We start from the raw sequence: 144,179 nt of genomic DNA on the forward strand, positions 1-144,179 counted from the left end.
TTTTCTAATATTGGTGTTTTTCCAAAACAGAAACCAGGTAATTTAAAAGTAAAATTTGGCATCAGCATTGGAGAAAAGAGGGAAGTTGAAGAGTGCTTGATTTAAAAAAAAAAAAAAAAAACAACAAATTATCTATGGAGAATCCTTCAGTGTTCAGTAAAGTGATACAGACTTTATTATTTCCAAAACTCTTATTTTTGAAATAAATGTGAGTTCACAGAGAGTTATTAAGAATTGGGCAGGTTCACGTGCATCCTTCATCCTGCTTCCCCTACACTTAGCATTTTGCTGCTCTGTGGCACACTTGTCAAAACTAAGAAATGAACTTTGATAGGATAGGATTTACTAAACTAGAAAGTTTATTTGTATCTCACCAGTCTTACACTAATGTCCTTTTCTTCTGCTCCACGATGACGTCCAGAGTATCATGGTACATACCTCCTTAGAAACCTTCTATCTGTAACATTTCTCTAGCTTTCCTTTTTTATTTTCTTTTTATTTCATCCTCTTGAAACTTTTTAAAGTTATCATCAGGTATTTCCTAGACTGCCTTTCAATGTGGATGTGTCTTCTATTTTCTCCTGATGAGACTGACGCTATGAATTTCAGAGACCAAGTCATTTAGGGGCAGTTCACTCCTCATTGCTTCCTGTTCAGGAGGCAGACGATATTCCCCCCCTTACCACTGGTGATATTAACCTTGGTCACTTGGTGCCTGTGGTGTCTGCCAGGTTGATCTACTGTAACATTACATTTAGAAGTGTTTTCCTGCTCTGTTCATTAGAAGGGATTTACTAAATCAAATTTTCACTCAACAGGGGATAATGAAGCCTATTCCTAGAGGGAAGAGTAGCAAAAAATTTGTTAAAATCACCACTGTAATTAAAAAATATTTTTTGGTGGAATACTTTAGGGGTCCTTTTTTTTTGGTATCTTGTACTCTTCACCTCAAAATATATTTCTGTGACTGAAATTTTTGTAACCCAAGTTTTTTTTTGTATTGTTTTGTTTTGTTTTTAAATATATTTTATTGATTTTTTTACAGAGATGAAGGAAGAGAGATAGAGAGCTAGAAACGTCGATGAGACAGAAACATCGACTGGCTGCCTCCTGCACACCCCCTACCGAGGATGTGCCCGCAACCAATGTACATGCCCTTGACCGGAATCAAACCTGGGACCTTTCAGTCCGCAGACCGACGCTCTACCACTGAGCCAAACTGGCTTCGGCTGTAACCCAAGTTTTTTAATGGCAAGTGATGATTATAATTGTTGAATTTACTTTTGTTACTTCAAGTTTTCATTGTTAATAAAGAAAAAATAAAATCTATAATAATAAAAAGGTAATATGTTAATTAAACTGGACGTCTTTGGACATCATTCTGGACATCCTTCCTGAGGAAGCCAGGGCCAGAGGGAAGCCAGCCCTGGTCCCAGGTGCCTTGCAGCAGCCAGAGAAGGGAAGCCAGGGTTCCTGGGTGCTGGAGGGAAGCCTGTGCAGGCAGCTGGGAGAAGAAAGGCCTATACTTGCAAGAATTTTCATGCATCAGGCTTCTAGTAGAAAATAAAATACCTACACATTTTTAGGAAAAAATTGACTCCAAAAATTGTGAGAAAACTTGAAATCCTGTGGGTACATGAGTTTTGTGTTTGTTTGTTTGTTTGTTAATATATATTGTTGATTTTTTTACAGAGAGGAAAAGAGAGAGATAGCCAGCAACATCGATGAGAGGGAAATATTGATCAGCTGCCTCCTACACACCCCCTACTGGGGATGTGCCTTCAACCAAGGTACATGCCCTGGACTGGAATCAAACCCAGGACCCTCCAGTCCGCAGGCTGATGCTCTATCCACTTAGCCAAACCGATTTTGGCTGTGTTTTTTTTTTTTTTTTTTTAAGTGGCTTTAGGCAAACTACTTACATTCTCTGTTCCTCAGATTCTTGGTCTATAAAATGAGTATTAAAATCTAGGAACGTTTTTTCAGATGAGTGAAATTTTCAGGGCACCTCAGGTTAGCCATTGTAGTCTCTCTACCTAGATAATCAAGTTGTTCCTTTACAGAAAACATTGATATTTAGAGAATAAACCTTCTAGTAACATTCTTGGATTATTGGAGAAACAACCCTTAATTGAGAATATTAGAAGCTAAATTTAAAACAAATAATTGAAACAGATTAGGATGAAGGTATACTCCTAAAACCTTTACACCTTTGAGAATTTTGCTATAGGCAACCACGTGTGTGTAGTAAATACCTAATATGAGACAATATAAACAAATAGGCCATAGCCAGACCATATGTGACAATAGAACTCTGACCCACAAACTTCCCTGAACAGCCCAGGAAGCCAACCCCCACCTCTAAAGCCCTCAGCCCACAATTCCAAAATCGCCAGCACATTCAGACTGCCAGGTCCTCTCCCCACTTTCTCATGTTTGCTTCATTCTCAATTCACGATCAATAAGAGAAATTCAAACCTGTTATAAAAGCTGTCCTGCTTCTAGCCAGTCCTTGTGACACCTTTCACTCAGAACTCTTCCCCTTTTTCCCTATAAAGTTTGCCTGCCTTTGAATCTCTGCCAAACTCAAACCTGGCTCTGGCAAGCTCTCAGTCAGTAGCCTCTGCTGTCATTGAGGTGGACTTTATTGCTTTCAACATTAAGGTGTACTGGAGTAGAATAAAAAAACAAAAACTTTATAGATTAAGTGAAATATAACAAAACATTGCAGTGAGGCCATTTTACACGCATTTTAACCTAGAGTGAAGTTAGTGGTTTGAAAAATTGATCATGAGTGATATTATTCAATCAACTCATCTATTAACTATTCATACACACTGCTCATGCTTAAAGATTATACTTAGAGCATCACTTGTATAATCACAGGTAGAGGTTATACTTAGAATGATCGCTTTTGCCCAGGCCCCACAGCATTTTTCAGCCAAGCAGGCAAGAGACCGAGGCAAATATCCCTGTACTCTGATATGGAGCTTTCTAATTTAGTGACCCAAAGGCTGCCTTTACACATTTCTAACAAGAAAAAGTATACACTGCAAGTGCCCCCACATGACTGCATTGTGACCAGAGAAAAATTAGAAGTTAATCAGAATCTAGTGTTTTAGAGAAAATTTATAAAAATAAAATATTTAAAAATATTTTAAAATGTGAAAAATGTGTGTGTATATGTGTGGAGCAGGTAATGCTATGGTGATGATATTAAAGTGTCCAAAAGCATCAAATGTCTGTCCACTTGAGAACATATTACTTGGGGAATATATTACTTTATAATTCTACCTGTGTCATAAAGTAGCAATGGCCATTTGGGAAACACAGTAAAAGCTGATGCTCCATATTGTTCTCCCTATGCTCAAGTCCTCCCCTGGGGGCTAAATAGATTTGCTAAACCACATGTTGTTTACCTAACTTTTGTGCCAAAGCATTAATGGGACTCCTATGGGTAATGATGTTTTGCCAAAATATTGGTTCTTCATTTCAATATCACCTTTATTCTTGGCAATACATTTATTTTTTTTAATCTATGTTTAAAAAACAGGATACAATTTGTCATAAGACAAAATACTCAGAAGGTATTATTGAATTGCATTACTTTACATAAAATGTAAGTAAAAATCTATTTCAGATACACTGTACTGTAAAAGAAAACAATAAACAATAGTAAAATTTGACTTATTGCAATTACAATCAGTAAGGATGTGTAAAATAACCTGACACCTTTGTCTAGTTCTAATTTTCTTAATGTATAAAGCAAAAATATAAAGGAATTTAAATTGCCTATATATTTGGATTACAAAGAATGCTTGTTTGAATAATCAAATGCCACTTTAAATAATAAGAAAAGAGGGAATTTATAAAGCTCATATCTCCTTTTTAATAATACATTTCTCAAAATCATAATGGCAATTCCAAAACCCTAAAAGCTTTAAAAACCAAGAGGCTTTTATCGATGTTGTTGCTGTTACTATTTTTTTTTTTAACATACTTTTATTGATTTCAGAGGAGAAGGGAGAGGGAAGATATAGAAACATCAATGATGAGAAAGGATAGTTGATCTGCTACCTCCTGCACAACCCCCACTGAGGATCGAGTCTGCAACCCAGGCATGTGTCCTAACCGGGAATCCAACAATGAACTCCTGGTTAATAGTTCGATGCTCAACCACTGAGCACACTTGCTGGGCAGTTGCTGTTACTATCACTGAACATTTAAAAAATATATTTTATTGATTTTTTTACAGAGAGGAAAGGAGAGGGATAGAGAGTTAGAAACATCAGTGAGAGAGAAATATCGATCAGCTGCCTCCTGTACACCCCCTACTGGGAATGTGCCTTTAACCAAGGTACATGCCCTTGCCCGGAATCGAACCTGGGACCCTTCAGTTTGCAGGCTGACTGAGCCAAACAAGTTAGGGCACATTGAATGTTTTTTTTCAAGTCCATTTGGCAGCAAAATAATTCCTACATGGACAGGAAGCTCCTTCTAGTTATTATTTATCCCACCTGGTATAATTACTTATATGTTACCAGAAATAAAAGAAATTTGATTTCAGAGTGTAGCCATCCATGAATCTTAATGTGCTTATGATGTATAAGCTACTTATTAATATGTTAAAGTCAAAAAGCAATCTGGCCGAAACTGGTTTGGCTCAGTGGATAGAGCATCGGCCTGTGGACTGAAGGGTCCCGGGTTTGATTCCAGTCAAGGGCATGTACATTGGTTGCAGGCACATCCCCGATAGGGGGTGTGCAGGAGGCAGCTGGTCGATGTTTCTCTCTCATTGATGTTTCTTTCTTTCTTTCTTTCTTTCTTTCTTTCTTTCTTTCTTTCTTTCTTCTTTCTTTCTTTTTTTTAAAAATATATTTTATTGATTTTTTACAGAGAGGAAGGGAAAGAGATAGAGAGCTAGAAACGTCGATGAGAGAGAAACATCGACCAGCTGCCTCTTGCACACCCCCTACCGGGGATGTGCCCGCAACCAACGTACATGCCCCTGACTGGAATCGAACCTGGGACCTTTCAATCCACTGGCCAATGCTCTATCCACTGAGCCAAACCGGCTTTGGCTCTCATTGATGTTTCTAGCTCTCTATCCCTCTCCTTTTCTCTCTGTAAAAAAAAAAAAAAAAAAAAAAAAAATATATATATATATATATATATATATATATATATATATATATATATATATATATAATCTGTATTCTGATACATCAGTGGCCCCAAGAGTTTGCACAGAAGAACTTTGTTAAGGAATTCTTAAAATGGGTTAGTGAAATAACTGGGGGGAAAAATTAAACAAAAACAAGCAATTCAGAAAGTAGTGATCTCCAGGGACTTTCTTAGAGCTACATAAAATTAATTTTATAATGTTACCTTTGAATGAAGAGACACCAAGAGGAAAGTAGTATCGTCTAAGAATATCATCATCCTGTTGACTATTGGGCCATCCTGTAAACTCCTTTAATAGCTGTCAAACCCTCTTCATTTGGAAGCTAGCCATACTGGAAGTGATTTAGAAATATATCTCTATAAATTATCAGGAATAGTAGAAATATATATATATATATATATATATATATATATATATATATATATATATATATATATATATATATATGGCTAATAAGCAAAGTGTCCCCTGGGGAGTTTGGGAGACTGGAGTTCGATCCAAACTCCCCAGGGGACACTTTGCTTATTAGCCATATATATATATGGCTATGATATGCACTGACCACCAGAGGATATTGTGGAATGAAGGAAGGCCACACCCAGCAGCCGGCAGCCAGAGAAGGAATGCCCTGGTTGGCAGATGGAAGGCCCCAATTGACCCTGATCACTGGACAGGCCTAGGGACCTGTGTACTGGGCCTCTAGTCCAATATAACAAAAAGCTAATATTCAAATGGTCATCACACCATCATGCCCTTGCGCTGGGGCCTTGGGACCTGAGGCCAGGCAGGGGAAACTGAGGCCATGGCCCCCACCCAGAAGGACTTGATGGGGGACCTGAGGCTGCAGGGTGGAGCCAGCCGGGTCTGGGTCTGGGTCTGGCATGATTTCAAGGCACATGCGGGTGGGTCGGGACTTGACTCTGGGTCTCATAGTGCATCCCTGACTGACAGGAGGGAGATTTTCATATACATTTTACTAATTTTCTTTTGTCTCTGACACTCCTATTATAGAGAAATGGCAAATAGCAATATTAAAATATTTCCTCTAAATAATTCCTTTTTAATGTGCATGAATTTCATGCACCAGGCCACTATTGTCTATATAAAAAAGCAAAGCAAAAAACATATAAAGAGCATCTCCCAAATATTTCAAACATTGCTTTAGTTTTGACAGAGAAAGGGAGTCACTTACTGGTAACAAGACATTTATTCTTCAAAAGTGATGAGGGGGACCTTGAAACTCAGTGATAAGTAGAATTGATCTAATCTTGATTACTTAAGAGGGCTGTGTACAGGGACAATTCTGATGTCACATTCAGACTCAAAAGGAAGGAAAATTAGTGTTAGAACAGAGTGGAGTGTGATGGTGCCTACATATGTAATTACTGACATACTTATTGTATGACTCTACATTTTTTTCTAATTCTTTTCACTTTCTTTACGGATTTTTCTTTTTAAGCACTGGTCCCCTTACTAGGTAGAAAGTAGAATGGAACAGAAGAGTAAAGACATCACCATGCATTTGTTAACTAATTTTACAAAGGCAAGCTATTGTGATACCCCAGAGCATACTGCTACAGGCTACTCAATGTTGACTTACTCCACCGCCCCTACAAAGTAAACTTTATCTCTTCACGATTTTTGTTTAATACTACCCAGAATTCTTTCCTTTGTCTACAAACTCTTCAGAAAGTTTTAAATAGCAGTTCTGTTTGACATAGTTGATATGCATATGCAGAAGGCCAAATATCAATTCTGTGTCTCTTTGATTTCTAAATAAAATGTGTTATCTTTTGTTTTCTGTATGCTGCAAATATGAAAAATTGATATGTGATTCTATCCATGTCACTAAAAATGATATTTCTCTTCCCTTTAGTTTTAACACAGAAAAAGACATTCAAATAGTGTAGAGTTAAAAGGATATTGTATTTCTTTTAGATAGCTAAAAATATATAAACAATATAACATTGGTTTATGTGGTTCTAAGGCAAAACTAGAGCCAGAATTTTGTTGTTTCTAAGAAATTATTACAAGTTACTATATGTTCTTATATATATATGTGCATTTTAAGGAGAACTCTTTATTGAGATCACTAAGATACTATGAATTGAATTATCATATCCTGTCATAAATGTTGCACAGACCAATTTCTACTGTTCAGAGTGTTATATTGTTCGTCCTCTGGGTTTTCTCTGTGACGTTATTCTTTTTTTAATATTTTTTTATTGATTTATGAGATGAAGGAAGTGGGAGAGAGATGGAAACATCAATGATGAGAGAGAATCACTAATTAGCTGCCTCCTGAATGCCCCTATTGGGGATCAAACCCATAACCCAGGCATGTGTCCTTAACTGGAATCAACCTGGGACCCTTTAGTCCACAGGCCGACACTCTACCCTGTGAGCCAAGTCATTAAGTTCTGAAACATTATTCTTGACAATTAGCAAATCTGATAACAACGGTTAACATCATGAATTGTATTTGAATTACTATTCTTGGAATAATTTATTTGGCAGCTAACCCAGAAACTTCAGTTTATAGACAGCTAGACTTATAAATTAAAGTCTGTGGAAAATGTTTTACTATTTCCTAAGGAAAAAACACACACACACACACACCAAAAACTCATTTTATAAAATCCCTTAAAGATTAAGGATGTAAAAGCAAAAGCTTACAAAATTCAAGCAAATAACATCCATGTGTGATTTGGGTCAGGCACACAATAATATATGATTGACTCTTCCCTTAATTGAAAGATGCATGCCTTTCGAAGGACATTCATTCAAATGACATCTTTGAGAAAATTATGTTGCTCAAAAAACAATACACAAAAATAACCTTGTAAACATCTGTATTAGTTATCTGCTACTACAATCATGCTTTGTAGAAAACAATCTCAAAACTCTCAGTGGCATGTATCTTTAAACATGTATTTAACACACACACACACAGGGGATTTCATTAATTCAATTGGACTAACACATGTATCTTTGGCATGCTGATTTGAGTAGGGCTAACTTGCATGTTTATGGATTAGATGGCTTGCTCTCAGAGGCAAGTGGGTATCTTTATGTCATTTAAAGAGAAACAAAAGAGAAGATGGAAATACACGAGCACTTTTTCTTTTTTATTCTCTGCATGTATCATATCCATCCCACTGACCTAAGTGAGTTACTTGACTGAACTCAGAATTCAAGACTAGGCAAATAGACTCAGCCTCTTTAGTGAGATAAACTGCAAAGTCATGTGGCAGAAAACAGGGATATGAGAAGGCCATGTTCCCAATCAATCTCCTTTACCTTGCATGATATTTCTAAGAATGAAGGGCGTCCATCCCTGGCCTCTATGATAGACTGTAATTTCATACATTGAACAATCATTCCTGCCTGTGATCAGGGCTGTGTAATCAAGGCCACTTAAAAGACTACTGCTACCACCTAAGCTGTTGCTGATCAAATTATAAAGACTGTGAAAAGACATGCGGTATAATGGAATCTGTTCCCTTTATTTATGAACCATATTCTATATATAATGACTTTCATGTTCCTAATTTTTAAATCTTTGGCATGAGTATATAGAGTTCTCATGATACATTTTTATCCTTAAAAATAAGTCTCATTTACTCTTAAGGCTGAGGAAAAATAGGAAAATGTAGTCAAGTTTTTTTCTTTTTCATTGATTAATGATTATTAATACTTAGCTCTGTTGCTGATAAAAAGTAAACTAACAAACAATCAAAAATTGGGAAGGTAGTTTGACATATACACCCATCTAATCTTAATTTTTAGGGAATCCACAATAGGTTTCTATATAAGATATCTCACTGCCTTACCTTTCATGAACAGGAATTGCATCTTTATACTTCTACTGGAGGCCCAGTGCACAAAATCGTGCAGGGGGGAAGGTCCCTCAGCCCGATCTGCCCCCTCTCCAATCTGGGACCCCTTGGGGGATGTCCAACGTAGGTTTAGGCCCGAAACAGTCAGTCGTAGATGCCTCTCGCAATCCGGGACTGCTAGCTCCTAACTGCTCACCTGACTGCCTGCCTGATTGCCCTAACCACCTCTGCCTGGGCCCCGCACCCAGGTTCCAGGCTTCCCTCCTCCAGCTGGCTGCAGGAACCCAAGACCCAGGCTTCCCTCCTCCGCTGGCTGCAGGCACCTGAAACTTGGGGCGAGGGCTAGTGGCTTCTCCGAGGCTCAGCTTTGTCAAGAAGGACTTCTGGTCTAATTAGCATATTGCCCTTTTATGAGTATAGCTGCTCCTTAATATGGAGCAATATCCATTACTTTTTCAATGTGTTTTCTGAACTGCATTGGATGAAATTATGACAACTTAAGTCAGTCAGTAATTCTCTGATGCTTTATATTTTTCTAAAGCATTAGCTGAGGGGAGAGGACAGTGTGCCTAGTCCTTTTCGTTTATTCTGCTATGATTCAACTTGGCAAATATCTTCCCAGATTTTTATCAAAGATGATAGTGAAGATAAAATAAGACTAAAAGACAAAATTAAGATGATAAGTTCTTTTTGGCTTTCCAATGAGAAAGATAATTGAATATGTCTATGTTTCAGGAGCCCAAGTGCATGATCCTACAAGCAGGCTGGCTATTGCTCCTGTGTGTGTACACTTTTTTAAAGTCAGAATTTTGACTGCCATCTGAGGGTTCTGTGTAAATCTGAGGGTAGGGAATTCCACTCTCAGGCTAGTTTAGACTTCTCATAAATATATATTCAACCCCAAAGATATATTTCCTCTTATTCAGAATGATTATTAAGATTATATTACTTTTATTTAATATTCTATTTACAGTAATATTGTCATCTGTAAGAAACATGTAAGATAAATTTTAAATAGAAAATGTGACAAAATGTGCAGCACTAATAAGATATTATTCGTCATTAAAAAGGCATTCAGATGTTAAAATTCCTTAAGATTTATCATTATAAAAGTTCTATATTAATAAGGCATAATTAACTAAGCAAGTCTATATTCCTATTGTCATATGTGTTGTTTAAGGCCTGTCAAGATGAACCCACTATTATCCTATTTTTAATAAAAACATTATTATCACATTAAGATTTGAAATATGCCCTAACTGGTTTGGCTCAGTGGAGAGCATTGGCCTGCAGACTGAAAAGTCCCAGGTTTGATTCCAGTCTCGGGCATATCTTTTTGTGGGCACATCCCCAGTAGAAGGTGTGCAAGAGGCAGCTGATAGATGTTTCTCTCCCATCAGTGTGCCTAACTCTCTATCCCTCTTCCTTCCTCTCTGTAAAAAAAATCAACAAAATATATATTCTTAAAAAGATTTAAAATATCACATCCACAAAGGGAGAAAAAAATAAGAATATCTCTTTGTACGAATTGTGTGCTTAAGAATAATATTATTATGAATTATTCAGTACATAAAACTATTTGGCAGATTTTAAAATATGTTTAAATGCTGAGTAGTTTTTTCATTTTATATAGGGTTCCAGGTCCAGTAAGCTCAAATCTATAATCATCTCTACAGGTAAAAAAAAAACACCCCTGTGCTTAAATAAATCATTTATACTGGGGAGAAAAGGATTAAGAGTTTGGCTGAATTCACTCCACTATTGAGAGACTTGACTTGTCACTATTAGTAATTCTGATCAACCATTGCACACTTGACCTTCATTCAACACATTGACATTTTGTCGCTGGGAGTGTTAATATCTATACAACAGGTGAACGCAGGTGTTAGTTTATTGAATCACATTTTCTTATTATACTTATGTTCTTGCAAAATGATAGATGTAGGGTAAGTAATTTTATCTGTTTATGAAAACAGTGCAAAATTTAAACAAAGCACCAACTAGATGATGCACTAGCGTTATATCCCCACTAGATTGCACAAGTGGAATTCCTGACCTCCTGATGGACTTTCTCCCAGCATACCCACTGACGAGTCATCAGCTATCTTCTTTCCAAAATATGTGACTATACCTAAAAACTTCTTCAAGGACCTGTCTGCTTGTTGACCCTGACTTTGTTTTATGCTTAAGACGGTTCGCTGTTGTGATGACTACAAGTAACATTGAAATATGGAGGCTGGCTAAGTTCTTCAAAAGAAAGGTATCTCTGTGGCATCCATTCAAACTCATTGTTTCACAGGGGATGTATTTTGAGAAAGGGCAGATGGAAGCATTTCCCAGAACATCTGTTACCCATCATTCTTTCACAGAGCAACCCAGATGCTGTTGACAACTTGTATGTAAATCATGCTGACAATTTGTTCAGTGTCTTTCCTGCTGAGACTGAGGTTGTCCTGGTCATAGCATTTATCAGATATAGGAGATACTACGATCCCACAAGAACAGCTCCAACTGTGTCTGGGCCAGGGAACAATAACAGTCATTAAATCAGTGAAATGATTTATCTGCCTTGCAGTTATCTTCATATTACAGCAAGGATTCTCTACCTTACCTTTTCTACTCTTACCTAAAAGTGTACATGAGACATCAAATGCTCTATGGAATAGGAAAATACCAAATTGCTTTCTCATACCTGCCCCTCACTCACATATTATTTGTTAGGGGTAATAATTTCTTTGACCTTGCATTTTTAAATTACCTTCATCTCAGATAAATGACATAAGAGGAAAATTATGCATGCATTTCTACATAAATGTCAGGTTTTTAGTTTGTAAATGCCTGCTATAAAATATTCACAGTACAGAAGTTATAGAAGTTGATTTACAGTCCTTTTCAGCCTGAACTCTGTTTTATTCTAATTATGTACCTTGTATCAGAATACATTTTTTACATTGTTAAAAAACAAAAACAAAAAAGAATCATTTCTTTAATTAGCCTACCTATGCAAAGGGTAAACTAAATCATTGGCATTTAGCCTGGCCAGTGCTGCTCAGTGGCTGAGCATTGAACTTTAAACCAGGAAGTCATGGTTCGATGCCTCTCTGGTTTGTGGGGCTTGCTAGTACAGGAGACAGCCTATCAATGATTTTCTCTCATCATTGATGCTTCCATCTCTCCCTCTCCCTTCCTTTCTGAAACCAATAAAAATATATTTAAAAATTTTAAACCATTGGCATTTATTAAATGAGTATAGATTTTATAAACAAACTTAATTAGACCATAATAGGAGGTAAAGAGGGAAAATGCTTAATTAAATTTTAAAACACCTAACTTTCTTTAAAAAAAAAATATATATATATATATATATATATTATTGATTTTTTACAGCGAGGAAGAGAGAGGGATAGAACGTTAGAAACCCCGGTCAGCTGCCTCATGCACACTCCTCACTGGGGATGTGCCCACAACAAAGGTACATGCCCTTGACTTACTGAACCTGGGACCTTTCAGTCTGCAGGCCAATGCTCTATCCACTGAGACAAACCGGTTTCAGCAAAGCACCTAACTTTTAAAAGGCATTATAACATACGCTTCCTATTAAAATAATGAAGGTAAAAATTATACACGTGGTGAAGAAATTTTAATACAACTTGCACATCAAAAAATCCACATAATGTGTAAAGTAAAATGTTACCTAACAATGTTAGTTAATCTGCATCTGATAGTAATATATCTCAGGAATTTTTGTTACACAATTATAGGTTAACTGAGGTAACTGGAAAAATATGTTGGATTAAAAATATTGTGAATATTTTTTATATTTAGCTTTTAAAGTAATAATATGTATAATATGTAATACGATATATATTTGCATGAAGATTTGTGCAATAGATATTCCTTCCTCTGGCTACCAGCACCGGTTTTCCTCCAGCACCCAGGACCCAGGCCTTTGCTCTGACCACCGCCCTCTGTCTGTGCTCCAGCTGGAGTCTTTGCTCTGGCCAGCCGGAGCCTTCAGTGTTTGCTCTGGACAGAGCCTTCAGTCTTCACTCTAGCTGGAGCCTTCAGTCTTCTCTGCTCCAGTTGGAGCACTGCTCCTGTAGCTCCCTCAGCCGTCTGCCCTCCAGCACCCTCCCTCTCATAGCAGGTGTCCCACCACACCCAGCCACTGTACGCCTGCTTATGCAAATTAACCTGTCATCTTTGTTCAGTTAATTTGCATACTCATCCCTAATTGGCTGGTGGGCACAAGGAGTTATGGTCAATTTGCATATTTCTCTTTTATTAGTGTAGATGTTTACAAAATAAAATAGTAACTGTTAGCTTTCCCCTCTACCTTATTAAAATTAGCTCTGAACAAAAATAGTAAGTTTATGCACTACAAAAAGAAAATAAAGATGATTTCATGTGGATTCTTTTTCAGCTAGCCAGCCTATTAAATTATAATTGCTTTAGACTAAAAGCAATGTTAGATCTTAATTGTACCTAAAATTGAGCCTCCTGTCTCAATAATTCAGGGATACCTGATATACATAAAATGTCATACAATTTTAACCAACTCCTTGAGTGGGACAATCTTTTTTTAAATAAAAGCTTTTATTAATGGGAAGTAGGAGTAAAAGATTTATCTATAACTTACATTTAACATTGTTCTACAAAACATCACAAATCACTGAGGTTGTTCATAAACTAATGTAAGCTTATATTCTCAACATTTTGGATACATTTTCTAATGAAATAGAGATCAACATGTTCTAATATTCATAATCCCCCCCCCCCAAAGTGTATTGAATCATTTCAGTTGCCTGACTTGACATTAGAAATCTCTCAATATCTGTAGAACCTAGACACCTAACCTCTGACTCAAGGGTCCTGGGTTCGATTCCAGTCAAGGGCATGTACCTTGGTTGCGGGCACATCCCCAGTAGGGGGTGTGCAAGAGGCAGCTGATCGATGATTCTCTCTCATGGATGTTTCTAACTCTCTATCCCTCTCTCTTCCTCTCTGTAAAAAAATCAATAAAAATATATTTTAAAAAAAGACAGCTCAATGTATTTTTAGCATGCTCTTTCAAGGTGGTAATTAACAGGATTGATATTTCACTTAAGGCAATTATTAATTCCTAAATGACTTAAGAAGCTCAGCACCTACCCCACCCAGGAACTTGCCCTAGAGGGTCCCAATGTCATCAGAGTGCAAAGACTGACATTATTTTAGAAAAAAATCCCCTCTGTGTCTCTGCCACCTGCCTTCGTGTCTTGTTATCCACTTTACCATTCTACCATCTGTCACACCACTGAAGTGACCTACAATTAATAATTTTGGAGAAAATTCAATCTAAATTATGATTGTATACAGGTTTTCCCCCCTCAAAATATAACATCATTTCCTTGCACGTGGGTCGGGGGAGAACTGGCATGTGCATGGAATAACCTTCCTGTCTTAATGACCATTAATTATGCATTTGATTTTTCAAAAGGGACAATTACATGACAACCACACAGTTGTTTTTCCAAAAAAAGAAGAAAAAATTTTCAAATTATCTTTATATTTTCTTCCTGGACATATAATACTTTTTTTTTAAATTTTCACCATGTAATTTTCATATAGCATGAAGTTACTTTTCATTTTTTTTTTATAAGCACAGAATATAATAATTATCTTGTTAGTATGTTTTTAATACATTATAAAAAGTTTTGGTCACATAAAATATGTGTTTTAAAGGAAAAACGAGAATGGCTAATTTGGGGGGAAAAAAAAAAAACCTGCTAAAATGATCAATCATACAATCTGAATAGTAATGTAAAATTGCATGAATTTTATTTGAATATCTGTATTCCAAATGCCAGATGGTCCCATAATGATAAATCCTGAGAGGAGGAACATTTCTCACTTTATTTTTAATGATTTCAAAATTTATTCAACTCACAGATTTGTTAAACACACTGCAGATATCCTTTTGATTTCCATATTTTCTAATTCTTAAGACAACACATTGCCATTTGGATTAAGTTTTAGGGCAAATTAAGCTGTATCATTTGGAAGTATAATGTCAAATATCACTAAGTAAAAAGGAGTCAGAAATAAAGTGGTTAGGTTGTTAAAGAAAAATTGAGGTGAACTCTCATAAAATCTCATCTTTAGGAACAACATGCTACTTGTTTTTAATAGATTGTCATCTAAACACATTCAACTACTTAGCTGTTGCTTAAAGCCTCAACACAACCCCCAGCCCTGCCCTGCCCAAGCATAGCTCTAGAGCCTTTGTCCCAAGCCCTCCAATCCCTTTTGATAAATTATTGTTGCTAGAATGATCTGACTTAACAGCGAATCAAAAGGTCTTCCCCAACTCCCATTCTTTATTTTGAAGTGCTAAACTCTTGAGGGACACATCCCAAAGCAAGCCCTCCTTCACCTCACAGTGCATGGACCCTGTGAACACAAGTCTATTTCCTAATCTAAACATCTCTAACTCTTCACAACTGCTGATATGACAAGAAACTCTTGTTTGTTTTTTTATAATTTTTTTAAATTGATTTCATAGAGGAAGGGAGAGGAAGAGAGAGATAGAAACATCAATGATTAGAGTGAATCATTGATCGGCTGCCTGGGAATCAAGCCTGCAACCCTGGTCCTTGGCCGGAATTGGACCTGGGAGCCTTCAATCCTTAGGCCTGTGCTCTATCTACTGAGCCAAACCGGCTAGGGCATGACAAGAAAGCTTTAATCTCTTTAACATTCTGGTGACAACTCTGAGTCACATAATTTTTATTTTAATATGTTGAATAATAGTTATACTGTATGAAATAAATCAATCTTTACCCAATACAAGTCATTTCTGCTGACCGTCTAAGTGAATGAAGAATCTTATAATGAATTAGGCATACAGGGTATGAAAGCATTTAATTCTTCAGGGCCATTCAAAAAAGAAACATAGGGTATAAAAATCACAATGATAGCCAGGTAACATAGTTGTATATCAGCATCTGAACATTTAGTTAAACTATATTCTCTTGATAATCAAGAGGGGCTTTAAGTTATGCATTTAATACTATATCTCTACTTTCCACATTAATTATAATTCTTTATATGTGTGTATGCATGTACATATGTATGAATATAAATACATACATTCATGTAGTAATGATATATGTAGTCTGTTTTCTGAGAACATTTCAGAGCTATGGTTCAAAATATTCACTGTCGTATTTACATTTACTGATCCTTCAATGACAAAAACAATTAGATTTGTTGACTCCACTATTGTGAAAACAACATAAAGATACTTGTGTCCTCTTTCCCTTGTTATTTACTCTTTCCCACTCATTTTAGATAAGTCAATGAGCAGAAATGAAATGAGCATGTGAGACTTTTGAAGGCCAGCTGCTGCTGTTGGCATGCAGTTGAAACTAATGGCTAATCTTCAAATACAGTGCCAGTTTGGCTAAAACCCGAATCCTCTTTCATCCTGACAGTCTATGTTTCTGAGCCAAAATCAGGGGATAGTTCTTGGATTCCTGAATCTTTTATTTGAGACAAATGTAGGATAAACAGATGCTGTGTAAAAGAGAAGAAAAATGTTGTTTATCCTCATTTAATTCTGAGTGACGCTTTATCTTTAGTTTGTGTTATTATTTTGAAAGAAAAATATGGAAAAAATTTCCTATAAATTTTCATGGATATACGATATATATATATATATATATATATATATATACAGGAGCCAGAAAATTAAATATATTGACATCACTCTAAAACATTTCACTGATATGTATACAATATTTGCTTGTTGATATGGTTTAGAATTCTTGTAATTTGATTCTTGGTGTTGTGTTATTTTTTTTTAATAATTTCCAGCCCTAGCCACTTTGGCTCAGTGGATAGAGTGTAGGCCTGCAGACTGAAGGGTCCTGGGTTCAATTATGGTCAAGGGCACATGCTTGGGTTAAGGGCTCTAACCCTGGTAGGGGGTGTACAGAAGGCAGTCAATCAATGATTCTCTCTCATCATTGATGTTTCTATCTATCCCTACCTCTTCCTTCCTTCAGAAATCAATAAAAAAATATTTTAAAATAATTATTTACAAAATGCATAATTCAGAATTTATAACACAGTACCTTATTTTAGGATAGTGCAAAAAATATTTGTCCAGTTACAAAAGTAATGTCTTCTAGTTATCAACCTCGGCTTCTAATTTTTCTGTATTTTAGAAAACATCCATCTAACTATTCAAATGAACACATTGAAGCAAATTAGACAATTTAGTGAAATAAAGTGCTCAAAGTATGACTCTTTTAATTGAGCAGCAATCAATTTGGTGAATTTTGGTATTATATTAGAGACCATTTCATACTTGACATGTCATCTTACTTGAGAATTAACATTAGTTGCCAAAACAGAGTAAGAAGCATAGGTTTGTATTAATTATCCTATATAATAAAGAGCTAATATGCTAATTAGACTGAACAGCAGAATATGCTAATTAGACTGTCCAGCCGACCGTCCGGATGAAGCCGGGGCTGTGAAGGTGAAGCACCTTGCATGAATTTTGTGCATTGGGCCTCAAGGGCCTTAAGTACTAGTATATATAATGTATCTTACATATATGTATATATGCATATTTATGTCCTCAATTGTTTATATATGTACTTGTAAACATGTATATTAATATAATTATGCCACATATTTAATACAAACAAGCAGAACAAAAACAGACTTATAGTTACAGAGAACATTTTAATGGGAGAAGTATTGGGGGATTGGGTGTAAAAGTAAAGGGATTAAGAAGTAAAAAAAAAAAAATTAGTAGTTACAGAATAATCATGGGGATGTAAAATACTGACTATGGCAGTGGTCGGCAAACTCATCAGTCAACAGAGCCAAATATCAACAGTATAATGATTTAAATTTCTTTTGAGGGACAAATTTTTTATACTTAAACTATATAGGTAGGTACATTGTTATTAACTTAATTATCATCCTCCTAAGCTGGCCTTTGCTGGAAACTTAAGGGGCCAAAGACCTGAATGTGGCTTGTGAGCTGCAGTTTGCTGACCACCGGCCTAGGGGATATAGTCAATAATAATAATCTGATAGCTATTTATGGTGTCAGGTGGTTTCAAGATTTATTGGGATGATCACCTAATAAGATATATACTGTCTAATCACTTGGGTGTACACCTGAAACTAATATAATATTGTATGAAAACTATAATTGAAATATAATTTTTTTAAAAATAAAATGCTAGTGATATATGAGGAACAAAGAGAGGCAGTTTGAGGAAAGTAGGACCATGGGAAGTTAAGAGATGTTCTAGAACAGGGTTGGCAACTTTTTTCTTTTTTCTTTTTTAAATATATTTTATTGGTATTTTACAGAGAGGAAGAGAGAGAGAGCTAGAAACGTTGATGAGAGAGAAACATCGACCAGCTGCCTCTTGCACACCCCCTACCAGGGATGTGCCCGCAACCAAGGTATATGACCTTGACTGGAATCGAACCCGGGACCTTTCAGTCCGCAGACCAACACTCTACCACTGAGCCAAACCGGTTTCGGCGCAACTTTTTTTTTTAAAGGACTATATAGTAAATTGTCAGAAGCAGCTACAGGGTTAAATCTCAAACACGTTGGCAAAGCCACAAACAAGTCCCAGCTTAGAGGGCACAGACTCTTAGCACAATTCATTTGACTTTATGACGCTCCCTAGATCTTTCCTGGGTGGCTAATGGTCTGTGGGAGATGCAGCAAGTGCTGCCAAAACAAGAGAAACTCACAAGAACATTGTAACTAGGGTGACCACTACCTTATTTACCTCTGACTATAAAATGAAGCCTCAGCTTGCTGGCTGGATCTCTCACAGTGCCTCAGCCAGGCACAGGAGATCCACCAAGCCCCAGTTTATTCTGTCAGTCTTTTCTTTAATCTTTCGCAAGCCACCTTCCCCCCTCCCGCCCTGAGGCTCACCGAACCCTTGGTTGAGCTGGCCTGGCACAGTAAATATTTTAGGTTTGCTAGCTATAATACCTTTGTTTTCTTGAATTTATTGTTTTAGTGGGAAAATAATCATAGAAAACAAATAATGAATGGAGAAGCTGTTCCAATAAAATTTTATTTACAAAAAAAAGATAACATTGGAGTAGAGGAGGACCTAATGAATAGGTTAGAGTAGAAGTATTTTTATTAACAATTCCAAGTATATAATTATGATAATGAGGACGATTATTTTTCCATACAATTAGCCCTAAGAAATATAGATTTTATGTAAATAGAATAATGCAGAAATATAATATTTATAAAAGTTAATTTGATGTCTGTGAAACAGACATATGTGAGAATTATCCAGTAAAACAATTAGGAACTTCCTATGAAACAGCCTTCTTCTAGTCCTCAAACCCTGCTATCATGCTTAGTTATTTCTCCATCTGAAGGGATGAATCTAGCAAACTCCTAGACAATCAGTTCCCTAACCAAAGGGCCCCATCATATATTGATTATAAGAAAGTTATTTGTATTCCTATATCTAAGTAATACACAACTTAAAATGTGTATTAAAATATGTATTGAAAAAATACTACTTCACATAATATATAGAAATACTTCTAACATATGCATATGGATGAGATAACCTGTAAATAGGTGTTAACAAGTTGTATAATTTGATTAAAAATGGATAGGACTTTTTTATGTACAAAGCAGAAAAGAGCAATTTAGTTAAGAGATAATATGTAACTAGAGTTTGTGTAGAGCGAGTAAATCAAATTTATTCAAAAAAGGAAATAATGCAGGACTGGAAAGTAGAAATTTAGATGAGAGTCAGGTCATGAATGGCTTATTGTATCAGATTATAGAACTTGGTCTATTCTCCTGTCAGTGCTGAAGGAAATGGAACTAATGAAATTGGGGAAACTGAGTTAATACAATCAAGGCTGTATTTGAGGCAGCAGAGGATTCTGGTAAATGGACCAAAGCAGGGAGAGTCTGAAGACAAGGAGACCATTTAAGTATATCACCTCGTTAAGCATATCATTTTAACTTTACATTTAACAGACATTAAAACTTTCCAGTGAAATTACTTCTGTAATCCATAACCATGCAAGCAGTGCTACTTTTAGAATATACATTATGACAGTGTTTTCCTTCAGCGTATTTTTTTTTGAGCCAATAAACCTCTTCATACATCTTCTTAAAGTGGCAACCACCACTACATAATTCTCTTCATGTCTTATTAATATTGCAATAACCATTAAGGCTATACAACATATATCTTAGCAATATAGCAATAACCATTAGTTTATTTTAATGCTAATAAGATACGTAAACAAGTCACTGTAATACATACTGCTAAGTTCGTACTCATTCATTGGTTGTTGACTTTAATAGTATAATGGAAAAGAAGATAAGTCCTAGAGTGGCAAGGCATGACCTCTGGAGTCAGATAGGCCTGAACGTCATTCTTGGCTCAACAATTTTCTCATTAGGAACCTAGAGGAGTTTTTTTCTTCTCAGATTAAATTTTTAATCTCTTTACAAACATGGATGGTAATGCCAATCACACAGTGTGTTGAGAATATTAAATGATATATGTGAGATTCCTAGCCCAGTTACAAGCATATTATAGCCCTAAATAATGAGTTTCTTTCAAGATTCCCTTAACTCTACAAAATACAATAGGAGGAAAAAGAAAGTATCATAGGAATGGCTCTGCAGCTGCATGTGTGTGTGTGTATGTGTGTATGTGTGTCACGGGTAGAGATGGAGAACTTCGGCAGGCTGATAATGAAAAATATTAAAATGAGAACTGAAAATTAATTATTTATGCCCCATATATTCAAATAATTGAAAGCGTGCCAATGATTGACTAAAAATTTTAGCAATTATTATAACTCATCATTAATATCATGGTGGTTTAAATGAAGTTCCTAAAAATAAAATCTGCAAAATGATACAAATGGTGAGAGAAGTTATCATTTGTCATGCCTATATTACTCACATGGTAACATATAATTAATAAAGTACATATCCAATTTTTTCTAGCATCTGCTTTTTATGGTAAATAACATATTTATCTTTAGAATCACCTTCATTTAAATCTCAAAAAAAATGTTAAGGGAATCCACAATCTGGTTCTTAAAAGAGGATGTCTGCGTCCATTGTGTGTGTGTGTGTGTGTGTGTGTGTGTGTGTGTGTGTGCCCGCGCGCGCGCGTGGATGCATACGCACATATTTCCATTCAGTAGATAAGAAGAACAAAATTGGAAGACATGAAGACCACTACAATTTACACAGAAAGCAGAGTCTTGACAGGACAGTTGACAGAATAACTTCTCTGCATTTTACTGATGAAAACACTGTGTGGTTGGAAGAAAGAAGCAGGGAAGCAAGTTCCCTGCTAAGAATGAAGCTGCCCCACCCAACTCAGGGGCGCTTGCAGCTCCACCATAACTCCAAATGCAGCTAAAGACTTGTACGTGGGCTTTCCCCAAACTCAAGGAGCTGGGCACGGGACAGGAGATGAGGTGCTCCCTCAGAAAGGCGCGTTTCTTGACCTTCCCTGGGAGCACGAGGCAGAACAGCTCCTAAGCCCACAGAGGCCTCACCTGGTCCCGCTGCCGGTGGGTCCTGGTCCCCTTACCTTGAAGGTAAAAAATGTTAATTTACCTAAGACACCCATGCCAGGATACGGCTAAATGATAGTGTGTTAATACTAGTAGATGATGTTTGGAAATAGTTCAACCTGTAACTTCACGGCAAATGCCATCTTACTTGGAACTGATTTACAGGAAGATTTAGTGACGTCTGTTTACACCTAAGTCACTCATATAAAAATGATTTTCAAAGATGAAGCTTATGAGAGCACTCTCCAAATTTGAAATTAATTAGTATTTGGTTTGCCATAAAAATATTAAGCTAATCTAATTCTTATTAAAGACAGCAAATAATGATATCCTATAAGCACAAGGACATTTTGTATACTCTTTATAGACTTTTTGGGAAACCTTTTCATAGCAGAGTACTGGAATGTATTGAAAGGAAATAGAGAATTTGAAAAGTAACTCATTTCACGTCTATCTATTTTGAACCAGAATCTATGATTATTTCACAGACCACTGGGAGGGTTGCATGGTCGAAGTGCCTATGCCGAGGGAAGAATTTGACACATTTAAATTTGCTATGGTTACCTTTTCAAAAACTCGGCCAGACTATTGTGACAATATCAATCCATAATATTGTTAAGGTGAAAACTATTGTTGACATTCATATTTACATTTCACATATATAAATTGGTTCATTGTTCTAGGAGAATTTTGCTCATTACTTATTTTGTGCATTCTCCGTCTTATAATCTCATAGATAAAAATTAAACATATAAATTATCTTAGGTCAGCTGCACTTAACCAGGAATGTTGATTAGAGGACAAGAAAAACATTTTGGTGCTTAAGGGAATAAAGTCTGCTCAAGCATCTTTTCCTCAGAAGTGTGTATTAGCTTTCATTTGTATAACAAATACTATGTCATTATTCTTTTCCCAACTTTTCATTTTTTGACACTTGACTATAATTTCTTTATTCAATCTTGTGAGGGAAGGCAGGAGGGTTAGGTTAATACAGTAACTCAAGACAAATGCCAAGAGTATGTCTTATGAGACTTATATTCACCACAGAGAAAATCGCAGAGGCAGGGAGCAAGGTGATATATATATGAGTGTGGCACCGAAGTTCTACAGATGGATGTAGATATATTGAGTTAGGCACTTAAAGCAATTGCTTCCAGTCATCTCAATGATAAGCAGCCACCGATGAGATGTGTGCATTTGAGATGAAAGAGGTTGGTGTAAATTTAAATCGAATCCAAAGTCTGACATTTACCTCATTTTGGTTGGAGAGAAAAGGAATATATTTAAAGTTGAGAAACAAATTTAAATGCTCAGGATGAGTTAAAGGGAGTTGGAAATTCTGTAATAGAATCTTCACTTAGATTCACTGCAGAAAAATTAGTTGATGACTACCTCATATATTTGTATTCACATAAATAGAAGACTTTGTTGATTATGTACTGAAATAAGATTAATATGTGATGACAAATTAGAGGCAATCATTTGATTGTTTAATTATAAGAGAAAATCAAGAAAAAAAGACCAGAATGATTAAAAATATACATCATATTCTAGGTTCATTCAATATGGATTATACCACACACAGATTAGACAGAATGCTGTGATGCACAAAATAGTCACAGAAGCCCACTGACTATATTAAGCAACAAAACATAGGCTGCTTTTCATAATAAATCACTGTGAATTTAGATTTTTATTTTTGAATTATAGGATGGCCCTTTTGGTATAAAATGTCCTCAATATATTTTAATAGGTAAATCAGAAAAACATAGGTCAATGAGACAGAAGAACCACCTCCATGATGAATGTGGTTGGGGACAGAAGAGATGACAATGACCAATACTCAGATAGTATTTTTTAAAATGTTTTTTATTGATTTTTAGATATAGAGGAAGGGAGAGGAATAGAGAGATAGAAATATTGATGAGATGAGAAACATTTTCAATTGGCTACCTCCGACTGGGGATCCATCCTGCAAACTGGACACGTGTTCTGACCAGGAATTTAACCTGTGATCTCTTGGTTCCTGGGTCAACAACTCAACCACTGAGCTACACCAGCTGAGCTGCTCAGATAGTTTTGATGGGAATCCTTCCTAGTTGTTCAAAATGTGGAGATAATGGACATTTTAAATTTTATTTTAATGTTATCTAAAAAAAAAAAAGTTCTACAAGATGATCACAGTTGAATCTTAGCTTAGGTTTTCTAAAAACACCCCTCACTTTCTTACAAAAATAGAGGGCTATTCATATTTGTTCATTGACACACGTTGGCCCCAAAAGAGTAGATACATTTATTAACTTTTTTTATCCAAAATAACTACTTATTTTTTTACTTTTATTTTTTGGATATTATAAAAATATTTTTTAATTGTATCTTTATTTTTTGAAAGCATCATAGATGTTCTCTTTTGTGTTTTTTTTTTTTTTTTTTTGAAAAAGAGTTTTCTTACACAAAAAGGAAATTCTTGATATATTTAAAATAAATATGTTCTTCTAATCACATTCAAAAGTTTATTACTTCTGCTTTTTACCATTGGGTTTGCAGGGCATACACACACTCCATATGTGTTCTCCTTGTGCCATTCCTCAAAATAAAAGAATTTGCTGTTACAAATGTGTAAAGAACTATAATCTGCCAGTTTCAGATTCTGGCAGACGACATGAGATTCCTGGACCACAGGAGTTTATTATTCACTGAATGGTAGGTAGCAAGAATTTATATTTGCATTGGCTTCCACTTGGGGATCTGTGCAACAGATAAGTTCTAGTCTATAAAAAAAAATTATGAGGTTGTTACTAACAAACCTGACCAACTTTGCCCCAGATAGAGAATGATCCTTCTCAGACTCATTATCTGTCCTCTGTCCCAAAAGGGGAACACTATTTCTATCCTCCAAGGCTCTTTGCTATACAAACATCCTTGAAAATAGAACTGGGAACAAAAGTTATCACAAGACATATAAAAACACTATAGAGAGTTACATTAAAAAACACACACACACACCATAAAACAAACTATTTCAGAATCAGGTAAGATATAGAAAGCAGAAGTAAAGGTACATCTCAAATAAAAACATGGAATCAAATAAAATAGGAAAACAAATCCCATTTTAGCATTACACATGCCAATTAACACATAATGGTAATCAATATCTTCTCCCAGGAAGATTTCTTCTTATTACATGCCTTTAAAAAAAAAACAAAAACAAAAAAACAAACAAACAAACAAAAAAAACACGTGCTCTTGCTTGCTCTCTATTGCTGGAATATCTGGGGAAATTTCTTCTGCCCAGCTGACCTCTGCTTACATTATTAATAATATTTTTAACAGACACTATTACAATTGAAATATTTTGTGATTATTACATGCAAGGTTATGATACAGATGTTGTAAGCCAAGGAAATACTAAGCTCAATCATTTTTTAAGAACTTTACTAAAAAGAAAACAAAACACAGCCGAAACCGGTTGGGCTCAGTGGATGGAGCCTCAGCCTGCAGACTGAAGGGTCCCAGGTTCGATTCCAGTCAAGGGCATGTACTTTGGTTGTGGGCATATCCCCAGTAGCGGGTGTGCAAGAGGCAGCTGATTGATGTTTCTCTCTCATCGATGTTTCTAACTCTCTATCCCTCTCTCTTCCTCTCTGTACAAAATCAATAAAATATATTTAAAAAACAAAACAAAACAAAGCACAGTTACACGTAGTTAAATATAAGCATAAAAGAACACACACAGAATAAAATACATTCAGATACAATAAGTGCCACAGAAAATAAGTTCTCAATAGGTCACAGATTTAATCACTTTTTAAAAGCATTTTATCCTTTGCAATAATCTTAAACAGGCTTTTTTCATTCCTCTTGATTCAGAGACATAACTTGTTTTTATTGGGTTGAACTTGCTATGGATTTGTAGCATCATCTAAAAGATATGGTCTGTTTAACCTTCATCAGCCTTATTGTAACTTTTCCCATGGTGCCCCAGAATAGATTTTTTCCCCCTGAAATTTACAACCACTCTGCTCTTGGTGTATTGGAATTGGCACAGAGTACATATCTCAAGCAGAAATTTCCCATTACCTAACGGTACAGACCTAAAGTGAAACAAATCCATTGTCCCAATCAAGCAAAACCTCTCAGGCAACTCATGACTAATTGGAAGTTTCTCTTGCTTCAATGTTGCTCACCACCATAATCAACCAATTTTTTTTTTCTAACTGACTATTCAATCAGAAAAAGTAAAATATTTGCTTTGCATTACTTAATAGGTTCTCATGGAGAATGTATGGTACTTCATTTATTTTAACATTTGGCACCAATATTTTTTGCCCTTACATAACAATCTATCACATTCAGTGACTTCCACTCACGACTCATTACTCTAATGAGTGCCCATTTGGGGTGTGTTTTTCTATTAGTAGTTCATTGATCCTCTTGTTGTCATGCTACTTGCTCTCTTATTTCTTATCTGGAGAGCTGAATAATGCCTAACTGGTGTGGCTCAGTGGTTGAGTGTCATCCTATGAAACAGGAAGTCATGGTTCCATTCCGTTCAGGGCACAGGTCTGTGCCGTGGGCTCAAGCTCTAGTAGGGGGTGTGCAGGAGACAGCCCATCAGTGATTCTCACTTATTATTGATGGTTCTGTCTCTTTCTCCCTTCCTCTCTGAAATCAATAAAAACGTATTTGAAGAACATATTTTGTGTTTCAACTTCTAAAAATAAAGATATAATTGCAGATGAAGAGACATCTATATTGTTAAAATAATGAATTATATTTTCTACATGGTATAAATTTACAAGATATTAGATCTTCCTTTACTTTCTGCTATGTCAATTTGATTTTGAGAAACTTTATTAAACACCCCTGAACATTTTTACAGGCCTCTCAAATACCTATACCTATACCAAACAAAAGCATTGCTTTAGATTAGAAACCCAGACCTACATAATAAAAGGCTAATATGCAAATAGACCAAATGGTGGAACAACCAAACAACCAGTCACTATGACATATGCTGACCACCAGGGGACCTGTGTGGAACATGGTGGGCATTAGCAGTGGCAGGGTGGTAGAACTGGTGAGAAGGGGTGCCAGACCATGGCAGGACACCAGACCAAGTTGGGAATAACTCTGGTAGTTACTGAAAATTCTTTGCTCCTGTGTGCCAAGGTCCCACTCAACATTTGCACCTGTGCTGGCACTGGCCCAGCTCACACCTGCAGCCAGCACTGGAGCTGTTGCTTGTACCTGCTTCCGGGTGCCCAGTTCTGGTTCCTAACATTCAGAGTCATCAGTGGGTGTGAGCTGCAGCTGCTGGCCCTGATTGCCTCTGAGGGCTTTTCCACCTCATCCTGCTCCTGAGGAGCCATCAGGCCAGCAGCTGCTGACAGCACCAAACCCACTTTCACCCACTGCTGGCACCAGCCCCAATCACTCCCTGTCCTCAGTAGATGCGAGCGGGGCCAGTGCTGTCAGCGTGTGGGAGCAGCAGTGTAGGGAGCAGAGCTGCTGGCAGACAGGGGACCAGGGATCGCAGTGGGAGGGGCCTGAGGGGGGCAGCACAGAGGATGGTCTGAAACCGACTCCTGTGCCTACTGCAGCCTCATGGCCCACAGTTCCTTTCAAGGTGCACAAGTTTGTGTACTGGGCCCCAGTAGAAAAATAATGTTCACATCATTAATCAGTAATTTTATTTAAAAACTAGAGGCCCGATGCAAGGAAATCATGCAAGAATAGGCCTTCCTTCCCCCAGCGGCTGGCACCAGCTTCCCTCCAGCACCTGGGACTCGGGGTTCCCTCGCAGCCCTGGCTTCATCTGGAAGGTCATCCAGAGGGATGTCCAGAAGGAAGTCAGTCTAATTAACATATTATGCTTTTATTATTTTAGATAACATCAACCATCTTAATTTTTTTTCTATTTCTCTTATTCCTACCTACTCCACTTTTGCTTGGTTGCTCATTATTCCTCAGTAATTAATTTTAAAATCTTGATTGATTATTTCCAGTATATCAGACTATGTGTTGCATCATGAGCGTGTAACCTGGGCCATCAAGACAAGAACCTTTGCTTCTTCCAGCTAACACTGCCTCTCCCTCCCTCTCTCTGCCTCTCTCTCTTCTTCTGTGAAATCAATTAAAATATATTTTAGCCCTAGTCAATTTTATAACTCAGTGAATAGAGTGTCAGCCCATGGACAGAAGGGTCCCAGGTTAGATTCCAGTCAAGGGCACACACTTTGGTTGCAGGTTTCCTGGCCCTGGTTGGGGTGTTTGCAGGAGGCAACCAATCAATGTCTCTCTCTCACATGGATGTTTCTGTCTCTCCCTTTCCCTTCCACTCTCTCTTAAAAAAATCAATGGAAAAATATTTTTGACTGAGGATTAATAAATATATATATAATTTATTTTAATAAGCAGGTCTCTGTTTTAAGAACCAGAATGAAAGATTCCCTCTTCAGCTCTATTCAAGAATCATCTGAGACAACTTAACTCAATGCCACCTCTTGTCTCTGACATTGACAGGAAGACTCCATTGAGACCTTGTCTTTCTCCAACACAAATGGTTTGCACACTTTGAGTCTTGTTACTTGATCGGGTCTCCTTTAAAATGTACTGCTTCAGCCTCAGCATTCTGCAGTCATCGATATTTGGATTGAAGCATCCAATATGAGGAATGTATAACTTGTTCTCCTTCCAAAAGTATTTCCTCCAAGCATGTATTTCACACTACTGTTCTAAAAATTTAACTTAGTATGAACTCCTAAACCAGAGTGTATAAAATATAAAAAAAGCAAGCCACATTTCCCAGAAACATCGAACATTCATTAAATGTTGTTTCTTCATGATTTTTCTCCATTCTTATTCTTCATTTTGTGTTCTGAAGAAATCTCCCATTTTTGTCCAAAGAACTTAGAATTAACAATATAAATGTAATGTTTTATTATTTTTAAAACACTTTCATAGGGATTAATATATTTGACATTCCTGTCAGCTCTGTGAGATTTGGAAAAAAAAATTATCATCCTCACATTACCTATTTAAAAACGGGAATATTAAGGATGTAGTATGTCTTCAAGCCCAGAAATACTAAAAAAAAGGACAGAGACTAAACCTGAGATTTTCAAAATTAAAGCATTTTTAAAAAGCATATTACTGATAATGCCCCATAGAACTTTATTTTATTGTTAGCTGTCCTATGAACTTGTGCTTTGACTAATGAATTGGAGTTAAAAGAAAATTTAAATTTATTTGTCTGCAGAATCTCAAATTACTATGCATATTAATAATAAAAAGGAAATCCTGTTTTTCATATGCAAGATTGTTTTATAATTTGTATCACATGAAGAAATAAGCAAAATCATCAGACTTTATAATCTGATGTTCTGTTTGATAACTTGTGTTTCATACTTTCTTTTATAACTTCTTGCAAGTCCTTGAATTTGCATAAAGCCGTTTACATGTTTTTGGAATAATTAGGCATACATAAAGTAGTTCATTAGTAGCAGAATTTTATGCTTATATAATATAAATGACTCCTAGCAATTAGTGGGATGCTTAGTTTTGCCTGAAGTGAGAAAGTTTCATTTTTCTCTCTTTTTGACCCTTGGGTCAGAGATATAAAGCTATGTAGAAATTTGTATAATTATCTTGTGGATTTCAAAAGTTCTGGAATGTCTAATCAATTTAAGTCATGAGTTAGCTTCTTTCTCTTCTTATTTTTCAAAATCTGTACATGCAAAAAATATATAATTTAATTAAGGACATATATTTTATCTCTCTTTAATCTAGTTCTTATTATCAACCTTCTTAGTTGATATGCTAAAAATTAATTAATATTTTATTAATCACTACATTGCTGGCATTTTTAAAACAGACTTTTAAAGAAGTTTTTATAGTCAAACTCATTTCATTCATGCATTCATTTCTCAAATAATCATCCCATGTGTCAGATATTCAGCTAGGTGACTGAATAGAAAGAAAAATAGGGCATGTCCTTGTTTTGACTTTATATGATATAGATTCCTAAGAAGCAGGCTAAATAGTCAAGGCAGAGTATAACAATTGCTACAACAGAGGTGAGTGTGTGTGTGTGTGTGTGTGTGTGTGAGTGTGTGTGAGAGAGAGAGAAAGGGTGTGTGTGAGAATGTGCGCATATGAGTTTGTGTGAGTGTGTGAGTGTGTGTGTGTGTGTGTGTGTGTGTGTGTGTGTGTGAGTGTGTGAGAGTGTGTGTGAAAGGGTGTGTATGTGTGTGCGAGTGTGTGCATGTGTGTGTGTACTTCCCTGACACAGAGGAGCAGGACCCATGCTGTCCTCAGGTCAATCGGTTGGCAGGAGAGTTTCCCGAAGAAAGCTGCTTTTACAGGATCCTGCAGAGTCTGAACAGTTTGCCAGATGTACCAGGTAGGAAACGGGAAAGATACAAACAATCTTAAAGTGCATGGATTTTTCAGGCAGAATGAGCAAAGTGTTACTGAGGAAAAGGAAGGCGGAGGATGTGAGCCAGGTGCCTTAGCTGGAGAAAATCTTTTAAATGTTAACCTTGTGATGGAAGAACTTGGTTTGAATTCAGCTTCTACACCAATGACTGGTTTCACCTTAGACAAATGACTTGACCTCTGCAAGACTTGATTTTCATATTTGAAATATGGGGATAAATAAATATAGCTTTGATGGGTTTGCCAAGTTTAAGTAAAATAACAAAAATTAGGTAGTAAATATAGTACATAATTCTAGTCAAATTTCATTTATCAATGTTTTTGCTTTTATTATTATTATTAGGGCTTTATTCCATTGGCAGATCATTCCAGAAGCTGGGTGGAGGGCTCATTGGCAGACAAAGACACTGCTGACTGGGAAACCTCTTTCTAGCAGATTACATCTATCCAGTCTATAGAATATAAAAACAAGAACATTATCTAAATTTATTTAGTGCCTCGGAAAGAGGGAGAAAGATTTTAAGGAATTGGCTCCCATGATTGTGGGGGCTAGGAAGTATGAAATCTGTAGGGTAGTTGGTAGGCAAGAAACACAGGCAGAATTTCTACATTAGTTTTCTGGAAGAATTCCTTCTCTTTCAGGAAATTGAAAGATCCAACCTACAACCTAGGCATGTGTCCTGATAGGGAATCGAACCGTGACCTCCTGGTTCATAGGTCAGAGCTCAATCACTGAACCACCCAGGTTCAGTTTTTCCTCTTAAAAGCCTTTCCCTGATTGGCCTTCACATGAGAGAGAATAGTCTACTTTACTCAAACTCTACTGATTGTAAATTTTAAACACATTTAGAAAAAAACACTTTGCAGCAACATCTAGACTGGTATTTGAGCAAGCAGCTGGACACCATAGCCTACACAAGTGGACACTGTTAATTACCATCACAATCGGTCCATGCAAGCTAGATTGAGTATGGGTCAATGATAGTCTGTGAAATGTCCTAGAGCCAGTGGAAGGTGAAGTTGGGACTCTAGCCCCTGGATATCTGACTCCATACTGAGCATGTGTCACCCATATGGCACACCATCTCCTAATAGAAGTAGATATGGAGGAGAGGGGATCCCTGTGAGAGCTGTGTCTGCTGGTGTGAATGAGAAAGAAGAGTGCACGTGAACTTGTCTCCTATAGTCTGTTTTGAATGAAAGAGTGGTTGGTAGAGAAATTCTGAAAAGGAATGATTGTGGAGGATGAACAAATGGTATATTTTGGATCAGGTAAGTTTAATCCTGCAAGAGATTAAGCAAAGGTCAACATGCTACCTACCCCCTGAGTGAAAATCTTTGATGAAATAATCATCATTGTTTCTTGCCTCCTTCCTTTTCAAATGTCACCCCTGCAGTGTGAAAAGTCTTTCCACATTTATCCACTCATAGCACTCAACTTCTCCCCCAAGTTGAGATGGTGAAGTGTCTTGCTTTTGAAGCCTCTGTGAGTTTCCAGGACTCACTTTCAGTTGTCACACTCCACAGTGATCTCCTTGAGGTGAGGACACAGCTAACCAAGGGCCTGGTTCCCAGCACTGGGCAATATAATTTTGCTGAATGAATGAAGATCAGTCTCCCTCATTTTATTGATGTAAATATACACATGGTTGGTCAGGAGTATAAACTATTATGACAGATTTATGGATCTTTTTAACTAGCCAGCTTAAGTATAAAACAATAGGTGGACTACTCTGTAAAACAGCTGACTTTGTAAAATGTTAGACCTGGACTCATTGACTCCAAATTACATAGCGTTCTTAAGCCTGTATATTCAGATGGTTAGACAGGCTAGGAAAAAAATGCTATTAATACATGCCAATGCTAATTATTATGTAACTTGAACCAAGTCTAAAACTAATTAAAGAAGGAAAATAATCAGTATTCAATTGTAAATAATAAAAATGCACAGACATTCATTTATTAAACTAGTTACATTTGACCTAATCTGTTGTTCTAGATAAAATGTTTTGTTATTCTCCTATTCTTTCACTGATTCATTGTGTAGTATGAGTACTCTTGATTTTAAACCTTTAAGTAAACATAGAATTGCTAATTCAATAACAGTCTGTGAAATACAAATTTTAATCTATTTAGATCACAACTCACATCTTCTCTATTATATCAAGTTGCCTTTTTTATAATTATAATTATAATTATAACAATTTATAATTAAGTTATTTTACCCACTTAATACTAAACACGTTTCTTTTATTAATTTATCTTATTTTTAATATGCATGTGGGTATTTGGATTAGCATGCCTTATTCTGAATCCCCTGTTAGTTTTAAAGCTTCAGGAGATTAGTGTTACCATCTAGGAGAATGATCTCAAAGAGTGTTTCTGAGAAGTATCCCAGATCCAGCCCCTTTCTCCCTGTCCAGCTACAGTCTTGGGCATTTTAACATGCTTTACATACTTTGTTGACATCGCCCTCATTTCTTTCTCTCATGTATTTTCATAACATCATTCAACAAGCATTTAGAGAGTGCCCACTAGATGTCAGACAATCTCCTAATAATTTCAAAAGAACATTCTTCCCTGATAATGTCATATATGTGGGAGAAACGGGGCAAGAAAGAACACTGTGACAAAAAAGAAGTCATTTTCTATTTGCTCTTTGAAAATCATTTTGAAATAATCTACTTCCTGGACACTTCCCAATTGAAGCAGATTTTATAATTGATTTTATTTTAACACTTTTTTCCCCAATGGTTTGAGAAACAAATTACCATGGTAAGGTAATTGCTCTCTTAAAGATTCATTGCAATGTTCCCACAGAATGAACTATCTTAAAGAAGTTTGAACATAATATTTTTATTCATTTATTCATAAAACATTGTTGAGATACATGCTGCATGGTGGATCTCATGCACAATTTCTGTGAAGAAAACACAAGTGAAAATGGTGCCTATCTCCAAGGAATTTACACTTAGCAAGAGGTAAATTAATATCAAAATCATATTCAGAAATACAAGTTGGAATATGAATTCCACATACACAATAGGTAGAGACAGAATTTAGGTGACAATATAAAACTTAATACTCCATTGTACCTTCGGTTAATTTTTACCTAAAAAAAAAATCAATGACAGGAACAAGATTTTATTAATTTTAATTAATCAGATGTAGTCTTAAAAATGAAAGCTCATATTCAAGAAAATTTTGTTGAGTGTGCTAGTATTGTACTGCAAAGAAAGTCCATTTCCTTCTCTTATTCAATCAATATTAATTTGACAATATTTAGGCACATTTCGAACTGAAAAGATACCTCAAAAAACTAAAAGGTGCCTGGCTGATGTGGGTAAATGGTTGAGCCTCCTCCTATGAATCAGGAGGTTGCAGCTTGATTCCAGGTCAGGGCACATGCCTGGGTTGCTCAGATATCAAATGTGAAGAAACCACTCTGGAACACGGACAACAGATAATTGCTGCAAACGTGGGCAGAAGATTGGAGCATGCCAGGTCGAGTCCATACACGCAAGACGCAGCATAGGACTTGGGAGCATTTGTTGTCAAGGAGACTAATGGGGAGCATAGATTTGAAACAGTTAGACCACTTGAGTTCCTCCAATTTCTGCTCCGAATCAGCACTAGTGGCACTTCATCTTGAGCTGGAGCAGGGAGTGTCAGCGCTGAGCTTGAAGACACAGAGACATGTTCTTGGGAGCTAATTATAACCAGGAGTGAGGGAACAGCTCATATCCCCAAGCAACCATTCTGGTATGGACCACTCGGTACTGGCGGTACATTCTGTCCATTTTATGCCACATTGGGGAACAGACCACAGGAAGTTACAAGTGGAATAGGATTTAATAGCAATGATGATGATAATAATAGTTTAAACAAGTCACCCAAATATTGGAAAAACACTTTTACAATGAGACAAAAGAAACAAACTAAACCAGGTGAATTAAACAGAACGAAGAGAGAAAATTGGAGATTTTAGAATAAATATAATTTAAAAGTCTTCAAAAAGATGTCTCTTGATATTGCATGTATAAAAAGAGTCATCCAACAACATTGGAGATTGAATTTTCATTTTCAAAATTATGTACATTTCCATTATGTGTAGCATATTGTATCAGTTAAAATAATGGTCTGCTTTTAATGGAGAAAATGAATATGTTTTTTCATAAACTTGTTGTCTTTGTCTTAGTTTGTTTCTTTTTTAAGATTTTTGCATTGATTTTTTTTTTTTTTTTAGAGAGAGAAGGGAGAGTGATAGCTATTGAGAGAGGACATAAATTGGCTGCCTCCTGCAAGCCCACCTACACCCGCCCCCCCTATTGAGATTGGATGTTTCAACTCCCCAAATACTCAGACTTAGAGGGGATTTTAGAAAGAGTTGGCCTTTGCTATGTTGTTTATATTTAAAAACTTCAAAGCACTTATATTAATTTGTAATATAGATTTTGTGTGCTGGTGACTGATAAACAAAAATTACTAGTATTGTTAAATACAGGAGTGGTTAAGAGCATAGATTCCCGTGTTAAATTTACAGTGTCAAATCTTATTATACAGCCGAAACCGGTTTGGCTCAGTGGATAGAGCATCGGTCTGCAGAATGAAAGGTTCCAGGTTCAATTCCGGTCAAGGGCATGTACATTGGTTGCGGGCACATTCCCAGTGGGGGATGTGCAGGAGGCAGCTGGTCGATGTTTCTCTCTCATCAATGTTACTGGCTCTCTATCTCTCTCCTTTCCTCTCTGTAAAAAATCAATAAAATATATTTTTTAAAAATCTTATTATACAATTATCCATGTGGCCTTGGGTACTTCCCTCACTGAGATGTTATGGGAATTAAATGAGTTCACATATATGAATGATTTAGATAATGTGTTAAAAATTCAAAATCAATGGTGTAATTTACTGCATTAACAGAATAAAGAGTAAAATCAATATTATCATCTTCGTGAGTGTGGGAAAAGCATGTGCCAAATTCAACACCTAGTCACGATAAACACCTTCAGTGACCTAGGTCTACAAGCTAACATCTTTAATATAAATCATATCCATGAAAAAGCAGTAGCTCACATAATGCTGAGTGGATGCAACAGAAACTGAGAAACACAGCAGAGATGAAAATGTTTTGCAGGTTAATTAGGGTGGGGATTACACTTGCCTATGTCAGCAGTGGTGACGGTGGTCTCTGCAGAGATAACCTTTGGCCAGAGACAGCACTCTGCACCCCCAGTTCTTGTCATGCTTTTAGGAATGAATTTGAACAAGAGACGAAAAATGGCAGCAAAAGCAGGCAAGGATTTATTTGTAGGAAAGAGATACATGCAGAGAGGACCTGAGCAGGCCAGTCAAAACCACCAAACCCAGTGCTCTGACCCCGCAGCTCAGATGCCTGAGATCAAACAGAGTGCCTCAATATTCTGGAATGTAGAGGATGTATATCCCTAGGCTTGAGTGCCCCTAGGCAAGGAGCAAATCATCCCCTCCTTCATGTCTCAAAATATGTATCTCTAAGTTATAAGGCTCCTTCATCCAGATCTCATGCCACGGGTTAGACTACATCCTGGAGGGCTCTGAATCTTCCCTGCTCACATAGGGGCCTGCCACCTCCACTGTCTCACACTCACTTCCTCCAGGCCCCAGCTGCCTCTTCCAACCTCTCCCAGATCATTTTTTTTAACCTGCTAACACATATATTTGGTAAAACCCAAAATATGGGAGTGGACAAGAAGCCACCCAATAACGATAGAGGACAGACTCAGGAAATTATACCATTTGTATCTTTGTTCCCTTGCAAATTGACCAAGAGTAAACTTAGCCTACTTGTTGGCTCACTGAAGACAAGAAAGCATAGCCAATGCCACATAACAAAGAATAGGAGCCCACTTGGATAAGTAGGTACCAGCAATGAGTAAAGTAAGGATGTCTGTGTCTTCCCTCCAGTTATTCTCAATCTACCTCCCAGCATGCACTGTTTTCAAGCTGCTTGTCAATTACAAAGGACAATTGCAGTCTATGGGTTATGTAGTACCTGGGAAAGCAGTGATGGTAAATTATCATCCCTCATTATAGGGTGTTTTCCAGTTTGTTAGCCATTTTATCTGTAGTTCACAAAACCATTTAGTGGGCCGCAATGAGTGTGCTTAAGTAAAATGAAAGTGAATTGAAACAGCAAGTGTATCACATGATTGACTATGAGTAGTTTTTTTCATGAAATATTTATGTTTTTCTTTTCAAATGTGTGTGTGTATGCTTTTTTTAAATATATTTTTTTTGATTTTTTACAGAGAGGAAGGGAGAAGGATAGAGAATTAGAAACATTGATGAGAAAGAAACATCAATCAGATGCCTCCTGCACACCTCCTGCGGGGGATGTGCCTGCAAACAAGGTACATGCCTTGACCGGAATTGAACCTGGGACCTTTCATTCCACAGGCCAACACTCTATCCACTGAGCCAAACCAGTTAGGGCAATGTATGTGAATGTTAATTTGACTTGTGTAAAATGTTTACCCCATAAGAACACAGATGTTGGTCTGTTTTGCTCAATCCTGATACCCAGACAGTCAGATTGCATCAATGCCTGGTATTTCATAGGCACTCAATGAACATTTTTAAAGTAAATGCAAGTATTGTTACTTTATTAAAATATTTTAGGAAAATATGTTTTCCATAGTAAATTGCAATAAAACAAAAGTTTCAAAATATGCTGTAATTTTAATTAAAAGAACACAAGACAGGGCTTACAGTTGTACCCATCTCCTACCTCCAGTTAGCTATTATTAGTTTAAAAAAATCCATCAACATTAGAAATGAACACATGAGTAAGAAAGACAATCACAGTGAAAGTTGCTGAGGAAAGTAAGTCATCAGTAAACACACACACACACACACACACACAGAAGTAACATGTGTGCATGTCTATGTGTGCGGGTTTGTGCATGTATTTGTGTGTATAATATTTAAAAAAGTAAAAAGAATATTCAAAACATGAAACGGGAACAAAAAGCAGTTTAGAAATAAAAAGCAATTAAAGGTATTAAGCATAAAAGCACAGTTGTTGAGTGATCATCTAGTTCAAAGCCCTCTTACTCAAAGAGGAAATTGCGACTGGAAACTGAGATGGGAAATAATTGTGGCGCGATCTTTTGATTAGCATATGAAAATAGAAATTTGCATATGGCATTTTGTTTTGCCTTTTTGCTACTTCTGATATATTTTAATGATAGCAATTCTATTTAGTTCTAAAGAAACATTTGCTTTCTTAAATAATTTTAGTTTTACTGAAGCCAGTCTCAACAAGTACTTAGACTTTGCATAAATAAAAGGTGACAGTAGCCCAGCCAGTATGCTCAGTGGTTAAGCATCAACCCAGGAACCAGGAGGCCACCAGTTCAATTCCCCGTCAGGGCATATGCCACATGCCTGGGTGGTGGGCTCGATTCCCACTAAGGGGTGTATAGGAGGCAGCCTATTGATGATATTTCTCTCTCATTGATCTTGTATCTCTCTATCCTTCTCCCTTCCCCTCTCTCTAAAAAAGCAATAAAAAAAACATATATTTTTAAAGTGACAGTACAGTAGGTTTTATCACATTAAAGCCCCTGCTAAAATCCATCTTTACTAGCACTCTGCATTATCGAGCAATAGGAAATATTAGCCCTTTGGTGGTAAAGAATGATTCACAAGAGAACTTTGGCTCTGAAGGAAATAGTGTTTGCTTGAATCTGATTCTTTTCCAATATTCTCCCCCAAATGCATAAGAGCAACGAGTAATGAAACACACACACACACACACACACACACACCATTTTTTGTAATATTCTTTAAAACAGAATACTACCAAAATGTTATTACCTGTAATTAGAGATATAGTTGGGGTTCTTAAAGAAAACAAAACAAATAGAGTGAATATATAAAGCTATGATGCAAAAAAAAAAAAAAAATGCTTTAGAAATCATTTTTAAAACCTTAAATAAATCTATTGAAATTGTCTACCATGGACCAGGATGGGTTTAGTTTTGCTTGTAGTGGACCTTAAGGGAATGTCCTTAAGCTGGAAATTGCTTCCTCATTCTCTCCCAGGTGGGACCTCTCCCTCCTAGAATACTAGATCTAAGGATCCTCCAGAGATGCCATACCTACTAGTAGAATGGACCCATATTGCATCAGACCTTAGGGGAGTGATAGCACTCATTGACTGGGAATACAGCCTGGGGACAACACAGCTCTATTCAAAGTGGTGGCAAAGAATTGCCCTCTTTGCTCCCAAACAAAGGCCCCCAGGTGGGAACATGGGCGCTGGAAGACAGATCCTGTTCAGAAGGCAAATTGCTTTAATCGGACCGCTGCTGCCCTCTGCTGGAGCTGGTAGGTACACAACCACCATCAGTGATACTTTCTCTGGAGTCTGCTGGATGCTCCCTCCAGAAATGCTGGATGCTACCTTGTAATTTCCTTTTTTTTTTTTTTTTTTTTTTAATGTATTTTATTGATTTTTACAGAGAGGAAGGGAAAAGGATAGAGAGTTAGAAACATCAGTCAGCTGCCTCCTGCACACCTCCTACTGGGGATGTGCCCGCAACCAAGACACATGCCCTTGACCAGAATCAAATCCAGAACCTTTCAGTTTGCAGGCTGATGCTCTATCCACTGAGCCAAACTGATTAGGGTTGTAACTTCTTTCTCGATCAAGAGTGTGCTCATCTCCTTTGGCAAACCAGATTTAAATGAAGCTACCCATTTCACCTCCCAAACTCTTCATTCATAGGCTCCAGAACATGGAACCTTGTGGAATTTCCTCCTTGATTACAAGCCCCAAGCAGCCAGACTTAGAGACACAACGGTCAACTCAAATATATTGTCATCAAGCTTTTAAACAATAAGTTGTCCCCACAAATGGATATTTTACCCCAAGCTTTCATGTTGCTTAATTGCTGGTCCTTGGGTCTTCAAATCCGCCACACCAACTACCAGTCTCCTCCAAGGACACTCTTGCTAGGATACCCAAAGGCACCCAAAAGGGAGCCCACACTGCTTTGACACTAGAGAGAACAGAATCCAAATCCTCTGTCCAGATAAATGCTCCCTTTACCATTATGAAATGTTGTTGTTTTTTTGTTTTTTTTTAATATCTTGCCATCTTCCACACTGCAACCAGATAGAGGGTGGATTATGCAATGTGACCCAAATACATTAGAGACAAGCCCCTACCAAATTGCTTAGAGATAAGAATTACATAGATTGTATTGGATCAGACAATGGCCCATACTAGTTGTAAAGCTAAGGACACATTAAAAAGGTTCATTCTCCATAATAACTCTGTTAGCAGAAATCTCCTCACTGTCATTACTCCCAAAGATATTATGATTTCTTATTTTATCTTTATCAATAATAGACTTAGCTTTAAGAGCACTAACCTTAAAGCCGTGCCCATTATGTCGAAAGAATAATGGGTGATTTTATGTATTCTTAGTTGTATTTTATTAATATGTAATATGGATAATAAAAGTACTCACCTCACAGAGTCTTTGTGACAATAAAATGTGTTAGTATATGTGAGACACTGAACAATCCCTGGCATAAAATGGGCACATACATTTTAATCACTGTCATCATCATCATCTTTATCATATTAATGGTTACTACCATCATCAACTAGCTACAACATTACAATTCCATGTATAAGTTTTCCAAGAACTCACATTAAAGATATTGTTAATCACGACATTTTCTGTCCTTAAGTTAACGATTTAAAAGATGCATGATTAGCTGAAACCGGTTTGGCTCAGTGGATAGAGCGTTGGTCTGTGGACTGAAAGGTCCCAGGTTCGATTCCAATCAAGGGCTTGTACATTGGTTGCAGGCACATCCCCAGTAGGGGGTGTGCAAAAGGCAGCTGGTTGATGTTTCTCTCTCATTGATGTTTCTAGCTCTCTATCCCTCTCCCTTCCTCTCTGTAAAAAATCAATAAAATATATATTTAAAAAAAAGATGCATGATTATTTTTTGAGTAATTTGGAGAATAACCTTTGTGTCGGTTTTTTTTTCTTTCTTCTTTCTGACCTTTCAATAACATTGAGCAATTATATCAATGACTATCAAGCACAAAATTAATAGTGTTCAATATTCTTCGTTAGTAATGCACTGAGATCTTAGCTTCACAGATAGAAAATCTGAGATAATATGGTTATCTTTAAGTCACTTAAATTACTCACGTTGACAATAAGTGAACCAGAAATTGGATTTTATTTTTTCTATTTCTGGCTCAAAAATAAGGTTCATAAAAGAGTGCATCAAATGTGCATTCCCTTCTGTCACCTCCAGGCTGTCTGCTCAGGCTATCACTTTTGGAAAGACGATGTACGAAAGTTTCAATATACAGCTGGCATAATTGTGCATAGCTGCTGTCAAGAATTCCTAGGCAGACACCGTCATCTTAAAAGGTTACTGTGACATTTCTAGAATATGCTTTTTCAAATATGAATGAAACATGTTGCCTTTTTGGTTGAGGGTAGGGAAGGCATGGATTCTGACATTTCCCACAGTGCCAAAATTAGAAAACAAAGTATTAGAATGCCAAGATTAATCAATCACTCAACAAGTATTTATGTAAAATACCTACTTAGGTGTCCAATGTGTTGTTTAGAACTAGAATTTTATTAGATCTAAGTGTTTAACCAAATGTAACCTAAAATTCAAGGAGTTGCTTTAATATAAATTGCACAGATCTGCCAACAGAATGCTCCACATGCTGGAACTACTTAAGTACCTATGCCCTTTTGAGTGAATATTTCCTATGCTCAGTTATTACAAATGTAGACTCATATTCTGCTTATAATAAAATTTAACTCTTTAAAGAAACAGAAACTTGCAAGTTATATAATTAAGACATATACATATATCAAATCATTATGTTGTATATTTTAAGCTTGTGGAATGTTTTATGCCAGATATCTTAATAAAATTAGAAAAAATATATTTTCAAACAAATAATAACTGTCTAATATTAGCATCATCTCTTAAAAAAAAAAAAAAAAAAGAAAGAAAGAAAGAAAGAAAAAAAGGAGAATATGCCAGAGTCCATCTCTAAGTTTGGCTGTTTTACAAAGATACCTTGACATGAGCAAAATCATTTAGGATATATTTATTTTAATCTATATTATTGTGGAGATAATGGAAATAAACATAAACTGTGGCACAGGGGCATGGATTTTACACATTGATGAAAAGAAATTCATTTAAAATCCTTTTGAATGTAAAACGAAGAGAGGGAAAGATCATGACAAGAGTCGCAGGAAGGCTGCTGAATATTTCACACTGTGTAGGAGGTTTGTTCAGATAAATCTGGGAATGGAGCAGCGCTCTCCTTCCTGTGGCGATGTAAATGTCATGTTCCAAACTCGGGAAAATTTCACAGCTGGAAAAGACTTTGCACATGCTGACTACTAGTTTTCTATTATGCTCTTGTTGATCACTAATCCTTCCCTATATACATCCTTTAATAAAGAATGCTCATTGTGCTACTGTATACAAATGCTACAATAACCCCATTTATAGTAATAGTAGGTAATAAGGTTGTTCAGAGTATCTTTACTTTGTTTTGTTTTTTGCTCTCACTAATTAAAATTGTGAAAAGTCCCCTTTCACCTCTTCTTGTGCTTAGCTGATTTCCACATCTAAAATTGAAATAAAGAGTCAATCATGGAAGTAAATACTGTTTTTAAAACCTTAAAGAAATAATGAGAATATCAGAAAAGTTGAATGCAAATTCTAGTATGTATAATAAATGTTTGAGTGAACTAGATAATATATGTAGTTTTGCTGATCTTTAAAAAAAAATACTATATTTGTAGCCTTAAAGAAATCATGAAAGTGCTAATGAAAGTTATATATATAGTATATATAATAAAATATAATAAAAGAGTAACACGCTACAGTTACTTTTTTCATATATTGAAGTAACATGCTAATTGCCTGTATCTTCATGACACTCACCAGCCAATCAGGAGTATGCAAATTAATCCAACAAATATGGCCGGTTAATCTGCATACACAGATGCCCAAGTGGCTAGTGGGGAGGACAGGATGCTTGCATCACCATGGTGATGATGCAGGCGTTCTGCACTACCCCAGCCACTGTGGGCATCTAGGAAGCATGAGAAGGCAGAAAGGTGGCTCTGGCCAAAGTGAAGGTGGCACTGGCAGCCAGGGGAAGGAAGCCCATTCTTGCATGAATCTTCATGCATCGGGCCTCAAATATATACATATATATTCATATATATGTAATTTTTAATTTTTAAACCATAAAAATTTACTTTTGGCTCTAAGTAAGTACCTTGTCTCATTCATATAAATTCTCTCAGTTTCTTTTATTGGTTTTGATGTGGGTTCTTGGTTCAAGCTTTCTCTAGAGTCTACCCTTAGGTAAATTTGAAGGCTGTACTCTTTGCATATCCTGTATAATAAAAGGCTAATATTCAAATTGTCCCCTTGACCAGGAATTCAACCGGGAGTTTGACCAGGGCATGGGGCTGGCCAGCCAACCACTTGTGGCCCCTCCCCCTGGCTGGCTGCACCCAGATTGCCCCCCACCCCTGATCTGGGTTGAGGCCAGCCCACCTACTGCCCAACTTTGGCTAGCCGGACCCCACCCATGCAAGAATTTGTGCACTGGGCCTCTAGTTAATAATAATCTTAACAGCATTAATTTATTTTACTTTATTTTATTTTATGTAAATTTCAGTTGTCATAATCTCTGGCACATTGCAAATAACCCAAACACATTTTCAATAGCTTCACTTTAAAATAATGTTTTGTCTTTCTCTGATTTTTGTGTCTTTTAAGATTTATCTCTACTCTTCTGAAACAATTGGCCAATATAATTGTTAGCTAAATAACAACCAGATAAATTTTTATTTATCTTGTACCAGCCCTGAAAAAAAAGGTTTCCTAGAAATTGATTAAAAAAATAATCACTAAGATATATCCTATAATTTTGAGTAGTTTACCAGCAAATGGAAGTAGAAATAACATATGCATACAATATGTATATACACATACATATTTAAAAATAAGCATAATATATGATAAATCCAAAGATATAGTATTAATTGAAGTTTCTAATAAATGTCTATTGCATACCTAAAGAGATGGACATAATTCTGTTTATTGGGCATTACAATGAACAAAATTGACAAAATATATGCTCTCATAAAATTCACAGCCTGTTTGATGGAGACAGAGAATAATAATTGTAAGTCGAAAACATGTTGAAAAAGTGGTATTGTTAGGGAGCAAAATACAGTCTTCTAAGAGCATGGGCAAGTCTAGGGAAATACTATAACTCTGAGTAGGGTGGATAGGGTAGACAGCTATTAAAAATAGCATTTGATAAAGAACTAGAAGGAAGTAAGGACAGAAGCTGGGGAAAGGGATGTTCAATGTAAACACATGAGGGCAGAAAGGAACAGTAATGTGCCAGAGGCTGGAGCCCAGTAAACCACTCACAGAAGAGGTCAAACGAGTATGGAAAAACTTTAAGGACATTCTAAGGATTTTTGTCTTCTACCCTGAGTAAAACGAGGAAGGAATAGCATTTAAAACTAGGGCACAATCAAATGGGAAATCATTTTGAAAATATTTAATTGACCTCAATTTTTGGGAGTGGAGGGTACGTGGGCCAAGGCGATAGGACAGAGACCAGTTAATGAAGTTAACTGCTCCTAATTATGCAGAGAAAAAGTACTGTATCAATGTCTTGGGCCAGGGCATGGAAATGGTAAGAAGTAGAAAGTTTCTGTGTATAATTTTTAAATGAAACAAATCTAACTTCTTAGATGTAGGATTTGCAAGAAGAAGTAGGATCCAGAACAAGTCTTGGATTGAACTTGGCTTTGAAAGAAAAGGGGAAATACTGGGCTCTCTAGTGTGCTCTGATCAAAATACTATTCTACGCTATTGACAACCCGCAGGCTGACCTGGTAACTAAAGCGGAAGCCCGAACCCTCTCTGTGGGCCAATACTGCGCTCTTTCCGAGCACCGAACGGCCCAACAGACTGGCCAGGGGATCAAAGGAGATCAAGAGCCTACTTTATTTCAAACTTCAGGACAGGGTGCAATTCTAGCAGATCTGGATGTGTGAGTCTGGGAGGTTCCCTTTAAGGCCACCAATAGCTGCTGCTTGACCAAACAGTCCTGCAGCGCCACCCAGTGATGCCCTCCCAGGTCCACACACAAGGCAGCGGGTGTACATCAGTGCCAGGAAACAGATGGGCATCAGGGTGCCTGGTCGCTGGTGAAGGCATAGACACTTAGGTAAATATAGTGATAAGTGAACCCGGAGCATAGATATACCAAATTCTCAATCCTAAATCATAAATTTATTTTAGACTATTCCACATATCTAATTATTCATAGTGTATATATTGAAGTCTAACAAAAGGTGTCTGGAACTCTTGTGTTTGGGTGAAAGTATCCACTTGACATACTAGTATATAGAGAAACCTCAGCCTATAAGGAAAAATTTATAATTATGTAATTTTTTCTTAATATTTTGTTGAAACTCGAATCATTGAAAATTAATCATCATTTCTACTGACCAAAGGTTTATAAATCATTTTATTCACTTATCTGAATATTTAAAACATACAAAAGGATGAGAATAATTTTTCTTTTTAAAAAGTAATAATAATAAAAGTTAGATGCTTTGTTATAATTTCTGAGTGTTTTGATAACAATTTTGCCCTTTTTTCATTTTTACTAATAAGGAATTACATACTTATATATAATTTATTATATCTCTAGGGCTTAGAAAACTCTTTGATTTTTATGATAGAAGCTCAAAATATCTGATGAAAAGGAATAAATGGATGAATACATAAAAAAAAGTCCACAGTGGTCTGATGAGTTCAATAACATGACACAGAAAGTTTCCCCACTTCCCATATGAAAAAAAATTGGAAATAGAATAATCTGCATATTGGACATTTCTTTGGGAGAGCATCATGCAAAAAAGACTATTGAGGAAATTTAAGCAGGTCATTCATTATAGGCATACTTTTTTAATTTCAGGGTCTCTATGAAATTAATTATATATTACCTTCATTAAAAATATATTAGGTATTTGTTATTGAGGACAATTTTGGTATATTGCAAAATGATTTCTATACAATATAATTGTTATACTATGAAATAATTCTGCTAATCAATCTCCTTAAAGAGAATTTTTGTAATCACGGTTTGGACAGTGACAGAGATAACTTATACAATTCTTGAAATTTCTAACAGTGGATGACAAATAAAATAAATAACAGAGTAAGTTAATGTCAGTGTGAATGGTATGATGATAATTAAGATATTCAAATAAGAACTTTAATTATTGACATCTAATATCAAGTAAAATAGCTAATGCTGGAAACTTAAAAACTAATTGTCAATAAAATGAGTATGATATTTTGAATCATAACTAACGTGAAATGCTCATAATATACACCCTCTTTTATCATTTTCATTATTTTTGCTGACTTTATTTGAATGGATAATCCTATTGGGATGTTGAGGGTTTTATATTCCTTCAGTTCAGTATATAGGATTAAACCTTTATTTTTCCTTAAAGTTTGAACTTTTTACAGCCAGCCTTCTGGGTACATAAACAGGTTCTTGGAATATAGAAAATAAATCATCTTAGGCTTTATTATGATCTAAAGTGCCGCTTAGACTTAAAGTGTGACTGTAATAGGTTTTCTTTCATAATTAGATTACTATGCAAACTCACATGTCTGTAGTCAGATGGATGTGTGAGTTTTCAGCCTGGAAGTTAGGAGAAAGAAAATCATTCAAGGAGATGGAAATAATTAATTCTGCATTAAGGATATGTCAATATTGCACTCTGACTCACTCCAGAAGCATAGCGTTCTCACTAATTAGAGAAAACACGAATCCTTGGTATTGTTTACAATATACTTAGCAGGGAATGAGACTTCTTAATGTGACTTCTTAGGGTAGGCCCAGAAAAGTGGTCCCAAATGATGTATAAATGAACTTGTTTGGAGCTTGGGAAAGGAGGGATAAGTTAAAATCCATTGGCCTTAAGATCGGAGGATCTCTGAATAATTAACTGCCAGTTTGGCTTTTGTTGTTGTTACTGTTTGCTTTGTATTAAACCATTCATTGACACAAACATACACATTTTTGCAAGTAAATAAATATGCAAAATTTGAACATTTTATATAATTGCAATGCTCTATCTTACTGGAATATTCAGCATTATTACTCTCATCACTAGGCATTTTCAAAGTCACCATGGGAGGTGAATATATTTTCCATTAAAGGATTATTTCAGTCTGAAATCCATCTGAACTTCATTGCCTATGAATCTCCATAGCAAAAATGTCATACAAAAATAAATGTTTTAATGTTTCAGACATTATTTTAGTGAATATGTACAAAACGAAGTAACCACATGGCTGGCATTTTGGAATATTTAGCATACGGATGTCCATGTTCTAAGTTTGCTTGCATGGGAATGTTTTACATGGTCTACAAATGATTATGACATTTAATTCACACATTGACAAAACTCAATGGAAAGGGTTTTCAATTTGATTCTACATCATATGGATTTGGTCAGAGCTCTAAACAGCAAGGATAATGACTTTGTGTTCTTACCTGTGTGTTCCATGCAATTTTGTACCAAGATATTTAGCCTGGGGGAAACCTTTCCTTCCTAGGGGGGAAAAAAAAAAGAAGCTGGAGACAATGTAGTTGTAAAAACTGGTTTATTTTTTTAAAAATAAATACAAAAATATAAATATAAAACATTAGCAGATAGAATTTGATGAAATGAAATTGCACAAACGTTTTTCGTATACCGGGTTGCATATCACACCTACTAACACCACATGTACATTTAATTGAATGTACAGGACAGGATATATACCTTCACATGTGTCTTCGCCTCTTTGAAAAGCTTCATTTGCAAGGGCAGGGCGTGTATCTAACAGAAGCGGCTTGTCTGTGTGAGGGGTGGCTTAAGGGAGACGTCCTATCCTGTTCACGGTTCTGAAAATTATTACCTTTTATTTTCTAAAATGGACATCACTGAATTTTCCATAGCTTTGGCTCTTGGAAGTGATTAAGTAAAATGCCGTATACGTATATTCCAATGAGACATCCTACGGGGGAAAGAATTAATGTGATTAAGGAACAAATTTAAGAAAGCAAATGCGTGGGGCGGGAGGGGAGGGATTGTGCTGCGTGGCAGGAAACCTCTCCTGGATGTCAAATACTGCGAAGTGGACACGGCGCTGGCCAAGCTGGCTTCCTCCCGCGGGGACAGACGGAAGAGATGCGCTGGGTTAGGAGTCCTTGTCGCTGTCCCCGCCGCCGTACATCTCCGCCAGCTTGTTGAAGCGGGGCCCCCACTCCCGGAGGAAGTCGTAGCTCTGGTCGCCGTCCGTGGTGCCCGAGTCCAGGGAGCTCAGGGACTCGGCCACGGAGTCGTTGCCCTCGTAGGCGTAGGTGGCCAGCGAGTCGTAGGGCGGCGCCGTGGGGTCCAGGTCGTGCTCCTGCAGCCGGTCGTGGATGAAATCGCGCACGTCCGCGTTGTCCGGCGCCGTGGGAGTCCTGCGGGGGATGAACAGCGCCTCCGGGAGGATGTCCCGCCGCAGCTTCTTGTCCTCCACGGCCGCGGGGTTCCGCAGGGTGCCGATGTCGAAGGCCTGCGTGTCCTCCTCGCCGCCGCCCTCGTCGTTGTAGCTCACGATGTTGTCCCGGATGTCCTCCTTGGACAGGATCAGAGGCTCCTTCTTCCGCTGTCTTTTCAGGGCTGCGAACAGCACCACGATGACTTGGGAGAGAAAGAAAAAAAAAAGATCCATTCAAGGATCCGCCTGTGACACCATATAAAGAATGAGCGGTAGGAATGTAATGGGTTTTCCAGGACAGGTCAGAATTTAAGATTAATTTTGTACTTTTTGACCTTTTTCTTTTTTTTTTTTTATAGGGGTATTAATGGATTTAGCTAGTATGGGTAGAGTTTAAGTTTTTAACTTATCTTTAAAACCGTTTCTCAAATCCAGTGGCTTATTTTATCTTCCTAAGGACTGTTTAAAGGTAGTTTTTTTACTGTAGAGGCATTATGTATACTTTGCATTAAGTAGTGACATAGATGTCCACTTTTTTTTTTTTTTTACATCCTTATATATTATTTAAAAAGGCAGCATTGCCTGGCCAGTGTGGCTCAGTAGTTGAGCATTCATTCATAAACCAGAAGGTCATGTTTTAAATCCCAGTCAGGGCACATGCCTGGGGTTGTGGGCTTGATCCCCAGTAGGGGGCATGCAGGAGGCAGCCAATTGATGATTCTCCCTCATCATTGAAGTCATTGAAGTTTCTCTCTCTCTCTCTCTCTCCCTTCTCTCTCTCTCTCTCTCTCTCTCTCTCTCTCTCTCTCTCTCTCTCTCTCTCTCTCTCTGAAACCAATAAAAATATTTTTTTTTAAAGGCAGCATTTTTCACAATAAATGGAGTACTGGTTTCTGTTAAATAGCTTTACTGATGGATTTGCATATATTTTCCCCCTAACATGGTAAAAAAATAACTTACTTGCTAGAAAATAACTTACTTGCTAGAGGGAGGGGAGCGGGGAATGGCCACATTACTTAGACATCACCAGTTTAGAAATTATGAAGTTTTCCATGGAAATATATATCACACACGAGATAAAAAATAATTGTTGGATCACATGATGGCAAGGGGAGAATTAACACATTGAATTAACTACAAAAACCTTGGCCAGATGCATCTTAAGTGTAGTCCACAAGTGGAAATGTGCATCACTCAATGTGTATCTCTAATTCCAGAACAAGGTATGAATAATAATTATTTAAATCATACTAGTAACAATAGCATAAAAGTAGAATATAGATGATATCAAATTCCATCTGGTTGTATTCATTTCCCAACCTCAATTTGGTCATGATCTTTTAAAATGAAGTTTTGAGGAAAGGAAGGATAAATATGTTACCAGAAATATGCATGAAGAAATATCTTTGTAGTTAGCTTCTTATAACAAAGATTTAAAGAACATGGAATTTATCAGTTATGAATGGAATGTGTCCTTTCCAAATGCATGTTAAAGCCAAAATCCTCAATGTGGCGGGATCTGGAGGTGGGGTGTTTGGGAGGTAAGTGAGTCACAGGAGTGAAGCCCTCATGGGTGGGATTAGACAGACGAGATCATTACTTTCTGCCACGTGAAGACACAAAAGATAGTCATCAGCGAAGAAGGAAGTATGCCCTCAGCCAAACAAAGAATCTGCCAGTGCCTTGAACGTGGATTTCAGTCTTCAGAACTGTGAGGACTAAATTTCTGTGATTTCAGCGATCAGTCTGCAGTGTTTTGTTATAGCAGTCCAAACTGACAAAGACAATTATATTATTTTTGAAGTAGTATTATGTTTTCTCGTGTTGACATAGAGTGGTCAGACTACTTGCCCTGAAGCTTATGTAAAAGGGCAAACAGGAGACTGTTCTGATGCAACAACAACAAAAAAAAAAACTTAATCCATTGATAAACGTTTTTGACCTTCAAAGTGATTTAAAAATTAGGACACTTCCTGTAGAACAAAAATATTTATTCTTCAAGTTTGGGAGAAACTATGACATTTATGTTGCCTAAATTTATGTATTCATATGCACACATAAATGTTGACTAACATTTTTTAAACTTTAGGTTGTCAACCAAATAATCTTACCCAGAAAAAAAATATTCTAATAATGAGGATAATGAAATTTACTAAGATTGGCTCCAAAATCCAACTTCATTTCACTGCTTCTTAAAACATCAGATACAGTGTTTTTGATTAGGGGCACAGAAATACATAGTTTTAAGATAACGCAATTACAGAGTAATTTAAACCTGATTGTTAATTCAAAAAGCAGTTAAAAATCAATTTGCTCTAGGTTATAAAATCCAGTATCCTTGTTTTATGGACAAGTGAACCAGGTAAAAAAGGACTATTTGAACATTATTTCAGTGAAGAGGTAAGATAGTGGGACCCCCATCCAGCCATAAAAAAAAAAAAAAAAAAAAAAGGTGGAAATAAACTTGAGATGTACTGAAAAAATTATACATAGAGTGACTAACCACTAGCCTTGCCTTGGTTCAGCCACTCAGAAACTGTGTATCTGCCGAAACCGGTTTGGCCCAGTGGATAGAGTGTTGGCCTGTGGACTGAAAGGTCCCAGGTTCGATTCTGGTCAAGGGCATGTACCTTGGTTGCGGGCACATCCCCAGTAGGGGGTGTGCAAGAGGCAGCTGACCGATGATTCTCTCTCATTAATGTTTCTAACTCTCTATCCCTCTCTCTTCCTCTCTGTAAAAAAATCAATAAAATATATTTAAAAAAAGAAAAAAAGAAAAAAAGAAACTGTGTGGCCTTAGAAAACATTTTGAAGATCTCTAATTTTCAGTTTCATTATTAAAAACAAACAAACAAAAAAAGGGTGGTGATAACTCTGATCAGATAACATATAATAATGTAAGCAACATTCCATGGGTGATTCATATCTAAAACGTTGGGGTTAGTCTGGCGAATGCATTTTAATAGCAACATTTCTTGCTTGCAGGTACATTACAGTAAGGATCGCATGTCCCCGCGGCCTCTCACCCAGCAGGATGATGATGCAGAGCAGGATGGCGATGAGGGCGCCGGTGCTGAGGCCGGCGGGCAGCAGCAGGGCCTCGGCGCTGCAGGACTGCATGTTGCCCTGGCCGTCGCAGGCGCACACGCGGATGGTCAGCGTGCCCGTGCTGCTCTGAATCGGGTAATCATTGTCTGATATCACCACCGGCAGGAGATAGGTGCTTATTTCGTGTCTATTGAATCCATTCTTTCTGGTTAAAATCCGGGCAGTATTATCTAAAGTAAATGTTAAAATAGTACAAATGACGTGGAGCAGTGAAAACAGATCATCCCGATCACCATGGTTTTAACATACAAATAAAGCAATGTTTATGGGAAATATAAAACTAACATCCATGTTTCCTATAAATTGTATGCAATGCAATTAAAATACAGATAAGATAAAGGAGATTGGTTGAGGAATCCAACACTATGATCGCCAATATATTAGATTCCCAACTAATTCTCAAATGTTTCAAAATGGTGAATTTTTGTAACTGAATCATTTATCAAGACGACATAGATAATAGCATAGTTTTCAGAAACAAATATTATAAATACCAAGCAATTAAGCAAATAAGAAATCTTAGTAAATGTTTCTTATTTACAATGAGCATATGTGTCTACACACACACAATACACACACACACACACACACACACATTAATGCAATACTGGTACAGAAATAAGATTGGGTAAAATTTCATAGCAGTTACACTTTTAAAATTAATAATGTAGTCAATAAGTTTATGAGTCTGAGTCCCAATCAATATTTTTCAATTTTGCTTTCCACCCATTAAAATGAATATGCTACATAACTCAAAGTATTGGTGTAGCTCAGAGACCATTGATCTCTAGTGTCTAAAAGACATACAGGAAAGAGTAGGTAGTGGGATGCTTAAAGCCCTCCCTTTTTAAAGCCCTCCCTTTTTCTGTAATTAATTTAACAGACTTATGGGGGAAAAAAGTTCTAATTACATACTTGTTTAGACTAGACCAATTACCATACATATTCTCAAAAAAAAAAAAAAAAGCTGTACAACTTTTTAAAAAATAAAAATAGTAACCATTAGCATATCCTGTTCTTCTAAAATATGTTTCTAACGTTTTTTGTGAATGCAAAAAATAATTTCAGTATTTTTGACCACAGAGACATTATAAAACTCATGTGTTATGCAGGAGAACAGTATATCTTGCTCTTGCAGTTACACTTTGGCATTCTATCCCTTCACAGCGCCAGGCTGGTGTGGCTCAGTGGTGGAGCATCAGCCTATAAACCAGGAGGTCATGGTTTGACTCCTGGTCAGGGCTCTATTCCCATATGAGAAGTGCAGGAGGAAGCTAATCAATGTCAAGTTAATGTTATTTCTCTTTCTTCTCATTCCTCTTGGTGTGTCCTGCCCTTTCTTTAAGGGAACTGATTATTTATATTGTTTTCAAGATTCAATCTCTTAGCTCAAACCTGTTTGGCTCAGTGGATAGAGCGTCGGCCTGCGGACTAAAAGGTCCCAGGTTCGATTCCGGTCAAGGGCAAGTACCTTGGTTGCGGCCACATCCCCAATAGGGGGTGTGCAAGAGGCAACTGGTTGATGTTTCCCTCTCATCAACGTTTCTAGCTTTCTATCCCTCTCCCTTCCTCTCTGTGAAAAATCAATAAAATATATTAAAAAAAAGATTCAATCTTTTAATTAAGACTCATATAGAGACTTTTTCACATATTTCATTATTATAAAATTTAAGAGAGTGAAGAAATTACCATAGTATTTCATTAACTATCTGATAAAAACAAAATTTTATAATCCAGATCAATATATTAATATCATGTATATGGTTACTGTTACTTTGGGTGAATTTTTTTGTTAATGTCGCCCAAAATCACAATGAACACATTAAGTTCTCCAATTTACCTTCATTGTCCTGTACGGTGAAGTTTGGATTGACAGCAGCTAAACTGAAGAAAAATTTCTGTCCACCTAAAGGGTCATCTTTGTCTACTGCACTAATGGTCTGTATGAGCTGAAAAAGAGAGAAAAATGCACATTTCTCAAACTTCCACTGGTATTATATGCCTTATACTATGTAATTTTTGACATCCAATGTTGTCTAAAATATTTTAAAGACACTGATTTTCTCACACATTTATCTTTATTTGAATTATTTCATCATTTTTATTATTACTTTGATTTTTTAACAAAGTCTCTATCTTTTCTCTCTCTCCCCCTCTCTCTCAAATTTTCTTAAATACTATCCATTCTTTCCAAATAAAACATGGTGATATTATATTCTTGGCAATGTTATTAATTTAGACGTAGGATTTGAAGTATGTAGGTTATTTCATATATATTTAAACATTGATCCGGAAGGATATATTTAGTGTAAGAACGTATTTTTAAATTTATTTTGATTATGACTTTTCTCCTCAGTAAAGTAAAAAGCTATTAAAAATGTAGAGATTTTATAGACAACATAATACATACCTTTAAAAAAAAAAAAAGAAACACAAACATTTTATTATCTACTTTAACAGTAACCATTCACTACATCTTTACTGTCTATAAAATTGTATATTTTAAAAATCCAACATATACATACTATGGGGAATGGTTATTTTATAAGGATCCACTCTGGATTTTCTGCTATAAGAGACAACAGAAGAAGCTACCTGCTAACAAAGAAAATTCCACCTTAAATTATGATCAGATCATTGCTTTGAACATGATTTATACTAAAAAGTAGATGAGGAAAAATTGACACAAATAAAATAACATATCAGGAAATATAGTAGACCAATAAAAAGAGTAATAGGTTAATACACAGAGAATGTGAACGTAGAACTAATGATCTTTTAAAATAAAAACTATGATGTCTCACATTTATGGATCAAAATAATATATTTTGAAGAAAAGAAAAAAAGCCACATTTTTACACATATCTGTAAGAAATTATAAATATCTACTTAAGAATTCTAAATTAAAATGTATTCTTGTAATAAAAGATAGTAGCATTATAGATCTTAAAATCAGTGGTCCACTGGTATATCTCCATTAAGTGCTAAGAAGGAAGGAAGTGAAGCTCATATTAACAGCACAAATAAGACAGAATCACAGGTTAGAAACCTATATCAAATTACAATACATTTTTATGACCCCAATACTTCTCTATTGCAGATGGAAGAACTTACTTCCTTTTCAGAATTTTTTTTTTTTTCCTTTGAGAGGGCCTGGAGTTTAGATACTATGGATGGGTAATATAAGCAGCACTCCTTCCTGGGAATTCTCCTGTGAGATTGAAATGCTGTTTCCTTCCCATAGAGATTAAACATTGTTAAAATATGTTTAACTGAATAAAAGTGTGAGGAAAAACTATATAAAAAAAGAAAATCATCAAGTCCTCTCTCCTAAGGTTCTTACTCTCTCTCTCTCTCTGAGATGGAAAATCAATGGCCTAGTTCAGAAAAAAGAAGGGAATATTAATGCTACATCAATTCTAAGCAATATCATTCCCCAGGCTGGATGGGGGTAGGTATTCTTTACCCTTACAACAAAGAGTAGGCAAGGAAGCGGCTGCAGGTGGCACTTAGTTTTCTTTTTGTTTTTCATTTTGTTCCAACAACAAGTGAGTGGAATTCTTTCCCATGTTGTTGTTCCAAATGCTCTTCTTAAGGGACACTTGGTTCAGAGGAGTATTGAGTGGAGTGAAATACTCCATTAAATACAGAAGTCCTAACATGGCTCTTACTTCTTTGGAAGAGAAAAGACAAAGTTAACAAATGAATTTCTAGAAAGGATCAGTGAAGGAGGACTTTACCAAATAACCACTTTGATTTTTCCCGGCTGGGATGTCATAACTTAGAATTCCATCATTGGATCTGTAACAGTTTAGTTTAAGCAATGGTCTTTAAGCCTATGCAACCAAAATGACGTCTAATAAACTGGTCTTATTAAAAACTAGAGGCCCAGCGCACAATTAAATCGTGCACATGTTGGGTCCTTTAGGCCTAACATACCCTCAGGTCCATGTCTGCCGCCCCGTGAAGCCCGAGACACCCCAGCAGTCCCTCCACCAGAACTGCCGCAGGACCCAGAAGTCTGGCCCGCTGCAGCCGCTGTGGACCCATCAGTGCACCTCCTGGTGAGGGCAGCACGACCACAGGCCTTTTATGATACAGATTAGAGGTCCAAGGCAGGAAAATTCTGCACTCGGGGGTCTCTCAGCCCAGCCTACATGCTCTCACAATCCAGAACCCCTCCGGTAGGGTCCAGTCCCGGCACAGCATGGCTCTGGTTCCCTGGGCCTGCGGGCCAGGGGGAAGAGGAGACCCAAGGGCCAGTCTGATGGCAGCATGGCTCCCTTCCCACAGCTCCCTCCTGCCACCACGGGCGGCTGGGACCCAGGACTGACTCCCACCATGGGATGCTGGGACCTAGGACTGACTTATTCCATGTCACCGGGACCCTAGTCTGGTGCTCGGTCATCCATCTGGACATTTAGGTCATTATGAACCTTGGGTCATTATATATTAGGATAACTGCCATGAACCCTGGCTGGTGTGGCTCAGTTGGTTGGGTGTCATCCCATGCACCAACAGGTTGCCAGTCCAATTTCTGGTTGGGGCACCTATCAGGGTTGTGGGTTCGATCCCCAGTAGGGCATGTGCATGAAGCAGCTGACTGATCTTTCACTCTCACATTGATGTTTCTTTCTCTGTGTCAACTATCCCTTTCTATCCATCTCTCTAAAAATCAATTGTAAAAAATATTAAAAATAAAAAATATATATAAATAACTGCCAGGAGAGACTATTGCACATGCAGCCAATTAGACAAAATTTATTAATCATGTTGTTCCTATCCTGTTCATAAAAATTGGCTTACTTTTTATTAAAGTCATCTTTGATTTGATTATTTTTCCTTCTGTGTACCAATTGCTTTTTTAAAGTCCAAAAATATAAAGTCACTGAGCTAAAGTTAAAAAAGAAAACATAAGGAAAATAAACAACCACAATCTCTCTATCTGTATAATTTGAATACATTTGTAAATAAGTATTTATAATGACTCAAATATTCTGAAAAGATATCTCTTGAAAATAAAATAAAATAACCATAGAGAAAGTAATGTATGCAGCAATTGCAAAGTGGGTATTTTATCTATTAGAGAAAAAGCTTCAACTTCTATCATGCTGAGCCTGGTAAGCAGAAAACAATTTGGAATGGTATTTTTAGGGCACACACTGTTTCATTAAGAAGTAGGTCGGAAGTAGTTAAGTGACTTAAATATTTCAAATTAAACATTTCCATAATACTTTTAAATTAAAAAAATGCATCAGATTGAACAAATTTTAGCATTTCAAATAATAGACCGGCGATTGAATTCCTGTTACAATCTTCAGAAGGAAGTATCTCAGTTATTCCACAAAGTAATCTACATAAAAAATATAACAATGGCACTGATGTCTATAAAGAGCATCAGATGATGTCAAAACACCCTACAGTTTTATCATGGCTCCTCTTTCTTTAGTGAAACAGATTTGACTCCCAATTATTTATAACATGCAGCTTCCTTCTGTGAAGCTAGCACTTAAACCAATTAAGAGCATTTCTTCCAGCCATATACACTGGAGCTTTTCAAAGTACAAAATGAGTCCACTGAGGACGAGGCATAGAGTTATAAACAAAGCTGATGCAGGAAGAATGTTTTAAAGGGTGAAAACGAAGTCATTAAGCAGTTTATGTGTTGTTATAATGATGAAATGCAAGTGTAAGGTAAGGAGAAAATTCCTCAGCCCCACTTCAAAACCATGGCTGCAGACATTGGGAAAAGTGGATGAAATGTTTTGCCAATCCCATGCACTTGTCTGTGTTTTTCTCAACTTTTATTCCCCATCTCTCTATCAGTTATCAATATTTATCTAATGGAAGCAGCAGAGGTTTTCCTTTGCTTTTTAATCCTTTTTTTTTTAAATTTTAAGAATCTGAAGTTATTTATTCTTACACTTTAACTTTTGCGGCAACAGTAACAACTTATATACATTAGAAATTTACTGTTATTTATAACATCTTCAACCTTAAAAACATGAGCATTTGTTTGTTTTTAATTATATGACTGGCACTTTAAATGAGTGCCTGTTTTTTGTTTTGTTTTGTTTTGATCTCCACTTTCTCATTCCGACAAGATTGGGAAAAGAAAACATTTAATCATGTCGTTAAAAATCTTCCTATGTTTAAACCCTGGGAGAACTCACCTGTCCTGGTCTGGCATTTTCACATACAAAAGTGTCATAGAAGACAGCAAATTGTGGGGCATTGTCATTAACATCCAAGATTCTCACAAAAACAGCCACACGGGTCATCTCTTTGGGATTGTCTAGAAAAGAGAAAGAAAACATTTGTTTAGAAAGACACAGTTTGCATTAGATTTATTTATATAAGCATCTGTGGATACTAAGTGCTCACACACAAATAAGCATCCTGGCAATTCTACTAACCTAATGAGCAAATGCAATAAAGACAATTACTAAGAGCCTAATTATATAGTCAAGAATTCAGTTATTATTGGGCTCAAGTGTACTATTATTTTGGAAAATATTTTTAAAAGCACAATGCAGTGTAATTGAGTTCATATTATAATTGTGGCTTGCAATCCAAATATATATATCAAGAACAAATATTTAATAAAGCTTTATTAGACATCATTATATTACTTAATCTTTCCGGATTTTTTTCCTGATTTTTTTTTTTTTTTAGTTGAAGAAGTAGTTTTTAATAAATTAGTAACTCCTCCAAAATTGGTAACTCCTAAGTGGTAGCTGTTACACTACAACTTACCTGTCTACTTTTGTCACTAAAATGTATTCCAATAGCTACTCTCAACTCTCCTTTTTGAAATTTCGATATATAGCTACTAATTTTACAAATTAGATAGAAATTTACAATGAAATTTATTTTATTAATATAATTATTACTAATACTGTTTCAACAATCTAGGCACAATTCTGTGTAACAAAATTAGCTCAGTGGTAACATACAGTATTGTAATTATTATTATTTTCCTACAAATGCTAAAATCAAGAGCATCAATATTTTCACATAAAAAACATGTATTTGAAATTGTTCCAAAAATTCAAAAAATGGAATTTTACAATAGAAATGTCTATTAAGCTTAGTCTTGGCTAATAACCTAATATTAATCATAATTACATTATCTTCACTATAGATTTTTTTCTAGATACTTGTACTGATATCCGAGAGCATTTTGACATTTTAAATTCACGTTATATTCATCAGCCTTTGTGATATCAAAATCTCAGGCTTTGGATATGGTTCAAATTCTGTGTGAACTTTGGTGAACTTAAGCTGAAGACCAATATAAAAGAAGAAAGGAGATAATTAGCTAAAAACAAAGCAAAACAAACAGACAAAGAGCAGATGAGCTGAGGGACAGCAGCAATCTTATTTAATGGCCTCTACCAACATGCATTATGAGTGAAATTTATCTGACTTTCTAATTCTATCTAAATAATTTTTAGGTACAAGGATAAATATTCTGTCACGGGCAAACAGGGAGTGTACCACTATTCAAAAGAATGTATTTCTTCTCCCTTCTCTCCATGTAGATAATTATAATGTTGCTAAAATAAAGAGATCAGCACTTTTAAAAAATATTGGGTAAGAACTGATTACTCAGCAGGGACATTTACAAGGCTGAAATAGTATGAAGGCAGGCAGGCAGAATGCTAAGTCCATGTTGAAGTTTATGTACTTTTCCTTATTTTAAGAGAACTTTTCAAAGGCCTGCCCTCTTTAACACGCAGTCAAACCTCAGTCTTCTGAACCCGCATGTGTTCAGTTCTCAGGTTCTGGTTTCATCTAGTCTATTGCTGCATATTTTACTTCTCATTGTGTCGGGTGATTATAGAGTTCCGATCCTGGGGCCCAACAGAGAGTTGCTTTGATTCCCATGTCCACCATTCATTTCCTGTGTGACCCTGGTCAATTTACTCCATCTCTCTAATGCCGCAGTTGACTCAACATGAATCAAAATAGGACTTCTTGTAGAGTTTTTTGAAAAATTAGATGAGTTAATGCATGAAACTTCTGATCAGAGTTTCACTTTGTTGGTATTGACTGTTGTTATTAAGATCATCTCTATTATCATAATCACATCTTTTTCGTTTCCTTACTTTACTTAAGAGCTTATGGTCTTTCTCTATACAAAGCATCCACACGATCAAACTAGCTTTCCTACAATGCATGTGGTTTTGAAGAGGGGAAAAGTGAAGAGAGGAGAAAAATGCTTTTCCACTACTCTCCACCTTCTCCTGCTTGTAGACCATTTGTTAACACCCAGAGGCACAGTGCTCATCTGCACATGAACCCTTGACTCCCTAAAGTTACTTGGAGAAGAGTGGGAAGGGATGATACGTCCATGTTTCCTGGAACATGCTCCTTAAACTACTTACATAATAGTTAGTGGACATAGCAATATTTTTTCTTTCAAAGTCTTGACCTAAAAATAAATCTTTTGTGGGTAGCAATTATCTTTCTAACTATGCCCCAGAGCCAAGAGAAAGAGACAGTCTCATATCTAAAAAGCTGCACCATTATGTCAGTTTCCTCTGTAACAATGCAGGTGTGGACAAAGGCAGCTTTACAGTTGTCATGCAAACAAGTCACACAATAATTAATAAAAAAAAATATACAGGAATAAACTCGGTGTTCTACGTGCTCACAACTGTGAGCCTGCTTTTCCCACCCCCTGTAGGTAGAGATTCTCTGGGCTCTTCACAAATAACTCAAGCCTTTTCCAATGAAAAGCCAAGTCCACAGGGGAAATGTGCTTTGTAATGGGTCAAGCCTGGAGTTGCCTATTCTAAAAATAGGCAACTGCTTGCACCGATTCTTCCTCCTGGCATATGCTGCAGCCTATGCATAAGTAAAAGTATAAAGCATTCCCAGGAAGCAGCACACTGAAGAGCAGTGGCATGTATTTACCACCTGAGTCTTTCAGTCATCAAGGTAAAGTCTGTGTAGCAAGACTGTATCAGCAGTCAAGAATCTTAAAATTATGTCCAAAGATGAACCTGTACCTATGTATCCACAGGCTTTTCCATACCTCTCAGAAGAGAAAATCAAATCATTATCAAGAAATATCAGGCTTTAGGGAGATACATCTTTTCTATCTGCTTAGGGCAAGACTTTCCACTAATAAGGAACTAGGTATAGGTAAGAAGCCAGTCCTTCAGCATAAACTTTGATCCACTGTCCTCAGAACATATTGCAATGATTATAGTTAAAATTTCAGATGTGGTGGAGGAACTCATGGGTCTCTACAGTAATGTGTCCTACGATCCCTGATTGTGACCTTAATTTTAGGATTTTTATTCTTCACATGGCATCTAGAATAATTTTATAAAGAAGAATCGGGTAAGTTATTCATGGTATACTGCACTAAATAATTACCTGAAGTAGCACTTGCCATGTGATGGGATATACTGCTGGGACTGCAGAATTAAACGGTTACAGGAAGAGCCTGGAAACACATCAGTAAGAAGTACATTTATCTGTCATGCTGCCCTGCTTAGGGCTTGGTGTATGACACGGTTACCATAAACCCAGTGTTTAAAATCTAGTGAAAGCAATTTCCTGTGTGCTGTTTCCCTCTTACCCTCATTCCCATTAATAACCGGAACAGCATAATGGGCCTTTGACTACTTGTGGTTTGGCAGGTAGACATTCCCAGCAGTTTCTCCATAGATTGATTCATTTAAGGGAAAAAATAAGTTTAATTTTTAAAAAGAAGAATATAATTGGCTTAGCCTTTTACAGAATCATAATTTTTTCAACTAGCTTTGGAAGTTAAGTTTCTCAAAGTATCTGAAATGGAAAATGCAATTTTTAGCTCACTGGCATGAAGAAAGATCTTGAAGCAACAGAGGGACAAACAAACATGGATCCAGAATAACCAGACTGGATCCTATCAGGTGCTTCTAAACATGGTGACAAATGTACACAAATAAAAGAGAAAGATGCAAACTGACTGTAACTTCCTGACACCCACCAGCCATTCAGGAGTGTGTATGCAAATTAACCCAACAAAGATGGTGGGTTAATTTGCATACACAGGTGCCCAGTGGCCCAGGTTGCTCAGGACCTCTGGGCAGGGTGGGAAGGAGGAAAGGCAGCTCCAGGTGGAGCGAACGCAGAAAGGCAGCTCTGGGCCAGAGCAAAGGCTGTGCCAGCATCCAGTGTAAGGAAGGCCCATTCTGCCCAAATCTTAGTGCATCAGGCATCCAGTATAGAAATAAAAGCTTTCTTTAAAGAAAAACTTAAAAAAAAACACACGAAAACTTCTGTTAGTCTTAAAAGGAGTAGCCATTTATAACTCACTATGGAAACAATGGATCATTATGTTAACCCATATTTCTGAGCCAGATTCAAGGAGGGAGCTGAATCTATTATCTTGATGCTTTACACTCATTGCTGATGATCTATCTGGACTAGTTCCACATTTCTGAGACACTTGGTATTCAGCCCCAAGGTTCTGCCTTCCAAATCCTGGAATGGATATTTAAAACACCTTGACCTTGATATGTGTTTGTGGATTCAGATTGATATTTCAGATATGGAATTTATAAGCTAACTTTTTTACACTGATTAGAACCCTTATTAGTGTGACTTTTGAAGAAGTTAAGGTGTTGCTCTATTCCATGTATATCATAGTACAGGAATCAGAAACCATGAGCAGGTTTGCATGTGTGGACAGAGCTGGTTTCATGGGCATGACCAATTCTTTAGGATCTCACCCTCAGAAGGCTACAAAGTTGTTTTAATGCTCTGCTGTGTCCATGTTTAATTTCTTAATAATTGTTTAATGTTTTAATTACTTTAGAGGGAGAGGAAAATATATATATATAGAGAAGTATTAATCAGTTTCCTTCTGCACATGCCCAACTGGGGATGGAACCTGTAACCTGGATATGTGCCCTGACCAGGAATTGAACCTGCAATCTTTTGATGTACAGAACAAGGCTTCAACCAACTGAGCCACAGGGGCCAAGGGAAATTTCTTAATCATTTTTAACAAGAGGTCTGACAGTTTCATTTTATAACGGGCTCCCCAAATTATGTAGCCATTCCTGTATATAGGCAAGAATTTTTGCTCTTAGAGAGAGATGTGGTTTCTGAAATCTGGCTCTGCCTGCTACTAGTTGGAAGAAATTTTGTAAATTTGGTTAAAGAATTAAGTATTTGATTTAGAGACAAAATGCTTATTTAAAATCCCAGTTTTACTACTCTGGCTTTAGGCAAGTTACTAAAACCCTTGGAAACATATTTCCTTCTCTGTTGAATAAGGTCAATAAAAATGGTAAGAGCAAATTAATTTAAAATTCTTAGACTAATACCCTGCACAGAATGTTTGTTAGTATTATTGCAATTACTTTAGTGTCCTTATTTGTAAAAGGAAAGTGATAGTATCTACCTGCATATTTGCTGTTAAAATTAAACGATATACATCCAACATCTAGCACAGATTCTAATTCATAGTGTCCATGAAACACATCTAATACATATTATTTCCCCAACAGAGACTATCTTTAGTTCCCAATTATAGATTTTTAGTTAGTTACTATAAAATGTCAATTTATTTAAACCCACAGCTATTACATAAAAAAATCAGAAACTTTTTAAAAACCTATATTAAAATATAAATCATGTTTGCAACAAAAATAAATTATGTTCAATATGAAATTGAAACTAGAAATATCTATTAAATATTGTACCCATAAAATTTATCTTACTGATTTCAGCAGCTATAATGGTAAGATTGTGCCATTGAGATAGTTCACGGTCAAGTGGCTTTGATATATAAAGGGATCCATTTCCAGAATGTATATTGAAGATCCTGTCAAGGTCAGTATGACGATCCAAGGAAAATCTGAACATAGAGGGCCAAGAAAAATAGGTGGTAGTGTTATTGATGGTTTGTAGGATAAAATGGTAAAATGCAAAGACACACATGTAGGGATATATAATAATTTGAGGAATGTACATAGTATTGATCTAGAACACAGATCATTTTATCAATTTATCACACACACACACACACACACACACACACACACCCCTCTTCCCAATGCCTTATCTATTTCCATATCAAACAGGCCTTGAGGTATTTTCTGACAAAACAGCTGGTATTGCATATGCTAACATTATCAACTGACTTTACCTAGTTTTTGAGAATTCTGTTGAGGAATTATCATAAGAAGCCAGAAGCAAAATCATTTTCTTAGAAAATTGGAGACAATAATAGTTTCCTCACAGTAGTAGTTCAACAATTTATTATGTTTTTTTTTCTCTAGTTCATGGTCTGATTACCTATGTAGTTTCAGTTTCTTGACCAAATGTATCATTGAAAAAAAAAAAATATATATATATATATATATATATCAGAGATGTTTTAAAACAGAGAAGTTTGGGATAAAAGTTTTTATACATTTATATAAAATGAAGCCTTAGTATATGTATGTATTCTGCAAATTGATTAAAGGCATTATGTTGGATATCATTCTAGAGCCAAACAGCAGGTTTATCAATCAGGTTGATATACTTTGGATAATTGCATTGTGTTTTGCTTTTTTTTTTGGTTTGTAGGTCAAGGTTTCAAACAGCTTTACCGCTCATTGGTTGTGTAGTGGTTTACAAATGTTTCATAGTTCTTGAATTAACAAGCATAACCCCCAAGTTATATTTGATACTGTATATTTTAAAAAGTCAAAACAAAGATGATAAGACAAGGAGTAATATTGAATTATTGTATATCTTTTCTTATGCCATACTGTCATTTATTTTAAAGAAAAAATTAATAAAACATTGTCTTAAAGTGTGTTCTGTAAGTAATAATACAAATAATTAAATGGTGCCATAAAACTCTTCCCTTGTAGTGTCTCAAAATTGTATAATATTTACCAAAATCAAAGAAATGTATTTAAATCAGTTCTAAATAGAACATACCAATAATTTATAAATCTCCTTGGTAAGCTCTAGCTTTTTTCTATTAACATAATATGAATTCAGTTTCATATTCAAACTACACATCTTACCACTTACAAATAAAGCAAAGCATTGTGTCACTTTATCTGGAATAATTCACAAATTCTATCCCAAGCTGACAAAATTCTTTTACTTCTGAAAGAACATATGTTACTCCTTCCTTAGAGTGTTTCATTATTACCTGAAGTAGAATCTATTTGCTCTCACCGATCACAAAGTACCTTTCACCACTCATCCCTGTCATTTACCACACTGCAGTAGGAATTAATTTCATCTCACATCTCATACAGAAAACCAGGCATGAAAACACCAAGCATCTCCCTTGGCATCTAGTGGGCACTCAGTGAATATTATATCTCAAACTAAGTCATCTTCCTTAACAGATTAAGAACTCCTTGAGAAAGACATGAATATCTGATATGGTGATCCAAAAACATTAGTTGCATTCTTTGGCATAAGTGGCAAATTATAGGGTTCCTTATTTCTATAGAAACATGACATGAAGTTGCAATATGTAAATCAATATAAAACATCATTTTGTTCACCAAATGTATGAATGCATATTTTGTTTCTTTTTTTTTTTTGTAATTTAGTTTAAAGGAATAATGACACAATTTAGAGGGCTATGTAAAATTATCTTGAAGATACAGAGACCCTGGTTCTCCTTCAAACTTGATACAATTAAAATTTTTAATTACTTATTGGCAATTTGTATGTTCATTTTCCTTTTCCTTTTAAAAAATCATTTTCAAAACACATTTTAAGTAGATCCTGTGATTATTGCTTCAAGATCCACAATATATGACAATTTATAGCATATCCAATATTATCCATCCTGTAATTACATTGCATTAATATAGCTACTTTATTTCTTTAAAAATGCTTTTAACTTCAATGGTCTTTCAAGGATGTTCACTTGCATTTTCTAAATCATGGTGACATAAATTCAAATATACAACAACCTTCATGGTATAGAGTCTGTCATTAATAATCAATGCAGTTATTGATTCTATTACACATAGGATACTTAAATGGATCCTTTTCTTCTGGTCCTGATACTTGCATCCTGGTTAAATATTTTTTTTGTTTCAAAAATCCATGGGCATATTTTGACATAAAATAATTATCAGTCAACAAGAGGATGAAAAATCCATTTCATTGTGTGGAGAAATCTCTTTATGTTTGCCAGTTAACAATGCAACTAGATTTAAATTGAACTCTTTTAAAATATTATATTTCTGAGGTTTTCTTTAAAGGTCATTTTAAAATCAGGAACATAGAGCACAGCCTGTTAAAGTCAGTTGGGAGCTATGCCAAGAAAATGCTGGGTAAGTATTCAAAGAGAAAGATTAAATGTGTACGTCGGTTATTTAAAAGTTTCAAAGAGAAAAAAAATTACAAAATGCAGCCATTTCAATGAAGATAAATGGATTGGAGAAGAGGCATTTATGGGAAGGTGATGCTGGCAGACGGTAGCTCTACATGATTACGATGTACATGTTTCTTCTGACAATATGTAACCTGCGGTGCTGTATGTGAATAGAAGAAAATATTTGGGTAAAATTATATAAATCAAATAGTAATGTTAATAATATAAAGTATGACTTCACTGAAGATTTGCAGAGTCAGGTGGCACATGAAGTCAGAAGCTCTCTAGATCGCACTGCTGCAAACTTAGAAGGCAGAGGACAGGGCACATGGAAACCACCAGCCATGTGAACTCCTGTGTGATGGGTCCGCGTGGAACAAGGGACAAGCAGAATCTGCCTGCTGAGAATTAGGGAAACACAGGAGGTCCAAAATACATGGCAGACGAACAGTTTAAAGTGAACAGTCATTTTAATGCTGAGTGCTATATATAGACATCTGTACTTCTCTACAATGATACAAAACATAAGGAAAACTTTGAGTCTTTCATGTTTTCCTGCATTTATCATATCTCATATGTTTTCAGGCTGCCATGTACTCTTATCTTCCTGGAATGTTCTAATAGTTGTCGATCAAGCCAAACAATAACCAAAAACACTTCTGCTTTGATGGCAGGAGTATGGGGGGATTTCTAACACTACAATGTAACCGCATTGAAACACTACTATATATATTTAATTGATTTTTTTACAGAGAGGAAGTGAGTTAGAAACATCGATGAGAGAGAAACATCAATCAGCTGCCTCCTGCACACCCTCTACTGGGGATGTGCCCTCAACCAAGATACATGCCCTTGACCAGGGTCGAATCTGAAGCTGGAACCCTTGAGTCTGCAGGGTGACGCTCTATCCACTGAGCCAAACTGGTTAGGGCTCTCATGATATTTTTAAGTGTTACCGCTCCTCTCAATTTCACATATTCTTTAAGAATTTGAAAGCACAAATAATGTGATTTAGTTGTATTGTAAATGTACAGATGCAATAGTAAAATTGTGCCTTTTTTTCTATACCAAGGTTCAGAGCGACAAATATTTTACAGAGACAAGCAGATGATACAAGATATGTTTTGGTCTCAAGGTCATGATTAGAACTAAAGAGAACTATGAAATTGTTCATGGCCTGACCCAAAATAGAGACATCATGTACAACTTATTGAGAGGCCTTCTTATCTTATGCTTTCAATATAATTTCATAACCTCTGTATTTACTTCAGTTCTGTTTCTGTTCATCTGAGACATATGCATAATTACCTAATGGTGCTAGAAGTCGAATCGGGGTCCCTGGCCATTACAGTGCCAATGATTGTGCCCACTTCAATGTCTTCATGAACCTCAAACAGATAGGAGGATCTGCTAAAAACGGGAGGCTCATCCACATCTTCTATAGAGATTTTGACAATCGTTGTATCTTTAAACGGTCCTAGGTAATAAAATCGTGGATCCACGTGGGTATTTTCTGCTTCCACCTTCAAAGTGTAAAGTCTTCGGCTCTCAAAGTCAAGTGGCTGTTTAATAAAAAAATAAACCATGAAATTTGAGTGAGGGAAAATGGAGCAGATGTTCCTTCCAAGTTACAGTATGATTTTTAAAGCATGATTGAGTTCTAAGCTGTCCATTAACTGTAAATAAATAAAAGTAATTTAAATGTATTAGCACATCAATAGGATTCAATTTTACTTTTTAATATATTCAATGTGTGTTACCTTAGACTCTAAGGCTTAGAACATAAGAAAATGGAATTTTAAATCTTGGAAAAATTAGGATTAAACCTAAGGTGGTGACAAAGTTGGGATGAAAGATTATGTGTGGGGGAGGGGGGGGAGGGTTGAGGTGTTGGCCATTGCTAATTTTTTCTAAGAAAAAATTCAGTTATCTTTTTAAATTTATGTAGTGATATTGTTATTCAGTTTAATGGGCAACCAGTACTTTAAGAAAATTTTGAAGACTAATATAAAACTTTCAACAGTTATTTGAGATTCCACCTGCATGACTATTACTTCCCTGTCATGAAAAGTAACAAGAAAGCTGCTTTCCCCTTTGCGGTTACTGTCCATTTAAAAGTGGCTCTGTTCCTTGGGCTGTGCAATAGAATGTCAGGGTAGTTTTGTGATTAACCAGTGCTAAGGTGGCCACTTCACACATAGAGTGCTTAGGATCTTTCATTGGATCTAAATTTTATTGCGTCTTATTCTTTCTTATAATGATGGTACGGACTCTAATAAAACAACAACAACTAGTTACCTTTAAACCATATTAATAAACATATTTTGACAGAAAAGTTTAATTTATGTAGTAGAAGGGAAAGTGTGAACAACTAAGTTATCTTCCAATCCATGCTATTTATTCTTATTAGCAACTTAATTATTACTGCATACGTCTGGATAGAAGGTATGCCACTTTTTGTGCCTCCAACTGTGATAACATATTGACATCACTAGCTATTAACTATTTTCTTTAAGAGAATATTATTATGGAAGGCTTTTATTAATGTGGCTCAGAAATATAACCACACATACAGGATGGGGCAGAAATAATATTATAGTTGTAACTGTGAAACACAGAGTTTATTCTTGTATTATTATTTACTAATTAGTGTTATTTCCCCATATGAACAACTGTAATCCTATTTTGCCCCACCCTGTATATTAACATGCCTTGTAAATTTTGTGAAATCCAAGGTTTCTTGTTTCAATAAAGAAAAAATAATTGATCAAAATGTCCAAGGTCTTTGGCTTTACGTTTCTCAGACCATGCACGATATAATTTACACTTGAACATTATGGTGAGATTTCTGAATGGATAATGCATGCGTGGAGACTACATATTGAAATCTCTCCTTTCTACAATCAGGTGTTTATGTATGCTGATGGTGTGCACCTTTTTCACAGTTATGATGCCCTCCTGTGTGTCCTTCTCAGTTATGATGTCAAACATGTCAGTCCCATCACCATCAATAATTCGGTATTCAACTTCAGCATTTTTTCCAGTGTCAGCATCAGTTGCTTTTACACTTCCAACAGCTGTGCCAACTGGGGAGGATTCAAGTACTCGAAGATGGATGGTGTCTGCAGAGAATAAAGAAAATGAGAGAATGAGAGAGAGACAGAGACAGACACACAGAGAGAAAGGGGTTTCTCAATAGAATATTCAAAGGCAAATGTGTTATGAGAGAACATTATAAATCTTAAACATGGCATGATGTTAACTGATTAATTTTAATATACATAATAAAATTATATTAAATTATAGTTTAAGGACAGAAAAGTAAAACTTTGGGGGATTTGTCCATGCATATTATGAATAGCAAGTACCAACCTCTAATCGTATTAGCGATTTGTCTTTTTTTGCATTTGCAGAAATAACTAGACATCAGCTTTGTGTGAAGATATGCATATATGTTTATGTAGTTATAACAAACTACAGAATAAGCAGTGAATGTTTGTTAATTGTTGTTCCTCTGTTGTATTTAGTTACATACTACTCAGCTTGCTGGCAGCAGAACATTACAAAATTCCAAGAAATAAACCATAATCAGGAAGAATCCTGATTCTTTATTATTTCTATTTGTGACAGAAGAAACAAAGGTTAGTCTGTGGGAGAAATACAAAGTGCCCTTCACAGTATCAATATAAAAACATTAAATTGTGACAAACTCTCCTACACTCCTGAGCAAAACAAGAATCTATCTAATCCCCTCTTGCATATAGATGTGTTTCCAGCTTGAACAAACTCTACTGCTAATGAGATTTATATTTTAGCTCTTGATCTTGAACTATGTTACTGACAGATTAATAGACCCGAAGCACCTCTGATTATAGCAGCTTCTTGCTCATAAGCCTTAAGCAATTCCCCTTAATATACATAATAAAGTCCAGAATGCTTAAATATGGAGGCTCTGGCCTGAGTATATCTTTCTTAATGTATTTTTTCCTTCATCACGTCCAAGAAAGATTTTCTCCAAACTGGACTTTTCTAAGTGTTCTTGTCAACATTTGATTTCCTACATCCCCCTTTACACTTTTTGCATGCTACTTCCCTCATGTAAAATCAGCCACCACCCCCTATCCCCGGGCCGCCATTACCTGCATAATGCAATTAAACAAACCTGATAAAACAGGCACTGTCATTGGCTGGGTGTTTGGGACCCTCAAAATTTATATATTGAACCTTGATTCCCTAGATTGTGCGGGCAGTGCAGGGTTTTTATACACATCATTCACACATTCTGTGCTGTTTGTTTATTTTGCTACACATTCCATTTATTTACAATGTATTTAGTGTGGTTGATCATTTCTTGGAAAATAAAACATTGGTGTGGCTGTATTTCATATATACTCTAGATTTGAGACTAGAGAACCATGGTACTGCAGATTTTAATAGAAACCAGATTTTACAAGATACTGTTGCCAAAATTTCTGGTCAGGTCTCAATTCCTTGTCTTTCAAAATGGAAGAATTTTTGAACAGTGAGTATATAAAAAAATGGCATTAAAGGGAATAAATCTTGTTTCATATATGCAAATATGTTAAAAAGCCAAAAAGGAAGGTATCTATTTGTATTAGAAATAAGACAACTAATTATGTCATTGATATAAAAAAGTAAATAACAGTAAGTTATTTTCTATTAATATGTTAATTGAGCTTTGCTTTAGAATTAAAATATCTTTATCTTTCAAAAGGAATTTAGAGTGCTATGATTTACAATAATAGTATTTAAGACCTTTCAGCATAAGAGAAAATCTTATAATGTAATAGAATAGAAGCATTTCAATAGGAACAGTATGATACTAGAACCGATTACAACCTGTTCTTGTAAATCAGCTGCACATTTTGTTTTAATTGTTGTCACTCAGAAAGGCTTAGAATCCCACTTCAATGGCATGAATCAAAACCCTGATGCCCAAACACTTGTAATTAGTAGTGTTTTTCTATAACATAAACCAAGTCTTCTTAGAGATTTGTTCTTCCTAAATTTGAGGAATGAAAAGGAAATTGAGGTCAGGATTTTTTGAGAGAGAAATTCGGTGCTCTATCAGAGATTAATTGGATCATAAAAAGTACAAAGAATCCAATCTTCTTTCCTCTACTGGTCAGCAATTTGAAATTTGATCATTTGTAAGATCATTTAGTTGATTAGAATACATTAAGTTAGACTTGGTTTCTGGCAGTGTAAGCTAGATAATTCAGTTCAACTTTATAACTTGAAAACATTCTTGTGGATCATAGATAGAGACAGAGATGCAAGGTATTAAAAATAAGTACAAACTCCAAATTAAAAAGAAAGGAGAACCCAGACACACACACACACACACACACACACACACACACACACACACACACACAGAGAGAGAGAGAGAGAGAGAGAGAGAGAGAGAGAGAGAGAGAGAGAGAGAACAAAAGATAAAAGGAAACATTTCATTGTTTAATTAACTTTATTGTCACTTAGATTTCACTCTATTGTCTCTGAGAATTTGTACTCCCCACTTTTTTTTAGCTTGGACTTTTTTGGAAATTACTTGTATTTTAGGCACATGCTTAAATTCTGAAAAATCTGCCTGCTTATTATAGTTCTGGCCAAGGATCCAAAGTTATCACTTCAGACTACCTTCATCCCAAAGTTTATTTCATTTTCATTGGAGTAAGCTTTATCCATGTTAATTTCCAGTACCTTCTGAGACTCAACCAGGGAAGTGATTACACTACATTGGTTCATATATACTTTATAAAGTGTAGAATAGTTCTCTTCCTCAGTAATTTGTTGGAAGGGACATACACACACACATACACACACAGCAGTTGAGTTGTGTGTGTTAATATATGTACATCCATATATTTAATTTCCCCAGAAACATTAATAAACGCATTTTCAAAGTATCCATGATTTCCAGAAAAGCCATGATTGATCCATTCATCAAAATAGTATAGATTTAGTTCTTTTGTTAAGTAATTTAAAAAGCTGTATTATAAATATATATGTTGTATACACACCTATAATACACGCATCCATGATTGTTTTGATTGTATGGTAACTTTAGTAGTTAATCTATTCAACACATATTTATTCGGTGCCCAAGATAAATAATTCAAGAATGCTTTCTCTGGAATTACCTTTATGCTCATATACCAATGTGGTGACAAGATTTATTGGGTCTATCTATTTTAAAGTTAAAAAAGTACATTTCTATATTTTAAATGGATGAAAGAGCTACTTTTATTTATTTGCAAGACTAGTCTGCTGAAGACAACCATCCTAGTTTGCTAAGCAAAATGCAATTACTTTAATTAAGAGCCTGCAAGGGTGTTCACCCAGAGGGCAAGCAGCAGGGGGGTATCCAGAAAGGAGATTGCTATGCACACCCTGACAAAGGGAAAGCACTGCCTGTCACCCACCTTAGTTTTTATCTTACAGTTGATGGAGCTTTAATTATGTGATGCGCTTCCCGTTTTCCTATCAACTCCAATTTACAGTTATTTTAAATTCATCCCCAGGTGTCAGGATGAATCATCTGCCTCTCTTGTAATGCTTAGGGCAGATAAATAGTTCTTCCTGACGACTGTGTCTTTGGTTTGGTTATCAACATGAGTACAAAGGCATAAATATGAGGAGGAGAGAGGTAACTGCCATTTCTGTGAAACGTGGGGGAAGTTATATTTAGAAGTAAACGTCTAAAAAAAAAAGTAATATTGCAACAGTTTCCAGGGCCTGGACAAAATACATGGCTCTTTAAATAAGTGCATTTGGAGACTGCTGCTGACAAGCTCACACATTGGACTTGTCATTAACATTTTTATTTTTGAATAAAAAATTTCAAACAATTTTGATATCTTTTAGGCCTTTTGGGAATCGAGACTAAGTATTCCAGATCACCTGTTCTAGCCAACATTTTATCAATAGGACTTTTTCACTTGAATGTTAAAAACACTGCAGATTTAATACCAGAACTAGAAGTAACTGACTGCTCACTGTAAGAGGCTTCGGAGGAAAAACATGATAGGCTTCCTGAGAGATGGGAGAGGATGAATTCCTCAGGAAAGACCAAAGAGATGCCAGGAGAAGTCAGAGAGGGCAACAAGGTCAAGGCTGGGTTTGAGGTTGGCTACAAATAACCGCCCTTTTGTTTTACTGACAAAGAACAATGAGGTTCAAAGGGGGATAATGCGTCTTTTTTCTTTGTTCCTGCCCTTGTTTCCATCCACATTTGCCTAAGAAGCCTGCTTTTCAGAGTTGAGATAAAAAAATAAAACAAACAAAAAAACCCCACACATATATGAATCAAGACGATAATTTAACATTAGTTTAATTTTTTAAATTTGTTTTATGTGTCATCTTATTGTAGCATCGCTAGGCTGCATAATAATCTCCAACAGCACTTGCTTTAAGAAAAATGACACAATTATGCACGTTTATAAAGCATCCCATTGTATAATGTTTAAAATATGTTTTTTAATGAGCTTAACAGGAAGACATTAAAAACAAGATAAAGCTCCTTGGAGGGAACTGGGAGTAGTTAAGGAAATTATGCAACGCTAAACGGCGGCACTGAGGAGAAAGGAGAGGAGAGCTCAAAGTCACAGCGGAGACTGACAGCAGAGGAGGCTCTGGAAGGAAGGCTCACCAGAGAAGACAGAAACCTCGATTTGTGAGCACGGGAGATGTGATCACCAACTTAGCTTTGGGCGTTTAATTTAAATTAGAGCAAAACGAGATGCTGCACTATCTATGTCTCAGTTTCCTGTTCGTGCCACAGAGGACAGTGACAAACTAAAGCTTTCAGAGAAGCTGCCATTGGTCCCCAGGGCCTGAGGGATCTATCCCAGTACATTCCTTTGAAATTGTCTCCAAGTGGATTGGCTTCCAAAGATACACACAATTGTAATGTGTAGAGACGTAACAAGTGCATAGACTTGGGGGAGGTGAACATATCCTTAAATTAGTCCTTCATAAACATATTACGATGTATCAGGTGCTCAATCTGTTTGCAATGGGTCTCCAAGCAGGCATAGTGAAGACTGTAAAAGCAGTCTAATTGAGTCTAACCATATTTGCACAGCTAGCTTTTATATCCACATATATCTCTATCTACCCAGGGTTTGGTTTATTTCCAAAGTTTGTTCCAGAGGAAGCCATATACGTAGAAACTTTTGAATCCCATTATGCAAAATGCCTAGCAGTCTAGTCTAAGGCAGCTTCCCACTAGAATAACTGGACAGTTTCAAGTGGATTTTTGTATCATTTCCATTCAACTCTATTTCTCTTAGGGAATTTTACAAGGTGGGGTAAAAAGTAGGTCAACAGCTGTGAGTATACCAAACCTAGCTTATCATTTTATTATAGTTGATTGATTATTGTATGATTTTCCATACAAACAGCTGTCAACCTCCTTTGCCCCACTCTGTATATTTCATCACCTTGGTGAGATTGTGTATTTCCCCTGTTACGTCACTCTAAACATTTAGCCTGATATCATACGTGTCTGTTTTCACTTACATGCCTCCTGTGCACCTCATTTCACAATCTAGACATTTAAACCCCACTACCTTTTCCCAGGCATCTCAATTCAAAATATGCAAGTCAAACTGAAATCCCTGTCTCTCTCTCTCTCCATACAAGCATTCCTGGTAGAAAACTAGAAAGTATCTTTTGCTCTCCTCTCTCCCTAAAGCCTTTTGTCGACCTAATTATGATGCCTTGGGTATCATCCACTTAAATATTTCTCAAATCCCTGCTCTCCTCAGCATTAGTGCAGACTCTTTCAACTCCTCCTCTCCTGATCCAAGCAGTGTGCGGGTCAGAATAACTAGCTGCTGCCAGAATACTTAGTCAAAACGAAGAAACATGCCTAGTCTCTCTTAAAAATGGTTCCTTAGATAATATATGTGGCACTTTATGATGGTTCCTTAGATAAAATATGATGCCCATGCACATACATTTCCATCCTCACCACTCCCCACCCCTGCTTCCCCTGGGTCGAGCCATACCAAGTTGCACACATTTCCCCGAATGCGGCCTCTGTTCATCTTCTCCCCCCAATAAACATGCTCTCCCTTCATGCGCCTTGCTGTCCTCCCTGGAAAACTCGCAAATCGTTTTCTTTTTTCCATGATCTCCCTGAACTGAAAAGCTTATCATTTTATGATTTGGATTTTAATTGATAATTTTAGCACACATGTTATTGTATCAGTTTCCATTTATATGTGTGTATGTACGTTTATCTATACTTATAACAGGGTAATATGCAAATTGGTCTGGATGCTATCACGTAATGTTGGATCAGCAGGAGGGTGGGGCAGCAAGCTACAAGTGGTGGAGAGCTCCAGGAGGGTGGGGCAGTGAGCTACCTGTGGCAGAGAGCTAAGGAAGGGTGGGACAGCAAGCTACATGCAGTAGAGAGCTACAAGCATGGTGGTGGGTGGGGCGGCCAACTGAGACAAGGAGCAGTGAGCTATCCATGCACAGATTCATGCACAAGGCCACTAGTATACATGTAACTACACATATGCACACATATATTTACGTATAATTTATACGTAAACTATATCTAAATATAAAAAACACACAAGCAAAATGAAAGACAAAGTATGTGAGAGAAACTAACAAGTACAACATAACAAATTAAAGGTGTGTGTGTGTGTGAGAGAGTGAGAGACAGAGACAAAGAGAGGTTGTGTCTGCATAACTTTTCAAAATCCAGACCACTTATGGATGTATCCTGCATCTTATTTTTTACTTTAAAATGATCAGTTTACTATTATTTCCTAGCATAGTTCCTGTCATGTATTAGGGCTTCAGTAAATGTTTAATGTATCAGGGAATGCTTTAATAACATTATTTATTGCTAATCCTTACAAATTATAGGCATTGAAACCATGGCAAAAAAAAAATCCTCCTAATATTTGGGGGTATTTTAATAGTTACAAGGAAAATTATAGCTATATGAAACAATATGAATTACAGAACAGTACTTTTGAATATATTGATTTTTTCCTAGTAATAAAAGAGGGAAAAGGAGACATTTTTCATTTAAGTTCCTGCTTTCTCATGCTAAAGCGTCTTCCTTGGGAACTACCTGGCTGGTGCCCTAGCTGAAATGTGCTTGATAATTTTGAAATATGCAGATAAGCCTGGGGCTCACATTACCTCGGAATCCCCAGCTGAGGAGAGGTTGACTCTATTTACAGAGTAAAAATCGGAACTTATTAAAGCAGATCTCTCTTGTACCAGGCAGGGATTAAGGTAGTCTCAGAACTCAATAAATGTACATGTCTTAAATCCCTATGTATATCCTACAAACATTTTCTTAAAAAATCCTTCCTTATGCAAACTTGTTTATTTATCTGCCCAAACTTGTTTACTTAAATGATCCCAGCAAAGAAGGCAGTTGTGTTTGGTCCTGAGGTATTGTAAAAGCACCAGCCAGCCAAGGTTTGATTTTCCTGTGTTTGTATCAAAATGCATAGACAGCCCTGGCCAGTGTGGCTGAGTTGGTTGGAGCATTGGCCACACACCAAGAAGTGTCTGGTTTGATTCCTGGTCAAGGCGCATGTGGGAGGCAACTTATGGGTATTTCTCACCTCTCTCTCTCTCTCTCTCTCTCTCTCTCCCTTTCTCTCTCTCTCTCTCTCTCTCTCTCTCTCTCTCTCTCTTTCTCTTCCTCCTGTTCTCTAAAATGAATTTTAGCCAAAACCAGTTTGGCTCAGTGAATAGAGTGTCAGCCTGTGGACTGAAGGTCCAGGGTTCGATTCCGGTCAGGGGCACATACCTTGGTTGTGGGCACATCCCCAGTAGGGGGTGTGCAAGAGGCAGCTGATTGATGATTCTCTCTCATCGATGTTTCTACCTCTCTATCCCTCTCTCTTTCTCTCTGTAAAAAATCAATAAAATATACTAAAACATGAATTTTAAAATATGAATAGACATTTTAAGAATTTAGTATGCCCACCTGAAGTTGTTCCTATAATACATATGTACAAGTAGTGAATCATGAAATTAACTAACTTTGATGCACCAATTTCTTTCTTGGTGTGGTGGTCAGAAGTACAGATTTTTGAGGCAAAGCAGCAAAGTCCCCAACCTTTTATTTATTCCCTGTATTTAGAACCATGAACAAGTGACTTAAGTTTCTCTGATTCAATTTTTTTAAATTTTAACTAACAAAAATATATCTACTTCATACAAATGTTGTGAAAGTTAAATTAATCAATATTTGTATTATATTTTATAGTGTTTAATATGTACTATAACACTGTTTTATTTTATTTATATTGAGGAAAACCATAAAATCCATATTTATGTAATTTAAAGCACTAAATAAAGTTAGTAGCCTATCAAGGTAACTCACATAAAAGAAACAAACATATATTTATATGAAATATCTTTTAAGCTCTGAGTGATTCTGGAATAGCTCACTTTTGCTTCTGAAGGGCTGTAGTTTTGTATAATCTTTAGAGATAATTTAGTGCAAAATGTAAAGACATGATATGAAAATACTCAGGAAATTGGGGTTTGAGTTAATGTATCTGCACACCCAAAGAATCTCATCAGCTATTTTTTTATCTTAATAAAAACTTGCCTAAAACTAATTCTGCATTACTTCAATCAAATGGTAAAGAACTGGTTTTTATACTATTCTCAATAATTGGAAAAATATATAGTAGACAGCAATGTATTTATTCTTTTGAGTATCCTTGGGGTAGATCTGGTAGCTTAATAATAAATATCATATCAAATTCATATAAATTTGCCTGGCTGGCATAGTTCAGTGGTTGAGCATCAACCTATGAACCTGGAAGTTATGGTTTGATTCTGGTCAAGGCACTTGCCTGGGTGTGGGCTCAATCCCCAGTAGGGGGAGTGCAGGAGGCAACCGATCAATGATTTTCTCTCATCACTGATGTTTCTATATCTCTCTCCCTCTCCCTTACTCTCTGAAATCTGAAATCACACACACACACACACACACACACACACACACACACACACACCAGGGGCTCAGTGCACGAATTTGTGCACCAGTGGGGTCCCGTGGTCTGGCCTATGGGATTGGGCCGAAACCAGCTCTCTGACATCCCATGAAGGGTCCCAGATTGTAAGAGGGCACAGGCCAGGCCAAGGGATCCACTGGTGCCTGATCAGGGCCGGGGAGGGGTGTGGGAGGTTGGCTAGCCAGGGAGGTCTCCAGGGCATCACCGGCCAGTTTTGTTCAGTCCTGATCTGCTGGACCCCAGTAGCAAGCTAACCTACCAGTCAAAGCATCTGCCCCCAGTTGGTCAGTGCACATCATAGCAACTGGTTGACCGGTCAACTGTCTGCCCCTTGGTGATCAGTGCATATCATAGCGAGTGGTTTAGCAGCCTCAGCATATTATATTTTGATTGTCTGAACACTTATTGATTGAACAGATGACTGGACACTTAGCATATTAGGCTTTTATTATATAGGATATATATTCTTATAAGTTTGATATTACCTAATATAGGGGTGTCGAACTCAATCAGAGAAGGGGCCAAAATCTAAAATCCAGCCTAAATCGCGGGCCGAATGGTTTACTGAACAGTCATAAACTGACAATGTCATAAACTGACAGCGGAGTGCAGTGATGACAGCGCGGTGCGGGCCACATTGCAAGGCCTGGCGGGCTAGATTTGGCCCGCGGGCCTTGTGTTTGACACATGTGACCTAATACAATATATCCTAGAATATATTTAGAGATGGCCTAAGATAAATGAATACAAATATGATTGTCAACCATATATTTTGTCTGTAATTCATATATTTTCCCCCTCATAAAGGCTCAGCTCAGCTGACATTAGGTAAGTGTACTTTTTACTTGACTCTGACTGTCACTTGTCCACCTAAGTTGTGTGTGAACATGTCTGTGACAATGTTAAGAGATCAGGGGCATGATTCTGAGAGCGCTGTTTCTCAGGAGCCCATACCAACTGTTAAAAAAAAATGGGAAAATTAATAGACTCTCTCTGTCATCTGTCTCTGTGATAGGATGTGTTGGAAAGCAGCTAAATGTGAATAAAGAGCTGTAGTCTCCTTGAATTAGGTTCTAGAATTGTCTCATTTGTGGGTTGAGCCTTTTGTGGGTGTAAGCTATTTACTCTTCTTCCTTCTTCTTGAATCCTAGTAAAATATTTCCCCATCCAAGAACTAGAGGTAATTCTAGGCACCACCTGGCTGTCTGGGACCCTGACCATCTGTTTTTGTAAACTCTTTTTCTCTAGACCTGGGCTTCCTTTCTGATATCTATTGATCTATTGTTTGTTTGTATGTGGGTTTGCTTGTTTAATAGATTTGAGAGTCTTATTACAGCATTATATGCTCTATTAAGATAAAGACGTTCCAACTAGCCTGCTAGCCTGGCTTCTGCAGATCAGATGGCCTTAATTACTGCATCTGATCTGGATGAAAATCAGTACCTTACTTTCTTCCAGAAATGCTTTTAAAAAAAGCCATTTGGGCACAAATCCTGTTACCCAGTTGGTTTTGCCAAACCCTACAATTATCAGGTTCCAGTAATTTAACATTTTATAGATTTTTGCCATGGAGACTATTCTTGTTTCTGATTTTAGAGAAAGAAAGAAGGCAATGAAAATGAGGAGAATGACACAAATATCCAAGAAGGAGCACCAGGTGGTTAGATTTAAGGTAAGGGACTAGAGAGTTTTTCTATCTTAGGACAATGAAATACATCAAAATTCAGGGACCATTGGATGTTCAATTGGTTGGAGAGCATCAAAATTTGCCTTGGACTCCTTATGCATGGAAGCACTCATTTGTTCAAACATGGCAAGTGCAGTCATTTTTTTGGCTTCCAGGTTTATAGGCCTTCTAGACTTAAGTTACTTTTATTTACTCTTTGGTTAGTCATACAAGAATAACAGCATGGCAAAATAGCAAGGGAAACAATAATCTTGGAAACATGACACCCATTTCTTCAAAAGGAAAAGGGAAGGGGAGGAAATCCATGTATGGAGAACCTATGATATGTTATAATGACTAATGAATACATTTTATTATTATTTTTATTTTTAATTATTTTTTATTGATTTCAGAGAGGAAGTAAGAGGGAGAGAGAGAGATGAAAACATCAATGATGAGAGAGAATGATTGATCGGTTACCTCCTGCATGCCCCCAACTGGGGATTGAGCCCACAACCCAGGCATGTACCCTGAGCAGAAACCAAACCTGTGAACTCCTGCTTCACAGGCCAACACTCAACCACTGAGCCACAGCAATTGAGCTGAATATATTTTATATATAAAATCATGTCTCTTATTTCTAATCCTATAAGAACTGCATATGTAGCAACTGAGGTCTAGAGAAGATAAATTGCCTAGTTTTATGCATTTTCAGTTTCTGAAAATTTTCAGGCTTAAGAGTATTCTCCTATATTCATTTTTCTTAAAATAATACCCCTTATAATTCTCTAGTCATGTTCCCTGTTTTATGTCCTTCACAGCATTTACCACCCTGCTAGACCCCCAAATACATTTTGGTTATTACTTTTTGTCTACACCTTTAATGGGTAGCTCAGGTCCTTACTGACCACTGTAGCCTAATTCCTACGTAAAGCCTGGGACATAGGAAGCTCTCAAAATTATCCAGATGAGAGGATTAGAAAACTGTCGTATATCTACACAATGGAATATATATTGCTGAAAAAAGAAGGAATTCTTACCACTTGCAACAGCATGGATGGAACTAGAGAGCATTATGCTAAGAGAAATAAGCCAGTCAGAGAAAAATATTACCCATGTAGAATATAATGAACAACATAAACTAATGAATAAAAATAGAATCAGAGACATAGAAGCATCAAACAGACTGTCCTATGAGGGAAGGCAGTGCTTAAAGGGGTAAGAGACCAATCATATGAACATAACCAATAGATACAAACAGTAGGGGGTTGAGGACGTGTGCAAGGGGATGGGAGCAGCTGGGGAGAAGTCAATGGGAGAAAAAGGAAACTCATGTAATACTTTAAACAATGAAGAATTTAAATTAAAAAACAATTATCCAGATACCCATCCCTACTTCAGAACTCCGTCTACTCCTTTTTTATTCTATTTTCATGTACATCTCAGCTTCTTAACGGATAGAGATAATTTGTTCAGTCCTCTTTCTGACTTTCTTTTATTCCTCAACTTGTTACCCTCCAGCTTCTTCCCAAAATGATTTCAACTAAAACTAACTGGGAGAGATCATTCACAACTGCCCGCATTGTGTCAATTCCAATGGCTGCTTTCCAGGGCTCATTGTGTTGTCTCTTCTGTCCTTTCCATCCCATTATTCTCTCTCTCTCTTTTTTTATTAGAATTATCAAATTACAAAAACACAAAAAATAGAAATTACAGGAAAGCAACCATTACAGGCATCTACTATTTCATCACTAAAGGTAATCAGTATGATCACTCTGGAGCATGTTCCTCTTTTTCCTGTGCAGAATACGCCCATTCATAAATAGGTAACTTTTCTAATTCCCAACTTGAGGGCCTCTCCTTCTCTTCCTACTCTTCTGGCTTATAGGAGGTATAAGTATAGCTTTAAGAAAGAATTTAGGTTAAGTGATAGGTTCTCCAAAAATAGCTTCCACTATAAAAGGCACTCAACCCCCCAACCCCCACCCTTGATGGCTGGACTCAGTACTGCTCCTATGTACGCCCATTATACGGTGCATAGTTCCATGATCACACTTGTCATTTCATATTAAAACATCCTACTAGACAGTGACCTCCCATAATCAGGAATCAAGACTTATTTATCTTCATATGATTCATTGGAAATAAAGTGCTTGCTCCTGGAGAGTAAGCAATATATATATTTTTTCCTTATTGTTTTTAAAATTAAATTATAGCACTTGAAGCAACTCAGGATTCTGAAATAATTTCAGCAGGGATCTCTCTTTTTTTGAGAGTGAGAAATGTATTCCTAGCGAAAAGGCAGAAAATACTTTTGTAACTCTGTGTTCAGGTGTACCCCTAACTTTGAATCCATTGCCTTTTTTTTTTTAGAACTGTACTATGGTGCACCTGTCATATTAACATTCACCTCTAAAGCCACAAAATCCTAATGATATCTTGGATCAGGCACACAGTTAGGTTCGTTGATACCTAATGAAATTGTACTATTGTCAACGTTCCTGTGAGTTCCTCACATACTAGTCCCCTCCGCGTGGAGGCAGTGCCCATCTCTTTGTATGGCTAGATCTATTTTATCTTAAAGGATTTTGATGAAAAAGTGCCTCTTAAATAAGACATCTCCTTAGCTTACCCTCCTACTATCGCACACATATTATTCCTTTATCCAGAACTGAACCAATGCCTTGTATGAATCCAATGTCTCTATTTATGTATGATCTGCCTCCCACGTGTTAATGAAATGTATCATAGGGACAAAATAAAACAGTGGGTGTTTTAGGCAAAATTCATACATCTAGCTTCTAAAGTAGCATTCTTGATAAATATTGTTAGATAAAAGAGTTCAAGATTTCACTTGAACAGCTCCTCATATAACATATCAGAGTTTCTCATTCCTGGCACTATTCCAGTAATTGTTTGTTTTGTGAATTCTAAGGACATTTGCAGTATTTCTGGCTTACACCCACTAGATGCCAGCAGTACCCACCAATTCAGAGAAGCAAAAATGTCTCAAGACATGGTGCAATGCTCTCTGGAAGGCAAACAAGAGGATTGTTATAGATCCATGCAATAAAATTAGCTAAACAATGAAGGAGGAAATGCAATGCTTGCTTCTGGAAGGTAAGCAATAGATTTTCTGAGTTTTCTTTTGCCCTTTTGCCTTCCAAATGACCGATTTTTATCCTCCACAGATGTAGCATATTGGGAAATGTTGAATTTGGATCAAACAATGTACATGGAAGTTTAAGTTCTGACACCACTTTTATAACATTGAACAATAATAATAACAGATTAGTACTTGTCAAATCAATATTACCGAATACATGAATACACTAGTGGCAGTCGCTGAGTCCAGTGCTTCAGAGACATTCAATTATTTCATTTTATAGCACTTCATGGAATGTGCATTGCTACTTTGTTTTCCTTAACTGACCAAGGTGAAAAAGATACTGGGTGGGGGAGACAGCATTGGGACTCACATAAGATGACTCCACAGTCTGCTCCTCAGCTGTCCCAGTTCACAGCCACTAGCTAAGCCACCAGCCCTCACATTGCTATTGACTGGAAATGTGCTAAGTCTGAATTGGGACTTGATGTAACTAGAAAATACTCGATGTAAGAGTTTCAAAGAAACATGGGAGAAAATAATGTAAAATATCTGAATAGGTTTTGCATTGATGATATGTTTAAAGGATAACATGGGGTTAATAAAATATATCCTATATGATAAAAGGGTAATATGCAAATTGACCCTAACAGAGGAATGACTGAAAACAACTAGTCGCTATGATGTGCACTGACCACCGGGGGGCAGATGCTCAACTCAGGAGCTGCCCCCTGGTGGTCAGTGCACTCCCACAGGGGGAGCTCTGTTCAGTCACAAGCCGGGCAGATGGCTGTGAGTGCAGTGGTGGTGGCGGGAGCCTCTTCCACCTCCTCGGCAGCGCTAAGGATATGCAACTGTGGCTTAGGCTTGCTCTTCCAAAGAATGGGCCTAAGCTGGCAAGTAGACATTCCCCAAGGGGTCCCGGGCTGCCAGAGGGATGTCTGACTATCAGCTTGGGCCGGATCTCCCAGGGAGTGGGTATAAGCCAGCAGGTGGACATTCTCCAAGGGTCCTGGACAGCGAGAGGGACAGGCCAGGCTAGGGACCCCCTGAGTGGATATATTTTCATGCACCAGGCCTCTATTGATTAAATAAATGTCCTCTGCTTTAATTTTTAAAATATGGCTGACAGAAAATATAAAATGACATATGTAGCACACATTACTGGTTTGCAATATATTTCTATGAAGAAACACCAATTTGTTTTCTTTATCATCTCCACTTGGAACCTCCTTTATTTTTGTATATTGGGTATAAAAAAAATATCAATGGGTCTATACAAGTTAGTTGTGAGATTTCAGTGATGTTCCATTTGAAAGGCTTCATAAATTGTAGAAGCCTCTCCAAATTTTGGCTATGTAATACAATGGCATTAGAAGATAAAAACTAGCCCTAGCTGGTTCAGCACAGTGGATAGAGCACCAGCCTGTGGACTGAAGTGTCCCAGGTTCAATTCCAGCCCTGGCTGTGGGCTCGATCCCGATTAGGGGGCATGTAAGAGGCAGCCAATCAATGATTCTCTCTCATCATTGATGGTTCTATCTCTCTCCCTCTTCCTTCCTCTGTAAATTCAATAAAAATATATTTTAAAACTAGTGTTTGGGGATAATGACTTAAATTATCAAGTTACATTCTAATTGTCATTACTAAGTGTTCTCAATAGTAAGATATTAATTGAAGAAAAGACAATTGAGAAAATAAAAGTTCAAAAATTATATTTCCATCTATTATTATAAAATAATGAGACAAGATACAGGAAACTCTAAAATTTCTCTAAATGAATTGTGCATCTGGAGTTGGTCATTGATGTCTACCCACCTCTGCCATTAGCTGCAATGTGGTCCTTATTGTCTCACTTGTAGAATGGAGGTCATAATACTTACCTGAATGAGTTGGTATGATTATATAAAATAGACCAGTAAATAATTTGGTATGGGAACCAATAAAAATGATATTGAGAAAATATGTTATGCTTTATTATTATTAACATTATTATTATTATTATTATTATTATTATTATTATTATTATTTCAGGGCTTGATGATATGCCTACCAGATACGAATCAGAAATTCTGACTTAAAAGAAAACAATTATTGAACTAATAAAGATGTTGTAACAGATAAAAATATTTTCTCCAGGCATTATTAACTTTTAAAAATCCATTTTTATTACAGTAGAATCTTTAATTTGCTTATTGAATGCATCATTTTTTAATGGACTGCCTTAAAGACACATGTGTATCCATGTTCCTCTTCACTTAAAATATAGTACTCCTTTTAATGGCCAGTTACTATTATTTTTAAATATTTTAAAATTGATTTTAGAGAGAAAAAAAGGAAAGGAGAAAGAAAAAAAACATCAATGAGAGACAGCTGCCTCTAGTACGCTCCCTACTGGAGATCAAGCTCGCATCCCTGGCATGTTCCCTGACCAGGAATTGAACTGGTGAACTCTTGGTACATGGTTGATACTAAACCACTGAGCAACACTGGCTTGGCTGGTCAGTTATTATTAATGAAATATTTTTCAGAAATATTTTTTTTTTATCATTGTAGTACACAATTTGACACTTTTTTTTGTTTTTTTGTTTTTTCCTTCTGAACTTGTCTGGCCATTATTCTGGTGACACGTTTGCACTAAAGGACAATCAGAAATAAATATAAAATGTGAAATTTAAATTTTATGTAAGTAGGCACCTCTTTAAACCTATTCTGAAAGAACTATACAGGATTATAATTGGTTTCCTATTCCCTGCAAAAGTTAAATGTAACTTGGAGCTGAAACCTGATTATTTAAAAACAGTATAAGTAAACAGCCTCCTCCTTGTATTTTGGGCCAGACACCACAATAGCACACCTAACTGTCACGTACCTGAAATAGCTAACAAAATAATCATCACAGATACATAAGCATATGATCAGTCTTCCCAATACAATTCTACTTGAATTCATAGTATTTCCACAAACATGATTTTTAAAAAAATAGAAATAAACACAACTCAATTCCACTCACGCAATATCAATTATCAAAGTTAGAGAAAAATAGCACAGAAGAGGAAAAATGCTTTTAAAGAGCCAAAATAATAGAGTGAATCCTTAGACTAAAATCTTTCTGTGTAATGGACGTTAGTGTAAAAATATAAATATCACAAGAAGCTGTCCTTTAAGACTATCACAAAGGTTCACCTAAAATTAGGGGATGAATTCTGAAGTTAATGCACTGTAAATGCTAAAAATTAAGTACATAGCTCTTACTAAAGCTTCCATTTTTATGCCACATTTCTAACAATGCAGAATCTCATCTTGAGTATAAGCTCTTTTAGACTGGCAAGAAATTGGCTAAGTCTTGGCTATGTCCATTGAGGCTTAATAAACAACATCTCTACTTGCAGGTCTACCAAGTTTACATAAGAAAAGAGAATAAACCTGTGTTATAATGTCAGAAGCTAATGATTCTTAAACCATTCATGATCTATCCTGAGAATTTGAAGGTTAATTCTATAACACAAAATAAATCTATAACACAAAATAGGAATACAAAAAAATGTTTTATTTATGATTGCCATCCCAAAGGCAGAGAGATTAAATGCAAATCTGACACGGTAATATCCAAATGCAAATCTGATCAGTGCTTCCTATGTGGCCCTTTCTAATATGTCAAATTAGATTGTTTTATTGAGAGAGAAAATGTGCCCTCAAGTGACCATCCTCCTTATTAAATTCTAAGTGGGAAGAAACAGTCTTGTTGTAGAATTATCTCTTACTTTGTTGTCCAATAAAACATTATTTTCTTTTGCTAACTGGTAGAAAAAGTTTAGATTACAATTATAGATGAAGAGTGTATATATACATATATATATATATATATACATACATACATACATATATATATATATATATATATATATATATATATATATACACACACATACACAGTGGTGCCTCGCATAAAGAACGCCTCGCACAGCGAACGCTGCACACAACGAACTTCATTTCACGATTCATACAGCGAACTTCGTTTCACACAACGAAGTCGCCCGAGCTTCCACGACCGCTTCGCCCGAGCTTCCACGACTGCTTCGCCCGAGCTTCCACGATCGCTGCCGATGTATTGCATCCTTCCGCGCAGGCACTGCAGGCAGTCGTTAGTCACTGCGCTTAACTTAAGCACGTATCGCGGCAATCGTTCTTCATTACGAATTAAATCACGCACGTATCACGGCAGTCGTCCTTTTAAGTTAAACTCAATATTTTTTTTATATCATGGCTTCTAAAAAAATTACAATATGTTTTTAGATGTATCTAAATAAAAATAATAACAAAAAATTTATCTTTTTTTATGTCATCTTAGCATATTTTATGCTACAGAACGAATTATTTTTTTTAACATGTATTGTTATGGGAAAACGCGTTTCACATAACGAACTTTTCGCATAACAAACTTGCTCCTGGAACGAATTAAGTTCGTTGTGTGAGGCACCACAGTACATATATATATATATATATATATATATATATAGAGAGAGAGAGAGAGAGAGAGAGAGAGAGAGAGAGAGAGAGAGAAGTTTTGTGGGTATTTTTCTGATTTTTTCTTTTTTTCTCTGCAGCTTCCACCCTACAGAAAGACCATTAAAACCAGCTTACTCTGGGGGAAGCGAGGTGGGTTGTCATTGACATCTGTCAGCGTGATGTTCACGGTGGTGGTCCCCGATAAGCCTCCCATCTGGCCGCCCATGTCCTTGGCCTGGATAACCACTTGATATTGCTCCCTGTTTTCTCTGTTCATGTTTGGCAAAGCAGTCCTGATGATTCCTTTGAAGAGAATACAAAAAACATTTGTTACCTTCACTGAAAACTCCATCATTTGTTGATTAAGCTCACAAAGTGTATGTCCAAACTGGTGACTTTTAAAAGACAAAATATGTTTTTGCTATTAATTTTTATTGTCTAGAAATTGTAAAAGTGATCCAATGCAGATATTTTACAATGTGCTGTCACTTTCCTGATTCTTAAAGAGTACCGTGTGTACTGGATAATGTCCTAAACCCATGGGACGCAAACCCATATGTAAAGACAGGCATCTTTTCATCAGCTTGCTCAATCATTCAACTTGGAGTTTGTAAATCTCTAAGTGTGGCGTCATCCCTCCGCTGGGAGTATTCATGGTAATGTTTATTCTTATTTCCACACCTTTTTTCTACTTGTAAAGATCGGAAAGACTATTAAAGGAACAAACCAAGGCACAGTTCCTGACCTGTTTCGGGCTCCACAGAGAAGTAGGGCTGCCCCTGGAGAATGCTGTAGATGACTCTGGCGCTGTTCCCATAGGAAGGGTCGTCAGCATCTGTAGCTGTGACTTGCACCACAGAAGTACCTGAAGTATCCAAATTCAGCTTAGTTCTGCACAGCACCAGGAGGAGGAGCAAAAGCACTGGTTTTCATGGAAGACTTGAATGATTTTTGGCTTTAATCATGACCTCTTAAAAAAACATGTATTGATCATTTACATGAACATCACACCTAGAGTTAACTCTGAGTTCAACTACGTTATTTATGTGGCAAACAAGTTTATTTTCATGCATGCAGTAGATACTGATAGAGTGTATCAGATTTTTTTAAAATGCAGTCACTTTACAAATGCCCAGGTTTGATACTTAAATTCATTTCCTCATAATAGATTTGTTTGATGTAAAGGGCATATCTAATCACAAAGGAATAAGTATGCTCCTTTCCCCCTCTTCACTAATTAACTGTAAAAATAATTAACATCTGCTCTAGAATACAATTTTATGAATAGATTAAAATTTAAATTTAGAAGCAATCCAAGATGATCCCAAGCTCCATGAACTATTAAAAGCTTTCTCATAAAGTTCAAGATATTAAAAGGGCTTTATAATAAGGCAATGGACAGGAGTCCTTGGGATTCAGTGAAGTAAATATTAAATAGTAATCCCAGAACAATGCTTTTGAGAAATGAAGAATTTCAAACTTTGCTATAACAACTGTTACAATTTTTTCCAATTGTTTTATCAATTCATATAACTTGTCCAACATTTGAGAAATGAATCTATTTTACTAAATCCAAACATATATCTCTAAAACTGTTTTCATATATTGAATTTTTTATAATCCTCTATTCATAAAAAATGAATGTGGTCTATGTAAAATAATTGGATGATCTCATTAACACCATCATTTATATTGTCAAGATAATCCAGACAAACTCAAGGCAAATGACTAGATTATATATGCAGAGACTCTTTTTTATATTTATGTTCTAAATGTACTTATATTTAGTGTCAAAATATTTCGCAGCTATTATCCAAATTCATGTGACAAAATATTATATTTTAACTTTTTTTTTACCAAGTTAAATGTTTTTCTTTTCTTGGCTTTTTGAGGAAAGTGTCCACTTATTTATATTGTAAAATTTACAAATACAAAAACTCCTATCCTAAGTGAGGATATTATGTATGCATTTTTAGTACAAGTCAATGGTGATTTCAATTAAATGGTCATAATATTTTGAGAATTCTTTGATTTTTTAAAATACTTTTTGAAAAAGCACCATAAATGTTCAAAATAAACTTACCTACGACAGACATTTCAGGAACACTAGCTGTATAAACTTCCTCTGGGAATGTCGGCTCATTGTCATTGATATCATGGATTTTGATCACAAACTCGGACTCCGGTTCTACTGGCCTCAGAGTTCTTCTGTTAATAGCTTGTGCACGTAGAGTATAAAAGGCTTTTTCTTCCCTATCAATTCTTCTTGTGGCATGGATGTCACCTGTTTTTTCGTCAATAATAAAAAGAGTACCAGCTCCATCTCCAGATAAAATATATTTGAGTGATCCATCTCCTTTATCTTGGTCTGAATGAAGCTAGAAAGAACGAAAAAGGAGCATATCCATGATAATATCTAAAGGCACGTAATGTTGAAAGAATTCAAAGGAAGTTTCTTATATCCCATCACTGAATAATGGGATCAGTTATTTTAGTTTTTGAAATGAGTTAAGACTGGCTAGTGTGGCTCCTGGGTTGAGTGTTGGCCTAAGAACCAAGAGTTTGCTGGTTCATTTGCTGGTCAGGGCACATGCCTGGCTAAGTTGTGCATATATCAGTGAGTGAATCTGGCCTTAAGGTGGCAGACCTGAAAAAGAGACCTTCCTTGGACCAAGAAGCAAACACAGGGATGCTCGAATAGGGAAAAACAGGTTCCAAGAATCTTTATAGTCTTGAGTACAGTCTATAAAAGGATAAACAGGTTCCAGTTATAAATATCCATTTGCTCTCATGGAATTCTTACCCTGAGGGGAGGGGCTCACCATGGAAGGAATAGAGCATGGCCTTGTAAAACACAAGAATTATAAATTTCTCCTTTTTAAATAATATATTTTATTAATGTTTTTACAGAGAGGAAGGGAAAGGGATAGAGAGTTAAAAACATCAATGAGAGAGAAACATTGATCAGCCACCTCCTGCACACTCCCCATTGGGTATGTGCCCTCAACCAAGATATATGCCCTTGACCAGAATCGAACCAGGGACACTTGAGTCTGCAGGCCGACAACGCTTTATCCACTGAGCCAAACTGGTTAGGGCTATAAATTTCTCTTTAATTGTACCATCCGATCAATAAACATTTTCTATGCTGAGATCACAGTTTGGTTATTTGCAATAAATGAGTATACTTTATTTTTTTTATTTTTATTAGATAAGAAATATAAAAATATGTAGATTATCTAAATTTCTATAAAGCATTTATAATAATTTAGACATCATCGTGAATGTGTTTTTTTAAATATTCATATAAAACATAGTACTAATTCAGACATGTAGCTAAGAGAATTAAAAATTGGAGATTATATTTTTAATCATGCAAAGATTATAGACATATTTACCCAAATAGTTTTGAATTTTGCTCTTTAGATGACATATCAACATGCATTTTGATCTAATTACATGTGAAATATTAAGCTGATTATTTTCTTTTTAAAATAGAATTTTGCTTCTTTATTTGAAAGTTTCATTAATAGGAGTAAATGAACATAACTGTAAAAACATTTTATATGAATATCAAAACTGTTTATCTTAAATAAATATTTTGAGGCACACATATGCCTAATACAGTGGTTGGCATACTGTGGCCTTGAGTGTGGCTCTTCCACAAAATACCACGTGCGTTTACACACTTACAGTGCGATTGAAACTTAGTGGCCCATGTGCAGAAGTCAGTTTTCGGCTCTCAAAAGAAATTTCAATCATTGTACTGTTGATATTTGGCTCTTGACTAATGAGTTTGCTGACCGCTGGCCTAATATATTGTATTACTACTATTGTTGGGTCTACAAAAGCAGTCTGCTTTTTGGTTAATAGTTTGCAATAATTAGCACTTAGCCATCAAATCTGGATCAGACTCCATTTTTTTTTCTGGAAAATTACTCATTATTACAGGCCTAATGGATAAAGTAAACCCCAAATTGATATATACTTTGGAGGAAAAGGTGTCAGGTGACATTTTTTATGGCATCTTTTACTATTCATAAGCAACAAAGCAAGGTTGAGAAACTTAAGAAACACCTGCTTTTAACTAAAAAGCTCTTACAAGTAACTAATTACTGCTGCATTGTCCAGAGAAACACTTTCAAAAAGTCAAAAGATTGATGGTTTTTAGTAACTGAAATTGCACGCAGTTGCTGGGCAACTTTGCAATTACACGGATGTGAAACACTGGGTAATTTTCCATTTTCCAAATGGCAGGCATAAGCATTGCATGTTTCTTACTCTGTTTGGGAACCAACATAATTTAGGAAAATATTATTGATATTATCAATTATTTGATCAGATAAATTTGCGGTTTGTATTAGACCCACAAAAATGAGGGAAGTTCCTTAATATAACATCTACGTTACTTCAAAGAATGAGAAGAGACCCTGACTGGTTTGACTCAGTGGGTAGAGCATAGGCCTGCGAACTGAAAGTTCCCAGGTTCGATTTCAGTCAAGGGCATGTACTTTGGTTGTGGGCACATCCCCAGTAGGAGGCATGCAAGAGGCAGCTGATCAATGTTTCTCTCTCATCAATGTTTCTAATTCTCTATTCCTCTCCTTTCCTCTCTGTGACTATCAGTAAAATAGATTATAAAAAAAGAATAAGAAGAGGTTTAAACATGGGAATTTCCTTGCATTTTACACCTCCTGGGAAATACCAGATGAATATAGAACATAGATTCGGAGTAGAGAGGATATGAAGCAAGATGGGCATCATTAACACCGGTTCTGCTATTTTATTCAGTTAGTCATGCAAAAAAGTTGCTAGTGTTGGTGAGATTTTAATTTTAATAATGCTCCATTTTGGACTATGAATCACAGCAGGATTTTTGCTTTCACTTATACTACAGAGAGTGGAAATTAAATTTCCCATCCCCTTGAGAGTTTCTGTCGGATTAGAAAACTGAAAATGGTATTAGGGGATTGGAAGTTGGACTGTGGTTTTGAGAATCAGAAACAAGAGGATTTCAATCTCCTCATAACTAAGAGAAAGAAATTAGACTTGTGAATTTATATCTTTTGGCCTAAAGATCTAGACTTACAATAAAATTATCTTGCACTATTAGAGCACATATAAAAGAAAAGTGAATTTTCATTTTTGTAAATATATTTTTATTGATTTTAGAAAGGAAGGAAGGAAGGAGAGAAAGATAGAAACATCAATGATGAGAGAGGATCATTGATTAGCTGCCTCCTGCACATCCCACACTGGGAATCTAGTCCACAACAAAGGGCATATGGCCCAAGTAGGAATCTAACCATGACCACCTCCTGGTTCATAGGTTGCAGCTCAACCACTGAGCCATGCTGGTAGGCTAAAAAATAAATTTTCTTAAAATGGGAAACAGCTGATCACTAACACTAGCATAAAGGGCCAAAGTAACCATGTTTGGGGGCTTACCTATAGCATGTTTATCAAAATCTTCTTTAAATAAACATATTTGAGAACTGGACAGTAAAGAAGCAACAGTTGGCAAAATTGGCTTGGCTCAGTGGATAGAACGTCGGCCTGTGGACTGAAAGGTTCCTGGTTCTATTTCGGTCAAGGGCATGTACCTTGACTGCGGTCACATCCCCAGTAGGGGGTGTACAAGAGGCAGCTGATCGATGATTCTCTTCTCATCGATGTTTCTAACTCTCTCTCACTCTTCCTCTGTGTAAAAAATCAATAATATATATATATATATATATATATATATATATATATATATATATATATATATATATTTTAAAAGCTATAACTAAAGAAAAGTCCAGAAAATTAAAAAGAAGAAGAAGAAGAAGAAGAAGAAGAAGAAGAAGGAGGAGGAGGAGGAGGAGGAGGAGGAGGAGGAGGAGGAGGGAGGAGGAGGAGGAGGAGGAGGAGGAGGAGGAGGAGGGAAGAGGAGGAGGAGAAGAAGAAGAAGAAGAAGAAGAAGAAGAAGAAGAAGAAGAAGAAGAAGAAGAAGAAGAAGAAGAAGAAGAAGAAGAAGAAGAAGAAACAGATACTATAATAATGCCGAAAGGTACATTTCTAGACCTGAGATTTGAGGAGTTGCTCCCTCCTGTAGGTGAACAGTTGGAGACAAGAACTAACAATAGCATTGATAATGATGGTTTCCTAATAGTTAAAGCAAAAGAGCAATGCACAAGTTCCTTAATCACAGTCCCCTGCCTAAGCCCTCTCTTCTTTTTAAGTTGATTTTTATTACTATAATTACTTCTTCCCTGGTAATGTCTCTCTCCCTCATGTGGGTTTATTTCACATTTCAACTTATTTACTAAGTAATATCAGATGAATGTTAATGCTAAAAACTGTAGCTTTCTTGTTGCTCTTCACTTTTATATTTGAACTAGAGGCCCAGTGCACGAGATTCATGCACTGGTGGGTGGGGTCCCTCAGCCTGGCCAGCACCCTCTCACAGTCAGGGACCCCTTGGGGGATGTCTGCCTGCCAGCTTAGGCCCGATTCCTCCTCTACCCCCTCCCTCCCCTCCCCGGGGATCAGGCCTAAACCCCCAGTCAGACATCCTTCTTGCAGTCCAGGACCCCTTGCTCCTTACTGCCCACCTGTGGGAGCGCACTGACCACCAGGGGGATCTCTTGCATTGATTGTCTGGTCCCTGGTGGTCAGTGCCCATCATAGAGACCAGTCATTCTGCCGTTCAGTCAATTTGCAGATTAGCCTCTTATTATATAGGAAGTTAGTTATCAATACTTGGATTTATTAAACATTTAACTGAATAAAATCAGTTGTTTCTATTACCGAGAGGTGGGATTATGGATTATGTGTCAAATACCGTACAGCATCTACTTTGAAATAACTTCTATATTGATTTGACCTTGTGCTATTTTATTATGTGAGGCATTAAGTTTTCTTTAAATGGAAAAAAAAAAAAGTCAGATTATTGAGGCTTTAGTTCCTCAGTAACACCTGTTCTTTGGTGTGAAACATTTGTGCCACAAATCTTTAAGAAGAATTTTATGTTAATGCTGACCTTTTCCTTCCTTGAGGAAAACCTATTAAAAATTCACAACCTGCTATGTTCCTTGTAAATTCACAAGCAGATAAAGGACATGGCAAGATACATGACAATTAATGAAAATAGAACAACTGGTGCTGGGCTGCACATTTAAAAGTCATTTTCCTGATTTAACTTTTTTATTTAGATGTGGTTAATTATAACACTGCTTATATTGAGCAGTTTCATAATTAAAGCTGAACAATCAATTGAATTTAAAGGCATTATTTTAGGCGCAGATAATTTAATAAAATCGGGTCATTTGAAATGTGGCGTGCTTCTGATAATTTTACATTTCATGAATAACATTCATCTTAAGATCATTTTTCTACAATTTTATAAGATAAAAGTGGTCATGTGGCAATATCTAGTTTAAGGGTGTCCTTATTTTATTTTTTTACAAGAGGCCTAGGACACAAAATTCATGCATGGGTAGGGTCTCTCAGCCTGGCCAGTGTCAGGGCCAATCAGGTTCTCCACCTTCCCACCACCTTCTTCCCTTGCTCCCTCAGCACCCCACTGCCACTGCTGGTCACCCGCCATGTTCCTCACCTACCCCTGGTGGTCAGCACATGTCCCATTCTCCTAGTCGAACTCCTGTGGGGACACTTTGCATATTAGCCTTTTATATATAGAGATTTTTAGACTAAAAGAAGAAACTGAGATACAATTGATTTCTTATCTCACAGAATTAAAGATTACACTTCGGGGTAGGTACTATGTTGGTAGAAACTTTACCTCTTGATATCGGTTCACCTTTATTTTTCAGTCCCTCACATTAAATGAGAAACTACAATGACATATTTATGAAGTACAGGAAAATTACGTAATTTGTTACCAAAAGGATAATCTATAAAAAATGTGATATTTTCACTCTTCATTTAAAGAAAAATGAAGATCAAGTTTTAAAAAGTGAATAAATATTTATTAATTTTGTCTGTAAAAGTTTGTTACTAGTTCAGAGAAACATATTGCGTGAGATTCTTTCTCATTCACAGATATTAATGCCTTTTGGATATTGATAACTGTTGGTATTTGGTTATATTTAAAAAATAGGTGGACCTGGAGATTACTTGCTAAGTGAAATAAGCCAGTCAGAGAAAGACAAACATATGATCTGACTTATATGTGGAATCTAATGAACAAAATAAACTGACAAACAAAATAGAAACAGGCATTGATACATGGAACAGATGACAGCTGTCAGAGGGGAGGGGCTAGGAGAAGACTGGATAAGAGAAGCTGATATGATTGGTCAAAGAACATATATGCAAAGTCCTTGGGCACAGACAACAGTGCAGTGATGTCCAGAGGGAAGCAGGGGCGGATGCTGGGTGGAGGTGGACAAAGAAAAGGAAAATGGGGACATCTGGGAAATTTTGAAAAATAAGAATTTTATATTAGTAACACTACATTGTGATTAAATGGTTGGGCTAGCTCTTTGAAGGATAAACTTTGATGAATGCATCACAATGACTGTAACATTCATTCTCCAATTTAACAACTTCTATTTTTGTGTGTGTTCATGAACTTTAAAAAGTCTAGAAATTGTTACATAGATTTGCTAGTGCATGGTTATAATTTTACGCCTGCTGTTCTTCCAAATAGCCAATAAATTCTATATTTGTTTTCTTTTTAAAAATCCAGATTGTGGCAAATATGCTATGCTATTCCTGTACCATCCTCATTAGCATTTTGCTCTTTCTGCTCTAGTGCGTAAGATAATATCAGATGTGAAAGGAGGAATTCAATGAAATAACTAAATTTACAACCAATGGTCCCTAGGCCTCTCCTGTGATCAGGGCCATCTTTCTGGCAGCTGGCAGTCAGCCCAGCAAAATAGATAGATGATAGATAGATAGATAATTTATGACCAATAAGACATTTTAGAGAAGATGGCCCAGTATCAGGAAGCAGCTGAAAACATGATAAAGCATGTAAACACAGTCTGGTCAGAAATAAATAAGTAGTTACTCATTTTGTTGAGCCTGGGAGGAAAAGGGAAGAAGAAAAAAAGGTGTGAAATCTTGAAATGAAGTATATGAAACTTACAAAGAAGACTGAACATTATTTTAATATTGATTATATAGAAAAATATAAATGAAGTTTTATGAACCCAAATGAAACCATTACTTTCCATCAAAAATAGAAATGAGAAATAAAGCTTAACAATGGAATGGATTGTAAAAGTATTTATAATCATTTTAAAATAACCCTCATGTATAATTTCTTATTTTTAACTTTATTTTTATTTTTGGCACTGTTATAGATGTCCCCATTTTCCTCTCCTTTGCCCACTTCTACCCAGTCCCTGTCCTCCTTCCTTCTGGCCAACAACACATGTATAATGTAGATTGATGAATACTTTCCCAAACACTTTCTTTCTGGGGCCAGAGGAAAGCACAGAGGATGAAACAATGGACGGACAATGATGTCTACATAGCTTGGTGTCTGGCATAAAAAATAAGTGATTTATTTTCCACATTTGAGATAGTTATCTAAAGATCTCCTCCCAAAGAAAAAAACCCTAGTGAGATCTGGGTTCAATAACTTGCGACTTTTCCCATCTGGTCTTCTAAGGTTGCAACCAGTTGAAAATGGGTCTTGTTGCCGAAACCGGTTTGACTCAGTGGATAGAGCGTCAGCCTGCGGACTGAAAGGTCTCGGGTTCGATTCCGGTCAAGGGCAGTACCTTGGTTGTGGGTACATCCCCATTGGGCGTGTGCAAGAGACAGCTGATTGATGATTCTCTCTCATAGATGTTTCTAACTCTCTATCCCTCTCTCTTCCTCTCTGTAAAAAAATCAATAAAATATTTTTTAAAAAGAAAAAAAAGAAAATGGGCCTTGTTTCATGGGCCACCCTGACTGGTGAGTCCAAGCTGGGATGGTCCTAAAGCACTGGGGGCTCTCCCTGAAGACATTTGGGATTACTCAAGACCCTATAACAGGTCAGATTTATTTTCTTTGTCTATAAAATTCAAGAAATATCCTGCTAAACTACTGCTGACTTACACCTTGAAATATCTTGAGAAGGACACATTTCTTTGCTAGTACTATAAAGATACCAATATTATATTGAAGACATTTATTTAAGTTTTGCATAGACATATATTTTACAGGACATTATCTGCCTCAAGACCTTAAGTGCCATGTATAATATAGAGTAAAAACATTCTCCCTAGCAATTAATCTATCCTTTCTAGAGTTACAGTGGTGCCTCGCATAACGAACGCCTCGCACAGCGAACTTTGGACAGGTTTTTCATGAAACCATCGGCCAAAAAGCAGAAAATGGATGAAGATGTGCAAGATTCGGTAGACTCTACTTAGTCTGTCTTAAAATTAAAAAAATGTGTGTTTTTTTTAAAAAAATTATGTTTTTAGATGTATCTAAATAAAAATATGTCATCTTAGCATATTTTTTTTATGTCATCTTAGCATATTTTATGCTACAGAACGAATTATTTTTTTTAACATGTATTATGGGAAAACACGTTTCACATAACGAACTTTTCGCATAACAAGCTTGCTCCTGGAATGAATTAAGTTCGTTGTGTGAGGCACCACTGTATTGGAAAATATTTTAGAGAAGGTGGACATACTTCTAGAAGCCTGGCATCTTCCTTCTTACAGTTTTGAAAATCACTGAATTTAAATTAAAAAAAAAAATCCTGAGGTGTGCAAATGACATTGCACACTGAATACCTACTTTCCCTCACAACTTCAAGGAGTCTTCTTAAGCATCTTGGATTTAAAATATAGTAATATATATATATATATATATATATATATATATATATATGTGTGTGTGTGTGTGTGTGTGTGTGTGTGTGTGTCTAAAAACGTGAGTAAATGCAAAGTATTTAAAACCAAGAGATTTATTTTGAATAATAAGATAAAAGAAATTAGAGAAAAAAATAACAAATGATCACCCCTTTCCTCTGGGCTACTGTGGCAGCTGAGAATTTTTCCTCCTTCTTTTTTGCCCTTAAAGGTATGGTGATAGGAAATGAAGGAGGAGAGAGGGCTAGCTGTAGGTATGTATTAAAGGAGTTTACTTAAATAAGTATTTCTTGAACTAGACTGAATTAAGATAAATTAAACTGAAGAGAATGTGGTATTTTAGGACATAGATGTTTTAAAGATTTTTGCTACAGCGGCAAAATCTCTTGGGCTTCCAAGGCTTGTAAAAGTGCTTTTATCTTGAAAGCTATAGAGTAACAAGTACTAATTGGATGTTCAAATGAGAAGGACCAGGCAGTTGCATTTTTTTTTTCCTAGGGGTTATGGTGAAGGAGGAGAAAAATTAAAAGGAGTTTGGAATTTGATATTGTTATTTTTAAGGCACTGAATGAAATGGTAATCTAAAAAGGGTTAGGAACCACTACCCTAGGAAAAAATTTTCAAATTTGTGTGTCTGTGTGTAAAATACAATATTTATGTGATGATATCAGGGGTTTCAATTATCCTCTGAAATATAGCCATAGTCCACTAAATTTAAAAAGAAATCCTTAGTCTAGTTTGACTTTCAGTCTGGTCAGAAATAAATAACTAAATAAATCAATTAAATATCCTGTGGAGATTGTTGCCCTAGCTGGTTTAGCTTGGTGTATAGAATGTCATCCTAAGGACTGCAGGGTCCCCTGTTCAATTCTGGTCAAGGGCACATTTTCAGGTTGCTCAGGTTGCTGGCTCAATCCCCAGTAGGGGGCGTGCAGCAGGCAGCCAATCAATGATTCTTTCTCATCTATTAACAAAAAAGGAGATTGCTCATTTGGTTAATACATTCATAACTTATAAAACCTATTCCACAAATTTATCAGCAAATATCATGCCTCTATAACTTGTATCCTTCCACATTAAGTTGATGTACCCACCCTATAAGTTCTTACTCTTCTATCAAGTTCCTATTTATGCCTTATATCCTATATGAATCCCATTCAAACTCTTTTGAAAGTCTAACTTGACCTCTCTTCCCTTCCTAATTTGTGTTTAAAATATAGAATTCTACTTTGTGTGTTTGTATGAATATGTATATATGCCCCTAATTTTATAACACCCATACAAATTTTAACTATTATTTTTATATCTTAATGAAGCTACAAATATATTTATTTTGAGGATAATAAACATTTTATTCTTTTGGACTCTGAACATTTCACAGTACACACACAGAATTATTTATTTATTTGTAGGAGGGGTGGACATAAAAAAGTCAAATGCCACAGACATGAGAAATAAAGACTTCATTTTGTGCTACTTATTTGAAAAGGCTGACCATTATGGATGGAGTAAAATTGAATTAGAAGTCCATAATAAAAAGTGGGTATTGGTCATTTATATTATAATTATAAATGTACATAAAAATCGTTGAAAAAGACTTGGCTGCAAGTTAGATAGAAATTTCAGTTAACTTTGAGATTGAATCAGTGAAATATGACCTCTACATGAATTACTGGGATACAAATTTATTTTTTTTTAGTAGTAGCTAGGGATAGAAATGTGAATCCAAATTTGTCTTTGAAACTATATGATAAGCCATTATAGACATCTGTGTTTTATCATCCTATATAATAAAGATGTAATAATGAGACCAACCATGTAATGAGGGGATCATGGATCAGCAGGAGGGTGGGACAGTGAGATACAAGCAGTGGAGGAGAGCTACAGGAGGGAGCAGGGCAGCAAGCTATGAGGGGGAAGCAAGAATAGGGGGGGTGGGGATGGGATGGGGCAGAGGGAGCTACAGGGAAATTTGCTTTTCTGGGTCTGGACTTTGCACTAATGATCTGTGATTGTCCCAACAAGAAGGTACTTGTGGCATAAGAAGAAATGAGGGTGGGTGGAGGTAGGCAAAGGGCGAGGGAGGGGGAGGGGAGAGCTCAACTGCAGTTTTGCCAATAGGTTTTCTATTCGCAGCGCATTAGGCCTTCTGGATTTATCCTTGACTGTTTTATCCGTATCACTTTGACTATTTATCATGTGAAGTAAAATACATGTTTCAAATGATTCTTTTTATAAAAATGTCCTATATTTTCCCACTTCCTTAGAAATTTCAATTTAATTATTCTAAAATTCTTTACTCCCTGTGACTTATTTCTTGTTACCCCAGAGAGGGATGCTCTATTTTTTTAATGAGGTTCTTCTTTTTTCATGCTGTGGGATTTTCTAAAATGTTAGTGACATTTTGCGATTCTTTTACATTTGCTTAAAAGGTTCATTAGAGACCCTACATGGCTTTTCTCCTTCCTTACAAGCCCAACCAATAAGTGAGCCTGAGGACTGCATGCCTTTCAAATAGGATTGTCAAGCAGACCCCAAGTAGTGCATTATGGCAGCTGCTAGGTGGGCTTGCTACACTTCCATAGATTTGGCCACTAAAGACACAAGGTACGCAAATAGATTGAGGCTCAGCCGAAACGACATCCAAAGCTTCAGGTTTGTATCAGTTTCCCTTGCTCCCCAAGTCTCAAGGGGACTGAGGTAGCATCACAGATCAACTCCGCAGGTGAGTTGGTGTCACAGCTGAGAGACAGAGCTCAGGAAACCCACCGGGAATTTCTAGCATTCTCTTTATTCTCTAGAGGTAAGCAAACCAGCATGGGGATTCTACCATCCTGGAATGGCCCTGGGTAGCCGGCCAGTTTCTGTGTGTCCTATCAAGTAATGTAAGTTCATCTAAGCAAATTGGGTGTATTAATACCTAGAAGTGGAAAAGAAAAAGTAAGAAATTTATGAAAAGTTCTCTTCCAGCAAGAATAGGATATGTCTATTGGCATAGAGAACTTCAAAATAAGCTGCACACATGGAAAATGGGAAGGTAGGGTGGTCCCATGTCCACTAGAATGCACAGATACTGGTGCATTCTTAATACTCAATTTGAGAGCCATAATCTCTTCTGGGAAGATATGGGATTGAATGTTTTGCTTGTGATATTAATAGAGATGTAATTGGGGAGGTTGGTAAGAGAAGCCAATCTACACAGCTAATTGTGGAGGAGAAATCGAACAAAATAACCATTGAGTCCAAACTAAAGTTGAAATGAATACTAATTTTCATCTCAGTTTAAACTATACTACCTTCATTGTCTACTTCAGTTCTGGTGGCTGGTGTAGCCATCATAGCGACCCATCCCATTTTAGGTTGCCTATAAAGTCTTTATAAATTTTGTTTATCTGAATTCTCATCTGTTTGTTCACAAATATATTTTATATGTCCTCTGACATATTGGAAATAATTTTAAATTTAAACCTCAAGGCTATTTCATATTTCTTTTAAAATATCATAACTCTAGCCAAAACCATTTTGGCTCAATGGATAGAGCGTCGGCTTGGGGACTGAGGGGTCCCGGGTTCAATTCCGGTCAAGGGCATGTACCTTGGTTGCGGGCATATCCCCAGTAGCGGATGTGCAAGAGGCAGTTGATCAATGACTCTCATCGATGTTTCTAACCCTCTATCTCTCTCCCTTCCTGTCTGTACAAAATCAATAAAATATATTAAATAAATAAATAAATAAATAAAATATCATAACTCTAAAATATATTTAAAGTTATTGTTTTCAAGTTTGCTTAAGCCGCCTCATTTCCTTTGTCTAAATTCTATGAAGAAAATATTGATGTGGATAACTGGTGGTGACATGACAAGGGGAATAGATGGTTTTCAGTGTTATTAGTACTATAATCTACTACTTGAAATTATATAAAAGTGGGATTATTAACATCAATACCTGTATTTATTTTTTATTTACTTTTTACACTTCAATTTAGATACTTCCTATTTACCACTGTTATCACCTTGACAAATTCCTAAATTGTAATTTTCTGGAGTTTTCTGCATTGTTTGTACTTTGATTTTATGGCTAAGTACAAAAGGCTTGATATATTTATTCTTTTTTAATCCCCCTAAAATTATTCTCATTGTCCTTTTTATCTCATTTTAAAATTATATCCATTCCGTTTTTAATAAAGTAAAACAAATTGCTAGTTGAAAAAAATAGTTCAATATATTTCCATATAATTTCATGCTTAATTTCATTCATGATCCTCTTCACATAAAAATAAAGACAACACACCATTAAAATTCAATAGCTTAATTTCATTTTTCAGCTAAGATGTTTCTTGCATTCTTTAGTCATTAGTCAAGGGAGAAGAAAATGAGATGAATTTCCATTCAGTTATGAAAGAGAAAAAATAAGGTTGTTAGTAACTTTCTCTGACTATAAGAATAAATAACTACTTCAGCTTCTGCGGCCACTGGTGGTATTCCAACTAAACCCTCCCCGCTGAATTTAACAATTACTTAAACTGTGCTGTAATCCCTAAACAAAATGAGATGAATAAAATGGACTGAAGATATGACTAATGATACATATCAATTTTCTCAGGCAAAAATTGAATTTAACTGTTAACTCCTTTGAGAAATAATTACAGAAATTGTATATATTTCCTTAAGACTTCTAACCATTCCCCAAATTCAAGGTTTTTTTTAAAAAGGCACAGCATATAAATTACTTTGAGCCTTTTATAACTTCATGTAATATTAAGCAAAATAAGCATAGGGAAAATAAAAAAGACAATGTGTTCTTTTTTTTAATAGAGAGTAAACTATGTTATAAACCAAATATCACTTAAGTGTTAAAAATCTGTAAGACTATCAGAAAGTAATATTGAAAATTATTTAAGATTTGGAGCAAAGTTCTGTAACTGAAGATGTTTAATACAAAACTCTTACATTTTGTCACTTCAGAATACTTGGCTATACAGAAATGACATATATAAATTACATCACTAAATTTGGTTAACTATTCATTATTATAAGTTATTTCGATTCTGAATTTTACAGAACATTTAAAATTTCAAATATTCTTATAAACTATAATTTATATTTAGCAAGGAAGAACACTATGACACAATTATAAGAAATTAAGAAAAGTAATAATCTATTGGAATGGAAGTTTCTAATACCATAATTAGTCTGGAAAACTAATTTGGAAAACTATATTTTTATTTTAGATGACCACAAAATTTTTCATATTTAAAATCTTGAGTTTATATGGAAAACTCTATCTAATCCCTGAAGGGATTAAATAATCTACATTTTATAGGCCAGATTTCAGTTAGAATACAGCTTTGGACCAGATGTTAATTAAATGTATAGCATATTTTCCATGTTTTAAAGTGTGATTTTTTTTTTATTTAATTTTTTGGTATTTTCATGTCTTTGTTAATTTTTTTACCTCTAACTTTGTGAACATCTGACTATCTTTTGCCTTTAACTTAACATTTTTTGGATGATTTTACTTAGATAATACAAGATCCCAACTGCTTACCCTTTTAAAAGGCAGATATTCTCACTTTCTGTTGATTAAATTAAAAATAAGGTAATGATGTTTCATTTGGAAATATTTTCAATTCTATGTGTGTTGCGTGAGTGTCAGTGTGTGTATGAATGTTTCAATATCCTGTGCATTTCCATTGGCTTACATGTTTTGGCATAAGAAGCAGGATAGTAGGAAAATATGTTGAAAAAGAAGTCTAACCACCAACATAGCACATAATCAACATGTAATTATGATCTATGTGGCCACTTCCATTTCTGAGTGTTTCCTTTAGATTCCTCTTTGCATTTTTATAATTAAAACTGCATTGAAATAAATGAGATTTTTGTTTGAAGCTACTATGTTTTTCTATTGATATGCACCCTAAATTGTAGCAATGCTGTGCGTTTAGATGGGGTTTGATAAGAGTTTTAAAAGTTGGCACATTCATCATCTACTTTTGATTTCCAAAATTACAACATGCATGAATAGATGCCATTATTTCCTTTAAAATATGGAACTAAGACTGATAGATTAGGTCATAGTTTCAAAGAATTTGGCTGCTAAGTTGAAACTTCAGGGTTCTTTATAAACGATTGTCAGCATCTTAAGAGTAAAGGAATTTCAGGTTGAAATGCATTGCTGATAGATTTATGCATTCAATAAGAGTACTACCCACAAACATAAAATGTAATAAAGAAGAGTTGTGCTTTCTCTGTGATGTTTTACATCTATTTACTAATATCCTAGAATACTATAGTGAAATAATTCAAGTTTACTGATAATATAATACTAAGTTTGAATTCTAGCTGTATAATAATTTAAGAGCTATGAAACTCGATATAATGGCTAGCTTTTCTAAGCTTCAGTTTCCTTTTGGTAAAGTAGGAATAGCAATGTTTTATTGCAATGTTGTTGTGTAAATTATAGCATGTATAGTGCCTAGCAATAACTGGCATACACTATACCCTCAACTAATATTTTTATTACTTAATGTTTAAAAGGGTTATATATATTCCACTTTTATTTAGTGCTAATATTATGCTTACAGATATTAGTATTAAAGATAATATAAATGGCATAATACTTATGGAATTTGAAAATAGACATTTCAGGGGATTAACATAAATTTTATATTATACATTAGCTACTTCAGAAATATGTACTTGGTACAGATTTGCATTTAATCAAAATGGATCACAGACCTAAATATAAAATGCAAAACTGAAATCTCATGGAAGATAGCATAGGAAAAAACCTAGAGTAAACCTTGGGTATACAAATTGCATTTTAGATACAAAATTGCAGGCATGATCCATGAAAGAAAGAATTAATAAACTAGACTTCATTAGAAGTAAAATTTCCTGCTTTGCAAAAGACAATATAAAGATAATGAGAAGATAGAACAAAGAAGAAACAAAATATTTATTAAGACAATAATAGAGGACTGTAACCCAAAATGTACCAAGAACTCTTAAAATCAACAATAAGAAGACCTTAAGAGATAACTTGCCAAGTAAAATACACAAAAGGTGAATAAAAACATGAAGAGGCCCTCTACATAATTTGACATCAGGAAAACTCAAATTAAAATAACTATGAGTTACCACCACATACCTATCCAAATGCCCCAAATCCAGAACATGGACAACACTCTTGCTGGCAAAAATGTGGAACAATAAGAACTCTCATTCATTGCTAGTGGGAATGCAAATATGGAGTCACTTGAAGGACAGTTTGGAGGTTTCTTACAAAACTAAACATACTTTTACCAATACTGCTCCTTGGAATTGACCCAAAGGAGTTGATAGCACTTGTGTCCACACAGTAACCTACATTTGGGTGTTTATAGCAGCTGTGTTACAGAAGTGGACAAATGACTTTTGGTGTGTGTAGGTGAAACAGTTTATTCTTGTGTTAATGTTTATTAATTATTGTATTAATTATTTGTATTACAATGGTAAAGTTATTTTTGACCACCCCTGTATAATTGTTAAAGCTTGGAAGCAACTCAGATGTCCTTCCTTAGGTGAACATATAAATAAAATGGTGCACTCAGACAATAAAATACTATTTTTTGCTAAGAAAATGAACCAGGAAGCCATAAAATAGTCTTAAATACTATTAGTAAGTGAACAAAGCCAATCTGAAAAAGGCTACATAATATTAGATTCTAACTATGCAACACTCTGGGAAAGGCAAAACTATTGGGAAAAGTAAAAAGATTGTGATTGTCAGGGATTGGGGGTTGGAGGGAAGAGGTTGATAGGTGGGAGGACCATAGAAGATTTAGGGAAGTGAAAACACTCTGTAAGATAACATAATGATAGGTACCTATCAGTATACAATATCAATGTTAAACCTAATCAAGCATGGACTCTGGGTGATTATAATGCGTCAATGAAGGTTCATGAGTTCTAACAGTTTTACCATGTTATTCAGTGATGTTGATAATATACATGTCCCAGAGTAAGGAGTATGCAGAAAATATATTTACCTTTTCTTCAATATTACTGTGAAACTAAAACTGCTTTAAACAATAAAGTCTTATGTCAAATAAGTAAATAAATAAGCAATAAATAATTCTATGAGAAAATTATGAAGATAAAGTTCAGTGGAAAGAGAAAGAAGACAATACTATATATACTTCTAGCAGTGTTAGAGAGTTTACTCTGAATTTAGTTTAAGGTTAATTGGTGACCACATTCAAACAATCCATCAGTGCTAACCTTATTGCATTCTTCTTTTCCTTTATCTCACTCGGCACAATTTATATTATAAAGAAGCCAAGGGACAATGACTATAGTAATTAATTAAAAACAAGGATTTAGAACTTTAGGGAAGGCCAGGGTCATGTATCTGTTCCTACTGTGTACCATGTAGAGGAATTTAAAATACACCAATTAAAACAAACAAGCAAAATGTTGAGCTCTTATTGTTGACCAATTGAATCTATCGTATTTTCTGGCGTATAAGACGACCCCCTAATTTTACAGTTAAAACCTATGTTTAGGCCTATATTCGCTGTATAAGACTATCCCCCACTTCAAAGAAAAGACTTACTTTGCCGTCAAGATTTGCAGGTAATTTTTGTGCAGTTTTGGTCTTTTGCCCCCGATTTTCGGTTGACTTTTTTTCATTTCAAAGGTTGTCTTATACGCCGGAAAATATGGTAAGTCTTTCTGAGTAGGGCAGCTAAATGGTTGTTTGTTATTTTTTTTTTAATTTGATAGAGCATATAATGAAATACTGTGCAACAGTTAAGTTCAACACTATAGTATAGAAATAATATAAATCTTCAAAATGCATATAGTATTAATAAGAAAAAAAGATGAATGGGATTACTTTAGCAAAATAACATTCATGAAAATTTAAGTATATATAATTATACTAAAGGCTCAGTGCACAAAATTTGTGCACGGGTGGGGAGGGGTTTCCTCAGTCCAGCCTGTACCCTTTTCAATCTGGGACCCCTCAGGGGATGACCGTACCTTCATGACACCCACCAGCCAATCAGAAGTTAGTATGCAAATTAATACAAGAAAGATGATGGGTTAATTTGCATACTCAGGTGCCAAGTGGTGGGGACAGGGCACTTGCGTTGTTACCATGGCAACAATGCAGGCATTCTGCACCACCCAAGCCACTCTGGGCCTGGGGCAGCATGGGGGTCAGAAAGGCAGCTCCAGGCCAAAGCAAAGGCGATGCCGGCAGCCAGGGGAAGGAAAGACAATTTTTGCACAAATCTTCATGCATCGGGCCTCTAGTTTCAAATGTTTCCACATGTTTTCTTAATTTAAATAGTTCAATTTTTACAAACTTTTAGTAGATTTGGTAAATTTATTTCAAATATATATGTTTTTTTTTAATTGTTATATTTTTCGGGTGAGATACTATTGTCTATGTGTGTGTCTGAGTGAGTGTGTTTTCCTTGAGATTTATTTTTTCCAATACTGTTATAATTTTTCTATTCAATTGGTAATTCATTATTTTCTTAGAGATACTATTTTTATAAGAACTTTTTCAGATGATTTTATAAGTGATAAAATATTTCTATTCAATATTGTTTGAAATGAAAACAATCAGGTTAAATAATTATCTGTGGTTTATGTACAGATTTGCCAGCCCCAGTTTGGCCTGGAAGGACAGACAGAATGTTGTGCCAATAGGGTAAAATCCCCTCCATGGATTGCCTCAACTTTCGGGAGCTGCCTCACTCCAGGTGAGCATTTCTAAGGGAAACCCAATCAGAAATCTGATGGAGCTAAAGGTGTAAGGGTCTAGACCACTGGATATTCTGGTAGAATATTTAAACGCCAGAGAACCCATGAGTTGAGCTTATGCCATAGGACTTGCATCACTGACTGATTCTCTCTATGTCTGACCCTAATTCTTACATCTCCCTTCCACAGGTGTTTATGATAACTCCCTAATATATATTCTGAAAGATTGCTTCTTGCAACACCTAACAGAGACTTTTGCTTATCATTTGACTACTGCAAATAATTTATACATAAAAAGTTTTTTGCATTTCTGACTAATCAGATCTCAAGATTTAAAACCTGTCTCCAGCCCTATCAGGGTTGGCTCAGCAGATACAGTTTCTGCCTGCAGATTGAAGGGTCCAGGTTCAATTCAGGTCAAGGAGACATGCACCTGGGTTGCAGGTTAGATTGTCTGTCCTGGTCCTGAGTGAATGTAGAACACAACCAATCAAAATATATCTCTCATCATTGATGTTTCTATCTCTCTCCCTCTTCCTTCTTCTCTGAAATTAATACAAAATATATATTTAAAATTTTAAAAAAGACCTATCTCCAGAATATCTGGAAATATATGGCTTACGATTCTTTTGGGCTTCATATTTTTTATCTGATTTGCATTGGCATCATTTAATTTTTACCAATTAGTAATGATGTACTTTTGTGAATGCTTTAAAATCATTTTGACTTCCAAAAGACTGTTTTGACCTGGCTAGACTCTGTAATGTGAGATGAACAATGTAGTAATTAGTGTTTGCTGGTTTTGAAGTTCTGCTGGTTTATTACCTATTTTAAAAAAGATTTGTTCCTGATAGCTTTATTCAACATTTGATCTGAAGAAAGAAAAGAAATAGTGCCTATTAACGCATTCATTCTTTCTTTTCGAAGTTGCATATTATTGAAAATGGAGTTTTGGCCGAGACCGGTTTGGCTCGGTGGATAGAGCGTCTGCCTGCGGACTGGAGGGTCCTGGGTTCGATTCCGGTCAGGGGCATGTACCTTGGTTGCGGGCATATCCCCGGTGTGGGATGTGCAGGAGGCAGCTGATTGATGGTTCTCTCTCATTGATGTTTCTAGTTCTCTATTCCTCTCTCTTCCTCTCTGTAAAAGATCAATAAAATATATTTTTTTTTAAAAAAGAAAGAAAATGGAGTTTTCCCTTAGTAAATATCCAATTTCAAAGTTTTGAGAGAAAACTAATCCTCTCTCACTTTACTGTGTCATCTATCATAATCAGCATCTCAATAGTCAGTTCTGGATTGTATATAAAGGATAAACATAATAATTGATAATTGACATGCTTTAGTGCATTTAACAGTAAAATACATGATAAACCTTAAAGACTGTAGGGACAAATGAAAAATTTTAAGCTAGATTTCTTTAACAGGAGGTAAGAACTAAAAGAAACAAATTCAATTAAACTAAGAAGAGATTGATTAATATTTAAAGGCCACAGAGATCAGCCATAATGAAATTCCTCAAATAAAAATATAAATGAGAAAACTGTGACAGGAAAATAAATTAAAGTCTCAGGTCAAGAAAGCATTATTACTCAGTTTTGAGTCAGTATAAGATTAATAAGACAGTCAAGAAATTCCATGAGCATTGTAGTTAAGATAGAAGGGGGATGGATTATAAAATTTTATTGATTATTTACATCCAATATGCCAGAAAACATACTTATGTATCCATAAATTATTATATTCCATTTCAGCAATATATTCATAAAAGAAATGCTAATTTACAGAGGTAAATTGGCAAGTTATTAACAACTAGCTCTCCAGAGGCAGGATTCCAAATCTGTGTGTCTGGTACAACTATCAAACCATACTCAATTTTAAAACTATCACCATGGTATCAACTGGCATGAAAACATCATGGAAAACTAACAATGAACTTTTATAAATTCAGCAGGCTACAGTATACCAATACTGCCAGGTCTAGTTTTAAAAAAATAATAAAAATCATAAATACAGGAAAGGATAGACTCAAATTTATGTTTTTCAAAACTCAAGACTTTTACTAAGCCAGTTCAGAAAACAAAACAAAAAGTTGTCTGCATGGCTATTGCAAATGTTATCCTAGAGCTGTGGTTTGGCCAGCTACAACATTTATTAGGAGCTTAAAAGGATCTAAAAAGCCCAATGGCAGAGCTAGAGGAATGAAGTCCACCATCCTCTGGACATTCAGAAAAGAGCCTTACCAGTTTGAAACTTGTCTTATAACTCTCAGTTTAAAAATAACAACATACCTATAGAGAAAATATATGTCTTCCTATTTTTTAAAACAAAGGATTTTAGGAGAAAAAAACACACAAAAACAAACAAAAAAAATAACACACACACACACAAAAAAAAAAAAAAAAAAAAAAAAAAAAAAAAAAAAAACAGCAGCCCAGTTTTTGAAAAAAATCAAGTGATGACTCAAGGCTACCTATATGCAATGAATTTTAAAAGAACAGAGGAAAATACACTAAGAGAGGATATCTGAAGTTGAGGATCCAAAAAAAAGTTGGCCAGGTTCAATGTGACAAAATGCTTGGTATTACATAGAAAGAAAAATCAACGCCATCTTATTTAGAAAAAAGGAAGAGGTTGCATGGTTGTGGCAGAAGTAAAGAACACCGGTTTTAGCACACACATGGCAGGGTAAATGAGTCACACAGAAGAGTCGTATTTGCAGGAAGCTATGTTGGCATGAGACTACAAGAGATGAGAAATCTACATTTTCAACTGTCCTAGAGCTTCTAATTTGAGGTGGCCACAAGAATTAAAAGCAAACAAAAATCTTGCCTCTATTCACGCCATATTCACATCTGATCACATCACATTCACACATAGAGTGGGTTCTTATCTTCCACTCTTCTCTCTCCTTTTGCCTGGACAGTACAAAATTGGACTCAGACAAAACTCGTATTCAATGAGCAGATAAATTGGTGCAATAATACACTCAACATAATCACATTAAAAATATATATATATATTAAAACACTCTGATTTAATAGGTGAGAAATGAAGGCAAGGAGAAGATACTTGATTTAACCACTGACAGAATATTAATGGCAGAAACAAGGTTACATCCTAGATCTTCTGATTGGCAGTTATATTCTTTTTCTAACTTTCCCTTTGCTTTAGCTGAATGAGAAGTAAGGTGTTTTATTTTTCCTTTGCTTTAACATCTTAAGTAGAAATTGGTTTTTATCTGATAAATTATATGCCGTTCATTCTTTATAGGATTAGATTGGATTTTTTTTTTTTTTTTTTTTTTTTTTTTTTTTTGCTAATCCTTATTTTTTCCCAGTCTTCATGCATATGCTGCTTTTTTAGTATCATTCTTACTCCACCAGTGTAATTGTCTCCACTGTCCCTATTCTGAGCCCAATATACATTTCTCACTACAATAGGTGTCTATCACCATCATCCTATGTCCAGCATTGGGGCACACATTACTCCTATGTCTAAACTAACCTACAGACATTGGATCACATGGATGTAAGATGTGACATTGGATTCCATGCATGTAAGAATTAGAAGTAAAACTTCTGAAAGAAGGATAAATGTAATGAGTTCATTAGAAATAATGTTAGAAAGAATATCTAGGGAATTTTTAATTTTTTATACTTCATAAAGAAAATGTCTTAGCCACAACTTATAATCATTACAACATATGTTTATTGAAATAATCTATATTGCAGATTGCCTTTTTGGCATATATTAAATTTATGTTGATATCTGAAATTAAATTTTAATTGTATGAGATATTAATGCTATATAAATAATTAATAAGTAGTTGATATGTGTGCATATAACACTGTAGATAAGAAAAAAATTAAATAGCTACTTCCAAGGTCATGACATAAAATACAAAAGGGATTTGAAATAGAAACTAAAAATGACACCATGTACATTAGAAGCAAACTCAGAGCTACAACATCTAATATTTCTGTTAATCTAGTAGCTTTGCATATACTGTATAGAAAAGAACGGGCAATCACATTCATGAAATCCTAAGCCCTGTTGTCATGAAAGAGTTTTCTGATTTGCTTTTATAAAGCAGAGTAGAGAAGATTTTAAAATGGAAAAATCTTAAGTATACATCAGCTTTAATTGCACATAGTGATTTAAAATTCTAGATTAGTTTTCCCTTCCAAAAGCCAAGTGGTATCAGATGACTCTGGGAATTCAATTCAATAGAAATCAGGTCAATCAACTAAATAATAAGCTCTACTATAACAGCTAGAAACAAAGAGCAAGAGAAAGTTCTTGATTTCATTGTGTCCATATTCTTTGAGGAGAGAATAAATAAAACTACATATGAAGTAGCTTGAATATCATGAGAGGGTGCATAAGATAAGGATAATTCAATTTATCAACATTTATTAAATCCTCATTAAGGACTAGATGAAGAAAAATAGAAATGAAAATGCAAATAACTGCTATAACCAGAAAGAATCAGAGAACTATTTATAGTTTATATGATTCAGGTTTCTATTATATTTTAATGTGGTTGGTTTCATAAACTAAAACTTGCCTATTGCAGTGTTCCTAAACTTTACCTTAGCCCTCTGATCTTGGGCATTCAATCAGATGAAGACTGTGATAAGTCAGTTCTACATGATTTCTGGTAATATTGCTTAGGCCACTGTTTCTTTTTTTCTCCTAATACTCAATATGACATTTAACCTTTAATATCATTGTTCCCATATTGCCAGACACTTTAAAAAAGAATGAAATAGTTGAAACGAAAAAAAATTGCATCAAAGTGTTTTAAATCAAAGAACATGTATTCTCTAAAAATAGTTTTTCTTACTCCAAAAACTTTTAGAACACTTTTAATTATTTGAATGAAGCTACTAATGTTTGGGTTAATGCACAAGTCACCAACACATGCATCTATTTTAATTTTATAGTGTTTACATGTGATGTATTAACATGTGACTATATCTGTTTTCCTTCTGTTGGTATGCTTAACTTATTTTTCTTTGACATACTTTCATAGACTGTCCATAAAAATAATAACCCTAACTATTACAGTGAATTCCTTCTGAAGACATTATTTAACTTTGATTAGATTTAGATAGTGCCAAGAAAAAAGATTGGAAATTAATACAATCTAGTGTATAAAAGCAGTTATTGTTATAGTACTTATATGTCACATTTTTCATTCCATTCCCAACCACATCTAATTTTCCTCACTAACTTTTTTAACTAAATAGAATGATAATTCGTCTTTGTCTGCAACATATTGCAATCAGTGAACTAGTATTACTCCTTCCTATTTATTTTCATTTATAGAATTGTACCTATTTTGAGACCTAAGTAAAACAAATAGCACATATCTGAAATAAGTTTTCTTATAAATATGACATTTTTTGGCCTTAGGTTATATTTTTAATGACAGTTGCTTTCTCATTTTGTAAAATGTTAAACAACTTTTAAACATGTCCTTTCTTCCTTACCAAATTCAACAGGAATGAAAGCTACATATGTTTTATATTATTTATATGCATTGTCACTGCAATGACTATACTGACAAAGTTTTGTCACTATCATTGATTTCTAGCTATGAATTCTAAAATAGTAATTTCCAGTACTGCTTTAATCCATAAGTTAGTCGACAGATTTCCGGGAAATGAATTCCTTTATCATGTTATATTCATTCTTTCCATAGTATTTTACATTACAATTTATATTCTATTGTAGAAACTTAATTTGCTTTACTAATACTTAGAGAATCAAATTTATGAGAAGGATGCTCTTGATGACCTTCACATTTTCTTTAATAAGACACATAAGGAAAGAATGTAAATATTTGCAATTTCAATAGAAACTTACCTTTCCCACATATTGATAATCAGATCCTGTATATTCTTCCAGCAAGAAAAACTGATTCCACATCCAACCACGTTTTTGACGATGCAGAATTTTGCCATCACTTCTCGGTATGCGTGGACCTAAAATTCGTTGCTGAGGATCAGGAGTCCTTCTGAACATTATCTCTGGAGAGCAGAAGTGTGGCAAGCATACCCAGAGTAGAAACAGTAGCAAAACTCGATCTAATGTCATAGTTCACTCCTTGAAAATTCCCAGCGTGGATGATGAAAAATCAATCTTACTTTATTGGGTTGAATTTTACTGGGTTTCAGCTGGTTTCCAACATTTCATCAGTGTTTTGTACATGTTTCCAAAAGCTTCAAATAAACAAACAAGAAAGTCAATTGACAACATTGTGAATGTTAGCTGTCGGTTTAAAGTTATTGTGACAAAGATTAATGGATAATAGCAACCAAAGTATTTATTTCCCTTTTTACATAAAAGAATGGTGAAATTGAGAAACTGCTCATCTAGTAACATGTCTATAATTTAAGAAAATAAAATAGTAAGTAATTTCTTTCAAACACATCCGAAAGATGGGACACATTAAGCTTTATGTCTTTTCCTGTTTTGGCACTTCAACGGTTTTTAGGAATTATAATCTCTATATAGAGTAGAGACGTAGTTAATTTTGCATGCCAATATTTCCAGAGCAATTTAACATAAATTAAAACATTAAAAACAAAATGGTGATATAAATAACCTATAGAAAACATGCAACTGTTCTGCAATGCAATTGTATGTAAATGGTTTTTAAAACAGTGTCACCCTTTCTTCTACTTTAATCCTGCTCAAATGTTAAAGTAAGGTGAAAAATAAAACAAAAGCAAAGTAGGAGTGCCTTCGGCTTAAGACCTCTCTTCTGTTCCCCATAGGTTGGTCTGTGGAACCCCTGGAATTAACTAAAATAGAAAAGAAAAAAAAAATCACTACTACAGCCAATCAGTTTGTAAAACAATGAACACTAGAAGAATATAATCATGTTGCTATGTTTGGAAAATGTGTCCACTTCTACCCACACCCACTGCTACTCTGCAGGTCTCAAACTCCATGATGCCCCTGATTGCTCTCCATCTCCCTTCCTGCATTTATTTTCTCAACAAAACAATCCCAGCTACTTCTGTTACAATGCCAGTCCAGCCATGTTACATCTTTGCCCAAAATACTCCAATGACTTTTCATCTCACTTTGGTTAAAACCCAATATCTGACAAGGACCTAATACAATTCTATACTTTGCTCCATGACTTCTGGTCACTTCTCTGACCTCATGTTCTACTCTAATCCCTCACACTAATCCCCAAAATTCGGCCTTTCCAGCAGCAGTGTTCTTTTCTCTTCACCCTGCAACCCATGTCGTATGCTTTCCTTCTCAACCAGGACCTTTCCACCTGTTCCCTCTTCCCTGGAATGCTTTTCTCTGTAGATATCAACTTCAGTAGAACACTTGTTTTCTGTAGAAATGTCTTAAACCGCCACTAACATGTCGTATATACCTGTATATTACGTGTGCTTTATTTATTTAATATGTATATATACTGTCTTCCAGCTATAATCCCAGGAAGGAAGGGAATTTGGCTCTTTTCTTTGCTGCTGTTTCCACTGTGCCTAGAACAGAATATTATGCCTAGTATATCCTATTTAATAAAGAGGGAATATGCTAATTGACCCTCATGTCATTACAAAGATGGCGGCGCCCACAGCCAATAAGGAGGGAATATGCTAATTGACTGTCATGTCCTCAAAGATGATGGTGCCCACAGCCCACAAGATGGCGACACCAGCTTTCCCTCAGCCCTGCCAGGGAAGCAGGCCTTGCCATGTGCCTGCCTCCGGAGTCCTCCAGTCTCCTCAGCCCACCTGCCACCCAGGGCAGGCCCAAGGCACAGGCAAGCCAGCTTCCCAGGGCTGCTCAAGGCTCAGGTAACCAGGGCCAGCCAAGGCTTGTGCTGCTGGCAGTGGCAGCAGCAGAGGTGGAATGGGCATCACATTCCCCTGATCACCTGGGTCACCTCCTGCCCCTGAAGGCTCTCGGACTGTGAGAGGAGTCAGGATAGGCTGAGGGACCCCCCTCCTCCAGTGCATGAATTTTCATGCATCAGGCCTGGAGTTATCAATAAACCCTTTGATCGAATGAATGGATGAATGAATGAATTATAAGTTCATTTGAACATCCAAGTACTATACTTCCTCCTTATAGTTATATCTCAACAATTATGAATTAAAATACATATTTTAAAATTATAATTATTTAATTGTATTATTTATTTATATTATTATTTGAATATTATTTTTTATTTTAAAACTAGAAGCCCATTGCACAAAATTTGTGCATGGGTGGGGTGGTCCCTCAGCTGAATCTGCACTCTCTCCAATCCTGAAGCCCTGTGGGATCGGGCTTCAACTGGCAATTGGACATCCCTCTTGCAATCTGGAATCTCTGGCTCCTAACTGCTCACTTGCCTGCCTGCCCGATCCCCTAATTGCCCTCCCCTGCTTATTTGGTCGCCCCTATTAACTTTTTTTTTTTTTTTTTTTTTAATCTTATCCCCCTCACACACAATTGTATTTGGCTTCCTCATTAGTTTCTCCCTCTCACACAATTTTCCTCTCTCCTTTACATAACACTTTTTCCTACTGATTCATCATTTATAAACTTTTCTTTCCTCCTTATTTCCTACTTTGTTGCATCATCCTTTTCCCCATCTTTCTCCTACTCTCCCTCCCTCCCCACATTCCTTCTTTCCCCCTGCCCTTCCTCCCTTTTTCTTTTCTTTGCACCTTAATTTTTTCTTCACTTCCTCTTCAGATCTGCTTTGCTCCCTCCCCCATTTCTTCCTTCTTCCCATTCTCCTTTAAAGCTCTACCGGATCCCCCTTAAAACTTTTCTTTCCTCCCTCTTTCTCTCTCATCCCACCTTCCCCATACATTCTTCTCTTCTTATTTCCAGTTTTAATATCTATCTATCTATCTGCCTACTCACTGTCATTTATCTTTTTTTTTTTTTCTGACTTCTACTGTTAAAATCTATCCCCAGTACACAACTATACCTTTATTGCTCCTACAGCTCACTCATACATCCTCTTTCCTTTTTTTAACTCTGTTCTCTACTGACTCCTTTATAAAGTTCTTCCTTCCCTTCTTAATGCTTTCATTTGGGAGGGTGTTAAACCCCAGCCTAAGGCTCAGCCCCAGCCAGGTGTTTGCTGCCCCCTGTTCCCTGGCCTCCCTGCCACTGTCCTGCTCCCATTCCCTGCCTGTGACACCGGGCTCAGTGAGGGTGGCCGAGGCCTGCACAGCCTGGGCGCTGCTGCTGCCACGAAGCAGGAACACGTTTGCCCAGAAGACCTCAGACCGTCCACCACTCCGTCCTGAACCCGTGGGCGCCTCCCCACCAATGGTCCGCGCCAGAAGGCCACTGCCCTCCCCCTGAGTCTGGGTAAGGCTCCTGCCCTGCCCCTTGCCAGGTGCACCTGCTCCCCCCACCCATGGTTGCCACCCTCTCCTGCGTGCAGCCCCGAGTTTCCTTTCGTTTTTCATTCCTGCATCTCTTTCTTGTTCCCTTTCTGTATTTCTGTTTCTCCTCTGGGCCTGTCTGCATGCAGACCTGTCTTCCTCTCTCTCTCCTTTCTTGTCCCCTTCTATTGTATCCTATCCAACCCGGGGCCTTGCAGCTGCCTGAGCAGAGGACGGGGACGCAACCTCCTGATCTGGTCATGACGTGACACTCTGTAAGAGATAATTTGCATATTTCTCTATTATTAGTATAGATTTTCACTTTGTTGTTTTGTTTTCTGTTTGGCATGGATTTTATTTCAGGACAAAATAAAATATGTTATATAAAGTGGTTTGGGCACCAAAAGGATTGCGTTCTGCTTCTCTAATATAACAATGCATTCTCAGTGTTCCAGCATTGACATTTATGCTTTGATCCACAATGATTTGTAAGCAATCTGTTTACTTTTATTGTTTTATTGTTAAGAAGATTTAAAGGTTAATGCAAACATGCTTAGAAATAAGATTCATGGTAAAGCAGTATTTCTCTTGAGTGCATTAAATGGCAGTGATGCTCTCCACAGCATGTGGAGATTACAACGTGACAGATGTAAACTGCATTAGAACACATCCTGTAATGCCCTACTCCAGGCAGAGAAATTTTCTGATGCATAAAACGGTTTTATATCACAAAGTACTGATGCTACAGAAATTCAAATTGATTGGATTCTAAGTAATAGGAACATTTACCAAAATGATGTTTATCTTTTAAAATGCCTTTTCAGGACATGTTAGACCTTATTTTCTATAAACTTATACTGTTCCCTAAGAGTTAGAGGAGAGTTTGTGTAATTTAGGGTAACTTCTCTTTTTAAAACTTTAAAAGTTGTTGAAGCAAAAGTCATCCTTATTTCATCTCTTTTTTTTACAGTTGAATAATATTTGCCAGAAATTATTATACCTTTGACTATTTTCAGTACAATTATAACATTTCCTATTATTGTAGAAGCTTAAGTCCAATATTTTGGGAATTAGTAGTTGAAAATTGCATTAATAAAAGTTGTTAGTAAATAATTGGCACTCCACACAAGCATGGAATCTTTTCTCCATTATTGTTCTTGTTTCTATTATTTATAATAAAGTTCCTGAAGGCTATATAGTGAAATACATTGCTCAGTACTTATTTAAGATATTCAAAATATCCTTAAAATATATTTGACATAAATATTATTTGATAAAATCTTCTCAAACAATAGCAAGATTAAATAAATGTGAAAAAAAGCAAAATGTTTTTAATTTTGAGTAAACTGATTTATGAATTTTTTTATAGATTGGGCCTAAAGGTCAATAAAATTTTCTCATAGGTTTCCTTTTAGAAATGTTTTTAATACTTTTTTTTATTGTTGTTACTATTACATATCTCCTTCATTTTCTCCTCCTTTGCCCACCTCTACCCTGTCTCCACCCTTCTCTACTCTAGCCTTCACCACACTGTTGTCTATGTCCTTTGGTTGCATATATATCCTTTGGTTAATCCTCTCACCTTCTTTCATCCAGTTCTCACAACCCTTCCCCTGTGCCATCTGTCAGTCAGTTCCATGTATCCATGCCTCTGGTTCTACTTTGCTAGTCAGGTTACCTTGTTCATTAGAATCCACAAATGAATGGGATCTACACTTAGGTTTATGGTCCTTTGTGAATCAACTTCGGCACATGATACTCTGTATGATCAGAAAGTTCATGTGTTACTTATGAATAACCAATTGCTCCAGCACCATTTGTTGAAAGCCCATCCTTTCTTGACTCAATTGTCTTTGTGCCTTTGTCAAAAATTTCAGATTTTCTTATATCCATCTATTTGTCTATACTATACTATTTGCCTATACTAATCAATGGCCCACTGTCTTGATTATTATAATTTAAATTTCTTAAAATCAGATCTTAGGTCTCCAAATTTGATCTTCCTATACAATTTTTTTGTTTATTTTAGTTTTTTGCATTTTCAATTTAATTTTTATGATCACCTTACAATCTTAATATATAAAAAGGTAATATGTAAATTAGGCTGGGACACTCTAACGGGATGACCGGACAGGAGGAGGTTGTGCACGCAGGTAAGACAGAGACAGAGACAGGGGAGCCTGCTCAAGCCGGCGCAGCAGTTCTGGTGGCCCAGAGTGGACACAGGCAGGGGCCAGGGAGAGGCCTGGGGCGGAAGTCAGGCACAGGCCCCAGCCTCCTGCATCACTGGTCCTGTCTGACTCCTGTGGCGGCCTGCAGCGTGCCTCCTCACATGGAGGGAGGCGGGAGCCTCCTTGAGCAATTTCAAACACACGCTGGGCCTCAAGTTTATTATATATAAAGGTCTGTGGGGATTTTGATTGGGAATACCGTATTTTCCAGTGTATAAAACGACACTGTGTTCTAGTAAAAAGCCTGTTCAGATTGGCCAGAGTCAGAGAGGCGGTCTATTAAAAAAAAGAACTGGTATTGCCTCGGAAGTGGGGGGTAGTCTTATACAGCGAATATAGGCCTAAACCTATGTTTAACTGTAAAATTAGGGGGGGTCGGCTTATACGCCGGAAAATACGGTACATGCATTTTTAAGTTTACAGTAACTGTGTATAGATTTTAGTATACAAGTATTGCTGAACTATTTTGGATCCAAAAGAGATGGGAAGACTCAGGATAAACTACTGCTCCCAAGATGGGGATGGGGCTCAATATTGTGTGATTTACCTACAGGAGCTTGACCTGGTTTCCACAGCAAATACCTGAGAAATATCCGCTTGTGCTTCTTTCAACAAGGGGGAGGGAAAAGCAAACATTTTTAAATACTTCATATCACTCTGATCTTAACAGGCCTGCCTCAAAGAAACTAATTAACCTGAGCCTGCAATGCTGGAGTAGGAGGATTACCATAGCCCAATTGACCTGGGCAAAAGGAAATACCACTTCAGCCAGCCCCCTTCGGCCAGCCAGCCCCTAGTAAGGAGGGGGAAACTGAGAAACACTTGTTAGTTTCACAGTCCAGAGGCAAAGGATCATTAAAAGACACGTGTATTAACCATAGGCTGCAGAAAGCTTCCCCTGCCCCACACCTAACCCTCGTATTACTGAGGACTATTGAAGCAGTTCCATTTTCCAGTACATCATGTCTGGAGATTAAAAAGAAAAGAAAAGAAAATTATAAGGCATACCAAAAGGCAAAATGCACAACCGAGGAGGCGGAGTAAGCATCAGAACCTGACATAATAGGGATGTGAGAATTATCACACTGGGAATTTGAAGAAACTAATATGCTGAGGATTCTAATGAATAAAGTAGACAGCATGCAAGAACAGATGGGCACGGTAAGCAGAGAAATGGAAATGCTGAACTAAAAAGAAATGCCAGTGAGAAAAAAATACAGAGGAAGTGAGGAATGCCTGTGATAGGCTCATTAGCAAACGCGTGGACAAGGCTGAGGAAGGAATCTCTGGATGAGAGACTATATCAGTAGAACTCTCAAGAGCCTGTGCATTCATCCTTACACATGAGTCCAAACCCACAAAAGGCACAAGTCCAAGAGTGAACCCTGAGGTAAACTACAGATTTTGGGTGGTTATGATGTGTCAATATAGGTCCATCTTGTTTTTGTTTTTGTTTCCTAATCCTAATAAGGGATGTTGATAGCTAATTAGTATGTTCACATACTAATTTTATTATACAGGAAGCTTAGGCATGTGTAGGCAGAGGGTATACTGGAGAGCTCTGTACTTTCTCATTTTCTTAGAAGCCTAAAAGTGCTCTAAAAAAGGAATAACTGATCAACACACACAAAATAAAGAAATGAAAATAAGAAATTATGTGAAACAAATCAATAATTAATTTGCCCTATGTGAATGCTTCTCTCTGGTAATGTTTTGTAGCTAGAAGACTATTAATTAGCCTTTTCAAAACATGGCTCCTATATTACAAATACCACAAATAATAACTCTTCCAGTAACCTGACACAAAATACAAATCATCTTTGATATTTCCACTTAACCAAGTATTTCTTACATCGTCAGTCAATATGTTCCTTTTTTTTTTCTTTTTTTTCTTTTTTTCTTTTCTACTTGGCTTTCAACTCTTTTTTTCTTAGTATATATGTGTCACCACACTCTTTAAATCATCATTGTTTCACGCAAAAGAGTGTAAAGTATCTACCAACGGGTTTTTGTAACCTTAATTTTTCTTATTTAAGATATATTCTACAGGGAATTAGCTAAATTAATTTTCTAAAACTCACTTCATCAAAACCCAAATCAATTAAAATTTTTAAACATGTCTTCTACTGGGAAGACAGCAGTTGAACTTTCATTTCATTGCAGCATCTAATTTTTTGAATTATTCTATATTATTTCCAAATTTTTTATTTAATTTCAAGCCTGGCATGTAATTTCTTATGTGCATAAACTATTTTCCCATTAATATATAATTCTAAATCATGTCTAGGTGATTAAAATTTATTGAATTTCCCTCACTAGTGGATAGCACACTGTTACGTACATATAGCTGTCAGTAAACATTTCTTTAAGTAATTTATAAACAAACAAAAAATCCTTATGAATAGATTTGCTTTCTTACACTTAAAAAAATCAAACTTAAATCTTACTTGTAGAGTATGACAAATATTATTTAAGGAAGATTAGTTGTTTGAAATTGTAAACAGAGTTATAATTAGAAAGAATCAAATGAGTTGAGATGACAATTAAAGTATTTCCTGGAATAAAAATACAAAAAATTAATAATATTTTATAATTTCATTTTCAAGAAATCCTTTCAAAGTCACATTTTCTTACTTTAGGCTCGAAAGTAATTTAGCATGAATACTACATAAAGTTTAAGAATTATTAAACCACTAGAGGCCTGGTGCATGAAATTCATGGGGGTAGGGTCCCTATGCCTGGCCTGCAATCAGAGCTGATCTATGGGGTGACTTGGCAGAGTAATCGGTGGCCCCCACTGGCACCCACCTAGGCTGGTGTAGGGCCCATGGGCTGGGGGCAGTTCCTACATTGAGCATCTGTCCCCCTGGTGGTCAGAGTGTGTCATAGTGACCAGACATTCCACCAGTCATTCCACCATTCAGTCCATCATTCAGTGGATTTGCATATTAGGCTTTTATTATAAAAGATCCCTCAACATTCTACATTCCTGTATTCTCTTTAAACCAGTGCTTTCAAACTTTATTATATATTCACATCTCCTGATTGTTAAATGTTCTAAGCCTGTGGTTGGGTCCAAAATTCTGCATTTCTAACTAGCTCTACTGAAATGCCCATGAGGCTGGAACCACATACTTTGAATAGCAAAGCTGTAAACCTCTCCAATCCTAAAACATTTTCAGAATATGTTTACACCATTTTCCTGTTTAGTGCCTCACAAATTCAGGTGTGTAGCTTATTACACTGATAGGAAAATAAAATATGAGTTGACAACTGTGGAAGAACAAAACGTTAAATTTCTGAAAAATCAGGCTTTTTGCAGAATTTTTTTAACCAGAAGAATCTTTCTAAGTCAAGTCTGCCCACATTATATCAATGATTCTACTGCTTATACTATAAACTGTATTTTCCTTTATATGCAAATTTTAAGGCATTTGTCTCATTTAATCTTATTTTATTTTTACAGTCATAGCGATTTCATTATTCTTCTGAAATACTTATCACAACAATTGCTTTTTTCCATAACATACTATTTTTATTATATAGGAAACTAAGGGGAATAAATCACAAAATATAATATAATAGGCATGTTGACATATCTCAATTATTAATTAATTCTCCACACATCACAGGTGATCAATTAAGCTACAATCCATCCTTGGCTAATAAAAGGAATTAATCATTCTTTAGTCAGTTGATTATGTTGATTAAGATCTTAATGTACTTGCTTTTTACTTTAATTTTATCATTTATAATCATAATAGAAAATACTAATGATTATTGCAATTCAATCCAAGCCTCTATGGATGAACAATTTTAATCCTTTTAGAGTTTCATAGCACCAATACAGTCTAATGAAATTTCAACAGTGAGAAATAAAGGTACATTTTTCAGGTGTGTTTATACAATTAAAATGAGCCAGTGCATACTAAATACTTTCTTGTATGCGCTGATAGCATTTTATGCATCTTGTATAAAGCACTATGTGACATAATTGAATCAAAGTATTCCACTAAGGACTCAGATAATGTGAGTCCATATGCTTGATTATATTTTCCAAGAGTTCATTACACACTACCTACTGTGCTCTAATCTCATAGAAAATATATAATTCCACATTTAATATGTATCACTCTATGTTAAGTATGTATTTGCATATGAATTACTGTTTAGGCTCTAAATTTGAATAAGGGTCTTACATATTGCATCCAAAGTTACTAATATTGGGGTTTGCTCATTGTGTTCAGTGACTATTTTTTTAACTGGATTGAATATTGTTATTTCTTCTAAATATTTCCCTTGGAAGGATGTTTGATTCCTTTCCCTAGGAAAGCACAACAAACATGTCAAGGACCATTTACTGCATCAGATGCTTATATTCTATTTATATATAACATCACAGGCATTAGTCAAGCTGGCAATCTATATAGCATTGTTGACTAAAATACAAAAAACAAACAAACAGAGGTTTGCTAGTTACAGATATGAGTTATATATTATTGCTAAGATCATTACTAGTGTAGAGAGAACTGCAAGAAGAATCTGATCCCGGCTATTCATCTCAGATTAAAATTCCCCTTCAAGCAAAATCATTTGAAATTGATTTCATTCTCCAGGAATGTGACCCGTACAGAGACCAGCAATGTATTTCTGCAGATATACTACGTGCTAACATCTTAACGAGATAAGTTGCAAAAACCAAATATAACCAGTATAAATGTGGGGTGGTGGGTGGATAAAGCATATGGCAGTGTGAAAGGAAAGCGTTTGTGAGAGAGACACAGAGCTTGGTGTTACCATTTTCTGTAAGATTCTGCTAATAGGCTCGGGAATGGCACCCAAGCGTTCTTCTGACTCTCTCGGCAGCCTTTTAAAACGTCGGCAGTGAGTGTGACAGTCCCAGATGTAACTTGATCCACGACCAAGTTAGCAGTGCTAATATAGCTGTGACATTACACCTGCTGTTCCTGGAAGTCTTGTTCTACTGTAGCTTGGATTTATTTCATTATGTTGAAATGGGTAGAAAGAATTCTCTCAATGAGAATGCTCTCCTAACTTAAAGATGCTAGAATGAAAGCCATCTAGCATCCTATTTCCTTTAATCCAGGAATTGAACTACTTCTGGAAAAATCAATGAATGAAGAGATGGGGAGAGAGTGCTTGGGAGTTTTATTACTTATCCCTGCCAAGGTTGGAGAGTCATTGCTCACTTATTGTATCATTAGTGTACTAATACTCAAAGTAACTTAGAAGGACCTTCTGGGTATATATTAATAAATGGTGTGTTAACAATACACTCTAGAGTGTCCACCATGTGAGTGAGTAGAAATGGGCTAAATTGGAATTAATTGTATTGCAAAGTGTGTTGTTACTATTATACCCAAAAGGGCAAAAATATACACAACACTAAATTGTGAAAATACCAAAGGTACAAACATGGATATCTTATTGACCTTTAAAAACCTACTTAAAAGTATAAATATAGTTATTACATGATTATAAGCACAGTAATCATTAAACATCATAGTCACATGTATTTATGAGATGTCAGACTTAAATAAAACATTATTTTATCAGCAGTAATTTCTTATTCTAATTATGCTTCAATATTTGCACAATTCTAAGAAGTCCAATTTTAGATAGCCAGTATTATCTCTATGTGAAAACCATCACCTAAAAAAGGATAAACCCCTAAACTATGTATCTGCTGCTGAGATATGAAACTGGAATAGCATTGTATTAGCTAAATTGCATTTTTTGATGGCAGAAAGGGACTAGATGTAACTTATTTTCCATAATGCTTGGTTCAATACTAAACAGCACCTTCATCAGTTTTCACAAGCACTAAAAAGACAATACAAGCCTTATTTCTTTATTTTCTAATATTTAATTTTTCAATTCTTAAAGGTATCCAATAGCTAAGTATAGACTCTAGACTCTAAACCATACTTCTATTGTAAATACTAGGAGGAGTAGGCTATATAATATGAACTACTTGTGCATTGTGTGTGTGAAATTTTCTCAATGGCGTGCACTTAGAGTTTCCATTCTCTAGATGGGGTCACTGGGGCTCAGCGTTGTTTTTTCAGCAATGAGTGTGGAACAGCCTTGTGACACACATTTTGCTCTACAAAAACTCGAATGTGAACAAAACTGAAATGTTTCTCAATATCTAGGATTAAACAGTGTGGATGAAAACATGGGTGGTCTGCGAAATCTTTTTGGAGGAAATCATGCCAGAGATAACATGCAGCTAAGAGAAAACAGATTGCAAAGACATGAAGGAGGTAAACTGAGGTATGGCAATAGAATGGGACTGTGTTCCTTGAATTGGAATAATAGATCATGAGTATTTAATGGGTCATAGACAGGGGGAAAGTGTGCAAAGCTCCAGGGGACTATAAGGAGCATATGTTTTCACAAATGGAAATAATTTCACTTTGATCGTCTGACACAGTCTAAGAGGACTAAGCTCAAACCCAAATTTAGGCCCAGGCCTGTTACCATGCAGAATCCAAATCACCTAACCCTTCGGCCACAATTTTCTGTCTTAGCCAGAGCTGTGTTATGACTTTTACGGGCCCTGGGCAGTTTGTCTTTGTGACTTTTCCCTTGATAAACACAATAGAAAATGTATCTTGTAACTGCATTTATATAACTACACATATTAATATTATATATTAAAGCATTGTCTTTGACCTCAAAGTTCATCTATTTCCTCTGATTTTTAAAGAAACTAAAATGGGCCCCTCCCTTAAAGCATTGAGGGCCCTGAGCTTGGTGCCTACTCTTCCTAATGGAGAAATTAGCCCTGACCTTAGCAGCAGACACATATTCAAGTACTTTTGAACTGAGCTTCAGAAATAAATGTTTTATCCTGTAACTTAATCCAACAGTTAAGAAAACAGTGTCAAGAGTAATTTAGATGATGTGGCTTAGTCTCAAACTATGTCATAACCAGAAATATAACTCAGGTCACTGTTCTGAAATGTCCTGCATAATTTAATAATGAATCAATGTTATCATGGTTAACACTGACACGCTAATGCTCTTATCTAGAAGACAACCTGGCTAACTTCCAGTTTGCTGAGCACAAAGATGAACCATTGGAAGCGGGAGATTTCTTATGTGCCTGAAGTGTCTGAACTGGAGGCCAAGCAAGTGTTTGGACACCTATAGTAAGGTTTTGAATGTGTGTGTGCGTGTGTGTGTGTGTGTGTGTGTGTGTGTGTGTGTATTTAACAAAAAATGTGTTTCTATATAAAATATTAATGAAAGTGTGTTTAGGCATGTAAATGCCACAGATAGCTTTGTGGATGGACTTGAAACATATCATTGACATGTTGAATTTTAAGTATAAATTTGTTATTCAAATCCTATTGAGAACAAAGATCTTGTAGCTAATTTTTCTGTTTTTAAAAAATATATATTTTGTTGATTTTTTTACAGAGAACAAGGGAGAGGGATAGAGAGTTAGAAACATCAATGAGAGAGAATCATCGATCAGCTGCCTCCTTTACACTCCCCACTGGGGATGTGCCCACAACCAATGTACATGCCCTTGACCAGAATCAAACCCAGGACTCTTGAGTCCACATGCCAATGCTCTATCCAATGAGCCAAATCGGTCAGGGCAATTTTTCTGTTTTGATAATTGTTTCATTGGAGGCAAAGTTTGACATGTTTAAGGTTGTAAGTTAATTAATAAACATGGATTTGAACAATCCCCTTAGAAGGTATGACTGCATTTACTGGTTTCTGCCCCCTAGCTTCATACCCGATCCTCTCCCCAACTGTCAATCCCCCACTGCGCCTCTTGGAATTCAAATCCAGCTTTCACATGACCAAGTTTTGGGAAGGAAGCAGAGCTAATGAATCCTCTTCACCTTGCTGGTGCAAATGCAACATAGTATTGCCACTTTAGAAATCAAACTGCAATTACTTCAAATGTTCAGCTGCCCTTATTTGATATTACATTCCTATCCTAGATATTTGTCCAGGAGAAATAAAAACATTTATTCACATAAAACCATATGTACATAGTTATATGCACACTATTCATTATCATCAAAAATTGGAAACAACCAAAATGTCCTCAAATGAGTCAATTAACCAACAAGCTTTGACACATTCAATTAGTGGCATGATTTTATCTATAAAACTAAGAACTATTCTACTGATAAATTCAGCAACATGGATGAATCGCAAATGTATTATGCTCAGTAGAAGGAACCCTGCTCAAAAATCATAAATAGTGTATGGATTCATTTATATGACATTCTTAAAAAGTAAAAGTCTAGGGATAGATACAAAACACAACAGATTAGTGGTTACCAAGTCCTATTCACCACAAAAGGATGTGAGGGAACCCTTGGGGGAGAGGGAAATGTTTTCTACTTTATATGTTATTGTGGTTAGGAGACTATACACTTGTCAAAAAGACGAACTTACTTTATGTAGATTATACCTTCACACAAATGGCCAACAGGTACATGAAAATATACTTAACGTCAGTAATCATCAAAGAAATGCAAAACAAAACCACAATGAGAATTCACCTCACACCTGTCAGGATACCTATTATAGAAGGATGAATGCTGTTTTTAAAAAAGGATATTTACCTTCCTAGCATTTTCCTTTATCAAATATTAAATATTTGAATAATTAAAAGCATTTTAAAGTGTGCTTTTATAAATTATTGAGTAACTAAAGACTAAAAATGTGTATTTCTATAAATTATTGAGGAAAAAAATCTACCGTATACTATTTATAAATCTAAATATGCAATACCCAAAAAAGGTTCATCATTTTGAAATTTTATGCACATGAGTGGATCCTTTATTCAACTCTGAGACATTAGTTCCAAAGGAAAACATGCCCTAAGTTATATGCTCAGTATTGTGTCCTGTTATTCTGTAATTCCAGCTCCTTCTAAGTTGTCAAAACAACAGGCTAAAGCTAACACCTATCCGTGTGCCAACTATCTTGTTCGGGGGGGGGGGGGGGGGGGGGGGGAGAAATACATACTCTCATCAGAACTTTATATCCTCAGCTTGGCCTGGACACTTGCAGTGCGGAAAACAGGGCCCAGTGGAATGGTGCATAAAATGTTAGGGCTCAGCAGGCCCGTGCCTGCTTGGGGGAGTGCGCAATTGAATAAAGTGTTCATTGTCAGCAGGCTGGCTCATCACACAGGCGTTGATGTGGAAGCCTGAAGCCCAGAGACTCTGCTAATTAGATGACGGAAGTAAGATTACATTTTCCCTCAGAGAAAGATACAAAGGTGCGAAAGATATTCTCAAAGGGGCTTAGACATAGAAGTATCTGATGGAAGAGAACAAAAATAGGGAAGGGTGCACTTTAGGGAAAGCCAACTAGGGAAACAAACTCAACAATGTTCTACTGTTTGCAAGAACAAGAGCTATGAAAGACCCCAGCAGGCTTCTCTTGTTCCCACTCTATTAACACACAGATTTTGAACATAAAATGCAAAAAGAAGTGATATTTTTTATGACTTACATGCTAAGCTCTCTAATAGTCCCTTGTAAAATCATTGAAAAATTAGAGCGATGACATAGATTCTAAATATTGCATTTTACATTTTAGTATCTAGGAATGTCCATTAGTTACACTTTTTAAAATGATATCTAAAAAGCCCAATGAATGATTTTACGAAAGGAGTTGAATTATGTATCATTTCACAGAGCTATGAAGAATTTTTCATGAGGTCATACAAATGAAAGTTTTGTTCATATTTAAGCGAAAGCAAATATTCTGTGATTTTCACTGAAGTGTTTTATTAAAACTTTAAATATTTTATCACCTAGCCTGACTTAAATATTAAAGCATTATCTGGTGATAATATATTAACTGAATATTGTCCTAAAGGAAATTTATATTCTGAAGCAAACTTTCTGTTTTTACTATTATTATTATTATTATTATTATTAGCTGCCTGACAATGTTTTGAATCCTGTTTGCTACTGAAATAACCTTGACAAGAACACATATGTAATACCTTAGTCAATACAGAAAATAAAATAAAAATAAAGAGAAAGAGAAAGGACCCTAAATGGTGTATCTGTTACAAGGTTTTGTATTTTTTTAAAATAACATAGATATACTCTTACAAAATTAAACTGGCTGAAAAACAGAATGGTCACATTTTAAACCAGTGGTAATGAGAAAAGGTATGAGCAGTAATGCATGCTGTCAGAAACTGAGTCATCTCTCTTGAATTTTCTTTCTTTATATGTCAACACAGTAAGTGTTACTCTTTAATTGCTTCATTCACAATCACGTGCTCTGACATTTTGGACAATGACAGACCTTATATATGACAATGTCCCATAAGATTAGAATGGAGCTTAAAAATTCCTATCATTTGGTGATGTCAGAGAGCAATGCATTACTCGCATGTTTATGGTAATGGTGGTGTAAAAGCCAACCTATTGTGCTGGTAGTTGTATAAAAGTAGAGCACATACCAGTATGTTCAGAACATAATTCTTTTTTTTTTTTTAAATATATTTTATTGATTTTTTACAGAGAGGAAGGAAGAGGGAGAGAGAGTTAGAAACGTCGATGAGAGAGAAACATCGACCAGCTGCCTCTACCAGGGATGTGCCCGCAATCAATGTACATGACCTTGACCGGAATCGAACCTGGGACCTTTCAGTCCTCAGACCGATGCTCTACCACTGAGCCAAACCGGTTTCGGCCAGAACATAATTCTTGATAATGGAAATAAATGACTATGTTACTGGTTTATGTATTTACTATACTACACTTTTTATTGTTATTTTATTTTAAAATTTATTTATTTTAACTATTAAAACATGTTTACTATACATAGTAAGCCTTGTAATACCGGCTGCAAGTTCATACATCTGGTGTTAGTGCAAGTTTTGAATGCACCATTTCCTCTTAAGCTTGATTTTAATCTCACGTCGTTCTGCATAGCAAATGTTGCACAGGCCTATCTTTTAAGAGCAATAGGCTATCCCCTACAGTTCAGGCATATTTACAATCTTGCCTGGCTGGTGTGGTTCAGTGGTTGAGCATCAACTTATGAACCAGGAATTCATGGTTCAATTCCTAGTCAGGTCACATGCCTAAGTTGTGGGCTGGATCCCCAGTGTGGGGTATGCAGGAGACAGTTAATCAATCATTCTCTCATCATTGATGTTTCTGTTTTTCCCTCTCTCTTCCTCTTTAAGAGCAATAAAAATCTATTTTAAAAAAATAAAATAAAAAGTTTACCATCTCATCACTTAATCCATTCATTGAACAACTATTTAATACGTAGTAAAAAAAAAAACAGATACTATGATATATAACTTAAAATTTAAAGGTACAACAACACTTCTAAATAAGCTTAAAATTCAACAGGGAGAAATATTAACATTATAAACTGAAGAAGTAGAATTTTTAAAGATATTAAAATCCGTGTATTTAAAAAAACTTCCCTCGATACATTTTGATCATTGTTGTACCTCAACTGATTTAACATTATGTTTAAGTTGGAAGATTTGGGTGTTAGGATCCAAGAGTGGGTATAGAATAAAGTTGTGGTTACTTGGCCCTGAGTTACCAATTGCATTTTATTCAATACATTTGTAGAAGAAATGCCTTAAGCATCAGTAATGGTTGAATTTGTAAAGCTTTAATAAGAACCTCAGTATGAAGAGAACTAAGGATAAAATGTGGAATTCCAACCCCACTGGAAAGGTGGAAACAGCTGTGAGTTCTGAAAAAGTGCTCTCAGGGAAAAAGATAGAATAGAAATGGCTTCTGGCACTTTTTTTTCTCTTCTATGGCTCTAGTCAACATCCTTGAGGCTTGGCTGGAGGGTAGGGAGGGAAGTTAGAGGCACAAACTGAATGGTAGACAGAAATGGCTGATGTCTGGGTGAGTTGCTGGAGGATAGCCTCACCTGGTCCCATACATGTGAGCATGTCTGAGAAAGCCACTCGTGAGCCAGAACAAACAGAAGAAAGAGAGGAAAAGACAAATAAAAGAGAAAAATACAAGAAAGAGAGGAAAAGACAAGTCTGTCTGACTTCAGCAGCAGAGACAGACTTACCACAGGACACTTCTAAAAAATGTACCTGATGCCAATGTAAGCGGCTAGTTATTAATAATAGGAAAGGAGCAAAAAGGGAAGGCCAGACATAGGCATTGATATTTTGGCATCTTCACCACGAAGCTGTAACCATACCCCAGGGATCCGACAAAGGGAAGACAGACACATGCCCAGTAAAGCTGAGGTGACTAGGGAAGGTTCCTGCCAATCATAACTAGAGACAGAGGTCATTGACCAGAATGAGTGTGGCCACTGCCAAGGATCAAAGATTTGGAAATACATAATTCCCTGAACAAAGGAATTTTCTCTCTTGTTGCTCAAGTGGCTCTTGGCTCTCTTGAGGCTGCCCATATGACCCATGGCCAGGCAGACCCCATAGCCAATGGGCTGATGAACTACAGCAGGGAAACACAAGCTAAGCCAGCCTGATGCTGGACCAGACTCAGCTCCAACATGGAAATAAAACTCTAGACATTGGCTCTGATTTTAGCTCTGCTGCAGCTCTAGCGAAATTTCTTCTATGACTGGACTAAAGAAAGGGGACTTCTTTGGAAACCTAGGGGTATAATCCCACATAAATAAATATTTCTACTATATCTCATCCTCCTATGGCAGCTTCCAGAAATTTTTATGGCAGCAGTACCACAAGAATCCTACTCCCACTAGCAAACAGGAAAGATGAGCCCTTAACCTATCCTATAACATATACACACAGAAACTCCATTTCTTTACCATGAATCTTTTTTTTTACTGTTCATCCAGTCCCTTCCTTAATCATCAAGCCCTTAGGACATCAGATTCTAGTCAGGATAAAAATGTCTTAACAAAGCCTCGGATCTGTGGACCACAGACACAGAGTTTTGCTAAAAATCTCAGATAATATCTTGACTTCAGTGTTTTAGATCCAGGCCTATGAAAGCTGAAGGACTCTTAACACTACACTCTCATGAAACCAGTCAGAATAAAGATATGGCTGCTATCAGGATCTGATACAATGATTAACTACACCCTACCCTGGCCCTAACCAATTAGTACAGCCCACAACCCCAACTCCTTTAATTACACAATTAATGATTTCTCCACTATCAAACCCCTCCCCTGGAAGCCATTGGGAAGCTAGGTCTTGGACAGTAGTTTACCTGGGAACTCCAGGCCATTTCCTCAAATAATATACCTTATTTTCTTGGCTTTCAACGTCTTTTTCCTTTTGATTGGGCTTCAGTGTGTGCAGGCAAACAGACCTCTTTAGTCCAGTTCCAAAAGTATTAGTAAGCACATCAGAGGCCAGCACAACTGTGAGGGTATCTACCGAAAGGATCACCCCTCAAAAGCCTAGGATGTCATTTTTTAGGTACTAGAGACTTGCGACAGAGACCAGCAGCAACCTAAGAGACAACGTGCCACCACCACAAGCCATGTGAGCTTCCCTGCAATGTTTTGGTCTCTTCTTTTCCCTGCTGGATCTCTCCCTGTAAACACATTCCCCAACTCAGCTTGAGTCATCCTCACTACTTCTGACAATCTCCTGATTTCTCAGGTCAGCCTGCTTGGCCTCCATGGTCAGGTGCCCATCAGAATCACTGGTCAAGCTATTCCCTGCCTTTCAGATATCTGTTCACTTCTTTCTACATCAGTCCCAGAATTCAAACAATAACCTCTGGTAATCATTATAGTGCAACCTATAGTAATTCCAGGCTTGCAGAGCAGATGAGTATGGAGGGGAACCCAGAAAATGTTTTAGCTTATTTTATGGGGTTCTGGATCCAGAAACATGCCAGATTAACACACACACACATACACACACACACACACACACTTGACATTTTTTGCTAGTTGATGCTTGCCTGTAGAGCCTAATTTTATCTTGAGACAGTTTTGGAAAATTAACTTTCATATATGACTAATTATAATATGCCAAACACTGAGCAAGGTACTTTCACAAATGCTAATTCTTCAAATACTGTGAATTAGATTTCTAATTATATAAATGGGAAAAAATCAGGCAGAGAAGCCTCAAGATGCATGCATTAGCTATAGAATATAATATGATGTTAAATTGGTACTTAAATGTAAATTGAATTCTTTAATCTTAATTTCAATAAACAGTAGTTTTATAGTCCATTTAAAATTTGTATTGACTAGGGTCATCTGTATTTTTACTTCCATTATGCTAATTGTATTTGATTAAATTTAGAGCTAGATATTTAAATATTAATGTGTTTTTCATATTATAAATATGAATGTTTGGCCTCTATTTTAAAAAAAAATCTATGAATAAAACATTACATTTTCTCTGAATGGCAATGTTAAGTAGCTCTACCAAATGGAATTATGGTCCCTGAATATGGAAATTATATAGTGATTTAATTTATTTCTGGTGAAATCTTCATACTAACATTAATAAATATTTCCTGCAATATTCTCATCCTTAGCATTTTATTTTCTTCAGTTCAAATTCTCAAAATGTTAAGTGCCTTGTTCTTCTGCACTTTTGGAGGGGAGATGGATGATGGGAAATGATGAAGAGGTAAAGAAATGCGAACTAACAGGTGAGAGTGCTGAAAATAAAAGGGATGATGCCCTTTAATTGATCTTCTAAGCGTATAACAATTGCTCCTTTGTTGTCGCTGAAGGATGAGCAATCAATATACAGTAAAAGAAAATAGAAACAAAAAGACCTCTAGAGGCAGGGCCAACATTAGCTGAGTGCCTATAAGCCAGATATATTTCTATATAGCTTAAATTCTCTTTCTCATCTTAGATTAGTTACTGTTCCGGGAAAGGATTATTTACTGCTTAGGTTTTTTTTATCCTTAGGAAGTAGAATGAATCCTGATATGTGTTGTCATTCAATAGATTCTTGGAAAGTAACACATTTTTCCCCTCACAAGATACCCACAAGTAGATATTAAGTATTAATCTCGTCTATTTGATAAATCATTACAGGCTGAGAAGTTAAGTAGTATGTTCAATGCAATATGGCTATTAAGTGATTAAACTATTAATAGAATTCTAGGTCTTTCTCTTTCCTGTTTAGCATATGCTCTTCCAACAATAGACTTTTCATAACTTAATAACAGCAAAAACACATAGCTACAGGAGAGAAAATAAAACAAGATCACTAGAAATTATTTTTTTTTAAATTCCTGTCTCCTATTTTTCAGACTTTTATTAATAACTAGAGCCCCAGTGCATGAAATTCATGCATGGGGGTGGAAGGATGTCCCTCAGCCCGGCCTACACCCTCTCCAATCTGGGATCCCTCTCGCAATCCGGGACTGCTAGCTCCTAAATGCTCCCCTTCCAGCCTGGTCACCCCTAACCACCTCTGCCTCAGCCCCTGCCACTGTGACTTTGTCTGAAGGGACATCTGGTCTAATCAGCATATTATCCTTTTATTAGTATAGATGGTTACTGAGCAGTGCATTCTGGGGAACATGGGGAAGCAGCCCTATGACTCAGAGACCAGACTCAACAGGAAGCTGGGAGGTACAGTCTCACTCAGCAGAGGATGGGCCTTGGATCATGAGCGAGGCCTGGACTATGTTTAGGTCTGAGGAGACTCCCTCCCCCAGGCACCACTTGCACAGTGGCTTCCCGAAAGCACTCTGACCCGAGTTCGAACCCGAAACCTTTCAATGTACAGGAAGAAGTTCCAACCAATGGAGCTACCTGGCCAGGGCAGTTATTATTGGCTTTTCTTTTCTTTTCCTTTTTAATTTTTGTTTTTTACTCTTTTTATTAAATCTTTATTGTTGAATGGTTTACATAGGTCCCCTTTCCCACCATTAACCTTTTCCAGTCTACTACCCTGCCCCCAGGCCCTCACCATCCCATTGTCTGTGTCCAGGGGTGATGAATATATGCACATAAGGCCAATCATTGATCTCTTCCCAAGGACCCACCCTCCTCTGCCTTCCCCTTGAGGTTCCATAGCCTGTTCTTGCCTCTGTGTCTCTGGGTCTATTTTTGTTCATTGGCGTATTTGGCTCAGGATCACTTGGGTTTTCTAAAGATGTAATCATATCACATACAAATTTTTTTTTTCTTTTTCCAAATGTACTTGTGGACACATTGGGAATATAGATTCCAGAAATAGAAGTCTGTGAATAAGGTGAGAATAGGATGCTTTTTTTTTTTGTGACATTGTGTGCATAATCCTAGGCTCCCACCATGGTGAAAACACCGAAAACTGTGGCTGCAGGGAGGCCTTCTTTGGCAACTCATCCACATGGAGCCATCGCCTCCCTCTCCATCAGCCGCAGCGCCCACGACAGGCACATGCTCCCCTCAGCAGAGGTGGGGGCACTTGGCCACCTTCCGCAGGCTTGCCCCCTGTCATCACCTGGTGAGGCCCACCTTCTGCATATCACCCTCTTGTTCCTACTCCCAGGCCTTTCCATGCACTTCCCCTCACCAGCCCCCTCTCTCCTCCGTCATGTCCGGAGCCCCAGGTACTGTCCCTGCAAAGTGTGTGACACTCCCAACTGGACTGTTTCATCTTGTTCTTCCATGGTGTCCAGTGTTTCCTCTGCCTCATTAACTTGGTTTGAATCTGAACGGAAATGGCTCCATCTTCTGTTCCTTTGGTGTCCTTTCCATCCATAGTTAATGTCCTGTCCTTAGTATGTGGCTATGAGATGTCTCTGTGACTGAGCTGGGAAAGCTTTCAAGTCTCTCTTTACTTTTCTTTCATCTCAGGATAACTGAGCTCTGCAATTTGTGTGGGACCAAGGGCCCTGGGGATGCAATACTGAGTCCCCTGAACTCATTTTATTCTTTATTGTATTATTTGATTACTGGGTTGAATTAAATACGAAAACAAAAGAAAACAATCTGAGTCATTACCCGGAGATTTCCACGGGAGTTGACCCTGAGGCATGAGACACGTGTGCTTATTGGTCAGTTTCCTCAACAATGGGACGAAGGTTGGACCTGCCCCTCCGATCCTCTGAAGGTTGGATATGATGCATCCAAAAGGATTAACTGGCAGCTCAGAGAGTAAGATGGGAAGTCAACAGACACTTTTTCCCTTTACCTGAACAGAGTTAGGAAAACACAACTCCTTTTATCATTACACCAGGAAGGACTATGCATGTGGGAAGAGGTGCAAGGAACCAGGGCTGCCCCTTAGTCCTGCCCCTCCCTCCATCACTGCACTGCCCTAGCTGTCTGGCTTGGCTCCTCCCCCATCATGGAACCACTCAACTCAGGCTCTGGCTCCGCCCTGCCCGCTGGGAGGAGCTGGCCAGTTTCTTGCAGACAGGGAAGCAGCTGTGGAAAATGGAGGTGGAGGATTTTCCTGAGGAGGGTGTTTGTGCTTTAAAGCTGATGCTCTCTGTTTACCTCCCAGCAGTGAAGGGTGAGGGTCGCTGCAGGAGCTGAAGTTCTTGTTGAAGTCTCTGCTCCAGAGCCTCTCACAGAGGTGAGTCTACATCCCAGGAAGCTGTGCAGTGGAGGCACCACATTCCTTTCAGAATGAACTGAGAATCCATTTGAGCTTGTTGTCTGGGGGGAGGCTTGTGCCCGCTCACCAATCCCCAGTCCTGCTCCTCTGCCACCCAGCCTCGATCCCCTTGGTTCCCCATTGGCCATCCAGTGATGGGAGCCTGGAGGTGGGGAGGGGAGAGGGAGAGACCTAGAGGTGCTCCATGCACTTCCTGCTGTTCAGTCCTCTGTTCAGTCATTATGAACCTTGGCCTTTTACAACATAGATGGTCTTTTATAATGCAGATTGTGGTAGGTATACAATTAAATGTTCCCCAATGATGCCTTTTTCCTGGCATTTACTCCCACATTAATCCATTCGTCTTGAATGTGGGCTGGACTAGACTCATTTCTAACCACCAAAGTACAGAAAAGGTTAAGGGTAAGATTTATTAATGAATTAGAAAGATTGTAAATGACATTTTTACTAGAGACACCTGCCTTCTCTGAGTGCAGAATTACATGAACAAGTTGCCATGTTGAAAAGGGTCAAGTGGAAAGGGACTGACCCATGGCCAAGAGCAATCAAGAAGTTAAGACTCTCAGTCCAATAACCCACAAGGAACTGAATTCTGCCAACAAACATCTATTCAGTTCCACTTATGATCTCTTGATTGTAACCTGTGGGAGATTCTAAAGTAGTGGGCCCAGGTAAGTCATGTCTGAATTCATAACCCACAGCCATTGTATGACAATACATGTGTTTTTGTTTATTTGTTTTTACTGATTTCAGAGGGAGGAAGGAAGAGGGAGAGAGAGATAGAAAATTATTAGCTGTCTCCTAAAACCCCCCCTTATCTCCCCCCCCCCCCCCCGCCCCCTACTGGGGATCAAGTCTGCAACCCAGGCATATGCCCTTGACCAGAATTGAACCTAGGACACTTCAATCCACAGGCCAACACTCTATCCACTGAGCCAAAACAGCTAGGGCTACATGTTGTTTTAAGCACCTAAATTTTGTAATGACTTTATATATCAATATGTAACTAATACAATAATATGTAAACAAATTAATTTTATAAAAGACTATCAGTTTCTTTCTTTTTTTTTTAAATATATTTTATTGATTTTGTACAGAGAGGAAGGGAGAGAGATAGAGAGCTAGAAACATCGATGAGAGAGAGAGTCATCGACCAGCTGCCTCTTGCACACCCCCTACTGGGGATATGCCCGCAACCAAGGTACATGCCCTTGACTGGAATCAAACCCGGGACCTTTCAGTCCCCAAGCTGACGCTCTATCCATTGAGCCAAACCAGTCTCGGCAAAAGACTATCAGTTTCTTGTGGTCATATGAGTATATATAGAAAAAGAACAAGGGGTCCACTGGAAGAATAGCTTCTTAAATTATAATAAGTGCCATAATTAATGTGGTTACAACTGCAATACAGTTTTCCAAAAGGAAACCTTTTTAAAAGTTTTAACTTTTTTTTGGTTGTAAACCCCATTTCTTTTAATCTTATCTCATTGATGAAAAAACGCATTTTTTTCACATTTTGCCATCATTGAATGTAGAAAATGTCTTTCAATTAATGACAGTTGAATAAACTAAAGTTTGTCATTTTATTAACACAAAGTAGTGCTCAGACAACTTATGAACCACAATAATTTATAATTTCTTTATGTTATACATATATATATATATATATATATATATATATATATATATATATATTGTTCTATGCTTTTGGAATTAAAAAAAAAATAGGTTTCTGAACACAGTGGTCCTTAGGAATTCTGAAGTCAAATTCTGAAGAAAATATATATCCTGTAAATTTACACACATATTTCTTACAGCAATTCGAAAAGTTATTTTCTCACTCGTTCAAATGTATTGGTGTGGTCTTAGGTAATCAATATAGTGAAATTGGTATGATACACATTGAACTCTGGGAATGTAGGGTTGTTTTTTAATCCATCAAGAAATGTATGTGATAATGAAAACCTCAGATGGAATGTTGCTATTATGCTTTTGAATCTTTTTTAAAGGATAATTGGATTTCTTTATCAGGAGTGTGCAGTGCCCTATTTGCAAAGCATGAGGATATGCCCCTCCAAGAGATGAAACTCACATCTTCTCTTCCTGAGACAAACTGCAAATAACTGGTTGTGGGTATCACAGTATTCATCTAGGATAATCCTGGAGCACTCCCATACAGAAAAAATGCTGAAACAGTGCAGCGTAATGGTTTCTCTTCTACCCTTACTGGAGGTATTTGTTTCTTGAAACTGAAAGCTAATTGAAATGCAAATCAGCAGGAGAGAAGGGAGATGAAGAGTGATATCAGCACTGAACTGTTATTATTTCATGTTTTGTTTGGCGACAGCTGGAGTTAGTAAAATACCTTAAAAAACAAACTCAGGAGAAAATGTGTTTGTGCTTTCTGCTGGTAATATGTCTGTAAACAAGAATAAATAACTGGGTGGTCAAATAAGGCTCATTTTCACAGCAGTATGATTCGCTTTTTATAGGCTTCCTGACAAAAAGATTAAATCATCCTTATTTTCTATGTGTTCTCTTTCTTTTCTGTATAGTAGCTTCCAAAATTTTGTTCATCATTTTCATTGTGTTCTTTGCTCCATTGTTTGGCTTGCAAGCATTCTCTTTACTGATGACAAAAAAAAAAATAAATTAAAAGAAAATTATATTTTTTTACTTACAATAAAAATGAAAGAATGTCCTTGGCAGCTGGTGAAGACACTCTCACTATGACTGGAACAGTGTGGCTACATAGAACATCCTGGGTATTGTCTCAAGCTTTAAATAAACTATTTTTGAGGTGAATAATTTATTGGATCATTAAAGAACTAGTCTCTTATGATGATACAATACACAGTAGAAGTGACATATTTTCACTGTGTTTTGAGTAGAAAGACCTCCAGCAGAAAGACTTATTGACCTGGTTTTCTGTTGTTTTCCCAACTCTACTGAAAACATCTGGGCTAAAATATTCAGTAAATGGATGTTTGTTGACTAAAGCGTTTGTGCAATAGAAAAATGGCAAATACAATCTTGAATCTGAAGAATTATCTGTTTGGAGAGATACATAAATAGCAACGTGAACATTGTTTTATAGGTAAAAATACGGAGTCAAGGAGATATGACTAAAGTCAGATCAGACACCTAAGAAAGATAGTCTTATAATACTTTTGAGAAGGGAGTTTTCTGGTTCTATTGTATGGTCAGTGTTGCTAACAGCTACAACACAAACACGGTGGATCCAAAAGTGTTAAAAATTACTTACTTACTAATGATAGGACTAATTCTGTGAGATCTAAGGATAGAGCACATCACTGCAATGATAATGCAAAATGGATTAGGAGAATGTAAATAACTATAAATGAAAGGCATGTTTAAATAATTGGACCTTGCATAACACAACATGCAATATACTCTCTTTCTAAAATCATAGAGAAATAGAAAAATACAGCTTATTTATATATATAAAAGGCTAATATGCTAAGTGTCTATCTGACCACCAAGGAGCAAATGTGCACTGACCACCAAGGAGCAGATGCTCAATGCAGGAGCTGCCATGATGTGCACTGGCCATTTACAAATATCAAATGGCACCATGGACCTAGCACCCACAAAGCAAAACTCAGCTTCCCCCAACTGGGACATAGACCCCACCATAACCCCGGAGTAACACCCCACCAAATTGCAGCCTACACTGCTAAGATCCCATGGTGCAAAATGTGATCCACAGCCCAGGCCAGCCCAGAAAAGGTGGATGTGGGCACTGGGTAATGGCGTCATGTAGCAATGCTGGGCTTCCTTTTCCTACTGACTAGCCTCCTTGGAGTTTCTTCAGCCCAGGAAAATGACTTGCTTCATAGCCAGGATCAAAATTTTACACTTTAACCAAATGTCAGTGAAGCATTTTCCTATGCCTCATCTCATTTGTTCCTCACAGAAATCCTGGAGTAGGTAGATAGGATACTCAGTGGAATCCTATTTCCATTTCATGAGCCAGAAAACCGAGATTTAGAAAGCTTAAGAACTTGACCCAACTGAAAATAATCAAGAAATTACTTCAGCTTTTCTCACTGTGCAGAATATAGTCAAACACTGCTGCAGTTAAATATTTCACCCGTTGTTATCCCTGTGTGATCTATAATAATAATCTGCTTCATGTTCATATTTACTGCTGTGTAACTGTCAATTACCTGAAAGAGAAGTTGGGGTGCTTCATTGGGCTGGGAAAAGTTTAGCTAAATCAGAAAGTAGATATAATTAGGCAAGTTTATATATATATATATATATATATATATATATATATATATATATAATATATAGCTAAGTGGACTCATGTATGTGTGATACATAGAAAGCTCTCACTGGGGCCAATCACAGGCAGCATGTATTTCAATCTGTCATTGTTGATTGTGAATTTGGTTGACACTTCTATTATAGAGAAATGGCAAATACGATATTCAAATATTTCTTCTAATTAATTTCCTTTCAATGTGCATGAATCTGTGCACTAGGCCACTAGCTGTCAAATAAAAACTAGAGCTTCAACCCTTTAAATGGTAGCCACACTTCCTCCTGATCATATGGTAACAAAATTTGGACAATATTAATTTGAAACAGAAAAGTAAGAATCATTAAACTTTACTTCCTGGTCTGACTGTAGTTGAAAATGTGTATATCCAGATTTTAAATTTTAAATAATAAATGATTGACAAGTACTTGGCAAAGCACTCAATATGACATGTTAGAGCCTATTAAATGGGATAGGGGTCAATCCCACCATAGTTTCTTTTCAGGGTCTTTCAGAACCTTGTCATAGTCAGGGACTCTATTCATTTTATTTTCTAGATAAGGTAAACAGAGAACCAGGCACAACTATTAGGCTAATGGTCTCTATAATAATATATATATATATATATATATATATATATATATATATATATATATATATAGAGAGAGAGAGAGAGAGAGAGAGAGAGAGAGAGAGAGAGAGAAGGAAAAAGAATGAGTGTCAGAAACATAGATGAGAGAGAAACATCGATCAGTTGCAAGCCCTCTACTGGGAACTGAGCCCACAGCCAAGGTACATGCCAATAACTGGAATTGAACTGAGGACCCTTCAGTTCATGGCCCAAAACTATATCCACTGATCCAACCAGTTAGGGCTGAGAATAGGGATTTTTTTTTTTTTTTTAATGTAGTCCTTCTCTGCTTTCCTAATGCCTAGAGCAGTAGTTGTTGAAGATGGGCAGACTTTGGCTTCACACATCATGTCATTTCATCTATGGAAGTCAAGCATCTGGAAGCATTCACATGTTCTGATGAAGGTGGCCACCTTCCCAATCCATTAACATTCACTTAGAATGGTGCTTTCTTTCATCTTTGATTAACTTGACTGATATATACCAAATATATTTTTGAAACTGCACATATTTAAGATATACATTTTGATGAATTTGGACATATGCATATACTCATGATATGATCACAACAAAAAATATAACATATACATCATGTTCAAAAGATTTCTGCCTTCCCCTTGTTTTTGTGTGTGTATTGGGGTCAGGGTGGGGGGACACAAAATACTTCCTGCATAGAAAGCTCTTTGCTCACACTTGACATATTTCACATTGTCAATGCTCAACTCAGAAATGTCTGACTGTCCTACCTAAAACCAACCCTCAAAGACATTCATGTTCATGTCACATCATTCATTTATTTCACACAGATTTTGTTATTTTTATCTATTGTTTAACTGGTCATCATCTGTCCCTGAATATTCTATAAAAATCCAAGAGACTAATGTTTACTAGTATTGCTCTTTGTTGCAGTCACAATAACAGAAAAAATGTTTAGCACATTGGAGAACAATATTCTGTTAGCAACAAATCAAATGAAACAAGGCTTTCTAAGACTAGGGAGCCTCCTTAAAGCCTTTTATATTTATCATGGATGTTGCTTCTTCTGGTAACTATAATGTTCTAAACAATATAAAAGACTTCTCTAACTTTTATTTGATTTCCAAGAATCCAGTTTGGATTCTTATTTTCAAGCCTATCCATTAGAACTCTTTAAATTTTTAAAAAATATATATTACTTTATTGATTTCAGAGAGGAAGGAGAAGGAGAGAAAGATAGAAACAACGATGAGAGAGAATCATTGATAGGCTGCCTCCTGCATGCCCCCTACTGGGGATCAAGCCCACAACCCAGGTAATATGCCCTTGGCCAGAATCAAACCTGGGACCCTTCAGTCCACAGACTGACGCTCTATCCACTGAGCTAACCAGCTAGGGCAAGACTGATAAAACTTTATATTGCAAAGACCAAATAACATTTAAAGTCATTAAAAGTTTATAATTTTTGTTTGTTTTCAAAGGCAATGAGAATCAGAAATCTGTTTTTTAAGCAGTATATTTGGATTATGGTTAGTATATTGTTTTCAAGATTTTTTTGCATTTTTAGAGAACACTAAATATAGGTTCTACACTTAGAGAGTTCTTAAATCTGGAAAACAAGAAAATAAAGTACAAAATAAACAAATATAAAACACGATACCATTTATATATGTAAAAGTAGGAGCTATCATTAGATTGCAATTATTCTGAAAAATCTGAACATAACTAATATTTTCCATTTTTTTTAAAGTATTGTGCAAGCAATTGTCCTCTTCTGTGAGAAGTTAGATGTAAAAAAAAATTATATGTATTCTCCATAATCTTTTGGTAGGCATTCAAATGCTTTTATTGATCCCAAATAAACAGAAGTATTGAATTCATATATCTATTAGACCACTGGACTACGGCCCATATCTTGTGTTTCTCAATATGTATGTCAGCCAGTTCCACTTTGATGCATTACTATTGACAGTACTTGTCCTCAGAGTATATGCAGTATCATTCCTGTAGATTATGAACAGAATATATCTTATTTTTACAAAAGAAAACCTAAGCAAGATATGATTTTAGAAATAAACAGCCTGACCAGTGTTGCTCGGTGGTGAAGTGTTGACCTAAGAGCTGGGAGGTCATGGTTCAGTCATGGCTCAATTTCAATCAGGGTACATGCCTGAGTTGTGAGCTATATCCCCAGTGGTGGGAGGGGGTTGTGCAGAAGGCACACAATCAATGATTTTTTTTTAATCATAATTGATGTTTCTATCCCTCCCTCTCCCTTCGTCTCTGTAATCAATAAAAAATATATTTAGAAAAAACAAAAATCTCTCATTATTATGATTTGATTAAATTTAATATCCCATCATTTAATAACATACCCCTTCAGTCAAAAAATTGTGCATGGTTATTATAAAAAGGCAAATTTAACCTCCTGCAAATTCATCAAGTCGTATCAGACATTTTTATTGGCATTTTAGACTGACTAATTCTTTGTTGGGAAGACCATTCTGTTAAAGGTAGAATGTTCAGCAGCCTGGCCACTCTCCATTCAATGTCAGTAATGCCCCATGTAAACCTGTGACAAACAAAAATTTATCCACATATTATCAAATGATCAATGGGGGAGTGGGAGAAAATTATTCCCAATCAAAATCCAGAGAATTCTAACATCACCTAGAATTACGTATATTCAGACAAAAACTTAATTAAGTATGAAAGCCAATCTTACAACAAAAATGTGTAAGTTTAAAGAGGAATGAAGACTGAAATTATGATCTGGCTAAAGTCCTAAAAAAGAGTAGGCATTAGCATATGTTTGTTTGCTAATTAATTCATATGCAAACTTGGAATGTAAGCCAAGTTTTTTATGAATATCATTCTGTTTTCTCATTTCTAAGCTATTTTCATAAAGCTTGAAGTTTAAAATGACCTTAGAGCTCATCTAATACAAATCAGTAATTATATAAATGCAAAGAATGAGTCATCATAGAGCAAATTATTTCCCCAAAGGTTAATACTGGCATTAGCAGATCCAAAACCTCAACA

General features: G+C 36.3%; 1 protein-coding gene across 3 annotated transcripts; it reads right to left on the reverse strand.

Annotated features, from left to right (window-relative positions):
- Positions 1-47,243: 47,243 nt before the first annotated feature.
- Positions 47,244-113,303, reverse strand: CDH10 (cadherin 10). 3 transcript variants are annotated; one of them, XM_084880664.1, is made up of 11 exons: positions 112,968-113,303; positions 88,588-88,882; positions 87,250-87,369; positions 86,640-86,807; positions 68,120-68,307; positions 66,494-66,747; positions 62,565-62,701; positions 57,009-57,130; positions 52,676-52,784; positions 50,754-51,005; positions 47,244-47,930 (listed from the first exon to the last, which is right to left on the reverse strand). In XM_084880664.1, exons 1-11 carry the CDS (start codon positions 113,196-113,198, stop codon positions 47,440-47,442), a joined length of 2,367 nt encoding a protein of 788 aa, XP_084736790.1. In that variant the 5' UTR covers positions 113,199-113,303; the 3' UTR covers positions 47,244-47,439. The 3 variants fall into 3 exon arrangements, with proteins under 3 accessions (XP_084736790.1, XP_084736791.1, XP_084736792.1); XM_084880665.1 differs by lacking the exons at positions 86,640-86,807; positions 87,250-87,369; XM_084880666.1 differs by lacking the exons at positions 86,640-86,807; positions 87,250-87,369; positions 88,588-88,882 and having other exon boundaries at positions 112,968-113,096.
- Between the last annotated feature and the right edge of the window lie 30,876 nt (positions 113,304-144,179).

Source organism: Pipistrellus hanaki (genome assembly GCF_964339955.1).
Source record: "Pipistrellus hanaki genome assembly, chromosome: 4".
NCBI lineage: Eukaryota > Metazoa > Chordata > Mammalia > Chiroptera > Vespertilionidae > Pipistrellus > Pipistrellus hanaki.

What these genes read in the sequence shown, in the direction of transcription:
- CDH10 (XM_084880664.1), bottom strand. Translation starts at nt 113,198, where the DNA reads ATGACATTAGATCGAGTTTTGCTACTGTTTCTACTCTGGGTATGCTTG. An exon ending in ATTATCAATATGTGGGAAAG is followed by an intron (nt 88,883 to 112,967) that starts GTAAGTTTCTAT and finishes CGTTCTTTCTAG; the next exon opens with CTTCATTCAGACCAAGATAA. An exon ending in TCCTGAAATGTCTGTCGTAG is followed by an intron (nt 87,370 to 88,587) that starts GTAAGTTTATTT and finishes TGGATACTTCAG; the next exon opens with GTACTTCTGTGGTGCAAGTC.